The following is a 133,731-nucleotide window of genomic DNA, read 5'->3' as shown; positions in this document are numbered from 1 at the left end:
CAAAAGCAGCACTGCTCCCGTTTCCCCGGAGCAGCCGTTCACGCGTGTCCCGTTCTCCTTTGCCGGGTGCTCCGCTCCCCGGAGCGAGCGGGGCGGCAGCGGCTCTGCATCGCTCGGCTGCCGGCAAAGCGAGCGGGAGGGCTGGGGATGCGCTATTTAGGCGAGCTTCCGATGCCTTGAACCCTGACATGGCTCGGTGACACCGCCAGGTCCCCGGAGAGGGGGATTGCTGCGGGCTGGAGCTTGCCCGGGACTATCAGTGGCCTCCTCCCGCCGGGGTCTGCCCCGCTGCTCCCGCTGATCCTGTCGAGACCTTTAATCCGTGGGGGATCAGCAAATTAATCCACTAAAGCATGAAGGGCCTGAGCTGTGTTTAATCGCTCCCTTTTGTGTCAGGGGACGGCTAAATGACCATACAAGAGAAAAACCCACAGAGGGGTCAGAGGGGAGGCGGTGGGCGATTAACCCCCGTCACCTCCCTCCAGGCTGCGGCGCGGGGTGAGACGGGGCCGAGCACCAGTTGAGCTGGTGTCGCCTTGTGCCCGATGTCCCGTGTCACCCATCGGGGGTAGCACTGCGGCCCATGGCCCCCAGCACCATCGGAGCTGCCCCAAGCCGAGCCTTCCGAGGTCTCACCCTGGCTCCCAGCAGACAAGATGTTATCACGGCAATTACGCCCCAAAACATCCTTTGGGAGCTATTCTGGCCGAGGGGTCAGCGGTGCTGACAGCGGCCGAGTCCTCCCCTGGCTCCCGGCGGAGGAGGAGCCGTGCCGGGGGAGGCTGAGCACAAGCACAAGCACAAGCACAAGCCGTCTGCCTGCTCCGGCACAGATTGTGCCAACGCGTGGTTGAGCGCGGCGAACGCTCGCAGCCAGCACCCTTCAAAAATATCACTCGGGGAACAAATGACACCACCTCCCCCTCGCCATCCTCGCACACCAACGCCCTCGCCCAGGCAGGGGCGGCCACGCCAGCCTGGGTGCTGCGGCCCCCCCTGTTTCCCCCCCCTCCCATTTTCTTCAAAAGGAGAATAACCTGCAGTATATATATATATATGTACACACACACACATATATATATGTATGTATGTATTTTTTCCTTTCTGGAAACTAATGGACTCCTTAAATAGCAAAAATTGCACCCTGTAATTAAGATCTTGCTTTTTAAATGATTAATCATTCTAACCCCTTCCAGCGGCATCCCACTTACTGCTGCTCTCATATTGAAATGCAGATCTGAGAGGGAGGGAGCCGAACAGGTCTGTGGAGAGGAGCAATTAAATCTTCCAGCTGTCGCTGGTCCACCCCATCCTCCATTTTTTTCGGGAAGCCCTGGGCGTTGTCCGCCGGGCTGGCTCTCTGCCCCGACTCACATCCCCCTTTATCACCCTCTCATCTTCATCCTCCTTCCCACCTCCACCCCTTCTTTTTTTGTTGTCTCTTGGTTTCTGGGCTCAGTGTCAGCAAGTGAGAAGTCAGCAAGATCTGACCTCCCTTTCCTTGGAAGTGCTGTAAAATCCCCCAAAATTTTCCTGTACCCCTCTTCCCAGGTGAAAGAGGAAAGGATGTGACTGCATGGTAACATCAGTCCTGGAGTACCAGCAATCCCAATTCACCCCATGACAACCAGATGCCTGTTCAGGTCCTGCTGCTCTGCATCTCTGCCTAAGCCAGTCTTTGCAGCCCTAAGAAGTTGCACTATCCTGTCCTTCCCCTGGCTTTCCTCTGAACCACATCCTGCTGCAAAAAAAATTCAAATACACCCATAAACATGTGTCACTTTCCTGCAAGGGCTTTCCAGAACCTTGGGACAGCACCTCATTCACACTTCCCCAGGACCAACTAGAGATTTCTCAGGATTCTTCATCAGGAAAACTTCTCAGCTGTATATAAACCACAATCAAAAGAATGTCTTCTGGCATAAATCCACCCTGTAAATTCTCTTTGGGTTGGAGGATATCCTTCAGGAGTTTTCCAGAAGCATGTTGGTGGTTTTCAGCCCATTTCTGTGAAGCCATGGGTGGATGGAAAAAAAAAAAAAAACTGGGGAAAATGCATTATGTTTCAGTTCTCAGAGTGTCAGGATAATGGTTTGGGAGGGGCAGGCTCCTTCCTGATCATCATCCAAAAGGGAAGGACCTGGGATGTGCATTTCTGTTTCTGTGCTCTGCAATAAATCCCCCTTTCTGTCAACCCTCAAGCCAGTCCCATGGCAGGTCTGGGAGACAAATAGGACTGCAACCTCCATCCCCATGGGCCAAGGAAGAACCTGGTACTCTGGGTCTTTTGAAAATAGACAAGAGTTTCTCCAAGAAATCAGAGAAGAAACTCTCTGGAGTTTCTGTACCTCTCTGCCTGATCTTTGATTTTTCTGATTTGAAGACAGAGAGGAGACAGGAAAGTGTGTGCTCATATAAAATGGAGGAGAGGGAGTGACAGAGAATAAAAAAACTGGGGTTAAGATGGGGAGAGAATGCTCCCCAAAGAATGGAAGTGAAGGGATCCCAAGGGAGTGGAATGGAAAGGGGGTTCCTGTGCTACTGTCACCTCTAAAATACTCACCTCTCCTATTAAATGTTTCCAAAATAGAAGATTCCCAGAAAATCTAGGGGAAGGATGGAGATTGCAGCTCCTCTGGACCATCCATCCCACAGTCACTGCATGGCACATTGGGCCAGCACAGTGCTGAACCCCAGGGCAGAACATGGGAAGGATGCACTGTAGTGGGGGATTGAGGAGTGAGCCTCCTGCACAGCACACATCACACAGTGAACCCTCAGCATCTGCACTGCTTCCACTCTGATTTTCAGGCTTATTCATCATTTTCTGGGTTGCAACATCTGGCTAGGACATGGGTAGACAATAGGACATGATTCTCCCCACCAGGCCACAAGACAATATTGCCAATGAGGCCAAGGTGAGTTCCATCCCTCCACTCTTGGCCTCTTGACGTGGACGTATCCTAGAAGGAAGAAGGTCCTCATGTACCTTGTCCTGTCTGAAGTGTGTTTTTGTCTCTGTGGTCACCAGCATGTCTTTTAATGGCATGGACAACACTGAACAGGGGCTTCATTCCCCCCTCACCCAGCTAGAGCTCAGAGGCCTTTTTCCCATGACAAAATGGAAACAAATATCAACAGGCCACATAATAAACAGCAAGGAGACACACAGAGCATGAGCTGCCCTTCCAAAAGGAATCATTCCTTGAAGACTCTGAACTGTCCTGACACCCTCTCTCATATAGTCTGGATGCTCCAAAACAGCCAGTGATCCTCCAGCATTTTAAAGCATTAAATGCCTGGTTCTTTGCTGTTTTGGCTTTGGTCTGGGAAAAACATAGACAACCAGGCTAGTATGGCCAGGAGCACCACAAGGGTTAATCAGTGGGAAGCAGAGTCGGATACAGATGAGTCTTGATGGGACCAGATTCCCAGGGCACCATGAGGAAAGTCAGCAAACCCCACCAAGCTCTCTATTTATGGATCCTGACTCCTCTGCATGGCCCCTTTCTTCCTCCTCTTTGCCTCCCTCTTTTTTACTCCTGCCCTGAGTTGCAAGGCACAGGACCCCAACCCATCCCCAAGCCCCCTCCATGCCATCATTTGCATTTTCACCAGCCTTGATTAATGCCAGAGCCTGTTTATAGAGTTACAATCTCCAAATTAGGTTGCCGAAGGCATCCTGGACCAGCCCTGGAAAAATCTCGGTGGCTGAAAGGAGCCATAACTAAGCCTCAAGCAGACGTCTTTATTCAGCTGTAATTGACGTTTAACAGACGTCTGTAACTTCGTCTGGACTTATAAAAAAACCCCGAAAAAAAGTTCTCCCCTCTCTTTATGTTCCCCCCTTTTATCCAGCAGTCAAAAGTGTAAGAGCCCACCACACCGGCCCCACTCGGTCAGTGTGCAGCAGGGGCCGTGACAATAGTGGGGCTGAGACAAAGCCACAGCCCACGCTGCACACACTGGCGCCTTGTATGTCTATTTACCTCCTAGAGTGGTTTATGCTAATTTATTGGCGAGCAGCGACCACTCCTGCATACTGATGTGCCGCCACTCCTTTCTGAGCGGGGGCCCTCGTCTGCAGGGAGGCCCGTGGGGGGACCCCCTTCCCTGCCAGCAGCGCCCCAGAAAAGGATGCTGCAATGCCCAAGCCATCCAAGCTCCCATTCTGATCCCATCATGGATCTTTATTTTGGTTTCCTTTGGGATGCTGATGCTGTCCCTTTGCACAGGGATGCTCCAGGCACTGGAACTAAACAGGCAACCTGAACCTGCAGCCACAGGAGCTAAGGGCATGGAAAGAAATGCTATAGATAGCTGTGAAGACAAGTGGATTTTCATATAAATATATCTCCGTGGTGTTCTGCAGATGTGTGTGAGTAAGGAAGGGTGCTCACAAGCCAGGAAGACACTAGAAATCAAGATAAAATTATTTTCTTCTTTCCTGAGTGCTTACATTGTGTACTATTCTTTGCTGCACAATGGTTTATTTCATCACTGGGACATGAATTCTCAGATCAGGTCTTACCTGCTAGTTCTAGAAGGCAAATTTTGCTTTCTTCCTCAGGAAGACATGGTGCTGTTCAGCCCTGGCCATGGAAAACCCTTGTGCTCTCCTGTAGATGATCAGACCATTAGGAGGAGAGTCAAATCTCTCTGCAGACCCCATCCTTCCCAAATGAGGCTTTTATAGAACATTTCCAGTGTAGAGACTACCCAGAGTTACAGAGTAAATTGGTTTTAGGGTTCAGGATTCCCCAGAGAAAAGTGAATCCGTATGGGATGCTCCTGCTCTCGTCCACACTGAGCCTTCCAGCACCTGCCAACCCAATCCAAGGCAAAGCCAAGGCTTGGAAGCAAAGCCAGCAGGCACAATTGAGACAAAAGGATTAAAGCCAGGAGCAATTAATTCTGATGCTGTGGATTTTCTGTATGTAACACACAGAGCTCCTAAAAACCTGTCAGTGCCAGGACAGTGTGAAAGTCAAGGGCAGTCAAAAATGTGTCTTCATGTCCATGGTGTGAGCATCATATTGCTGATGATGAAGACAAGGAGTCAGAGAATTTATCCAAGAGGAACAGAGGCCATTTGTAGGTTTAACCAAGCAGTGGGCCAAGAAATTTTAAGATGTATGTCAAAAGTCATTCAGCCTCCCCAGGAGAGGATGGAATTTGCTCCAGACCCCCCCCACCAGCTCTCTTGCTGCTCATTCACACAGGTGATTCTTGGCTGCAGAGCAAGGCAGGAGACCTGTCTGTGCAGTGGAGAACGTGACGCATGGCTGGCAGAGACACACAAAAAGAGTGAGAAATCTGGCCTGATGTACCAGAAGACTGCTAAGGTCCCAAAGCTGAGAGCTCGCCCATGCCAGAATGGCCAAAAGCCAGGAAAAAAGGGTAACAGAGAATTAGGAAGGACTATGTGAGAGCCTCAAAAGTCAGCAGACCTTGCCTATGCTTTGCTGGCTCAAGCCTAGAGAGATTTGAGCATGTCCTTCAGAAGCTGCTGCCTAGGAGGGATTTATTTGGGATGGGTGCCCTCTGTCAGGAATGAAAAACAGCCCACACAGCCATTGCTGCCCATGGCAAGCACAGACTGATAGAACACCTGCACCCATAACTCCACCTTCCTCCAGAATGCCAAATGTAGGTACTTCTGTTCCCAGGACCACAGGAAAAGCCATCATGCCTCTGATGTGACTTAGGACAACCTCTAGGGACTGGGAAAGCCATCCCATTGCCCATGGCACTGGGGGTGGCAGTGACATCAGCACTGGTGCTGCCCCGTCAGTCATTGAGGGACCCTCCACAAACTGGACAAGAGCTCCCTGGGCCAGAGGGGCTGGTTTGTCAGCTGCTTTGTGCTGCTAAAGATCCAGAAAGGGGCTGTATCACAGCCATGGATCCAGCATTTTGTGTGTCAAACCAGGAAGCTCAGGATTTCTTTTCTTTTTGTGCTGCTGAAAGCAGCAGTAACTCTCACATCCCCTCTGGCATCTTTTCCCAGGGTTTTTTGCACCAGCTGGGCACACGGCACGGCCCGAGGAGAGGGAGTAGCTTGTGATGCTGTGCCAGAGCAGTTTATCTTTCCCCTGGAAAAGGAAACAGGCTCTCTGCATGTCTCTTCCACAGTCCTGCATGTCAGTGGGATGAACCCTGGTCACCTCTCAAGGGTGATCAAGGGCTTGCAGGAGCCTGAGGTCAAGCAAGACTTCCCGGGCTGAGGCAGGGATGAGTGGGTTTCTCCAGGCTTCCTACAGCCATGGAGAGTGAGGTTTCCTGCACAGGGCTGCTCACAAAGAGCCTGAGCTGCCGTGCATCACTAACACTGGGATGCCTTTGCTCGGGGCTGGCGAGGGAGGCTCGGCAGCAGCACGGGAGTCACTGGAGTGGCACACCATAGAAGGAGAGCCTCCTTCCTTCTCTACCTGCACTCTGCCTGCGGGAGAGGGCAGGCAGGGCGGTCAGGGCTGCCAGAAGGTGCCAGCCCAGGCCCTGGCAGCCTGCAGTCCTGCTTGTGCTGCTGCCTTGCAGGAGAGCAGAGAGATGCGAGCACCATGTCTTAGGCGAGGGCACCTCATGCTGGCAGCTCCAGAAATAGCCTGGAAGCCTTTGTTTTAGTGCTTTCCCTTCTTTCTCTCAGTCACACGGCTGGTGCTGACAGGGTAGGATGATGCTGTGGAGCAGAGTCAAGCTGTGGGGACTAGAAAGGCATCCCAAAACTGGAGATTATCCTTCTATTTCCTCTGCCACGTTTCCTTGCAATACCACGGCCAGAACCACCCCTGCACGAGGCCAAGCCAGGTTTTTCTCGGACATCAGCACCAAGCATCCTCTGAGTCTGTGCCCCCAAGGTCCCACCGTGCCCAAAACCACTGAGACATGGGAGCTGTGGGGTGGCTGCCCTTTCACAGCCCAGATAAGGACAGCCCCACGTGTGGCAGCAAACCCCAGACATTTAGGGCTGAGTGCCTGACCCCAATGCCCCAGTCTGCCCCCCAACAGCTTCTGCATTTTCCCTTTCCTCCCAGGGCAAGCTGCCTCAGCAGGAGCATCCCCGGGCCTCGCTGGCGAGCTGTTATTCGCCAGCCAGAGGTGGGTGAGAAAAGAAACACCCTCCCTAAAAAACAAGATGTCTGGTGTGAATATCCTGATCCTGCTAACCCTGGAGCCGGCCGCGTGCAAGCAGCAGCCCCGGGTCTCGCTTAGCAACAGGGCACGGAGCAGCCCGCGGCTGGCAGGCACAAAAAAGGGTCTTTTCTTGTCGGTGAAAGATTCATCGTTGGGCTGAAAGTGGCCCCTCCCCTCTTTCAAATACTTGTCAGCAGGGAGAATACAGCTTAGATACTGGGCTGATCAGATCATGGCTAATCTGTTATTCCTGGCCGTGAAAACTGCCGGAAGATTTTCAAACAACTTCACTGGGAGCGTGTGCGGAGGGAGGGAGCGGGCAGGAGATGCCGAGGCACTGGCAGCCCCATGCCGGCATGCCGAGGGCATCCCCTGCTCCTGAGGTGTGCAGGGAGGGCAGCTCTGCTCCCCCAGCCGTGCTGACCCGGCATCCTCAATGCCATGGGCAGGGGCAGCAGGGGGAAGGGGTCAGTGCTGAGCTGCAGAAGATGGGCTGACCAAAATATCCCTGTGGTGAGAACAGGCTGCCCTGGTAGCATGGCTTTTTCTCCCAAATGAGGTGAAGATATTTGTCATTGTTGAAGGACTTCGGCCACTCATGTCTGGGAGCCTCATTGCAAAGTACCAGAGATTTAAAAAAAAAAAAGATGGCCAGGTCGGAGAAAGGTGCTTTCCTCCCTCTGGGCTGAGGTAGCTTGTAAGGGAAAACCAGACCATACAAATCAGACATTTGTGTACTCAGTGGCTTGCAGAAATTTCACATGATGGCCCAGATTCTGCTCCTGTACACAGGGGTACATCAAAGAGTTGCAGCATCCTACAATATCTCCTGCATGTCCTGCTATGCCCAGCACTGGGGCCAGTGTGGATGGCCAGCCCAGGGAACAGTGGCAATGCACCCTCACTGCCAGAAACCCACTTCTCCCTGTAAAACCAGGGTAGATGGAGCTGCTTTAACCACTGCTGCTGCACACACAGGTAAAATCTGATGCCCAGGCCCAGCACATGCTGCTCTGCCTCTCCCCAGATGCTCTGCATGCCTATACATCTTGGTCATGCACCTTGCCCTGCTCCCTGGCTTTCCTGATGCTGCCTTGTCCTGCTGCATTCCACTTGCTTGGCTTTAGCCCTAAATCTGCCTCTTTCAGGCTCAGCAGCAGCACAGGTTATTGTCCAGCACATGCCATGAAGATGGACCTTTGGTGGGACAGCTCTGTGATAGAGAGGAAAACTACTCTGAAGTGGCCCAAACTGCTGGTAGCCTGTGGGAGGGGGATGGATGCCCAGCGAGCCTGGGGACTGGCCTGCACCTCAGCAAGCTCCTCTTAGTCAGGAATAATTAATTACCTTCTCAAGGATCTTAGCTTCAGCCCTTCCCTGCTCATGCCCCAGCCCAGGAGAGGAGGGAGGAGGAGACGGCAGCGAAGAGGGTAGAGAATTAATTGGACATTGTGTTGGGAATCGCCTCCTGGTTGCTGTCAATCTTGGGAGTGAACAGCCTCTTGTCTCACTCAATAGGAACTTTATATGCTCCTTTAATCCTTCAGTCTGTATTGTCAGAGCTTCCCCCCTCCTCCTGTCTCTCCTTCCCACCACAGGACTTTTGATGACCCCAGCTGTCTGAGGCAATACAAAGAAGCCCCTTAACTAACACCCTGTGATCTATACAGGCAATAAAGAGGGTCCCCTTGACAAGGATTTGCGGGCAGAATATATGCAAATGCTGGGAGGTGCGCGGGTGGGGCGGCGTGCCAGGAAAACCACAGTGCAGAGGGCACGGCTCCTGGCCCGGGGGATGCCGTGGGGAATGTGGCACAGGTGAGGGGTGGCCAGAGAAAACCAGGGCTGGCCGGGGCTGCTTGGCCATTGCACATCCTGCCATGGGTAAAGTGAACTGGACAGCCCCGTCCATCAGGGCTGCAAGGCCAAGCCATCCATGGGCACAAAAATGGGGGGCTCCTGGCCCGTGCCCCCCTGTGCTTTGCTCCTTGACGGCCACCTCCCGAAGTCAGGAGGCCATGCTCCTTCCCACATTAGCACATGAATGGGGTTAGGGGTGGGGGGGAGGTGGGAAGGGGGGCAAGCCCCCACTGTCCACTCAAGCAAACAATTTGGCTAGCAAATTGACATAATTACAAGGGACAGAGAGAAAAGAAAGGCGAGCCCCCTCCCCTGCGCTCCAGAGGGCCCGACCCCTGCCGAGTTACTTAGACCCTTTGTGCGACTCAATGCTAGGTACTGATGAGGGGACGTATGCCCTTTTCAAGGGCCCTAAGCGACCGGCTGCCCTAATCTGATTACAATTTACAGCGCTCCTTCAGAGGGGCTGCAGCGGTGCTCAGCAGCCCCGGACACGCCGGCTCGGACACGCGCGCTCGCCCCAGCCGAAGGTGGGTGGGTGTGCACGCTGGCACCGTGGCCAGCAGCACCAGCAGCACCTGCAGCCTGGTTTTCAGTGATCTGCCAGTTGTGGAAGGTCGAGGAGGCTGAGGGCATGGCTGTGGGGACCTGCTTTGTACACAGGGGCAGGAGCAGATAGGGAGTGGCCAGTGGCTGGGGTGTGCAATGAGCCCGTTTCAGCCCAAATCTGGGCTTGGCACTATGCATGTGCACCTGTGCACACCAACACATGCATAGGCACAGATGTAGTAAGCAGGTAACCCCGCCTTGTCCCAGGCAGATCCACAGATGGGGCCCCTCTCCACCAAGAGTGGGGGACAGCAGAGGTGAGCAAAGACCTTCTGCCAAAATCTCTGCAGCAGCTTGCAGGAGCAGGAGTGCGAGCAAAGCCCACCACCTGCCTATTAAAAGAGGGATTAAACTATGCTGTTCCTCCCCCCACCTCCTCCCTTCTCACTCTAACATCATCCCCTTGGGGAAACCACCACCTTTACATGAGATTTTCCCTTTTTTTTTAACCTCTTTTCTGCTCCGTGCCACAGAGATCCCAGGGGATTAGCAGCCAGGCTGGGCCTTCCAGCCTCCTTGAAGGCAGGTTGTTTCAGCCACCCCCCCCATGGGAACCTGCCCCAGGACAACTTTGGTCAATGCCTCCGGTGCTTCCCAGCCAATTTGTACCACCTAATCCCCGCGAGTATCTGCAGCCCCTTTCTCACACGTTCTCCCGCCTGCAGGAGCAGCCCAATCCTCTGCTCTCCACGCTCCCCCGTTGAGAAACCCTCCGTCCAGTGCACTTCAAACGCGGCAGCCCGATCCCGGCATTGTTTGCCCGGGAATTAAAGCTGCACGGCCAGCCCCAGCGAGTGATTTAGGTACTGAGAGCAGACTGAGCCCCGCAAGAGCACGGGCAATAAAACGCTTCGCTGCCCAGCCGCCTGGGCAATTTAGGTGTCTTCCCACGAGGAGGAGGCACAGCCCAGAGGGACAAGGAACTGGGTCAGGGCTTCTCCCAGCACATGGGACGGGACCATCTCCCAGGGCTCAAGAGCTGCCCCACCAGAGATGAGCCATCACTGAGCCCCATGGATCCTTGCAAGCTGCTGGGAGTCCAAAGGCCATGAAAGATTATCTGGGACACAGACAGAACTCAAATGGTGTGGGATGAAGGGACACTAGTCCAGTCACACAGTAGGAAATGCAGTGCTCAAAAGGTCTGCTTCTGCTTTCAGATTTTGCAGACTTTTGGGGAAAAGTTTAGGACTCCCTTTTTGAAATGACATTGTCTATGGTGCCTGTCAGTAAACACCCCTGTGGTGGTTTGTGCACTCCCTGGATGAAGCTGTGAGCAGAAAATGGCTGTTACATCCCTTTCCCAGAGCAGAGAAGGTAGGAGGAGTTCTCCCTCCTTTAGCAGATCCCAGCACAGGGAAAACACTTGCCCTACATTTTCCCATCCCTGTCTTGGAGAAAGGATGCAGTTCAGTGTATGCTTCAGGCTCTGCAGGGATCATTCTCCAGAGATAATTTCTAACCCCTGTCAGACCTGCCTTTGCCACCATAAAAGAAATATACAACACACCATTTGCTGGCAAGGGGGCTGGAGCTACTGATGGCCCAGCTACCATGTTTCTGAATTTCTCCTTGGCCAAGCAGCCCTTTCCCTGCATCCCACACTGCTGCTGCGCTTGAGACCAATCCTATGGAGGATTTTAGGCCTTTTATAACTCTTCTTTTTTCAATGGTGAGGTTGTTTCAGGCCAAGTGGAGGCAACGCGTGTACAGGAGAGAGTGTCTCCCGTGCCTGGCTGTCCCTGTCCCCGCCATGGCACAGGAACACAGTGTTTTGGCACCTCCTCCTCTGTCACAATGTTTTTCAGCTCCACCAAGCAAAGTGTCCAATTAGAGCAGAGCCTCTTGCTTCCATCTTTGCCGACATTTAATTAACATGCTGCTGCTGGCAGCCGCTGACAAATTCCAGAAACATGTTGTAAAGGGTTTTTGTCTTTACCCAGCATGGAAAATGAGGGTGTCATATCCCAAGGGGATGTGAATAGCTACTTTTGACTCCCCCCCTCAGGTGTAAGAATTAAAAAGCTAGACTCAGTGAAGAGACCTATCAGCCCTCCTACCTCCTTTCCCCCCCTCTCTTTTCCTTTCCTGCTCCTCATATTATATCACCCTGGAAAACATGCAGGATTTTAGGCCTGGTTTTCATTCCTGTTTCCTCCAGCTCTGGCTGAAGCCTGATGATCCCGCTAAGACAGGGGCTGTCCTCTTCCCATGAGAACAGCACCAGTAAGTGGAAGGAGCCATCTGATGACACTGGAAGAAATGGCTGAAGCCAAAAAAGAGGAAAGGGTCCTGTCAGCCTGTGCTGTACATGCAAACAAGGAGCTGATGGAGGCCTTGGTGGGGCAGCTCAAGGGAAGGTGATGGCAGAGGCCACCATGTAGAAGTGTAGCTGGACTCAGATGGACTCACCCAGCCACGGATGCCAGGATGAGGAGAGGGTCAGCTGCTGCACCCAGCATCCCCTCCTCAAAAACAACCAGCCTGGCCTGTGCTTCCCACAGGGGTGGGGGTCTCATCACCTTCTCAATTGTCATCTCAAGGTGCCAGCTCCCAAAGCAAGTATCTCCCCAGACTGCATTATCTAACACATTGTCCAACACACCCGGCCTGTACTGCCACCGTTCATGCCTTCACCTCGTCCCCAAGGCACCAGGAGTGTCCCAGCGCCTCCGCTTTGCCCCGGGCAGCCAAGTGCCGCTGGCGGGAGGGACGGGTCTGGCCGACATCCCATCCCGCTGACACACGGCAGCACAGGCCTGGAAAGAAGAACACGACTTTATTCCACGCACAGCAGCTCGTACGAAGGCGGCAGAGTAGGGCAGAGCCCTGGCCGCGGCTCGGCGATGCTCGGCGCGGCTCAGGGCGAGGCGGGCTTGTCGGGGTTGTGCATGTGGTACGCGTCGCTCTCCTCGTCCTCCGGCACCTGCGGCAGAGCCCCCTGAGCCCGGGCCGGCCGCGGGCCCACAGCGCCATCTCGCGCCCCCCGCCCGGCCCCTCACCTCCCAGTACACGCCGTCCTCGAAGCAGTTCTCGGCCGCCGCGTCCCCCCAGATGGGCAGCTTCAGGATGCCCCCTGAGGAGAGGGGCAGGGCGGTGGGCAGGGGCCGGGGGATGCGGAGGGTGCGGCCGGGCCACCCAAGCTGTACCCCCGGGTGCATCCCGGGGACAGCAGCACGTGGATGCCTCTGTTTCAGCTGCAGGCTGCCTCAACCCTCCCCTCCCCGTGCTGCCCTCCGGCTCACCCACGATGGCCCCCCCAGCAAAGGCCATCAGCAGAGACACCACGATGCCGGCCGCCTGGAACCCTCCCTGGATGCTGGGTGTCCGTGTCTGGTACACGCCGGTGAAGTCAAACGCCTTGATGAACCTGCCGAGGGCAGAAGTGTGGCCATTGCCCCGGCAGGAGACATTCCCTGGCTCCAGAGGAGCCACGCTGCCCTGCTCTCTTGGGAGTCTTCCTTAGCTCCATCCCTCTTCTGCAGCGGACCAGGAGAGCATTGCAATGCCCAAACTGCTCACTTCCTTCTCTGGCCCCTGGCAAAGCTTTACCAAACAGGAGCCCAAAATATAAACATTCCCTTTGTGGTTCAGACTTTTAGCCTTACCTGGCCCCACAAAACAATGCAGAGAGGGAGAAGCACTTCCCTCCCCATTGCAGCCCAGAATAATGCCAAACAGCAGGACTGTGGCTCACTTTATGAGGCCACCAAGAGTCAGCTGCTTAAGATGAGCTACAATTCAGTACAATTCAGAAAACCCAACACAGTCAGTGCACCCCATGTTTTCAAGGGACAACTCTGGGCAACTCTGAACTATTAACAAAAGCTGCTATTGCTCCCTGCTCCCAGCCCACAGAGCTTCAGGTAAAATCTATTTTCAAGTCATCTTACCCTTCCTTTCCATATACATCCTCTGTGGCTGCAGCTGCTGTGATGGCCCCCACAATGCCCCCAATAAGGCCTGGCATGGCATGGAGGTTGTGGATGCCACATGTGTCCTGAATGTGCAACCTAGACTCCAAAAAAGGCTGAGGGGAAGGGAAGTAGAGAGAGAGATCAGGGAGTTGAGTGTGGCCTGGGAAGGATTAGCTCCTTCCATGGAGGACTGGGATAAACAGAGAAAGAGGAGAGATATTATGTCCCATTAAAGAGCTAAAGGCTTGTAGACAAAAATGTGAGCCAAGCTCAGGATAAACTAACAACATATCCTCCAAACACTCTCTTGTTTGGAGTCTGAAACTTCCTGAGCATTTTGGGGCAGTAAAAGGAGACAGTAGTGCATCTCATAAGGGATTCTGGAAAGCAGGAACCGTCAAAGGGAAATGAATCCGTCTCTGGTCTCCTCAGCAGGAGCAGGGCTGCAGACCCCTGGAGCAGCACTCACCGTGAAGTAGACATACCCCACCGTGGACACGATGCCAGAGAGTGAGCCGACAATGAGGGAGCCGTAGGGAGTCAGCATCATCTCGGCGCTGGTGCCCACGGCCACGCCGCCGGCCAGCGTGGCGTTCTGGATGTGCACCTGCAGGAGAACCGCTCTGCCTTGGCACCTCAGGGGCACTGCAACTGCTCAGGGATGGTGCAAATGGCAAAGTGGGACAATCAGCTCCGAAAATGTTTCCAGAGGAAATATCAGGGCCCATTTTCTCACTCAGTGGTGAAAAACAAGAAGAGAACAGGCAGCTTCTGTCTGTAGCACAGGTGCACATAGACTCCCACTCCCTGTACCACACACGTTCTTTGCATCCACAGCTATGGGTGGGGAGTTGAGATGAGATGGAAATTGTCTCACCCGTGTGTCATGCAAGCTCTGCTGTCACAGAGACATGTCACCCACACATCCAACACGTACATGTCAGCCCCCCGATTGCTCACGAGCTGCTGTGCAGGCTTTGTTTGATGGGAAGTGCTGCCAAACAGGGCTCTGCAACATGCCCAGCAGAGCAAGCCCAGTCCCTGCTGTGACTTGGGTCCACCACAGGTAGGGCATCACCCCACACCTCAAGCCCTGCAGGACCCATTCCCACTTCCTTATCCAATATAGCCTCAGGGTTTCTGCCTGAATTATGGTTTCACCATCATGCCCTGAAACCCTGTGCCTGTTCAGCAAAGCACAAGTGTCAATTGTTTCCTGGACTCTTGATCAACCTCATTATATGTCCCCTGGGCAGTGCAGGGCTCTCTGCTGCCATCTTACCATGTCAAGCTTGCCCTTCTTCTGCAGCATGCTGGAGAAGGCCATGGTGGTGAGGACACAGGCGGCCAGCGAGCAGTAGGTGTTAATGGCAGAGCGGTGCTGGGCATCCCCGTGATCAGAAATGGCTGAGTTAAAACTGGGCCAGTACATCCACAGGTACAGGGTACCTGGTGAGATGGGGCAGATGGGAAGAGAAAGGGAAAAGAGAGAAACCAGGGATTGGGAAAAAAAACCCTAAAGAAGGTTTTTCTTTTCAGGGGGAAATTACATCCCATAGTCCTGCTTTCCCCGCATGATGAGATCAGCATCAGGAAAGGCTGGCATAGAAAGGAAAACAAAATGCATTCTTGTCTTCCCAGGCATCATCTCAGCCCAGGCACTGATGAAGGGACCTGAGTAACTGAAAGGTGAAAGACCTCTGGGATACAGAGCTCCTCAACTCCATATCCTGGTTTCAGTTTTTTCCCAGAGACACAGGAGGAAGCAGCCCTGTGCAGCCAGTGGTCCCCACGCAGCAGCACCCCGAGATGAGGGCAGACTCACCGATCATAGCAAAGAGGTCAGAGTGGTACACAGAGCCCTGCTTGTCCTTACTCTGCTCCAGGTTGGGTCTGTACAGGACCCGTGTCACCGTGAGGCCAAAGTAGGCTCCAAAGGTGTGAATGGTCATGGAGCCACCTGCATCCTTTACCTGCAGCCATGGGAAAACAGAGGTTTGCTTCTGCAGACACCACTGATTCTGGAGCTGAGGCCTATTTGCATTGTGCCCAGCTTGTCTGCACACTTGACAGAGGGACCCAGTGCTCCTGAACTGCTAGGCTGATGTGTAAAACCCCAGATCTCCCTTCTCAGGGAAGTACAACCCACTGCCCCTCTCCTTCACAATCTGCCTACTTTTGCTGCCTGAATTCTTGCACTTTAAATGCTTATGAGGGCAGTGGCTTGGTGGAGACAGCAAAGGGATGCAGATTGGAGAGGTGCAGAGAGGAATGAGCAGAACAAAGCAGGTACTACCTAAAGCCTTACATGAAGAAGGTTGAGGAGGATGTACTCGTTCACTGAGAAGAGTGTGACTTGAAACAAAGTCATGACAAGGAGCTGTATGGGGCTGGTTTTGCCCAGGATGGCCCCAAAGGCGATGCACACAGAGCCCACGCAGAAATCAGCATTGATCAGGCTGGAAAAGGGACAGGAAAATAGTGGTTTAATGAGGAAATACTTCTCTGTAAATCACTGTTACCTATCCCCAGCTCTAGAGATCCCACCTGAAGATAAAGAAGTGATTAAGAGACATCCCTGGATTTCCCACTGACCTTCCTCCCACCCTTACACACCCACATTTTTCAGATAATATGGATGATCTGTGTCCTCAGCACTGACATCTGTGGTGCCTGGCTTGGCACTAAGAGGTGAAACTCATCTCAACCTTCCCTTTGAGCAATACCACCACAATGGCAGGTACCTTTGGACTAAAAGGTGGAAAGCAAGTGGAAGTATGTGGAGGGAAAACAACAGTTTAGAGATTGATCTGTATTTGACATAACTGAGGGACAGGTATTGCCAACTGCTTGGCTCTCATTCCAGCTCTTCCACTGGCCAGGCCAGAGGTGCCATCCCAGAGCCCAACTCCTCCTTACTTCTCCACTCCAATGAGGATCTTCCCATCCTTGAAAGAGTGGAACCAGCCTTGCATCAGGAGAGCCCACTGGATCCCAAAGGCAGCAAGGAGGAAATTGAAACCCACAGCTCCAAATCCATAGCGCTTGAGGAAGGTCATGAGGAAGCCAAAGCCCACAAAGATCATCACATGGACATCCTGGAAAGCTGTGCAGAGGGAAGGGACTGTCAGCTATGCGAGGACAGCAGGGCTGCAAGTGCCATGTGCATTTGGTGTTGAAAAGAAACTAATTACATCAGCAGCAGTAGGGGGGAAATTCAAGAGAAAATGTGTGTTTGCCTCATGTCCCCGTGTTTCTAAGTCTGAAAATGGCTCAGCTTTTGGAAACTGGCTCAGCCTTTAAAGTAAATGTTTATCAAAAGCTGTGTGCAAAAGAAGACCTGAAAGTAATGGAGTGTACAGATGAAAACATTTTTCTATTCAGATTGTTTTTTTCCCATTTTATAAGAAACTCAAAAAATATGTGAAATGAACAGTAAGGTTTTGTAAAAACATGTAAATTTTGAGTAGGTCCATTCAGTACAGGGTCTTGGTGATGGCTCAGTGCAAGGAGAGCACAAGAAGTTTACAAACACATTTTTAAATGCTTCAGAAATCAGTGGCAAAATACCCTTGAGACCAGAAACCCACCTTGTGAGATTTTTAGTGCTTAAACCAGAGAGACCCAGTTCTTCCCACTAATGGTCAGATCTGCTCACCTGAGCCCCTCAGATGCCCTTCCCCGGGGGAAACCAGATCTGTGTGAGCCTCTTGAAAGACCTTCTTGGTGCATTAAACCTGCTGTACTTTTTAATGCTGCACATTTCTATCAGATAAGCATTGCTTTGAAATTAAGTGAGCTGAAACGCTTGCATACTTACAAATTGAACCATGCAAACCCTCACAAATGCAGGCCACTCAGCCAAGAGAAAAAACAGGAGACCTAAGGCTGGGATCCCCCCTGGGAGACTCCCACCAGCAAACCCATGCTGCAGAGCAGATAAATAAATACAGCAGTGATGGAGCTAAACCGGAATGTTCTGCATTTTGCAGTGCACAGAACAGTATAGTCACCATATCCAGCAAAGTCTGTGCACTCAGAGAGGGTGCAAGCTCAGTGCAAAGGAAATTCTGTGGCTGCAAGTCTGCTCTACCCTGAGCTTGTGCTGAAATCCATCAGCCCTGGTCCATTTCCACAGGGCTTGTGCCTGCTACTTCCACTGAGGGCTGGTGAAGTCTTACCTGAAGTGCAGCTCTGCAGGAGCTGAGAGTTCTGTCCTTCTGTGCTTTAGAAGACATTGCAACTTGTTTAAGGATGAGCATTTGGACAGGCTTAAGCCATCTAGTGCCATGTTAATCTGATTGCTTTTAAAAAATACCCCCCATGCCTATGAAATCACTCTTTGAAAAGGAAGGAGATGAGATCTGCAGCTGGCACTGTTCAGCAGAGGTCACTTCCAAAGCACTTCTACACGTGTCCTAGGAACCAGTCTTACTGTGGTTTTACCACACAACCCCACAGACTTCCGTCTGCAGCTGTATTTATACCCCCTCTCTCTTTTCCAGTGTAAGCAGCACAAAATACAGCTAGATTTATCTGATGCCATTTGCATTTTATATTCATTCTTTCATCCTAAAGGCAGAAATACACAGGTCAGAGTTAAAGCTGTGGACTGCGTGCCTTCCAGAAACACAGAGGGTCCCACTGTGTTAGACCGTGCAAACTCAGGAGGAAGAGCCGATCTTTCTTTAAACCACACCCAGTCTAAAACCTTTTTCTAACCCTTGCCTTTGTTTTCCCTTAGTAAGAATAACATTATTATCACTCAGAGGCAGCGCAGGCATTGCCATGCCCTAAAGGTTTTGTAAGCCTGCTTTTGTGGCAGGACAGTCTCCATAACTATCAAGAATAAGTGTTTTGGCTTTGGGAATACTCTCGGGGACAAAAAATCTCATTTCTTTTCCCCTAGAGATGAGTCACTGATTACGGAATATCCACGTGCAATCTAAAATGAGAAGGAATTGTCGCACTGACCGAACCTGGCAATGGGCACCACTGACACAACCACATACTGTCTTCCTGAAAACTGAACACCTTCCTTCTGCCTGCCTTCCCAATCTTCTCTGGCTTGAAGGTGTTTGTCACCCCTACCCCTCTGCCATTGCAGACAGGTGCTGTGGACAGCAGTGATCAGAGACGTGTTGATACAAATGATCTTCAGTGTTCAACCATCACATTCTTCTGAGCAGCACTGGATGGATACAAGGATTAAAATTCCAGGGCTTGGCCACCTTGTCATGTTTGTCCATCTTTGCAGAGAGAGAATACTTCTGATTAGATAAGGCAGAAAGAACAGTTGTGCTTTTGGGCACGTGAGCCCTTCCTCAGGTCTGAAACAGAAACATAACTCACAGCTAAACTGAGCAGTTGCCCTTAGATTGATTTAGTTGCGTTGAATCCATCCTGCCATTTGAGGGGGAATATTTGGCACTGCAGAGCAGGAGTGGGATATGAGGACAGAAGAGATGTCACTTCCTAAGCTCCTACACACTCTTTTTGGACTTCTGATGTCCTCCCAGCACACCAGTGACAAGAGCAGCCCTCAGGCACTGCTGCTGCTTCACGCCAACCTGTGTGGGGCTGGTCCCAAGGGCAGATGTCCAAGGAGAGCCCAAGGCAGCCACGACCGTACATGAACCTGGAGGCTGACTGAGCAGCGGGTTTCTGTGAGCAAATCCTTTTCTGAACTAGCTAATCCTCAGCAGCCACAGGTTGCTATAGCTCCTTTGATTTAGCAGGTGTTTTTAATGGAAATGTTCTAAATAGATGCATGACTCAGGCCTGTTGCTTCCTTGGAAACAATTGCCTACAGAAGCAGCCTGTTCTGAAAGGCTCACACAGATGACCAGCCCTGGAGATCAAAGCCACCCAAGGGCACTGCCTGGCCAGAAGAGCTTTAACCTTCTGAATAATTTCTGTGTCACTACGATGCAGAGACCCAAGAACTCCGGGAACCTGGCAGCTTAGGAGGGCTCTGGCACTGAAATGCCAGTAGCTTAAGGGTAATTCACAAGTGAGGGGGTGGACGGAGGAAGAGGAGGAAGATGTCACAGGATGTCGACAGCCGTTCCTCTGTGTGCACAGAAAGGCTCGCTCTGATCCAGAGCTGAGGGAGGGGGCAGCAAGCTGAAACTTGCGGAGTGTTGGGAACACGTCAGCCCTATTCCTGGAAAAAAAAGACGTCATGGTACCCTGCTGACAGAGCCCCAAGGCACCGGAGGGCCATGAGGCTTTTCTCCTGCTCTTTGGTGAAGCCCAAGCCAGCCTCAAGGCAAGAGCACAACCTCCTAGCAATCGCTAGAGACAGCTCCTCTGACAGGCTCAGGATAGGATGGGATGGAATGGGTTGGGATGGGATGGGAACCAACCAGCACAAGGATTAGGCTTCCAGAATACTCACAGGGGTATCGGAAGTAGAAATCGTTCTCCATGTCACTGGTCAGGTTCATCTCTCGTTTCTCCTCCTCCCAGTGCGCATCAGCTTCGGCGCCGAAGCGCACGAAGACCCCGAAGAGGACGATCATGGCCACCTCCCAGAGGAGGCACACGAGCGGCAGCCGCCAGCGCATGTACGTGTTCTTGGCCATGCCTTGGTGCCTCTGCCTCTCCATCCGCAGGGATCCCGGGGCACCGAGCGAGCCCGCGTCCCCCGCGCCCGCCCGAGGCGGGTCACAGATATATACAGCTCGGAGAGGGCAAGGTGGGGCCCAGGGAGGTGCCTCCGGCAGGATCACATTTCAGAGAGCTGGAGCTTCAGCCGGGTTCTTCCTCTAACCCACCTTCCTCCCTGGGAGGAGGGACAGGCTTCAGCACCTTTCCTCCGAGCTGCTCCGAGCAGCTGTGAGCCCTGCCTCCGCGGGGACGAGCAGATGTGGAGGCCAGTGTGACTGGGCAGTGGAGCCAGAGCGTCCAGCCCCCTGCTCTGCCCAGTCCCACACCCCTTCTCTGCCCCTGGCAGGAGCACCCTGATCCCTGCTGTTCCCTCCTTCCCGGCTCTGGGTGCTCCCCAACTCTGAGACTGCCCTTGCCCAGCTGGCACTGTGGGTGAAGACAGGGTGCCCTTTGCTCCAGCTCTTGGCTTTTGGAAAAGCAGCTGAGGTGCAGAACAGGAGGAAGAGAAAGGTGTGTGCTTCAAACCAGGTACCAAGAACCCACATGAGTGCACAGACATGTGATGGCCCCGCCAAGGCTGTAAGGATGTTCAAGTGACACATGTTCCATAATTTCTCAAAGTGATTCACCCTGAGCATCCTTCTGGCAAGGCAAACTGAGCTGGGGCTGCATAACCAGGGCAATACAGTGAGATGGTGCTGGAGGCCTAAACATCCCCTCCTCTGGTATGGTTTTTCTTTAATTAACAAATATAAACACAAAACTCCATCTTTCCTACTCTTTTGAATTATGTGCTCTTTTCCCAAAGAGCTGGGCTAGTTCTGCAAACAGATCCCAGCTCCCTCCTCTGCCTGCAGATCCCTGGGCTGCCTGTCAGTCTTCAAGAGATGAAAGACTGCAGCCCAGGCAAGCTGCCCAAATTTGCTGATGGCATCTAATTGTGGCCCGCAGGCTGAGCAAGCAGCACTGATTTTGGTGTTGATTAGGCAATAATTTGAGTTTATTATTTTTTCTTGTGTGCTTTCTTCTCAAAATGACAGATGGCAGAAAAATGCTGTGGATGGTCTTGAAGAGACTGACGGCCACAGAAAATAATTCTCCAACCTCATTTGAACCCCGTGCAAGCAGCAGGATAGAGACAGCGTTAGGAAGAAGAGAGAAGCCCATCTGCCTTAGCCCTTACCCTGCATGAGCAGAGCTCCATGTGGCTGGGGTCACTTTTTGGGGACACCTAAAGCAAGTGGATGTTGCTGTTGTCTGAAGGATGAGCTCCCCCTCGGGCAATGCTGCTCAGGGTGTGTTTTTGGGTCTCCTGTTACACAGGGTTCCTGCAGGGCAGTCTCAGCTGTACACACCAGGATACAAAAGATCTCCAGCTAGAAAGAAGCTGAAATCCCCAAACAATACTTGATCTCTAATTGCTGGAACGCTGTTGACAGTTGCATGTTCTGGTGCCAACTGGGTGGTAAGACCTGCCCTGCCCTAGAGCAGCCCTTAGACACCTCGAAAAAGGCAGCACAAAGGAGCGTTTTTTAAAAAAGGGAACTTGCTTAGGTGCTGCAGCCACCAGCAGCTACATTCTGTAATTACTGTAGCAAAAGAGTAACTGCAGAGCTGTTCTAACCTATGGCATCACTGAAATGGCAGGGTGTCCAGAAAAGCAGCTTGCAAAGCCCTTGTGCAGACCCCCGAGGCAGCAGCTCTGCCCCACCTGCTGTCCCCAGCCCCTCTCCCCACGTGTGGAGGCCAGGAACAAAGGCTAATGGCTTTTCTGCTGGCCTGATAGTCTCACCTTGCTGCACTGCCTGGCGCTGCCCCTCCTTATCACCCTGCAGATCAGCACTTTGTCACTGCAGTCCCATCAGGGCTGGCATGCTTCACTGGCTGTCCATGCTGTGAGAGCCCATTAAAGGACTAGCTTCTCTCCAGGCTCCTTTTCAGGGCCAGGATAACACTGGGAAGGCTGATGGGACTGTGCCAGCACCTGTGTCTGCAGCAGTGCTGGCAGAGCCCTTCCTATGATGGGTTAGACCACAACTGCATCCACCCAACAAGGTACCAAACTGTGTGGTAGGACACACAGGGCTGTTTTCACCATGCCTCAGTCACAAATATCAAGGTGCTTAAATGTCCTGTTGGAAACTTCAGGCTGGTGTGAGCTTGCTCCACCACAGAATTTCACCCATCATGTCCAGCACCTGTAAGAGCTGCAAGGTTTCCCCAAAAAATCACTGGGATGATGCTGGGGGAGGAGGAACATTTGCCTTTCTGCTTAAGAGATGTAGGACTGCGTCTGGCAGTGGCCAGATCTTAGTTATCTTAGGGGAGGGCTGTACAGTACTGGTCCCAGCTGGGTCTCTCCCAGTTTCTCACTTTTATGAGCACTAAATATATTTGAAAGAGGTAGAGACAAAATCTAAATCACAGAAATCTCTCCTTCTTGCCTGGAGGCCTTGGGGCAGTTTCACCCTGGATAGGAGGGAGTGGGTTCTCCCCAGAATCAGTGGTCAAAGCAGCAACTTTGGGCACATGGGGTGGAGAAGGCACTGGGGAATGAGGACTTGGGGAGTCTTGGAAGCCTTGATGCAGCACAAGGCAGACTCTGGGCATTGCCCAGTATCAAAGGTGACTTGCTGCTTGTGCAGGTCCTTGAGGAATGACCTGAAAGCAAAGCATCTGAGTCAATACAAAACAAAATTATTTTTTTTTTCCAGGCTGGCTCAGCAGAAAGGCAAACAAGCTTTCCACTGGGGCAGGACAGAGTGGTGGAATGAGGGGAGATCAAACAGTTCATTTAGGTCTGGGCTTTCTCCTCCCTTTTATCAGGCTCCACCATTTAGCATCCCTTGGAGATAAATATTGGAAACAGGACAAAATAAAGCAAGACTTTTTAAGTAGAAAAACCAAAACTTATCTGTATCAAAGTGACAATCACACGTGAGTCAAATTCACAAATGATTTTTTCTTGTGCCCTCTCCTTCCTCTCAAGAAACAGCATTTAGCAGCAAGTAAATGATTGTCCAGAAAGAACCCAAGGACTGTTTGAGAGGGAAGTGTCCTTGTGGAACAGGTAGGGAGGGCAAATGTCTGTGTAAGCAGCACAAGAAGCAAAGGTATGGGCAACTCTGGCTGTCACACTGGGAAACACCCCTGGGCTCAGCCAACACCTCTACTGGGTTTCCCAAGAGCTGGATAGGATTCCAGAGCAAATACACTGTAGGTCAGGAAAGGAGAAGGAGTTTGAGTAGCTAGAAACATTCCTGTGTTGGAAGCTGTCAGACTTTACTGGGAAACTCCCCTTTGCCCTGGGTTTGTTTCGGGTCTCAGGTGGACTGTGATAAGGCAGGTTTTGGTCACACTCTGCTAAGTGTCCTCAGCAGACTGCTGGGACAGGTGCCAGTGGCTGGACAATGGCAGTGACACGGTGTGGTTGGCTCTTCTTCAGGGCTCAAACAGCAGAGTGATGCCAAGCAGCAAGAGATGTCAGCTCCCAGCCAGGAGAAGGGAGCTCACATCCCCGAGGCTGCAGGCTGCCCTCTGCACTTTTCCAGGGACACTTGTCCTTCTCTTGCACTTGGCGGCAGGTTACTCCTGCCCAGCCGAGTGCATCAGCTCCTGGTTCTAGCTCATTAAATCCACTTGTGTTCACAGTCACCAGCAGAGCCGAATGGGCAGTTTAGTGTCCACTTGTCTTTGTTGCCCTATAAATACGACTGGCTGCTGGTGACACTGGTTTGGGCTGGGACATACAAGCTCTGGAGTGAGGGTGGAGCGGACACCCGGGTGCCTCTGCTCTGTGGGGATTCCGCCCTTACCCAGCGGGTAACGAGCTGTGATCACACCTCACCGCTGACCCCGTGGGAAAGATGCGCTTCAAGCCCTGCAGGGAGGAGATGCTCCTGGGCGAGGCAGCTGATGACAACCCAGGGTCTTCGTCCTCCACAAGCCGCTGTGCAGGTGCCCTGACCCTACACCTTTTCATAGAATGGTTAAGTTTGGAAGAGACCTTTACAATCAAGTCCAATCACTGGCAGAACATTATTACTGTAACCCCTAAACCACATCACCCAGGCCAGATCCAGACGCCTCTTGGACACCTCCAGGGATGGTGACTCCACACTTCCCTGCCCAACCGAATAGTAATTTATTTTTTTAAAGTATGTAATCTGAATTTGAATCTGTATTTCACCCATGCGGGCCCTGGGCTGTCCCTGCTGTCCCCCAGGGAGGCTCGGGAGCAGGATGCCGTGCGGCAGGACCCTGGGGCAGGTTGTGTGTGCCACGGTCCTGTCCCTGCTGCCGCGGGCGGTGGCGGGATGGCAGGTGCCGGTGTGCGGGCAGGCGCGGACCTCTAGCGGCACTCGAGGAGCTGCCGGGTGCAGGGCAGGCGGCACCGGGCCGGTGTCGCAGCTCAGCCCCGGGTCCCGCCTGGCGCCCGGCGAGCGCTGCCACCGCGGCCCCGCCCTGGTGACGTCATACCACACGCACAGTGACGTCACTGATACGCGCGCCCTGCCGGCTTTAAATTTTAAACCGGTGGCGGAGCCCAATCGGCTCGGTCCGCGCGCTGGCCCCGCCCGCCCCTCCGTCACTGCTCCCCGCCAATGAGATGGCAGCGCTGGTCGGCGGCCGGCCAATCAGCAGCGAGCACCCCTCAGGCCGCCACGCCCCTCCGCTCTCTCACTCCCCGTTCTCCGCCAATGGGAGAAGGCGGCGCGGGGAGTGGGCGTGGCGGGCTCTCCGCGGCAGCCAATGGGGGCCCGCGCTGGCTGAGGGCGCGAGCGGCCGTACCGGGCGGGCGATGGCGGCGGTGGCGTGAGGGGCCCGCGCCATGTCGTGCTCGCACAGCGCCGTGTTCCTGCTGGACACCGCCGGCCCCGCGCGCCGCGAGCGGCTCCAGCGCGGCGCCCTCCGCCTCCTCACCCTCCTGGGCTGCCGCTTCGGCCTCTCCCGCCTGCGCTGGGCTTTCCGCTTCTTCGACTCGCTGGGCGGCCGCGGCGGCGCCTCGCGGGGCGGCGGGTTCCGCCCGCCGGGGCCCCGCGCCTGGGAGCGGTTCGAGGAGGAGCTGGCGGAGCGGCTCGGGGCCCGGGCCCCCGCCGCTCTACCGGGCCCCGCGCCGCGCGCCGCCCTCACGCACAGCGGCCTCAAGGAGACGCTGCTCGACTTCCAGTGGGACCGCCCGGAGATCGCGTCCCCCGCCAAGCCGCCCCGCAGGAGCCGCAGGACGGGGCTGGCCGCCCCGGAGCCCCCGGAGGCGCCGCCCGAGGGCTTCGTGAACGCCGTGTTCGTGTTCTCCCCCTGCCCGCACTCGCGCAGGGAGCTCCGGCAGTTCGTGTCGGGGAACGACGCCCCCTCCTCCCTTGGAGAGCCGCCCACGGCGCAGGAGCTGGCGGAGAAACTCCTGCCCAAGAGTGTCCAGGAGCTGCTCGTGGAACAGAAAATCACGCTGTTCTGGGTGGACACTGCCGACTGGGATCAGGTAACGAGGTTATACCGCACAGCTTTCAGCTGGTAGCAAGAGCGGGACATCTGCCACGCTGCTTTCTGGTATAAGTAATCTTTGTGTGGTAGGGAACCGTGCCAGGTTTCACTTACTTCCTCATAATCTACAGCAAGGGACTGAAATCTGGAATGGAGTCATCCACGTGGAGACTGAGATACATCTGCAGCGGAGTAGCTGTACAGTGTTTATTGATGGGATGCCTTGTGCTTTGACTTAGAGGGGTGTTACAGCTGTTCAGAATTGCAGATAAGCAGCCTGATAGTATGTAGCTACCAGACTTTTTTTAAAAAAGCTTGAAAATATTGCTATATTTTCATTCACTTTGTATTTACTTTGTTAGGTTTGTTAGGTTTCTATGAAGGCTAATAAAACCACTCAGCACCGTATTTAGGTGCTATGGATACATTTCATATGCCAGCTTTTCTGAAAAAGCACAATTTTTATTTGTTTGCATGAAAGCTCTCTTACTGCCAACCTTAACTTGAGACCTCTCTGTTATTTTTATTACAGCTGGTTGAATGCCCGGATCATGGTGGCTACTGGACAATGTTTGAAGTGATTTGTCAGATGGGAGGCACCATTTTGCCAGCGGAAGCCTTGGTGCACTGTTTGAGTCACCCCAGGGAAGATGCTGCTCCTGGCTTCCTGGGAGACTCCAGGTTCCCAGTGCCACAGGCTGTGCCTTGGGCCACACTTCTGCCCCTGGATGGGACTTTGAACTGTTTGTTCTCCAGGCCATCCGTGTATCGATCAGTGTTTCCCCAGCAAGAAGGAACGTTGTTTCTCAGCATGCCAGGTAGTAAAAAAAAAAAAGAAAAAAACAGATGTGCATGGTAATAACTGATCTCTCATGCAGGGTCCTTGATGAGCTTCCCTTGTGAATGGTGTGTATAGAGGTAACTTCACATATTTAAAAGTCTAGGTGTTTTTCTTTTAAAGTTCTGCTTGTGCTCTCCTTCTGATAGGGGAACTGTGAGCCTATGTTTCTGTTTAGCCTCCTCAGTCTTCCATGCTCCCAGAAGTTTGGATGAAGAGCCCTTTGCTGGTCACACCTTATAGAGGTGTACTCCCTTTTCTCATACAGTTATTCTATTTAGCTAAAATAAGAACACAGCTTAAAAGCCCCTTCCAAAGAAAATAGATTAGCTGTAAAGCAGCATGCAGTATGCATGGGGTCTTTCTTTAGTGGTACTTCCATTCACTCAGCTGCTTGAGAGCATGGGAAGGAGGTCAGTTCTGTAACATACTTACTGTAGAGTATATTCCCTGTTTAATCTTGGAACTCACTCTTTTGACACTGAAGTTGTCTCTTCACCTAGATAGAGAAAGCTTTTTTTTTTTTACCTGCTTTCAGACTTTTATTTTATCCTATGCTTGCACAGGAGAGAAGAAGCAGGAAAGCTGTGCTGTGATCCTGGTACCTCTTGCCATGAGCCAAAGACAACTACAGTGTCCAGTCAGCATCTTCCTGAAAGGAAGCTTGACGGGTTGGAGCTTGGCACAGGCTGGCCAGTTCCTTACAGAGAGCTGGATACTGCAGAGCTCACAGGCTGAGCAGGGAGAATGTAACAGGTCTCTGTTTCATCAGCTGTTGAGGAGTCTGGTGGCTGAAGGACTGCACATGGTAAATTTTCCTCTTTGCTGTAGACTAATACCTGCTCTGAAATGAACTGAGGCAAAAGGGGTGGCAGTGTCATGTTGTGAAGACAATAATAGACACTGTACTACAAATTGTTCATTTGAAGTGAAATCCAGAAAACTTTTTGAGATCATGTACCTCTATAACCTGCTTGGAAGTATCTGTGCTCCTTAGGTCTCTGTATTTCTAGATAAAGTAAACTCTTTTTCCTTTTTTTTTTTTTTCCTTTTAAAATGCAGATTGCTGAAGTATCTCTGTCTGAAACTTGGTGCCCCTGCACTGCTGTTCTGTCACCACTTTCTGAGGATACTGCAGTTCTGACTGTGCTTGGTCCCGAGAAGACTGCTGACATTTGGGGATGCAGCCTTGAAGGAACTGTAGTGGAAGATTCTTCCCAAGACTGTGCTACTCACCTGCCAGAGATTGTGAATAGCGTGCTGAGTAAAATTGACATGTCAGTGGAAGATTCTCTGGCCAGTCTGGGTAGGTGTCAGGAACTGCAAAACTCTCCATCTTATGATCATCTCTAGATCTGCAGTGGAAAAAAATCTAAAGTTAATTGTTTTCGTCTTGAGCAGTCTTATTTTTGGGACTTGTTCATTGTGTCATCTGTAGCTAAGGCCTTGTGATGTGATGCAGAAAGAAATCTGTATGAGTGTGCTGAGGAAGCTGCTTTTACATGTGTGTTTTCTGTTAGAGTGAATTTTCTCATCATCTGATGTATGATGCTATGAAATTGTCTCCCCAGAATCAAAGGTTGGCAAACCTCTGTCTTAGAGCTTCTGAAGGCTGGGGCCTTCTGCCACTTAGTTCAGTTTTTCTCATTTTTGTGTATGTGTGTGTCTGCTTACAGGAGAAGAAACTCCAGTGCCAGAGTGGGTCCAACGGGAACTGTCCCATACAGGGGGCTGGCATCCTTCAGTGCTGGAGGCGTGGTATCCTGCATCCAATGCTTGTGGAGCAAGCTCAGATCTGATGGAGTCATTCAGGTATTTTTCTGAATGTCTCTGCAATAATCAAGGATTTCTGCTTCCTTTTGAGGGAGTATGGCTGTAGCATTGCATAGAGTTCTAGAATTAAGTACCTCTCTGTTGCTTTTATTTCTGTACACAGTTTACTGTTGGCTTATCTCTTGGTAATTAGACAAAAGAAACTGAGAACAGGATGTTTATTTGGAATTAATAAGCTTGCTTCTTCAAAGAGCTTGCTGAGTAAAACAAGAGCCAAATGCAGGGTAGTTTGGAAAGCACAAAGCTGCTCATTTAGTTTTGTGCTACAGGTCAGTGCCACGTCCATTGTACATTAATGTAACTCTTGTTTCTAGCATTTTAAGAGCATTTGGGTTTTCTGCATCTCGTAAGTCTTGGGGAACAGGTGCTGGAAGAGTTACTAGTGTGTGCTACTTGCACTATATTGCTGCATAGTGGAATCTAGAAAAACCTTATTTCTGTCCACAGGAAAGAAAGGATATGCCTCCTACTCCCACCTTTTTTGATAACAATATTGTTCTTTCATATAGGCTCCTGCAGGTTCCTTGTGCTAACAGGAAAGATGATGCAGACCAGTCTGATGTGGAGCTCTCAGAAAGTCTATCTGAGCTGTACCAGAGAAAATTCAGTGAAACCTCTGCTGCAGCTGGACCAGGAAATAACAAAAAAAGACGTATGTGTGCTTCTGGATTATATGTGTATGTTGTTAATAAAAGATGGTGCGTGGACTCCAGAGTTCTGTACTCTTAAGCAGTACCATGCTTTAGATGTTTTTTTTTTTAAATTTAGGGACGGTCTCATTTACTTAGTATTAGGTTTGTTCTGTAGTAGAATCCAAATTATTGTAATTCGGGGCTGTGCAGTGACTGAAGCTGTTAAAAGCAACATGCAGAGCTCTGCAGTTTAATTGGCTGTTGAAACAGGGACTGCTCCAACCACTAGTAAATATTGCAACCTTATTTTGTTCTAATTAGAGAACTAAAATACTTTCTTCTAGAAGAGTTTAATCATTGCATTTCTCTACACTAACTACAGTTGACTTTACCCTAGCCTCATGTATCTTCAAGTCCTACTCTGTCAGCTGTTTCTATTTCTGTGACATAAGATTGCTGCCTATATATATATGTATATATATATATATATATATATATAACTTCTGATTAAACCTATGTAAGTTCTTATGCAGAGCAATATGCACCTGGCTTTTTATTTAGATGAGTAGCTGCCTGCTGCACTGCCTATATGTTGATCTCATGAAGAAATACTAACCTTTTGGGCCATATTTTCCTCTAGGAGATTACTAAGTTCACAGTAATACAGAATTTAGTGTTGTTCTCTACCTTGGATGGAGTTTCTGCCCCAATGTGCCTGATGGTAGAATTCTCTCTTGTGGCATTGCAGGTGGTGTTCCCCGAACTCCAGTCAGGCAGAAGATGAAGACCATGCCCAGATCCCTGCAGATGCTCAATGTAGCAAGACTGAATGTAAAAGCTCAGAAGTTTCAACCTGATGCTGTGCCACCAGCAATGAATGAGAAGGTTCCACAGAAGCTTTCAGCAAAAAGATTGGATGAAAAGGTGGAAGGAAAGGCAAAAGCACTTAAAATATCAATTGGTGTGTGTTAAGTCCTGTTATCTTTCTATCCTGATACATCCCATATGAACTCTTGATATCCTGCTATAGGAGTCGTAGAGGATTTTTATGGAAGGGAGAGCAAAGGATAATAATGGAGTATTCAGTACCAAGGAGTAGATCAGTATTGGAGTTTCTGTATCTTCAGCATGGCAGTGTAGAGATTTTCTCCCACCCTTCTGCCATTTAGTTTCTGATTCTTTACAAACTGGTATTACAGCTGCTTCTGGGGCTAGTTTCTTGCCTTGTGTCCATCTGAAAAAGGCAATAAGGATTTACTTTTTAAGTTTTTTTAACCAAAAGAAATAGAGGGAAGCACTCATCAAGGTATGACTGGAAATGCAGCCGTATTTACTAATTAGGCAGAAATAAAGGGCATTTCTTGACTGCTACAGTAGCCTGAAAGTTTGCTGACCTTAAGCAAACATTACTGATTATAGGATTGATTTAGCTTATAATATGTCCTGGGCCTGGACCTGGGACTACCTCTGTTAGTGTGCTGTGGTCTGGATGCATCATTGCTGGAAGAAATATTTATTATTTCCTCCTCTGTTCCCTGCTTCAGCTGGGGTATTATACCAGTGAGATGTGGTGAAACATGCATTTAGTTAATGGAGACCATTTCCTTGCAGACTTCCAAACAGAGGAGGAGCTGCAGTCCCACTTGACTGCAAGCTACCAGAAGGCTGTTGCTGAGGGAATTCCCTCATCTGTGTGTGCCCAGAGTATGATCATGGCCATTAAAAGGTTCTTGAAAATACCAGATGCCAAAGAGAAAGAGGTAGGTAAGAGCATGTGGGCAGGGTTGTTGATGATCTTGAAGTTAGAAGTTTTACTATGTTGGGCAACCTTTTCTTCATGTTCCCTCAAGTTTTATATGTTTTATCATGGTCACTGACTGCATCTATCTGTGAGAACTCAGTAGTGAAAAACTGGATGCTTGTAAAATACAGGAAAATCCAGATCAGTTATCACTTTACAACTTTGCTAAGTGTTGCAAGACGTCTTTTCTTTACACTGACCTCCTTACAAATTCTAATTTCAGAGACAGTACTTTAAAAAATGCATTCTTGAAAACTGTATTTTAAAGAAGGTGCATCTTTTGCTTTTGCATTGCATAGCAAATATAGCCCTGGCTTTGCCAGGAAAGAGAAATTTCTCAAGGTATTTCTTACCATCTTTAGCACTATTTATAGGCTTTCAATAATCTGAAACCAAAACTGGTAAACCTGTGATTAAATTAACAAAAACACTATGAGAGATAAATCCAAAGTGGATCCAGAGTGAAGAAGGCCTGAAGCTGCGAGCAAGAGGTTTCAAGCTCTAATTTGTTCTGTGTCATAACTTTGCTACTGAAAGGAAAAGTAATTCCTTTCCTTGAAAGAAAAGGAAAAAACTGAACTACTTCCGAAAGAATAAGTTGGGGGGATAACTTGGGGACAAGGGAGGAATGTGCCCTGCAGACAAGGAACAGTTTGGAAGTTCTTGCTGTCATTATGTGTCTGCAGGTGGCCTGTGTGGGAAGAGTCAGAAACCATCTCCTGAAGACCAGCAAAATGCTCAGACAGCAGCATGGCTCACAGAAGGAGACCAAAGTCAGAGAGTATGAGACACTGTATTTGCTTCAGCTTCTGAAATACTGTGGAGTTGGTTAGCAGTTTTTAGTGGTGGTTTTTTTGTACAACTGGAAAAGTATTTACATGGGGCAAATATTTCAAGGGGACTCTGGCTGCAGTAAAACCATTTCATTAAATGCAAATATACCCGTGCTGTGTGATAAGCACTGCAGGCTATATCTGGAATGAGGCATCTCCCTTGCCACCAAAATGAAATGCTAACTAAATTTTGCTGTCAAAAGAAACCACTTCTCTTCCCATTGCTTTTTTGAGCACACCTTTTGCAGTAAATCTGCTGTTTCCCTTGGAAAAAGAGGTGGTGGATAATTACTTGTTTTCTTAGGTGCCGACTTCAGGTATTTTTGCGCCTTGAGTTGTGCCTTCAGTGCCCTTCGCTGCAAAGCAACGCTGAGGAAATGGAGCAGCTGTTAGAAGAGGCAAGTAAAGTATAAACCAGGTTGTGTTTCTGCAGGGCACTGGAAATGCAGATCGGGAACCTACTTTTCCTTTGATTTTACACTAACACTTTATATTACTTACTAAAATATCTGCTGCTGCAGCTGTCACACCTTAATCCATTTTGCCACCTGACTTTCTCTTCCAGGTGACAGATATGCTGCGCATTTTATGTCTGACTGAAGACCCAGCCTATCTTACAAAGTTTCTAGAGGAAATATTAGAACTGTAAGTTACTTAGCATGACTTATGTGTTGCTGGGGACTGTGGTTTGGGTTGAATGTTGTCTATGAGTAGATAGCAATCAACAGCTTTGATTTACTGCATCTTTGCAATTCTCAGAAATTTAGAGGTCTTCTCTTTATTATGCTTATATTTTGGTTAAAATAGCTGGTATGCAAGTAAACTAATGAAAAAACCCATATTATGATAATAAGTTTGTTGTCTTTAAACTGACATGTAAGAGCAAGGATTTAGTTCACACCTTGGATTTGAAATACCAACAATTTTGGGGAGAGGTGTATTTCATGTGGGTCTCTCTGATGCTCCAGGTATATGAATTCTATACCGAAGACCCTTGGAGGTATTTATTATGGTCTGGGTACACAGATACCTCCGAAGCTGGCATCAGTTCTGCCTTCAGACTTCTTCAGTGATGACTCCATGACTTTGGATAGCAAATCTCCAGGCCTTCCTCCCTCTTTATCATCTGTCTTAACTCCCAGTGCTGTTTGCAGTGAGAGTGATCAGCTGGAGGAGCTGCGAACCAGATCTGCCAAAAAGAGAAGGTAGCAATTCCAAACAGGAGACAGCTTTTTGTTTACTATAAAAAATACAAACTTTATTTTGTATTTGTATCTTTTGCAAAAGTATGTTTCAGGAGCATCTTCCGTGAGAGGAAAAGCATATTATGCTGTGCAGTAGCTGATCTATATTGTTAAAGTTAAAAGTGATTTACTGGAGATCTCTCTGTTGGGGGTTCTGTGTTCATATTAGCAAATTGCAAATCACATCTCAGTGTTCTAGTAAGTGAGGTATCAACATAGTTTGCAATTTGAATTTAGGGTAACACTTTCTATCTCTTGAGTCACACCTAAGTTTAATTGTCAGTAGGTTGATAACTGTGCTTTTGATCTTGTATTAACTTAATTTTTGTGTATTTCCTAAAGGAATAACGTGTTAGCCAGACACAGGAGCATGACAGAAGCGCCACAGAACTTGCGTCAAATTGAGATTCCCAAGGTAGCCAAGAACACTGTCAGAAAGGTAAAGTTCTTCCAGAAGGATTGTCTGTGAGTTGTGATGCTTGACTGCAAAAACTTTTGCTCTGTCTTCCCTTAGTAAGTGTGCCATGTACAGAGATCAAATTGTTTTGAAGGAGAAATTGAAATAATGTGTGGTTCAGAACTTACAGTTAATATTTGTAGTTAAACATAACATTGCACTGCTGCTGAGGGTGATTTCTTGTTTGTTTCAGGAGAGCTTGCGTTCTTACCCTGCCACTGAGAAGTCCCAGCAGATGCCTTTGCTGCAGAAAGAGGCAGTGCAAGGTATATTGACTTCTGGCTTGTTCATGGAAAGGTGCATCTTCAGCACATGTTGTCCCTGTAAATTTTATTGAGCCATGATGAAATTATGCTGAGGCATGCTGGAAATCTGAAGGAAGTTTTGCTGAGTTGTGCAAAAACTTTGAGGGGTAAAAATATGCGGTATTCTCTGTACTCATACGCAGAAAACTTAAATTTTGTGTCCTCAAAAGAAAACCTTGACTCCTGAAATTATTTCCATCTTCTCTGTCCTGAAAAGAAAATGGGGACAGGAATGAACTATATCTGAAAATAGGATACATCCCCACAAATGCTTCATAAAAATAAATCTCACATGTGTTCTCTGAACCAAGATGTGCTTTGGTTGAAATTTTGTAGTGCACCTAATGTTCCATATGGGACACTGACTGTCTGCCTTTCCTGCTATGGCATCTTGTTGTAGCTTATTGCTGGAATCATGCAAATAATACAAATTCAGAAGAGAAGGCTGGGATGGATTTGGAGGAGGACATGTTCCAGTAGGAGAAAAAACAACTTTTCAAAGCTTTTTAGCCTCTAAAAAGTTGTCTTTCCATGCTGGTACATTATTCCATCCCTTGTGGCTGACAAAATTAACTTTGTATTTTTTTTTTCATTTTTTTTTCTTCTGCTTTTCCTTGTAATCTGATCTTGTTTTGCTTTCCTTGCCTCACAGAGGTTACAAAGGTAAGGAGGAATCTCTTCAATGAAGAGATAATTTCACCATCAAAAAGGTCGCTGAAGAAGATGCTTAGAAGCCAGTCAGTGTCTGCTGTGGAAGGCCTAAAATACAAATGCACCAGTGAGGGCAACAAAGGTAGGGTATGACTTGCACATGTAGGATTGTTGTGGAAGAGCTTTTGTTAAAATTCCTATTTTTGCATTTTCAGTTCTATGAAACAATTATGGTCTGTTTTTAATAGATAAAAGGAGATCATTGCTGTGGTATTTGGAGGGTGAATAATGATGGTATTGAAATTGAAACCTGAACTCTTTACATCTCAAAGAAAATTAAAGTTAAAAATGCTTGGTTGAAAAAGGATCTGTGAAATAAAGACAAAGAATGAAATTATCCCTGTAGGTTAACTATGTCTGACATGGTACTACTAATAATACTGAGAGAGTGGGAGGGAGGTGTAGACACTGGACTGAAATAATGATAGCTTGTGAGTGCTGGGAGACAGCACAGAGATTCTATATTGACTGTCAAGCTTCAGCCTTTACAAAACTGTATTTATTTATTTGTCCAAGTGCTTCGTAACTGTGTGATGTTACAGCTCTTGCATGATTTTTAGATCATCGCAAGTTACTGACCAAGAGAGTTGCAGAAACACCAATACATAAGCAGGTGTCCAGGAGACTCCTACACAAGCAGATCAAAGGCCGGTGAGTTCTTTCTGAATTTCTTCAGTAAGTATTGGCTATCTAATTAATGGATGCCTAATTAATGGCTGTGAGCAGAATTACCAGGTATTGTTGTGGGTAAGATCTTCACTTAAGGCAGTAAGAGAACCAGTGGAGGCTAAATGCCATTGCTTAAGTGGAGGGAAATACTGCTTGCTTCATCATGTAAGTCAAGCTGCTTTAATTCCTGCAGCTAATGTCTGTTTAGGTTCAGATGCTGATTCAAGAGCTTCTGAAGAAAAGGCTCCTGCTGTATTTTGTGGACTCCAGGCTGAATTGTAGCATTTTCTTTCATGTAGAACTGGTACCTGTACATCTGGGGAGCTACCCATACTTAATTACATGTCAATAGGAGGCAAAGTGCTCACTAATTGCTCTCTTAGAGTAGCCACAAAGCAATATATTGGTGTAGAATAGAACACTGCTTTTCAGTCTCTGTGGCAAGTTGTGTTCCTGTAAATGTGCTCAGTATGCTAAGCCCAGAATGTTTGTTGTTTTTGTAGGTCTTCTGATCCAGGTTGTGATACTGGTATTGTAGAAGAATCTCCAGAGAAGGCTATATATGGTAAGCACTGATTTTTTCATTAAAGGTGATTTGGCTATGTTGTAGCTTGTAAGATGATTGTGCTTTGATTTGGCTAATTCATGAGAAGTCAGTCCAAAAGTGTTGTACTGTTCTGATGGAACCACTTGCTGCTCACTGCTTTAACTGCTCTGTACAGTAGAAGTTAAGAAAGACAGGTAGACAGTAAGTCTTTTAAATGAAAAAATGTGAAGAACTTGAAGGGTGAACAAGATTCTGTGCTGCTATAATTACTGTCAAACCAGCACATGCTTATTTTTAATGTAACTTCACCATGTTGTACTGTGACCCTGCTCTGATTTCTGCTGTAACAGACAGACACACCTGGCTCTGGGATGTCTCTTATGCTGGCTACTGCTGTTCCTTTTCCCCAGAAGGGGGAAAAAGCCCCCAGTATATCTGGGCAAGCAGGAAAATGAAACTGCTATGGAAAAGAGACAAGAGCATTAACCCATCTTTTAATTTGGATGTAACTTGCATTGAACATGGCTTTTTCCAGCTTTCCTTTCCATATAATATCTAAAGAGGAATAAGAGTAATCATGAGATAGAGGAGGAGCATCATACTTTAGAAGGAGATTTGTATGCATAGATATTCCAAATCCTCAAGAAAACTGAACCTTTTCTTCACTTCACTGCTTGCCTTCCTGGGTGAGATGGGTATCTGTAGAGAAGTTTCTTCTGAGAGTATGTTCCTTGCAGTTGTGAACTGTTCCTGATGTTGTGCCCATTGCTGAGGGGGAAAGAAGGCTCAATCTCCAATGTCTTTCCTTTTCTTTTCAGAAGCAGGTTTGAGAAGAAGCCCACGCATCAAACAGCTGTCATTGAACAGGACCAGCTCTGGTGCTTGCTATTCTACACAGCCCAGCTCAAAAAATTCACAGCACCTCCACCAGGGACAAGAAAAGGAGAGCTGTAAACTGCAGGATGTAGAAGGTACTACAGTGTGGGATTTGAGCAGACTGATACTGCTGATCTGAAAAGCTGGCATGGGTAGCTCTGAGTTTGATTTGATTTGGCTCTACAAGAGACTGTAAGAAGCTAAGAGCTGTCATGTAATGTCTTCCATAGACAGAAATTCATCCTCAGTAATTATTTTTTAATTGGTAATTTTTGAGGATGGTAAGGCAGCTATTTCTATGATGAATTCTCTGCCAGCTTAACAAACCAGTCAGGCCCATCTAACAGAATACCACTGATTGTCAGTCTGCATTCCTTAAATGCAGTGAAATCCTTATAAAATATGGGACAGAAATCCTGTAGCTTACTTTCAGTCTACTCTGTGGCAGCATAAAGCAATGACTGATGGGATCTTCTTTGCAGGCTTTCTCAGTAGGATTATCAGCTAAAAATGGTGACGCTTAGTTCTTTATATTCCACTTATTAGAATCCTTAGTCATGAACCAGAACTATGTAAAGCTACAAGCTATAAATAGAATAAGAGGCTGAGGTATTTTATATCTTTTTTACCATTGGAGCACTCTTTCTACAGATGGATATTAATTTCATAATGGGAAATAACAATAATTCTGGTGAAGCTTTTACACTTGGTTAGAAAAGAGCATGCCAGGGATATGAGCTTTTTACACTACTTTTCCACACATCTGACATGATTCAGACAATTGTGTCACGTTACTTTGTGTTAGTTAAATTGTACTGTTCCATTTTATAGGCCTTAAGCAGCATTCAGAGAACCCCTCTGTCCAGACTCCCAAGAGGTTTTTCTTTGGTGCAGTCATTGACATGTGTAGTCCTGCAGTGAAGCATTCACCTGGGAGAAGGAGAACAAGAAAAGATTCCTTACACTTAGAGGAGCTTCCCTCATGTCAGGTAGAAACAATTACCTCCCTTTCTCTTTTTCCCATCCTCATTTTCTCTGCCATTCATCAGCATCTTAAATTTAGTGTTCATTAAGTCTCATCCAATGGGTTTTTGATATTTCAAATCTTGGGAAGTACATATGAAAATGGATAGATAATACTTTTAACTTTATTTTTTTTCCCCTGCAGACTCCTAGAAAAGCACCACATAAATTTGCCCAGAAGCCACTAAATTCTGCCAGTAAGCTCCCAAGGAGATCGCCTCGCATTGTCCACAGGACGCCACAGAAGCTGGAGAAGACACCTGGCAAAAGTCCAACAGCTAAGCAGACTGTAGCTAAATGTTTGGGAAAGTACTTTTCTCATCCTGCACAAAGGGTCAAGTCTCCATCTGCACCAACTGATAGCAAGAGGGTTCACTTACTGCACATAACTCCTGAGGACTGTTGTGCAGCAACACTTTCCCCTCCCTGCAAAGAGCCTGGCTTGCAAACACCAAACCGTGAAGGATTCACAGGCCTCAATGCCTCTGTATTGCCTCCAACAGATTCAAATCCAACTGCTTCTTCTTCCCCCTCTGCCAACCAAGGAAGGTGTTTTTCAGAACGTCAGACTCCACGGCGTTCCTTGAGACACCTCTCAAAATTAACCTCTCCAGTCAGTGCTCGGAGGCAGATCCTCAAAAAGGAAATTCAGGTGCAGTCAGATCAGTTATCTGAAGCACCTAAAAGGACACCCAGGAAACTTGAAGATCCAGGATCAAAGTTATGTACAAGCCCACTGAGCACAGAAATACCTCAACTTGCTGTGAGGCCAGAGCCTCTCTGCAGTTCTCCACTCAGTGAAAGTTCCACAAACACTGTGACAAGCTGCTTTGCTTCCCAAACGCAGGCAAGGGAGTCTGACTGGGAACCTGGTGCATCTAAACCAGCTTCTCAAAAGATTCCAGGTATTACTGGCACTTCACTGAAGCCCCTGCTTCACACATCCAAGCAGGTCAAATGTGAACCAGGTTTTAGAGGAGAGAGCCTCACATGTGCAACACTTACAGAAAATGAGGACAGTCATCATGATAGTGGTGGTAACTGTTCTGTAGAAAGCCTTCAGCTTCATCAGTCCCAAGTTACTGAAAATACTTCTGTATTGGAGAAAAATAAACAGATGGATGGAGTGTCTCAAAAGTTTCCTTCAAGGGAGGACTTGGAAAACCATTTGTCTCCAAAGCCTTTTGCTGGAGGGCAGGAACATGCACAGAATGCTGAGAGAGACTGTGAGCCATCAGTTAAGGGGGAGAACTGCAGTGCAAACACCTGCGAGTCCTTCCTAAGTGATTTGCAAACAGCTAGTGATGACTTGGAACCAAGGACTCTGACGAGGGAAGAATATATGGGACTGAAAACTCCAAATCTCAGGAAACGCTCCAGATTTGCCCTGAAAACTTCTCCCCCCATGCAGAAGTCTCCTCCTGCCTATTCCCTGCGCTGCACTGCAGACAGGAGGCAGCGGGAGGCTGCGGCTCGCATGGCAGAGCCGCCGTTCACAGCCAAGTTCTCCACTCCTGAAAGTCCTTGCAAACTTCCTTCTGCCAGCTCGCCGACGTACGAAGTGGAGATGGAAATGCAGGCTTCAGGCCTGCCCAAGCTTCGCATTAAGAAAATTGGCTCCTGCTCATCGTTGGAAGTTCAGCCTGAAGCAAGTGCCAGCAAACCCAGGGGAGGAGAAAGCCCCTTCAGTGATTTTGCTATGACCTGGTGCAGCAAGCACCCAGGAAAACTGGCAGCTGCCTGTGTTTCTCCATCCTGCTGCCGTTCTTTCCATACTACACCTGGGAAAGGTGCAGGACAGACCTTCATATGCCAGTCATACACCCCAACAAGCTGTGCCTCTGCTGTCACCTCCCCATTCCCATTGGAAACAGGAGTCCTCCAGACACCTCCAAAGCAGAAGGGGAAGACTACTCCTGATGCCATCAATGATTGGCCTCGCAGGAAGAGAGCAGCAGGCAGCACTGCTAATGTGAGCTGTGGTCAGAGTGAGAGGAGTGCTGATGAATGGACACGGGTGTCAGCAGGCAGAGAGAGAAGGATGAGGATCTCAGAACACTGCAGCAGCAAAGTAACAAATACTCTTGGGGAATTTGAACTGGAAGGGATTTGCAGGCTCCAGGATCAGGCATCTCCTGGTGACTCTGAACCAAGGGCTGATGAGGATTCTGCCATGGGAACTTTTGGCTTGAAATCTCGGAAGCGGGTCTTTACTTATCTATCACCAGAAAAGGAGGAGAATCACAGTGCCAAGAGATCATGTCCTGATAGGGGCAGCTTGGATTTCACTGGCTTTTCCACAGATGAAGGCAACAGAAGTAAATCAAGGACAGACTCTGTACTTCCTGAGAAACAAGGGGTGTGTGCTCTCAAAACACTGGAGCAGCACAGTTGTCTAGGGGATGATGATGTCTTCCTTTTGTCAGGTAATTAAATGGCATGAAAGACACTCCATTGAAATTCAGATGTGGTTAAAAATGGAGTTTAGACTAAAACAAGAACACCATTGTTTTATGTGTAATTATCTGAGGGAGAGTGAGGTGAAAGGGGAGTGGCTTGTAGGTGACATGGAAGATAATTATGTGGAGAGGCACATTGGATATGAGGGTATTAATGATGGAAGAGAGAGCAGAGAAATAGGAAAGAGCAGGAGGCTGGAGGAACCAAAAGCAAATTTTGAGAACTTGAGGAGAGAGGATGCCAGTTGCGTCCAGCTGGTGATTTGTTCAGGTTTGTGTTGATGCCACTGGCTGTTTCTGCCCAGCATCCAGCTCTGAAGCAAAAGATCTTAAGTGTAAAGCTTGGCTGCTTCAGTGCTTCAGACTGGAGTTGTGGTGGGGTTAGTCCTGTGGATGTTGGTGCTTATTAGTGCTCCAGTTGTCTCTGCCTGTGGTGGCCCCTTGAAAGTGCTGCCAGGAATGATTCCCTTGCTAGCAATAATATATCAGTAGATAAATAGGTCTGAGCTGTCTCTTTGCTTTTGCTGTGGGTACAGAGGCTTCAGCTAACCTTGATGAAACAGGTTGTTCAGCTCTGTACACAAGGCCTTGTTAATTTCAAGTACTTAATCCAGTATTGTTGTAGAAATTACAGGGAGCTGTGGCAGGTGTTGTTCTGTAGTCATTGCACTAAGCTTTGGTGCCTGTTTTCTCTTGCAAGGAAAGATTTGTATAGAGGCAGTGTCTTACTCAGCATCATCACAGACAAAAGGCCAAACCTTGAAGCAACATTAATCCATCTTCAGGACATGAAGTAATAGCAGTGCTTAGCCTTAAGATGGTCCTGTAAGAGACTTTCTGTACCTACAGACCTTGTGCTTATATTTCTAGATCATTGTGGTTGTAACAGTTTTCTTCCAGGAAATGTGAATTACCTGTGTTTAATACAAGTGAAGCGATTTTCTGCTAAACCAACTAAGAAAATTAAATGTGCTAAGACCTGACTCCACACTGCCATTTACCTTTCTCAAATGCTGAAACACCACTGTGACAGCCTAGTGTTTGTTTCAGATAAAGTATCACTTACACTGATGGCAGTTTTGAGGTAGCATAAAGGCTGTGTGTGAGGTTTAACATTTGAGTTGTTGAGTGGTTTTGCTGCAGCATCTCCCTGTGCTTCTCCAGGCTCCACTCCACCCCTGAAGAGTGGACTTTCTGCCAGCAGCCTTGTAGCCCTGACCCAGTCTCCTCTGCTGTCCCCACCGCCGGCTCGAAGGAAGCGTGTTCAAGGTAAGCACAAGAGAGGAAAGGCTGGGCTCTGCTGGCCTCCATAAGAGCAAAATCATGCTGTGCTGGGGGTTGGGCTTTGGGCAGAAAACCTGTGACTGTGTCTGCCACTGCTGTGTTCAGTGTCTCAATCTCACATGCTTTCAAGAAACTTGGCATGAACTGGGAAGTTTGGTGGGAAAGGTAGCAATGAAGAGAGAGCAGCTACATGGGAAGTGCAACTTCCAGTTCTCGTTGTCTACATTTGGTACTTGGCTTCTTGGAATCACCAGTGAATCCTGATGAACTGTGGCTTTCATGTATTCTTTCTGTTTTTGTAGAAGAGGGATCTGATGCTGTCCAAATTACTGCCAACCAGGAGCTGTCTCCATTGCACATCATGGTTTCCAGGAGGCGTCGCCTTAGCAGGACTTACTCACGGAAAAAGCTGCTCAGCTGAAGTTTGGAGCCAGGCCAGCACGGGAAACTTTGTATTATCCTAGCTGTACAGCACACCTTTTAACAAAGACTGGAGTTTGGTGCTGGGCTGGAGCTGCCTTGTGTTGGATAGGAGAGTGGATGCAAGCACATGGCACCACTCAAAAATTTATGGTTTCTTCCATCCATTCAAAGCGTAGCGTGGTCTTCCTGCTAGTGGAAGCTTAGAGTGAGTTCTGCAGTGAAGGTCCAATTCTCCCAGGTCAGGAGGGAGAATTGCCACTTTTCTACAGCTTTCTTGTAAAATAAACTGATAGGAATTTTCATTGTGTCCTTTAATCCAAAATGTGTCTTTGGCTAAGGGATGGGGGCTGCAGGAAGGAGGATGCTGGAGGCGAATGGGTACAGAACAAGCTGCATGCTCCTGCTGTGTCTTGTCCTGATACTAAATGGATCCCTCTGTTAATTGCATCCAGTTTGCCACAGCTTAGTGGGAAAATAACAAGCGGATTAATTAATTAGCCAAATGCCAAGAGTACAGAAAAGGGAAAGATAATTTAACTGGGAACATCTTTGTAGTTCATGAATGGTTTGGTGTATCCGCTCCTGGCTACTGCTGGATAAGCAGATGCTGATGGAATGACTTCATTGTCCTTTTCTGCAAACTTGCAGTAAGCCAGAGAGAATTGGCTGGGGAAGTGTCCTTGAGGAGTGAAACTTAGATGGAATAACTGAAGATGAGTTTCAAGAGTACTCCTAACCAAACTGAGTCATAGATTAAATAGTGATTTAGTTGCCTGTGACACATTTGTTCTAACCCCATGAGGAGAGCAGGATCTGTGGTTCAGTGCCTGAGGTGTAGCCTACAAGAGGCTAAAATTGTGCATAATATTGGAAGGGCTGAATTTTTTCCCTTGGGATAGTGATCTGTTTGTGCATAGCAGGATCTTGGGGAAGTCACCCCACTGTGTCTACTGACTGCACAGGAAGGTCACCTGAACTAAAACAAGGCATGGGAAATCAGGTTTGTAAGGTGCCTTTAAGGTTTTGAGGGACTAGGTGCGATTGAGGGGAGCTTGTTTCCTGGACACACTATTTGTTGCAGGAAAGCTGTTAATTTCCTGCTGAGAAGAGGGGTGGAATCCTGTGCTTAACAGCGATTGTTTTGTTTCTGGGAGAGCTGCACCTGCTTCAAGGATGTGGAGTGACACAAGCTTGGAACTCCAAATCTATTACTTACTTCCAAGTAGGATGAATTGTTACTTTCCCTGTTTGAGGGTCTTTGTTTTGAACAACAGGAAATAAAATGTCTGAACTTAATCATGTGTAGCTCAGCCACATACAGAGCCCTCAATATCCCCCCCCTCATTGTCATACCACTACAGGCAAGGTCAAGGATGTAGGAGATCAGAAGGTGGTTCTTACGTCAGATGCTGGCTTTTAACTTGGTGTATTACTCCTTATTAAGTAGTGGCTGTAGTACCTGTTCTCATTTCAGGCTGAAGCAGTGGTTTGTTTTTTACAGTTACGTAGTCAAGCAGCCCTTTGCCTCCTGCCCCTTGCCCTTAAAGCAGATATCTGGGCTTTCATTTCTTGCTCTGCTAGAGTTAAACTTGGTCTCCCTTCCTGAGCTGTCAGTGTTAAGCTGCAGGATTGTATTTAGTCTGTCTTAAATCCAGACTGGAAGTTCTTTAAGGATATGAAAACCCTGCTTTAAAGCAGCTTAGAGACCACAGAAGAAAAAGAGAACCAGAGTTACTTTTATCATGGACATACAGATGCTCTTCTTGTGGCAATTTAATGTAGGAGGCCTACCAGCTGTGGCTGGGACTGCTTGAAGCACATATTTAAACATTAGGCTAACAGTGTGACAGTGGCTGTCTTCCCATGCAGTGAGATTTAAGTATAAACCCTTTCCTACATACTCGGAGTAAGTAGCCCCTCTGACAAGTGACCATAAAACTCACTCTGCTTTATTAGAAAAGTTATAGTAGAAATGTAAAAAACCCAAAGTTACTACAAAAATATATGTACAAATTCTGCAGGACTGCAAAGCACCTCCCCCCGAGGCTGCCAGGGCTGAGCAAGCCCTTCAGCTGAGAATTCCACATTGTAAACAAGTTTTTAGTGTTAAGAGGCCTGGAAGGAAAGTGTCTCCTGCTTCACAGGGTTTACGCTGCTGAGGGAGCAGAGGAAAAGCATCCTGTCAGCGCTGCCTGGACTGGCAGCAATGTGGAGAATGCAGGCTGGTGCTCCCACACTCAACGCCCTTGTGATAACAAATCACATCTTTCTCTTCCGCAGGTCTCTGCAGTGTAACAGGGCTGTAGCCAGGCTGGCTTGTGGGGCAGGAGGGCTCTCAAACTCAGTCAGCAACAGCTGAGCACCCTGCCCTGCGCCAGGTGAGTGTTGAGCCCGGCTCTAGAGCGGGTTTTTCCTCACGTCGATCATGGCAGGGTGATAAGGCACTGGGCTCACGTTGAGGCTGGCCCTGCGCAGCTCCCGGCGGGGCTTGGGAGCAGCAGCCAGGCTCCGTGCTGGGAGCAGCGAGTGCTCCGTGTCCCTCTGCCGGGGGTCGCCGGGGCTGTCGCTGGGCAGCGAGGAACGCCTCCACGTCGAGGGCAAAGGGGCGTGCACCAGGTCCCTGCTCTCCTCCCTGGCCCGAGGGCTCTCTTCAGCGGCAGCTGGAGGCACGGGCTGCTCCCTGAGGCTCAGTTCCTCACAGGTGCCAAGCTCAGGGGCACCCCCATGAATGCTTCTCTCCATCCCTGCTGGGAAAAATTGAGGGTACAGAGATGAGTATCTGGATCTCTACTTTCCTCACCAAAATTATATATATATAGCAATTGCTGAAGGAACTATACATGTACTGCTCCAAGCTCTCACTGCCAGGCAAGGGTATTGAACCTCCCTTTCAACTTGGCAGGAACAGCAAAGCCCTAGCCTGGGTTTCCTCTCACCTTTGGTTTGTCCAGAGTGGAGGTTCATGTTACTCAGTCTCTGGTTCAGCTCCTGGTTTGCCCACATGTAACGGCTCAGCTCCTTTTCCAGCACCTGAATCCTCGCCTCATACTGCAGCTTGCTGCTGGCCAGCCCCTCGTCCATGTGCTCTGCAAGAAAAAACAAGGCTATTTCAGCCTGGGAGCCCTGTGAAAGACAAAAGCAGTAGCCCTGCTGCCCATGTGGAGAGCTGGGGGGTTACCACGGCTCTGCTGCAGCAGTAACTGCATGTTCTGCTCGTGCTCCTTCTGCTGCAGGGTGAGCTGCCGGTCCATCTCCAGCCGCTGGCGTTCCACGGCCGCCTCCAGCCAGTACACCAGCTGCTGCTGCTCCTCCAGCTGCATCTCCAGCTCTGAGAAGGCAATGTGCTGCCTGTGCTGATCCTCTCGCAGTGTCACCACCTGGCCAGGGCCCAAGAGCAAGGAACACTTCAGCTCCTCATGCCTGGGGAGATTTCCTGCCCCAGTGAGTCTCAGTCACGTTAGTTTTTTGGTAGAGCTAACAAAGGTTGGTAGTGCTGGGATATCAGAGCTGCCTTGGAAGAGCAAGGTGTGGCTGCACTGATGTGGCAGGCATCTATGCATCCTATGACTAGCTAAACCACTCTCCCAGCTGGGGGATTGTGGCCTGACTTTACAAGGCAAAACTACAGTATGATGCAAGGAGAAAGCTTGCAATTGAGGAAAACAAGAGTTTGGTCAGATTGTGATTTCTGTTAGTAAGTGTGTTCAAACTGGCTAATAATGCAATCACTAACAGCCAATAAATGAAATACAGCTCCCACCAGCATAGAGGGCAGTTGTCTCCCACCTTGTCAAAGTACTTGCAGAGCAGAGCTCGTGTCTCGGAGGAGGAGAGGTAGCTGAGCTTGGCCATGAGGTTCATCTCACACTGGGACAGCAGGCTGGCCGAGGCCCGCAGGACTCGCTGCCTGCACGTGATGGACTCATTCTTGTACTCAATGGCTGCATCCAGAGCCTCGATCGCCTCATCCAGCTGGAACAAGATCCGTTCTTCCTGCCAAGGCAGAGCTGTAGTTATTAGGGAGCAAACGGTTTGCTCTGCCTCACCCTGCCCTAACCTTCCTTGTCGTGTCAACAGTCTTGGTGGGAAGCTGGGACATGCACAGTTTGGGATGCAGGGGAGCACCTGCCAATGACCTCATGCTCTTGTGTCCTACAGCCTCCTGCACCCCAGCCCAGAGAGGTACCTCTGGGGACAGCAGTGTGCCCTGGCGCAGCTTGTTGTCGAGCTCCAGCCTCTGTTTGAGCAGCTGGTCCTTCTCCTGGCGCAGGCTGTTGATCTCCTGGCGGATCTGCTGCTGGTCGTGGGCGCTGCCGTGACGCAGCTGCCCGTTCTTCTCGTTCAGCTCCTTCTCCAGGTGCTCCAGGCGGCTGGACACGCGCTCTATGTCATCTGTCAGGGCCTGCAGCAGAGGGTGCTCAAGGGGATCTGCTCTGAAAGCAAGTCAGGCCCTAAGCCCCATTCTAATTTCTCTCTAGGTCAAGTGACCCCCCAGGCAGACACAAGCCAAGGGTTACCAAACCAACAAGCTCAGAGGCACAGCACAACCAGACTCTTTTCATAGAGACAAGATTTCCCACTTCCCAACACCACCTCATGCTAGCCTGCCGCCCTCTGCCAGACCCAGGATGGCACCCAGGTCTTCCAGCCCCCATCTCTGCTAGAAATCAAGCAAAAGGTTGAGGTGTCACACTCTTGTCCTACCTGGCTGGAGCGCAGCCGTTTGCTCTCCAGGCCATTTTTCTCCTGCAGCAGGGCTTCCTTTTTGGCCACAATAGCTTCTCGCTTCCTCAGCTCATCTTCCAGCTCATCCAGGGCCCGGCGCTGCTCCAGAACTTTATCCATCTCCATGTCCAGCCACTTTTTCTGTTCCTCAATTTTCTGATGGAGGGAGAAGCAAAAGGCATGTGTGTGTGCAGACAGCAGCAACAATGACCACAACTGCTGGACTAAAGAGCAGTGAGGATGAGATCCGAGCAAGAGCCCCTATTCCATCTCTGCTAACCCCCACAGCCCAGACTTTGCTGGTTTTATCCTTCCAACACCTTCAAGAGGCAGAGCTAAACTAAATTCCCAGCTGTCAAGGAGTTCTTGGAGGTTCTGACCATCCTTTTGCTAACAGACAAAATTTCAAAGCTTCTTTACCAATGATTTAGATGAGATCCTGTTTCTGAGGCTAAGACAAGATCTTATGTCCTCTGCTACTAGATGCAAATGATGTTCTGGACTGTCCTTCTCAAGGGTGGGATGGGCTCAGGTCCCTGTTTTCAGCTCTCTCCCATCGGGCTGCAGTCTGCCAAGCACCCCCTCTGAACAGGAAAGCGGAGGCAGGCTTGCTGTCTGTACCTGCTGCTGCTCCAGGCTGATCACAGAACCATTGCTGCCGCTCCGCCGCTTCCTCTGGAAAGCCGCAATTTCCTCTGTTTTGATGCGCAGGATTTTCTGGTGCTGCTCATGCTTCAGTTCCAGTTCCTGCGTGTGAAAGAGCAGCTGTGAGCAGGGAGGGAGTGGGAGATGTTTGCCCTATGGCCAGGGGCTGAGGGACAGGCTATGTTCTCCCCCCGCTCTTTGGATACTCTCTGTCTCCATGCCATCCAAGACAACCCCAGCCCACATCAGAGCCCGCCCACTGCCACCCTCACAAGCAGCACAGCTGCTCCTGCTCTCTCCTACCTTGACTCGGTGCTGTCCCTTGTTCACCTCTGACTCCAGCCGCCGTTTCTGCTCGCTCTCCTGGCGCAGCCGCCGCTGCAGCTGGCCCTGCTGCCGCCGCATCAGCTGGATGTTCCTCTCCAGCTCCTGCACGCGCTTCTCGCTCTGCGCCGACAGCGACACCAGCCTCTCTGTCGCCTGCTTCTTCCTGCACAGAACCTGCCAGAGGGTAAAACCACCCTTGGCCTCGGCTCCCCTCTCTTTGCAGAGCCGCCCCCAGCTCTGCCCCTGCTCAGTGCCGGGTGTGCAGAGCCCTTCCCCTCACCTGTGCCTTGCTCTGCGCGGCCGCCACGCGCGTGCGGAACTCCTGCAGCTTGCGCTTCTCCCCAGGGTCCCACGGCTCCTTGCCCTCCAGCTCCTGGAGCTGCTTCTGGCTGTCGCTCAGCTCTGCCCGCACCTGCTCTGCTTCCTGCTCCAGCTCACTGATCTTCTGGCTGTACTGCCTGTTCAGAGCCTGGGCGTCCTTCCCTGCAACACAGCCCTCTCTCTCACAGCCAGGATCTTGACCCTTCCTCCCTCTCCCCAAGTATTTTAGGCTACAGAGAATGAATGTTCCTTTTCCCTCAGCCATTCCAGGGAAGGGACAAACCAGTGGGAAGGGTTTCTGTCAGCTGGAGGGATGGAGAAACAAGGCCCTGTTGATTATAGGGGAAGAGACTGAGCACAAGCAACACAGGGAGAGAAGACAACGGAAGAAGAGACTAAGCACCACGACTAGGAGGAGGTTTCATGGGAAATGGGTGCATATTCTTGCCAGTGGCTCTGCACCTGTCTTAATGAGCTCTGTGATCAGCTCCTCCTTCATGCGGATGTTGATTGCCAGCTCTCGAATCTTCTGCTGTGCTTGCACCAGCCTCCACTCAGAGTCCTTCCCCGCCAGGCGCTCCCAGGAACCAAGCACTGACTCCCGCTTCCCACAGACCTCTGCAACACAGATTCCCAGGTCAGGAAAGTCCTGTCTTAGCAGATGGGCGACAGAAGGACAATCTGATCTTGGATCTGTAGCCAGAGTCTGGCACAGCATTGCCCAGAGTCCCCTGAAGCTTCCACCAAAACACACACCCTTTTCCAGACCCTACAAGATCAAGTTTCTCCCTAAGAAAAGCAGCTGGGCTCTATTTTTGCTCCATTTTTGTCCTCTGGGACATCAAGATCATCACCCAGTGAAGCACCACAGCCCATGGAAGATTGTCCAACAACCTATGGTTGCTACTTGCCTTTTGACAGCTCCAGCTGCTCCTCCTGAATCGAGTGGGCATTGCCTCCACTTGGGTCCTCGCTCAACTTGAAAATCTCTTTCTTGCTCAAATTTTGGATCCCATTTCTAGAAGGAGAAGCACATCAATTAGTTTGGTCTGGGCACAGCTAAAGCTGCTCCCAGTAAGGACCCTCATGATCTACAAGCTTCAGAAGGAGATGGAAACAATAGCTGTGGCCAGGAATGACGGTAATGAGTTCCCCAGGGAGCAATAAGGTGTCTCAGCAGCATCACTGACCACACAGGCAGCATTTGCCCTACATCAGCCATGAGAGCTAAGCTGCAGCTGTGGGACATACAGGTCACTGCCAGGGCACTGCACAGGGGCAGCTGGCTGGGACATCCCAACTCACCGGCACTGGGACAGGAACTGTGTCCGCTCCCATTCCTCCATCTCCTCTCCTGAGGACAGTTCTGATGGCTTCTCCGAGTCCTGGCTGAGCTCCCTCCTCAGCACCACATCTCTGACATCAGGATTGCCTGTTGAGCACTGTGTGTGGTTCGGGTGCCAGCCTGCTGGCTCCTCCTTCTGCAAGGAGGAGTTGCTGCTGAGCTTCTGGGGCACAGAATTGGAAAGAGAGGAAACAAGCTGTGTGAGAGCCAGTGTTAGAAAAAGCGGCTCCCAGCTGAGCATCACTGCTAGACATAAAAGCAACAAAATGAATTGAGTGTATTTGCAGGAGAATCAGTCTGTTGCCAGACCCAGCTGCCTGTGCTTCTGCTGCTCAAACACTGAACAAATCTGGGACTCACCCACAACATGAAAGCAAAAGCCTCAGTTTTGAAGCTGGGCTGTTTTTGCCAGAGTTGTAAAACTCTGGGTTTGAACACTGAGCACAGTCCTCTGGACTACACTTCTGACAAGTATCACATTGAACAGCAGGGCAGAAGCTTTCCTATGGTGGAGAGTAGCCAAATGAAGAGGCAGCAGTTCTGCAGTGGCACAGCCTTACACCCTCACCTTCTTGCAAAGAGTTCTTCCACTCTGCTCAGGAAGCAGCCCTGAGGGAACCCCACCAAGGCCATGGGACAGGGCAGCATCCAGTGGGGCTGTGTGGGGTCTCTGGCTGGCAGTCACCAGGTTAAGATTTTCCAGCAGTCCCGGCACACACAGGTGTGGCATTGCCATCTCCAAGCGCACGTGCAGCTCTGAGATCTTATCCTGCTGCTCTTGCAGTTTGTCACTCTAGGAAACAATGAGAAAAATGTGGTTAAGACACATGTAGACCTGAGAGCCACTGCAGAGGAACCTGAAAGCTGGGCTGAGCACCCCTGGGCAGGAAAGAGAGGAGTGGGGCAGGTCCCTACAAAGAGAGCAGAGCCCAGAAATACCTGCAGCTTATACTGTTCCATAGCATCCTCCAGGGCAGCCAGGAAATCACGGTTCTCCTCCTCTAGGCGTTCCACTTGCCTCTGCAGCTTGGCCACCTGCTCATCTCTGATGGACTCACACTTCTTCTCAGTGCTCACCTGCTCCCCAAAATAAAAGAGAGGCAGCATCAGCATCCACCTTTGTCCTCCCCTTCCCATGGTGGACTCTGCAAAGACAAAACAGCTCTGCAGACCAATGTTCTTCCTGTGCATTAAATCTCTCAGCTGCAGCTGAATCCAATTTCTCCCTGCCTGCTGGGAGGACCATGTCCTTCTGCCTCCCTAGGGCCTCCTGGACAGGTTACTTCTCCTGCCCTCCATCACGCTGTGCTGGATCTGCTGTGACCATGAGACGAACCCAAGCTCAGAGCTGTGACACCCCACTATTACCTGGGCTTTTGCCAGCTTTGCACCTTGTCCCTCGGGTCCCTGGTCCTCCATGGAGGTGCTCTCAATGCCGCTGTCCAGCCCGGCCGAGGTCAGCTCGCTCCTCTCGCTCTCCACGGCGCACAGCCACTCCTTGACGCGCAGGATGTGCTCCAGGCTCAGGCTGCCCTCCTCCTGGAGCTCGGAGAGCAGCCGGTGCGCGGCGTCGGTGCAGGTGCGGTAGTGGGCGCACTCGGCCAGCAGCCGGGCCGTGGCGTCGGGCGCGCCGCGCCGCGCGCTGCCCGAGCGGCGGATGGTGCGCGTCTCGGAGCGCTGCCGCTGCTCCAGCGCCTTCTGCAGCTGCCGGATCTGCAGCTGCAGCTCCTCCACGTGCTCCGTCTCCCTGCGGCAGTTCACCACCGCCCTGTTCTGGATGTTCTGCGCCCGGCTGGCGTAGTTCAGCGTGTTGAGGCTCTCGTCGAAGTCAGAGGACGATGGGCTGACGCAGGCGATCATCACGGTCTGGGCATTGCCCCCCAGAGAGTCTTTCAGGATCCTAAGGAAGAGCACAGGGATTAAAATAGCGGGAATACGAAACAGCACAGGAAACAGAATGCTTTCAACCCTTTTCAGAGGTTAAGCCCAAGGAAAATGATGTCCTTGCTCTGTAGTTGGTTTGGCACTAGTGAGGTGAATAGAATCATTAAAGCAGAGGATTAACAGTTTGCACCACAGAGAGTCTCCAACCAAATAACTCCTGAGGCTGGGAACTCCCTGACTCTGTGATCACTGCCAGGGATGTGCTGCCAGGGGTCCTGCTGGAGATTGCAAAGGCCACTGCTCAAGCTAAAAACTAACTGTGGACCATTAAACAAGTCTACTGGGAGTATGTTTTATTCCCTGCCATGCAGGAAGAGCAGGATAACCCACGGTAATGCCTCATCTCAGCTTCAGCAGCATGACTCAAGCAAGCCTCATTGCCTCCAGCACTGTACCAAGCTAGGCCTGCATTTCTATCCTGGCCTCATTGCTCCTCAAGACTGAAAACCCACGTGAGTCAGCCCTGTAAACTGAGCCCATAAGAAGTGGGGGTGCTGGTCCCAGTGGTACCTGGTGATTTTGGAATCCCTGTACGGGATGTGGGTGGTCTTTCTCCGAGGATCTCCCAAGGCACTGATGACGTTGCCCAAGGCCAGGAGGCCACAGTTGATCTGGATGCTCTCCTTCAGCCTCTCCCCCGTGTTTCCTGTCTTCACAATTCGCTCTGAGCCCGCCAGGTCCACGAAATGGAACTTGGAGACGAGGACCTGTCCGGCGGCGGGCGCGGCGGGCGGGCGGCGGTGCAGGGGCAGCCGGCCGGCCCCGCGCCGCTGCTCCATGGTCACCGTGAAGATGGTGTGCGAGCGGCTCGACTGCCTGTTGATGTGCGTGGCTCCCGTGTGCTTGGCTGTGTTCCCCATCTCCAGCAGGCTCAGCACCTCGTCCAGCCCCTCCACTTCTGACTCCTTCACACCGCAGAGCACTGCAAAGCAAAGGCAGCTGTGGCTGGGAGGGGCGGGCTGCCCGAGGATGCAGCTCCTCTGCACAGCCCGGTGCTGTCACCCTGCCTGTACTGGGCCTTGCCCATACCAGCTTTCAAGATTAAGCACAGCAAACTGCTGCAGGAGACAAAGGGATGGAGGGAGAAGACCTGGCTCTGCCTTCATGGATAGATAACCCAGCTCTGGCCTACAACATGGGGAGAAGAAACCTGTGCACAGCCACACGTACCAATGTTGCCCTTGTCATCCTCCCGGATCTGGATGTCTTTGCTGGCTGTATCCACCTGCAGCAAGTCCCGAAACTCCTCCTTGTACACCTCCAGGTAGGACACTCGGACCGTGTAGTCGATCAGGTCATTCTCATCGATGAGCTGGAAGGTCTCAGCCATGGCTCGTGGGATGATGCCCTGCTCATCTTCATTGATGGAAGCTGGCAAAGAGAGGCATAGGCTCAGGGAGAGCAGGGAATGTCCAGGGAGCCCATGCTGGCTGGGGACAGAGTGAGCTCAGAAGTCTACCTGCAACACACTTGTCAGCTGGAAAGGAGCAGCCTCACAACTCTCCCACAGCTCAGCCTTTACAGCCTGGGTTACACATCCCACAAGAGCTCTGGGCAAATCCTATCCCACTGCTGTTCTGGAATCCAGCAAAGCTGCTTGTTTCCAGACCTTCCTCAAGAAGGAAAAAGCACCTCAGCATTTTAGTGAGTTTCAAACACCATGCCTGCAGCTACAGTGTGCTGTCTTCTGAAGCCAGCATGACTCCACAACTTTTTCCAGCTCTGAGAAGCTTTTTTTTTTTTTTTTTTTTTATTATGCTTGCAGCTTGCTTGTATCTGGCCACAGCACTCCACTGTCTGAATTTAAATGTTTTTCCTTTTGTCTCCAACAGCCATGTAAAATGGCAGTTCCCAAATTTGGTGCAATGGTAGCCTGAACTGGGAGACTGAAAACAGATGTAGATTAAAAGCATTAAACAATATAGTGTTTACAAATGATGCAATTATCTAAAGATGACTGAAATGTTTCCAGTACATTCTCTGTAAGAAATCATAATGCCATTAAACCAGAAGGAAAAGGTTGTCTTTTTCCTCACTTCCTTCATATAAAGAAACAAACAGGATTAACACTTGCAAACCTCCCTCTCCTTCAGTTTTATTTCAGGACATAGGACTATGACCACCACCTCCAAAGCTGGTGGAGGACCAGGCCCTGTCACTTGTCCTGCAGTGAAAGAGGAGAAACCTAGACACTGTAATATCAAAGGTTTCCATGGGGAGTGGCTACAGCAACATAGGTGGGGGAAAGGAAAGGCTGCTGGGGGGTAGGATGGCAGAGGGAGGTTGGCTTGAACTGGAGGGGCTGGCAGGGTGGAAGGGTTGTTTGGGAGTGAAACTGGAAGTGATGGAATTGATGGTACAGCTGGGTTTGGGTAGAGACAGCAAAGGTGCTGAAATGGGTGTGGACAGCAGCACCGGTGGGGCTGGTGGGCTGGGAGAGATGGCTGGGATAATGGTGGTGTGGGGGGCTTGGCTGGGATGGAAGGAGATGGAGATGGAAGGAGGTGGTGATGTGGGTCTGGTGGGAAGAACAGAGGGTGGTGGGGACAGGAGGGACAGAGATGCTGGCAGGACAAAGGTTCTGACAGAGCAGGGATGCTGGACTGACAGGGATGCTGGCAGAGCAGGGAGGCTGGCAGAGCAGGAATGCTGGCGGAGCAGGGATGCAGACAGGACAGGGATGCTGGTGGAGCAGGGATCCTGTGGAGCAGTGATGCTGGTGGAGCAGGGATGCTGGTGGAGCAGGGATGCTGGCAGAGCAGGGATGCTGGTGGGACAGGGATGCTGGTGGAGCAGGGATCCTGTGGAGCAGTGATGCTGGTGGAGCAGGGATGCTGGTGGAGCAGGGATGCTGGTGGAGCAGGGATGCAGGCAGAGCAGGGATGCTGGTGCGGGACAGGGATGCTGGCGGGCACGGAGCCGCCGATCCCGGCGAGACTCACCGACGCTGGCCTCCCCGATGGTGTAGGTCTTGCCGGAGCCGGTCTGTCCGTACGCGAAGACGGTGGCATTGAAGCCGCGGAAGAAGGCGCTCAGCAGCGGCTGGACGCAGGCCCGGTACACGGCCGCCTGCCCCGCCGCCTCGGGCAGCACGGCGGAGAAGCGGAACCGGCGGCGGCCCAGCGCCACCTCGCCGGTGGCGGCATCGCCCCGCAGGCAGGGCCGGTGTCCCCGCAGCGCCTCCCGGGGCAGCAGCGGCCGCACCCGCACCGCCACCCGCACCGCCGCCGCCTCCGCCGCCATGGCCGCGCCCGGCGCGCCGCGATGGCGTCACGGCTCCTCCCGCGGGCCGGAGCGGGAGCGGGACGGGAGGAGGATGGGAGAGCTGAGAGGGAGGATGCGGCGGGACGGGAGGAGGATGGGAGAGCTGAGAGGGAGGATGCGGCGGGACGGGAGGAGGATGGGAGAGCTGAGAGGGAGGATGCGGCGGGACGGGAGGAGGATGCGGCGGGACGGGAGGAGGATGGGAGAGCTGAGAGGGAGGATGCGGCGGGACGGGAGGAGGGATGCGGAGAGCTGAGAGGGAGGATGCGGCGGGACAGGAGGAGGGATGCGGAGAGCTGAGAGGGAGGATGCGGCGGGACGGGAGGAGGATGGGAGAGCTGAGAGGGAGGATGCGGCGGGACGGGAGGAGGGATGCGGCGGGACGGGAGGAGGGATGCGGAGAGCTGAGAGGGAGGATGCGGCGGGACGGGAGGAGGGATGCGGAGAGCTGAGAGGGAGGATGCGGCCGGTCCTCTCTGCTCCCGCGGCTGCGGGAGTTGCGCGGCGGCCCCCCGGTGCTCCAGAGAAGCTCCATCACTCGGGAGATGCTCCATCACTCCTGAGATTTTCATCACTCACAAGGGACTCCGTCCCTGGCGAGGCAGCGCTCCGTTAATCGCGAGGTGTTGCATCGCTGGTGAAACAAAGTTCCACCGCCCGTGAGATGCTCCGTCAGTCACAAGGGACTCGCATCTCCCATCAGCTGCTTCATCACCCCAGCACTTGTGACACTCCACTCCCGGGTGACATTCCCACCATCCCCGTGGGGAAGGGACAAGGGGCTGCGTGGCCCTGCCGAGGCACAAAGTGCTCGAGGTGGAGGCGTGGGCAGCTCCGGGGATGCAGTTTGCGGAGCAGCTGGTGCCGACAGCTGGTGCTTCCCGGCCGCCCGCCGTGCCGGGGGCTGGCAGGGCCGGCTCAGCCACTGACGTACGTTCAGGACAATCTGAGCGATGACAAAGTTTTTCATCCGGCTGCCTGCAGTTCCCTCTGCACCGCCCCTGCGGCTGCGGGGAGGGGAGCGGGCCCCGCGGGTCCCCTGGGTGCCGTGGGAAGCGCGGGGCTCTGGGCTGTGCCGAGCGGAGTCGGACACACGGCCGGCACTGCCGGCACTGCCGGAGCGGCTCGGCCACGCTCGGCATGGGGCTCCGGCTCCCCCTGCGCCGCAGCACCAGCTTCACCCCCGACCACCCTGCCCTCATGGAGCTGCCCGGCCCCACTGCCCTGAAGATGGAAGCAAACGTCCTTGTCATGGGAGCGGACAACGTAGGGAAATCAGGTAAGAACTGACCGTGAGCTGGAACAGGGGGTTCCCAGGCTGGAAACTGCAGCACTGTTTGGGGGGCCAGTAGCAGGGAGCAGCCATGGAACAAATTGATGAGATGGGGCTGAGCCCTGGAGGGCAGCTGGGAGTCAAGGTGAGGAAGCTGAGCACGACCTTGTAGCCAGCCGGGGAGTGAAGAGGAAGGTATTTTCCACTGAGCTGCAGTTTGCTGATGCTCCAGATTGTGCAGATGCTTCGGTTCTTGCTATGCCTCTGCTGCACCCTCAGACCTGCTGGTGGCTGGGGAAACTCAGAGGTCGTTCCTGCTTGTAGGAGTTTGCAAGGGGATGGTGCCTGACTCTGCTCTGGATTTAGAAAGGAGAATCCTCCAGGTTTTTGGCTATTCTGATGATTCCTATCCTTCCCTCTGCAGCTCTGACTGTGCGTTTCCTGACCCGACGCTTTATTGGAGAGTATGGAGACATGGGTGAGTGCCAGGCCAGGGCCAGGCCAGTTCCCAACAGGGACTGGGGTCGAGAGACAACCCTGCTTCTGCCTGTGGGATTTCATTGCAGCCCATCCCCTCCTGCCTTTCTCCAGAGCCTTTGCCTGCTCCCAGGGGCTCGATGTTGTATTTGTTCAGTGACCCATCTCTTTGCTCCAGAACTGCTTCTCTGGGGTGCAAAAAGTCAAGGGTGGCAGCTGATGACACCATGAAGATGACAATTTTTTTTTCTCTTTGTGGGGGGCAGAATTCATCTACAGCCACAACCTGACTGTGGATGGCCGAGAGATTCTCTTACACATCTGGGACGTCCCCAATTCCCAGGTGAGAGTGCTCCACTCCTATCACCCGTTTCTACCCCAGGGACACAAACCCCCTTTGCTGGAAGTTACCTATGGAGAACCACAGGCTAGGAATTCCAGTTGGGCAAGGCTCTCAAATCGGAGTTCCTAAGTGACTAAACTCTTCTCACCTGCCAAGTACAGGATAGCAATGTTGCTGACAGGGTAGCAATAGTTACCATAGCCCATGGCCCTCTGGCTGAGAACACTGGAGCTGAAGAACTGATGCTAATAGGGGACTGTGCTAAAGAAGTGCTGCTCTGAGGTCTCCACACTGTTATTACCTACAGCCTGCAGTGCTTGGCAGCTGGGTGAGGGTTAGGATTAGGGTGTGATGCTGAAAGCTGAATCATCCCCCCTTGGTTAGTTCTGCCAGGTGCTGCTCTGCTCTCCTCAGTACTCCTCTTTCTCTCTGCCCTTTTGCTGTTCTCTAGCTGTCCCTGTCTCAAGAGGCTCAGGATTGCCCTCTTCTAGCAGGCAGGTGTGAAGGGAGGAAGCGCAGTAAAACAACCCTTCCTTTTCTCTTTCCCCAGGAGCAGGCAGAAGATAATTCCTCAGAGGAGAAGCGAATCCAGTGGGCAGACAGCTTTGTCCTGGTCTACAGTATCTGTGACCGTGCCAGCTTCAACATCCTGCCCCTCAAAATCCAGGTCATCAAGGCAGCCAAGGAGGGGCAGAGCCAGGAGAAGGTGCCCATTGTCATTGTGGGCAACAAACGGGACCTGCACCACCAGCGGGTGGTGTCCAGCGAGGAGGGGCGGCTCCTGGCCCTCTCTTTGGACTGTGGTTTCTATGAGGTCTCTGCAGCTGAGGCTTATCACGGGGCCCTCATGGTCTTCCATGGACTGGCCAAGCTCATCCCAGACACCAAGCTGGCCCTGAAGAAGGGCACAGGGATCCGTGGCATCGTCAAGACCATGTCGGCCGTGTTTGCCCGTAAGCGAACAGACTCCCTCTGAGCTCCTGCAGGATGTTCTGCTCTCTGTGCTGCCCAGCTGGGCCAAGCCTCCTCACTGGGTGCCCATGGAGACGGTGTGTGTCCTTCCATAAGTATGACGGGTTCCTTGCTGTCCTCCTAGTGTCAGGGTCTGGGAGTCCTGCCGTGCACAGCCAGTGCAGCTGAGAACTGTAGTGTGTTACTCTTGGCTCTGCCGTGGGACAGTGTCATCTCTGCTGTACCAGAAAGCCTCCTGCTTTCTCCTTTTATCCTCCAACACTGGAAACCACGGGGGGGATTTTGCCAAAGCTCCAGGCAGCAGCATCCCTAGCTCCTGCAGCAGGAGCTGCCCATGCTGTCAGCAATTAGGGAGGATATCCTGCTCTTGTACAGCTGTCTCTCCATTTCTGCTCTGGGATTCTTATTCCTGTTTAACCTTCATCAGGATCCTCATCAGTAACCCTGGAGCACCCATGAGCTGGAGAGGTGGGGCTTTCTCTGCTGGGGAGGCACTGGTAGTTCACTTGTGTGTGACAGTGTGCCAGAGCCCAGGGCACTGGCAATCCTGGAGGATTTGGTGAGGGCTGGTGCCTGGCACCCCCCCTGCTGTGCTTTTGAGCAGCCCTGCTGGCAGCCCTCTCTCCCACAGCCTTTCAGCGATCACAGCGTTTCCCCTGTGCGGGCGGGTGAGCGCTGCACAGGCTGTGCCTGGGAAAAGCCAGGCGTGGGGCTCGTTCCCAGGATGGGGATTGCACCACACGCCTTCCCAGCCACCCCTTCTGTAAGGCTGCCTGTCCCCGGGGAGGAGAGGAGGTGGGGAAAGGGGTCTCTGGGCTCCTGGCTGAACCCTTCTGCTGCTGGGAGGCTTTTCCCTGCCTCTCCCAAACCCTTCTCTTTGTGCCCTGGGAAAGCAGTGCGTTGGAAGAAGGTTTGTGCGTGCTGTAGGGACACTGATTTCTCTGCTGTGTTCTTCTGGAAATGCAATAAATTTTCTTTGGCAGGAAGCCCCAGCTCCTTGGAGCTGTGAATTTGTACTTGGGGCATGGGAAGAGACACGTACTGTGCTGGGCATGAGCACCCACTATCCCAGTGGCAGCTACCCACAGGGAATGTAGCAGGATGTTTCCCGCACCCACTCCCTTGGCCCTGATCTGGGGGTCTCACCTCACTCTGTTCCCTTGGTTTGGTGTCTCACTCGCACAAAGAAGCCGAGCAGAGGGGGTGAGTGGCAGGTGGTTTATTATTGCAGGTTTATTATTGCAGCAGATGCAACAAGGTTGTGGGAAGCCAGGTGATCCTGTGGGAGAGGGGCTCCAGGAGCTCCACCTGTTCTCACCAGCCTTTTTCCTGACCCCACCATCCATTCCACCACCAGCTGGGAGGGAAGTGCCCAGGACTTTCCCACTCATGAATCCTGCTCTTTGGTGGGGATCTTCAGTGCCTCCATGGAGGAGCAATCTGTGCCTAGGGATGGGCCCTGCAAGGGGGATGGAGGGAGGAGGGATAGGGAAACAGGCTTGCTATGCTGATGTTTGACAGCTTTGCCATCCTCCCTGCTCTCTCTCACTGCTGTTCTCAATGTGTTCTCTAAGCTCACTCTGTTTGCTGAGCAGGGTCCAAGGTAGCCCTGGACGGTCCCTTCTTCTGGTCTCACTGCTCTTGCCACATCTCCTTCACCTTTCTAGTCCCACCTTTCCCTACCTCCTCCTTCCAGCAGTAGGGCTTTTGGTTGCCTTTATTCCCCCATCATGGCCTTGATGCACTCCAGAATAAGCTATCCCATGGCCTGTCTAGCACTTTAAGCTCCTGTCCTGGAACAGGGGTGTGTGTGGGCTGCTGGCAGGGGCCCAGGCAAAGCGTGCTGAGGGGGTCTGAGAGGGGCTGGGATGTGCTGGGATGTCCCGCCCGCTGGCTCAGTCCTTCTTGAAGACAGGACTGTAGAAGTTGCCGTAGTAGGCCCGGCCGTACATGGACTCGGGGCTGAAGCGGTAGGAGCCCTCGCTGACGCGCCGGTTGTAGGGGGAGAAGGCGGATTTCCGCGGGAATGGGTAGTCGGGGTCGAAGGCAGGGCTGCGGTAGTAGTTGTGCCGCAGGAAGAGGGGATCCTCCAGCCCCAGGAAGGAGAGGGGGTGATGGCCGCGGTACTGCCGCCAGTCGCTCCTCAGCTGGGATTTCTCCTCACTGGAGGCGGCAGCAGGCTTGGTCTCCTCCTCTTCCTCCTTCTTCTCTTTCTTCTCCGTGTCAGTCTTGCTGCCCCTGCATGCTTCTTCTTCCTTCACCGACTGCCTGCGGAGCTGAGAGATGGGGTGAGCACCCAGCCACGTTGTACCCACCTGTCAGCCCTGCTCCACCTGTGCTATACAGCCCCCCATGAACTGGGAGAACATCAGGAGAAACCAGTTTGCCCCCAGAGTGGAGGGGAGTGGGTGGCTTGTAGTCCTTGAGCAGCTGTGGTGGAAAAATGCTCCCAAGGAAGCAAGAGGTTGAGGTAAAGGAGACAGAACATGGTCTCAGCCTGAACTTCCACCTTCCCAGGAATGTGGTCACACCTTGGCTTGGGCATGAACAGTGTGAAGGTGTGTCTGACCCATTTGTTCTACTGGGGACTTGCTGTCATAGCTTTGGGGATGCTCAAGAGGAGGGTGGGACTGACATGTCTTCATGGCACCCCACCTCCCCAGTCTGGTACCCCCTGACATTGCCTGCAGCTATGAGGTGCTTGTGGCAGAAGACTGAGCAAAATGGGGCTGGCTGGAGATGGACAGGGCCTGGCTGGGGGCACACTCACCGGCACATAGCTGTACAGGGTGCCCAGCAGATGCTTAGGGGCACTGACGAGGGTGCCCCCGAGAGCATCCACTGTCTCCATGGCCCTGGACAGCCTGCGGGGGGTGAAGAGGATCAAGCCCTCTGCTGCATCCCAGGCCACGGCCGGGACTTTCTTCACGCTGGAGATGCCGGAGGCACAGGCGGTTTGCAGGTTCTGAGCCACGCTGCCCACGAGCCCGGGCTCCTGTCCCTGCTGCCCAGAGAAACCAGCTCAGCTCCTGCCAGGCCCTCTGCCCTAGCAGCCCCTCCAGGGCTGGCCATGCTTTCCCCATCCCCTTTGCAGCTCTAAGCCTGAGAGATTTCAGCTTGCTGCTCTGCAGAAGGCACCACAGCTGTTTGCAGCAGGGTCTCTGCCCACCCCTGTCAGCTCCCCCACTCCAGGCCCTGGGGACCCTCTGCTCCAGGCTGTGCTTCCGCTGCAGGCAGAGCAAAGGGCACTGACCCCAACCTGCTGCTTCCTGTCCCCAGGTCCCAGCGGAGCCCATGCTGAAGCCTGTTCCCAGCCCCACCGGCTCACACCACCCCTCGCTGTGGAGATTTTTCGGGGGTGTTCAGAGGTTCAGTAGGGAATTCAGTGCTGACATTCCACAGCTCCCAAGGAGTTTTGAACATACAAGCCAGGGTGACTTTGCCTGGCACAGAGGCTGCCCACAGCCCCAGCTTTTGCAGATTTGGTAGGGGACTCCTGGGGCTGCCCCGCTGCCAAGCCCCTCCTGCATCCTCCAAGCTGCAGTTCAGGATTGAGCAGGAATAGGGGCCTGGGCCCCAAAGGTATGGGGAAACAGCCTCCATGCTTGCATGGTCTATGGGTTGGAGGATGCTTTGGAGCATTCACTGCTCTGCTTTTCTCCATACCTTGGTGTGGCTGGTGTCTTTCTTCCCTGCCTTCTCCTGCCTCTGCTCTGGTGCCTTGCTCTGGCGCCGGGTCGGCCAACCCGCGCTGCCCTGCCCATCACTGCGGGCCTGGGGGGCCACGGGGGCACTCGGCTTGGCCAGGCTGCCCTGGAAAGGGAGCAAAACCCACCACTCAGAGAGAGCTGATCCCATCCACTCCATCCCATAGCCTGAGGATTTCATAGGGGTGCACAGGGAGCAGGGAGCTCATTTGTGCATCTAGGGGGAAATCCTGAGGGCAGATGGGAGCTCTGGGATTTTGGCACAAGCCAGGAAGATGTTCCCACTGCAGCATGGGTGGGAGAAGCAATTCCTTCTCCCCATCCCCTTTGAGTTTCTGCAGGGGCTTTTTGCTTTAGGAAGGATGTTATGGCAAGGCCATAAATCAACAATTACAGACTGGGAGCCTGCTAAAAATAACTTGTCCCACTAATGTGGTACATGGTTATGTGTGAACATCACGCAGGAACCGCCTGCCCCAGCTTGTCCTGCTGAGCAGGGGAAATGTACTCTGCTCAGATTTGCTCCAAGGAGCCTGAAATGTCCTGCCTGAAAGAAAAATCAGCTCAAAAGACGATATGGGGGGAGCAGGAACCCAGCAGATGGCTTCTGGCACTCACCAGGATGGGGATCCAGGAGGCCAGCTCCTGCCCTTTGGTTTTGGCACGCTGGAGGCTTTGGGTGGTTTGCTGGTAAGCGCGGTGGGACACGGTGCTGACCAAAGCACCAATCCGGCCCAGGGTGCTGGGAGCACTGGGAGTGCTGGGAGTGCTGGGAGCGCTGGGAGCTCTGGCAGCACTGGAAGTGCTGAGAACCCTGGGAGTGCTGGGAGCACTGGGAGCGCTGGGAGCACTGGAAGCCCTGGGAGCGCTGGGAGCACTGGGAGTGCTGAGAGTGGTGGTAGTGGTGGTAGTGCTGGGCTGCTGCTGGGAGGCCTTGGGTGTTGACAGATGTTTCTTTTTGGGCTTCTTATCTAAAGGCAGAAGAGTACAGGCAGAAGGGTGGGAGGGTTACATTCTGGTGGGACAACCCTTCTAGGCAGCCTTATGCCAAAATCCAGGTGCTGCCTCCTGCCCCATGCACCCCGCAACTGAGGAGCCACCCAGCCAGTTGTCACCAGACTCCCTCAGAGGGGATTTGGGCATCAGGACTACCTGCTTCTTCATCCTCCTCTGGCAGCAGGTATTCCATCAGCTTCTCCAGCCCTCCCAGGGCTGTGTCGACCCCTGCAGCTGCCATCTGGGTCACTGAATTCTTCCTCGTATACTTGGCTGTTGTTTCCACTGTGCTTTTGGTGGCCTCATACCCCTCTGCTGCCAGCTCCCTGATCTTATCCACAGAGCTGCCAATGGTGCTTTTGGCACTTTGTAGGGGGCAGGAGATGGTGTCCTTCAGTTCAGATGCGAGCTGTGGAAAGAGAGATGGAAAGCAGCCCCACTGTTGTGCTTGGGACAGCCAGAGGGACCGCAGGGACTCCAGCCATGTCCATGCCACTAAACAGTTCCAAGAGGGGCATAGCAGCTCTCTCCAACCTGGGCTGGAGGTAGCCAGCAGGGATGGGAGATGGGACACTGCTGACTTATTTTTGGGAGCCCTAACCATCGCTTAGGCTGCAGAAGCCCTTGAAGGAGCCCTCACCTGGAGATGCTGCCTTGTTTCCCAGCCAGCAGCCTGTCACCATCCAGAAACAAGGCTAGAGGAGATTACTGTGCATTTTTCAGAAGGGCTGGGGGGCTCCAGATTGTCCTGCCTGTGACTTACCTTGTCGACAGGGTACTGGAGAGCAGGAATCTTCTCCTCTAGGTGGTCCAGGCCCCGGCAAGCCAGGTTGTTGGCCACAGCGACTGCCTTGGGCAAAAGCAGGGTTAGAAAAGCACCTGGGCTATGCCAGGCACGTGTGTGTGCCAGCGCTGTCCCAGCAGGGAGGCTCTGCTGGGCCCCCCCCGTGCCCCCCAGCACAGACTCACACTGGGGCTCCAGCCGGCGCACCACGGGCTCCATGCCCCACATGGCCAGGGCGCCGGCGCCCTGCACGCCGCGCTCGTACACCTCGCACACCGAGGCCATCAGCGGGTGCGACTCCTTGGTGCTGCTGTACTTGCGCTGCAGCGTCTCGCAGGTGGAGCTCACCACGGGCAGCTGCAGCACCCTCTGCAGCACGTTCTCCTGCACGGGGCAGATGGACCTGGCTGAGCCAGCAGCCCTTCCCTGAGGAATGCCCCATTGCCCACACACCGGCGGCTCTCGGTGCGTTGCAGTGACCAGGGGACCTCAGTTTGCACAGCAAGAGGAGGAGGCCATTTCTCAGCCCCACTGAGGGTCTCCCAGGTGTGCTGAGTAAGGACAAGCAGGCTGGCTGTTGCCACTGAGGGAGCAGGGACAGTGTCTGAGGGGGACAGTCCCCACTCCTCCCAAGCCCAACTGTTTAGGTGCTCCCTCTGGCTTTCCACCCTGTGGAAACCTCCATGACTGCTGGAGGTCTGCGGAATAAATGGGACACAAATGAAGGACAGGCATAGTTGGTAGCTAACACTTAGTGCTTTCATCACTCAAGGTCAACTTTTTTGAATCTCAACTATTTAGTTTCAAAGAAGTACAAAGGTGTATCCTTTCCCTTTGATGATGCTCTATGCTACTGCAGGTAAAGATCCATATAAAGAGAGCATGGGAACATCTGGGACAGCATGAGGTGTGCCTGGTATTCATCCAGCACACATGTGGCCCCCTTGGCACATCTCTGCCCTTTTCTCTCTCCCTTCCCTGCACCCACCTTGGCATTTCCATCCTGCAGAGCCTGAGTCTTCTTCACCGTCATTGTGGTGCACACACCTGCAAAGCAAAGGTGGGAACCGCAGACTCCGCCTGAAAGCAGGGCTGGGCTTGTGCTCCCCCCTCACTCCAGCACTCCCCACACACAGCAGCTGGGCTGACACACACCTCCCATGGGTGCAATGGACATGGCATTGCCCAATGCTTGACTTTTTACCAGTTAAACTGTATAACCAAAGCCTCCATGCAGCCCTGCCCTTCTCGTGTGCCTTAACAGCCAAAGATTAAAAAAAAATTACTTGAGAGGCATCTAGTTTAGAGAAATTAAGTTAAAGGCAAGATAAAGTATTCTGGCAAAGCAAACTCGGAGCAACCAGGATGCCAACAGATGTGCATGAGAATAGATTCTGGCTGAGAAGGGGTATGAAGGTAGGACAGGAGCAGATAGAAGAGCGATGAGTAGGGATATGGTGAGATGTCCAGGTGAGGTCAGCATTCCCCTCACACACAGATCTGCTGCTCATAATGACAGCACTTATCCTTGTGAAAACACAGCTCCAGCCCCAGCACAGACCCCTTTTCTGAGCAGCAGATGAAATTCTGGAAATCTAGAGAGAATCCCTGCTCTCATTCCCTGGTCCCTGAAGCTGTCCCGGAGCACCCAGTGGGCACAGGGCTACTCACCAAGGGCCAGCCTGTCCCCAGCAGAGCAGGAGCAGAAAGTGGTGTCTGCACTGTCCCTCCAGCCAGGTCCTGTGAGGGTGATGCACCGTGCTCTGGCCACTACCACCCCCTCGAGGCCCCACCTCCCATTGCGTGGGCTCGGGAGCTGACGGACTGTGGTGGAAACGGGCCAAGGAGCTCCCTGGAACCACCGTAACTGGGAACAGATGACGGCAGAAAATCCCCAAGTTGCCTTCCCTGGAGAGTCCAAAGCCACAGCATGGCTGAAGTGTTCTGGGGTTTAACACCACTCCTTCCACAGAAGATGAGAAGTTGCTCTGGGACCTCACCACCTCAAAAACAACAGTCATGAGCAGATAAGGAGAAGCTGAAGAGTCAGGCAGAGTTTCCTAAGAGATTAAGACCTTCCTGTATTTCTGTAAGCCCTGTTATGCCTCATGCATGTTGGGAAACCTAACATGGACCAAGAACATGGTTTCTCCCCAGAACAGTTTACTAAGCACAAGGAGCAGAAGGCAGATGTGAGGGGACATACTCTGCTTGAAACAATCTGCTTTGGGCAGGTCTGCAATTTCTGACATGATTCACAAGGGTTTTGTTGCAGAGGCTTTAGCTGAGGGTCAGGGCAGACACTACATTAGGAAAGCTTTAGGCATCTGTGGGAGATGAAGAAAAAGATCAGTTTGGAAGTGATCTCTGAAGATCATCTCATTCAACTCTTGCTCAAAGCAGGGCTACCCTCAAACCTAGATCAGGCTGCTCTAGGTCTTGTCCAGTCTTAAAAACTTTCAGGGAGAAGACTCCTCTCTCTGGGGCCCAGTTTCTGTGCTAACCATACTAATGGTTAAACTCCTTTTTCCCAACGTCCAACCGGAATTTTCTTTGTTGTACCTGACATCTCCCATTCTTGCTTTGTATACCTCTGAGCAGAATTTGTGCCCCAGTTGGTGCTGGTGCAGCCTGTGTTCCATGCCCCTGAATGCCTTACCCTCTCAGTGATCTTCTGACATACTATTCAAGATGTCTCCTGTGATGGTGGGACCAAAACAAGACATGGTTCCCCAAATGTGGACTCACAAATGCTTTGTAGAGGAACAACTGCCCTCCTTGACCAGCCAGCAATGTTCTCAGCAAAATGCTGCTCACCACAGCCTTGATGCACAGGAGGCACACTGAGGATTCACACCATCATTAACAAATCCATTTGTGGTACTGACTGAAAAGAAGACCACACCACCTGTATGGGGCTATGCCAAGTCTTGGTTATTGACTACAGATGAGCCACACTGATGAGATGAGGACAATGTGGTAGAAAGAGGACAAATGCCAGAGGACAAGGCAATAATCAGGGAGTTCAGTGCAGATGGGTGGTCCAGGGCTGCTGTGTGTCCTGGATCAGCTGGTGAGGCAGGGAGCCCCTTGGCATGTGGCTCACAATGCCCACAGCTGCCCAGCACTCCCACTCAGGACACAGAGATGAGCACCCAACACAGCTCCACGGCTCCCTGCGTGTGGCTGCACTGCTCCCACGGGGGTGGGAGGCTTCCCTGGGGCATGGGAAAGCCCCAGATGGAAACTCTCCCTTTCTTTCCCAAAGAGCCCAGAGTCCACTCCCAGCCCAGGGCTGTGCCTGCCTTGCTGGCTGGGTACAGAGGCACATGAATGTGCTGGGCTGCCTCCAGCTGGTGCTGGGGTCACTCACTGCCCTTCAGACAGAGGGACAAAGGGCACCAGCCTGCTTGAAAGTTTGTTCTCTTGGCACTGAGACTTTTTCCAGCCCTGCTGGCATGGCTAAAAGTGCAGAGGGCACAGCAACCTCCTCTCTGCCTTGGCTGGAGTCAGGAGCCAACACAGCCTTTGCCCTACTAATGCCTGTGCTCATCCCCTCCCTTCCTCTGGGGCAAAGGCTGTGCCAGCCCCAGCTCTGCAGGGCAAAGGTACCACGGCTTCCCTGCCCCACCACTCCAGCCTGCACCAGAAACACTTCCTGTGCTCCTGCAGCCAACGTTGAGAGCTCACCAGATCCACAGGGTGCAGGAAGCAGTTTCACACCCTGTCTCTGCAGTTTGCTCTGTAGGCATTAATAAACAAGGGCGAGAGGATCAGCCAGATCCCCAAAGCCCTGCAAGGCACCTTTACACTTTGGTCTGGGAAGGGGCTGGAGAGGTATCTCATTCATTTCTGTGCAGGATCAGCAGTCCCATAATCACTGCTGACAGATGTCTGCCCAGTTTCTTTTTAAGGAATGCCCTTCTGGGCAGTCTATTTAGATTTTTATTTTACTTTCAGTTAAAAAAAAAAGTGTGATTTAATTCTTTGTGGGAATATAAAAGGATTATCTCCTGGATTTAGAGACTTATTCATTGCCTTGCTCATGGCAGAAAAGCTTTTAGTCACTTGGAAGACTACTCACACCCTGCTCCAGTCACACTTCCTCTACAGAACTGGTTTATTTGGTATCTCCCTGGAGATGTTGGTTTTTAATATTTGACTGCTCTTGACGCTCACCTGGGAATCCCCAATGGCTCAAGTATTCCTTGAAATGCCATGCCAAGCACAGTGTTAATGTTAGGAAGGCCCTGTCTGTAAGGAGAAGAGAAGATGTTTCCATTACAAAATGAGCATGAGGCCACTAAACCAGAAGGAAACTCTTGCTAAAGCATTCCTGAATGCCATGCTTTATACATTGTTCAAGAGCTGACATTTTGGAGCTTCCAAGTTTACAAGACTCACTGCAGGGGGTAGGAGCTAACAGTGAGCACAGTTTAATGGTTAGCTTGGCTCCATCCCTTGCCACCTATTACCCTGAGATATTACCCTTTGTTTAGCATTTGTCCTTAAACTATGAGCACCTAAATGAAAGATACTGAATTATAAGATACTGAAATGCAGGTGTCCCTGTTCCTTCCACCCAGCTGTGCTTACACTGGCCATAAGATTCCAGCCCTCACTGCTAGTACTCAAAGGCAGCTGATGGCAATTCCCAAACTACCTTGTTTCAGGGCATTCTAAGGATTCAGTTTCACCTGATACTCACGTATTTCTTAATGTTTTTGCAGCTGAAATTGTGATTCTAAATTAGCTGGACAAATCTAGCTGCCAGTTGGCTACTGCAAAAGGAAAGCTCTAGAACCCAATCACAGGCAATGTCTCTTTAAGAGTGTCACCCTTCATAAAATTCAGATGTGGGAGGAATACTCCCTCCTTCAGCATCTCTTTACACCACCTTCCAAGTTACACACAGACACAGTGTCACACTCATTACAGTTTATTGCTTATGTTCAAACATCCTGTTCTTATTCCAACTGCTGTATTAGAAACAGATACAAAAAAAGGCACTAAAAGAATTTTCTCCATATGATCACAATCCTACGGTTTCAGTCACATTACATTAAGGTACCTTAAATCACCAGCTTCCAGCTGGGGAGCAGAAGGCAAATATTAGTGCTTAACATCCAGTAAACAGAGGTATTCCCGTGTGTTCCAGCCCACATCATGGAGAATGAGACAGGCAGGGCTGAGACAGGCTGAAAATTCACGCCCCATTTCCCTCAATAAGGCTGTACATGCTAATCCACATCAGGCCCTATGGGAGAAATATCAAAGACTGGCTCAGAGCTTTGCACAGTGCTTGCCTGCAGGGCACAGGGAGGTGGAGATTGGGCTATACCACTGTATCAATGGCTTTCCCTGAAAAGTGTAAGAAAGAAAGAGAAAGCAGTTGGCAAACAGTGAAAATATTTTGTGAAGTATTTTGCACCTGAGTGCTCCCCTGAGTGGGACTGAAAACACATTTTTAGCAATAAAATGGAATTCTGTAGATAAAAACTGGTCAAACCTCCACTGTCAGATGATCAAGACTCCTCTTCCTTTCTTCCAGGGGTTGCTACACAGTGGGATAATAATCGACTCTGACCAAGGCAGGGATGGATTCTACCATAGCCAGGTAGATGAAAGACAAATGGAGAAAGAAACAAAAAATTCCATTGTTATAAAGGAGAGGAAGCCTAGAATATAGCCCATAATATATATCAAACACAATGCTCTGCTTTGACCTGAACTGCCAATATGCTCTACTTGTGGTACTCATTTCCATATTAATAAGAGCTGCTGAAGGCCACATTTGGTCTTTAAACACACTAAATTATCCTGCCCAGCAACCTCTTTCTTTTCAAACACTTCATTGGCAGGCTATCACTTCATATTCAAACTGGAAGCAATTCCAAGCCCAACCACAACTTCAGGTAAACTGGAGCACTGCCTCACCTGCCTACTTAATTCCACATCCTTTGCCTTTTAATAAACGAGACCTACACCTTTTAATTTTCTGGTTTTAGATAGCATCAGAAATAATAAGAGAGCACCTTGGTCCAGGTTAGAATAGTCTTTTCACATCTCCTTGACAGATTAAACAAGAATTTCTTACGCCAGGAAGCAGCAGAACACACAGGCCTTACTCTGGTGAAGAAAAATATTACATTTATCCCCTATATAATGTGGAATTTTGTCTCAGCTGGTGTAAAACTGGTACTCTGAAGTCAGGAGAAGCAAAATCTGCATGCCATGCTAGCTAGCTGGACACAGCACTTCTCTTTTAACCCAGTTACACTGCCAGCCATCACTGCCAGTGAGGTCAGTGATAAACAATAACACAGTTGCAGGGCAAACATGAGGCATTTTCAAATGGTTGCACCCATTCAGCCAGCGAGGGAGCACACAAACAATCATGTGGTCATGAGCAGGGAGGATAGGGAGCACCAGATAGGAAAGTCCAAACCATGAATGCCCAAATCCAGTAAAAAGCTTTCTTCTCACACAGGATTCTGATGTTATGACCAACTCCATTCTCTTCCCTCCTGGAGCTTACACAACTAGAAACGTGTCCTTGCAGATTTTCTGACTCAACAAGCTCTGAGCCAGGCTTCTCTCCTTAACTGCATGTTCCAAACTCCTTATTATACTGGAATTTTTCATGTAAAATTAAAAGAGAAGAACAAGCTCCTTATCACAATATCATCAATGGAAAATAGTTGTGCTTGCAATTACAGGGGTTTGGGAGTCAATATGGTGTCCTGCACCAAAGCCCTCAGCTGTAGCCTGCTGGAGCAGTCAGAGTCACTGGCCAAAAGTCCTTGGCTCACAGTATCAAAGGAAACAAAGAAAGTGCAGATTTCTTGGGACAGGAGTTGGCACTCGCTAGACTGCAGCTTTGGCATCACCAGTGCACACACCACAGAGACCATTTCCAGGTACCTTCACAGTGCACTCAGAACCTGCAGAACACAGGATCCATCAACCCAAACCCACCAGAACACTCATCCCTGACTTCAGGCAGTTCTAACTGCAGTTCCTAACCTGCCTTAGCCCACTCTAGACAATCCGACTGAAGGGATCTTGAATTAGTGAATTAGTGAAACTTTCCAGTGTAAACATGATCAGTGTAGTCATGAATCATACAGTTATTACTGTTGCCTATGCACCTATTTCACAACCCTGTATTAAAATAAATGAATATTTTTTTATCTAGCAGCCAAGTTCCAAGTCCTCTTTCTGCTTGTGAAATATTGTTCAGCCTTTTCCTCTCTCCACTCCAGCAGGGAGTGTGTCATGGCACCAAACTCATCTGCAAAGGCACAGGGAAGGAAAAAGGGCAGAATTCAATTATTCAGAGGACAAAATTAATCTTGAGGTTATTTTAAGACATGTTCATTCGAAAGTGCCATATGAAGATAAAAATCTATCAAGAGGATCAAAGCTGCAGCCTCACTCTATGCACGACCTTTTATGTCACTGTTTGAGCTTCAGATGTGGGCTTGCTAATGTGAGGATGCCCACCAGGGAGGAGAGGAGGCCACAGAAACCAATCACTCCTGGGTTGGTCTTGTAGATCCCCAGCGTATCCAGAGGGCCTGAGAGATCACAGAGATTCTTCACCAAGTCCAGAAGCAAAGGAGGATTCCTTTTCAGAATCTGAAAGAGCTGGCGGAGAAAACTGTGCAAACCATCACTTTTCACACCATTTAGTTCCTCGCTGTGCTCCTGCCAGAAGCAATTCTCCTTTGTCTTTTCTTCCAGCGCAGCTTGTTCCAGCCTCCAGGAGATCTCATACCAGTCCCTGGCCAGGTTGAGCAGGAGTGAGCAGTAGTAGCACTTGGTAGCCCAGTGGTGCCACTTGGGCCTGTCGATGCGGGGCTGGAGGCCGACGCTGCGCAGCCACAGCACGGCGTCGCACACGAAGTACAGCGCCCGGCTCAGGTGCGAGGCCGTGAGGCACAGGCGAGGCACGGCCTCGGGCAGCCCGGCACTTCTCCTGGCTGCCACCAAGGCGTGCACCACGTTGCCCAGCCTGAACACTGCAAGAAACCCCACAAAGGTTAGCACTGCCTCGTGCAGAACTCCTCCTGCCGCTGTCCACGTGTAGCTTTACAAAACTTGGAGGGCTCTGGGCATTTGTATGATTAAGCACTGCCTAGAATTAGTGAGGAAAGGGGTGTCAACATCTCAGTTTTGTGTAAAAATCACCAGCCCAGGACATACACACAGGTTTGGACTTGCAGCCTTCCTTGCCACCCCGTTCTTGCACCTGGGGGCCCTCTGGACCAGAATCACTCTCAGGTCTGCAGGAATCAGTGCCAGCAAATAAAGAACACAAACAGAGCCTCTAAGTTCAGCTGTACATTTCACTGGATTTTATCTCACTTGGTGGACAGAAGATGTTACTGCATTAATCCTACTGCAACCATGGCATACAAGTTTCCTTTGTGCCTGTGAAAGCTGGTGATTCACCTGCTGAGCATGGACACCAAAGTCCCTCAGCCATGAATCTCTCAGAGGGACATGCAGCTCCCTGCAAACTGTGTGGAACAGTGTATTCCATTTCAAGCTACAACATATGGCAAACCTGATTTCACCTGCTGCACCATTTGGGTTTTGGTCCCTGAATGTTAATACAATACTATTCGAAACACTTTTTACACCCTGCTGCCTTGTCACAGTGACAGATGTTGACAGCACCCAAGCCTGGTGGAACTACAAGAGTCCTGAATTTAGGCCTGATGTCTATTAGTGATTTATTTAGCAGAAGCACAGGAATTATGGCTATGCTGATAAACTAACTGGCCTCCCCACTAGAAATTACCATAGCTCTGAAGCTAATGGAATAATAAACAAATCCATGGCAATACAGTAGACAAGAATATTTGTCTCATACGTTGCAGTTGCTCCAGGATTGAGCAATTGACAAGTGGGTGGAAGATCAAGCTGAAAACAAGTGATACACACACAATAACAGTGTAACCATCGTGGATGCAACCATGACACAGAATGGAGTGATGCAAATGGTCAGGCTGTGGGAGAAGCACGGAAGGGTATGAGATTTAGTAGGGTATAAATGCTAAAGAAAATGAATATGTTAAGTATATAAGGACATAAAAGCCATATGGCAGGATGGTCCTTCAGAGGTGATTTTGTGGGATGATGATCTTTTAACACTGTGCTGTCTCAACTCATCAGCTGGAAGAACTAATGAGCACACAGTGAGCCAGCCTTGCCCATAACCCTGGTCTGTCCTTGAACAGAGGTGACATTTTGGCCTCTACAGCAGCAGCTGACTGTTGACTTTTTCCTCTGGCCTGTCCAGCAGTAATTCTGATTGTCTAACTGGAGAGGAGGCTGAGGAAGTAAAAAAAGTCTATTTGGCCCTACTTAGCCTGGCAAGCCACGGCAGAGATAAGGCCTATTGACAGTTTTGTAAATATACTAAAAGAGGTTTTGTGGCTCAAGCTAGGTTAACTACAGGAAACGTAAGGCCAGGAAGTTTTACTGGAAGGAGCAAGTGAAGAAGGTCTTATCCTTCTAGACACCAGATACTTACTTTTCCGGCCAGAGCTCATGCTAGATTCCAACTGCTTGAGTTTCATTACCAGCTTCTTTTTATCGGCTTTATTCTCTATTAAATAGCTAAGCAACATGCATGTGTACTGAGTGGCTCTGGAAGGGAAAAAATGAGGAGAGGGGAACACAGGTGAGACACAGACAATCACAGGATGGCAGCAGCAGGACAGGTTTATTTCACAGAACCAGAATTGTCAGGGTTGGAAGGAGACCATAGAGTACAACCCCAGTGTCAAGGCAGGAACACAGGAGCGTGTCCAGGTGGGTTTGGTATGTCTCCAGAGAGGGAGACTCCAGCACCTCCCTGGGCAGCTGCTCCAGCGCTCTGCCGCCCGCAATGTAAAGAAGTTCTTCCTCACGCTGAGGTGAAACTCCTTGTGTTTAGTTTGCGGCCATCGCTGCTCGTCCTGCGGCTGGGCACCGCGGGAGAGCCCGGCTCCATCCTGGAGCGGAAGGTGCCTCAGGCCCGGGCTGGGTGCGGGCACGGGGCCGCGGCCCGGCGGGACGGGACGGGGCCCGGGGAGGACGCCTGCCCCCACACTCACCGGAAGATCTGGTCGCGGCCCTGGCAGCGGTTGGTGAAGTCCACGAAGCCCTCCATGGCTCGGCGGCACCGCGGGAGCAGCGCGGGGCCCGCGGCCGCTCCGCCCCGCCGCGCTCGGGCCCCGCCCCGCCGCGGAACGCTCCGCTGCGCGCCGCGTTCCCGGCCGGGCCGCGGCACCGAGCTGCCGTTACCACGGCAACCGTCAACAACGGAGCAGTGCGGTGTCACCCCGAAAGGTTTCCCCCTCCCGGGAGCCGGCGGCGGAGCTGCGGCGGGTCCTCCCGGGAAAGGCGGAGGAGCCCGGCACGGCCCCTCGGCCCCGGCACGGCCCCTCGGCCCCGGACCCGCTCCGCGGTCAGGCCGCGCTGAGGGGTGACGGCGGTGCGGTGCGGTGCGCCCCGTGAGCGCGGCCACGCCACAGAGCTGAAGCTCGAAACCACCCGGTGTCTTGGAAATGAAGTATAAAACTTCCAGCAGGAGCACGCGCTCTCAAAGTTAATCGCTGGGATTTTACCCAGGTCGAATAAGTTCATTTAACGAAGAACAAGCTAATGTTTTTGAATGCTTTGTCATAATTCTTACACAAGCTCGTGACAAAGTTTTTGGGCTCTCTTTACCTGTGGGCAGCCTGCAGATCCCTGTGTGGCTGAGATCCCCAGAGCAGGACAAACCCCCCGGGAAACAGAAGCGATACAAGGAGAAATAAGCTGTACAGAACAGGGTTGCTCTGCCTGTCAATACTGAAAGGAACCCGCCCTTAGACATCATTAATCATCTTTTCCCCATTACCTCATGAAAGAAAGTATTGAAGGACTCTTCGTTCTTCTGCATCCAGGGTGATTCCTGCATCCGTGGTGTGCTTTGCCTCTGGAAAAGGAGAACCATGGCGGTGAATATTTGGAAGCATCCCCTGGAGATTCCTCCACCATCTGAAAAGGACTGGCAAAAGGAAGATGAGGAAGATTTCTTCCTGCTGGATCCTGATCGAAAACGTGATGTGCTGCCGCAGCCCTTCAGGATGATCAACAAGCTGGTGCTGCAGGTTTTTGAGAGCGCTATGGAAATCATTGAAAGGAGGGAGATGCTCCGAGAAGCACAGAAACTAAAGGTGCAGCCCAAAAAATGCTTTCCAACAGCTGAATTCCAGGTACAGAACCTCTCCCAGCAGAGACAGCATTAACCACCACAGCAGATTTTGTCATTCCTCTGTTCATGACGTTCCTCAGAATGCACCACCATCTCACTGGTTCAGTTCAAAAGCCTGCAGCTTCTAAGCTTGTCTGACAGGTTCTGCTTCCCACTCAACTATCACACCTCTCTGAAAAGAGAGAAGCTGGTATTAAACACTAAATTTACCTTCTGCTTCCCAGGCTGGCTCCACCCTTGTTTGCTGGGGAGAAGGTAATTAGTCAGTAGCACACAAGTGGGCAAGTTCAGCTCTGTGTTATGTGAATACTCCAATAGGAGCACTGTGAGCAGAACGACAGTGCTGCCTTCCCCATTATTATGTGGGGGTGTCAGAAGGATACTATGGTGTGTGCTGGTGTTGTGTGATTGCTGGAGGAGTTCAGCATCCCATCACAGCTCTGTGCTGGAATGGAAGGGCTGAATGCTCCTGAGCTCTTGGCCTTTAAAGCCCCTTCTGTTTGTGGGACAAAACTTTCTCATTCCTAACACAGACCAATCTCCGTGACAGAAATGAGAGACCCTCCCCTGCTCTTGTGGGGAAAGAATGTGTCAAAATGTTCCCCTGGTAGAATAAATCAATTTCAGGTGAAAAACCAGGAGTATATCATTAGTATGGCTGCTGTACCCTGCTGTGAGAAGGCAGCTCGGTACATTCACCTTTTCCCTTCTTTGGTAGGTAACTGAAAGAGCCAATTGCCTTGCAGTGTCTGGAAAATACATCTTTGTCGGTGTGTCCATGGGTCTGTCTGCCTTCAACACGTGTGACTTCAGGGATGTCTGTGCTTGGGATGCAGCCAAGACAGAGATCTGTGCCATCCATGCCTCAGATCTGGGCAGCGAGTGCCATGTCCTGCTTGCTGTGGATGAAATGGGTTAGTGTGATGTGGATTTTCTTGCCCTAGCTGGGGAATAACTATGCTCTGGAGCTGAATTGACAGCTATGATACACAATATTGCTAGATCAGGAGGAGCATTAGGGTGGCTGAGAAGCTTCCTAGAAAACCCTGCAAGAGAGGGTGTTGGACAGCTCACAGATTGTAGGGTGACAGAATGGCCTTAGGGCCTTGTGATTAGCAGAGGGTGTGGGTTTGGTGGCCTTGATGGTGCAGCAGAGGCAGGTGCACAGCTGAGGGAGAAGCTTAGTGAAATTTAGGAACATCTTGGGCTGGGCAGAAAGAACTATTGCTCAGTATGACCTTCTGTCTGTGACCTGTTCCTGCACCTGTAATAATTTGTTGGTTCATCTGAAAGTTGTCAGTTCTGGTGGAGATACTTTTCAGATTGGTTTATCCATCTCTATGCACAATCAAATATTTACTGGTTCTCTCATAAGGAAGCCAAAAAAAGTTTAGTGCTGGAGAAAGCTCAGGAAGCAATGTAATCCTTTTTACTCTCCTGCACATGTTGTAACAGCCATCTCCCAAGAGCATGGCTAACATTCCTTCACTTTTCTCTCTCACCTTCTGCTACTTCTATATTTCTATTTCAGGGCTTGCCTGGCTCTTCTGCTTTCACAGGGAAAGCTTCCTGCTCATTAAAACCCTGAATGAAGTGGTAAGTACTGAGCTAGTACCATAGACACTGGGCACAGGCTGGGAAGTAATCAATCATGAGGAGTACCAGTAGCCCTCAGAAATTTATTCATAGGCAGTAGTGCTCCAAGACTGCTGCCCAATATTTATTTTTGTTCTTCCAACAATCTGCCTGGCCTTCAGCCTGTTGAGAACTGTGTAAAGCCATGGAGCTCTCTGAATCAGTGATCTTGCTTTGATGTCAGCCTGTTTTTCCTTGGCAGGTGGACATCAGCCAGAGAAGCACTTGTGTGGAGGTGGTGCTGTCCCAAGGAGGTGATTATGCAGGAATCCTGCTGCAAGGCAAGCGCTGTGTTTGGAGACTCTTGTGTTCTAACATAGGGGCAGCAGCAATGTTTTTAGAATGCTGCACGTGGTCTGGGCACCCAGAGATCCTGTTTTAACCCTCTCAGTTCCTCCTCCAGCTTAAAGAGTGGCCCCTGCCACTCCCTGTCTCTTCCAAAATGCTTGGTGTGGATCAGGACTGATCCCAAAAGCTGTCTGGAACTGGTCAGTGCAGTCCCCAGCCCCCAGGAGGCTCAGTGAAAGCAGGTTTCTCTCTCTCCAGAAGTATCAAACTCAATTCTTCCTCTGGTTTGCTATGGCTAATTTTACACTGGAAAGATGTAGACCTAAAGAATTTTCTCTGCAGATATAGGCCAAAGAGCATAGACAACCTCTAAAAACACTACAAGGAACTCCTTGTTACAACATTCTTCTGTTTCATGGCAGCTGACTCCATGGCAGGCAGGTCTTCTGGACCTGTGTTTGGTGGAATCTGCCTGGACACGTGCTGAGAATGAGACATGTAGCAGAGAACTAATATGAGACCATGTCTCTCTGCTTTCTACTCTACTACTCAGAGGCTACAAGTCAGGTTCTTGACTGAGTAGCTTCATGGAATTTCTTTGGTGGATGTGGGACCTTGAGGAGCTGAGCTGGAGACTGAGATGTCAGTCTCAATCAAGCATGTCAAGCCTCAAGTGGGAGGAGAGGTGGCCTGCATGAAGTTCACAGAGATTTCCCATTTCAAAAAATGTTCAAATCTGTTTATAAGGATAAAAGATAACAGAGGCTGCTTGTCTGAAAACCTTTCCTCCTCATTTCCAATTGCTTAACATGGTTTCCCAATGCAGACAGCACAAAAGCTTGGCTGGAGATCTACCAATTGCCTAAGGATTCCTGGCTGACAGAGATGGAAAAGATCACAGAAGCTGCAGAAACTGCAGAAGCTGCAGAAACTGCAGAAGCTGCAGAAGAGCTGGCTTGCAGTGAGAGGAGGTCAAGCTTCTCATCTGAGGTACAAAACAGTTCCATCTCCCTCTGTGGTGTTTTTTCTTACAGCTTTTTGCCCACAGGTCTTCCCCCAAGCCTTGCTGCTGCAGACAGTGACAGCAAAGCACAGCCTGAACCCTCCTGTTGGCCCAAGGGGATGATGTGTGTGTGTCTACAGCTGCTGCATTTGCCCATCCCACATTTCATCAGGCCTTTGTGCTGTTGGGACATCTTTATTCTCCCAAGACAGGCTTTCCAAAGAGATTTCCCTGGTCCCAGGGTTAGTGCTCCTGCTGCCCCTCCCTGAAACTGGCAGCTCATTTCTCAGCAGTATTGCTCCATCTGAGGGGGCCCTGTGTGTATGGGTGTTCCCACAGAGCTCTGCCTTATGTTACTGGGGGAAGGTGAACAGGAGTGGGAATCAAGCAGGATACCTCTGTTTGGCAGTCTGGTCCTGAACAGGGTTTGTGTTTTAGATTACATACAAGAGAGCCTGGTGGGGTCACAGTCTCACCCACCTGACAGGGCAGAGTCTGCCTGTGTGCACTGACCACTGTCAGCTCTGGTTCTCTGGCAGAAAGCTGAGGAGCTGCATGGAGACAGTTCTGCAGAGATGGTCACTGCTTCAGTGACTGTCCTGAGCTGCCATGGGGAATTTTAAATGCTGAGTGAGGCCTTAACCCTCCCCTTTATCACTCTCACCCTGCTGGATTCACCTCTCAGCGCACAGACACTTCCTGCCCAGCACCTTGAACTAGCCCTCTGTGACAGCAGCCTCCTAACTCTTTCCTCTTCCTTCAGCAAAGACTTTCCTGGACATTTGAGAGGGAACTGCTTCTCAGCCTTGTCCTTAGAGCAAACACCATGTTTAACTTAGCAATGCCAAAAACAAGCACTCAGGCATTCTCTCTTTGCTGATTCTATGCAGACCATCCAAGTTCCTGCCCCTTCCTTCTCAGATGTGGCTAATTATTTAGCCAGTCCTTTTCTGTTTAGCCCAATGTCAATCTGTGAGGGGTGGTGGGCACATACTGGTTTTGGCCCCTTGTTATAATTTGCTATTCCCAGCCAAGTATATATGTGACCTCCTCCAGTCCTGGGCTCTGTGAAGTAAAATCTGGTTCTTGCTTTCAGGAGACACTATTCAACCTTTAGTCCTGCTTATTTTTTTTTCTTTTTTGCCTTTTTTTTTTTTTTCCCCTTTATTTTCTGAGCATTGCTGTGACTCATACAGGCCTGTGCTGCAACAGGAATAATTGAGAGATGGCACAAAGACAGCAGTCTGGGTAGGACATCCTTGTAATTTAGTTGAGAAAGTAGTGCCACTCTCAAGCTTCTGAGTCCTGGCCTGAAGAACGAGCCCAAACCCAGTATCTCCCAGACAGTGCCAGCCAACCTCTGCATACACAAAGGAGTTATTCCTAAATTCTTGAGGAAGCATTTGATTCCCACAAACAGGTGAAAACTCATCAGTGTAGCACACTGCACAGTTCTCAGGTGGACACTTTTCTGTTGCAGGAGTTTCCTGTGTCTGCAATCCAAGCTGATGTAGAGCTGGATCCCCCAGTGCTGCTGCTGACAGTGAGGCCACCCAAACCCATCACAGGTCAGGACTGATTCTGGATGTGCAGCCTGCAGTCTGTTTGAGGTGGCAAAGGAATCATGGCCCCTATAAATACAGAACAGGTCAGAAAGCTTCAGTAACATGATCCCTGGTCCTTTCCTGACCTGTCTTTCTAGTTACACGTAATCCTGTAGTGGGAGTTGCTTCCTCCCAGACCATCTCACATGTCACCTTTGCCAGCACAAAGTGCTTTAGAGTGTCTCAGAGTGGGTGTCATACACCCCTGGCTTTAGTGTCATTGGAGAGGGAGGAGGCTGCTTCCTAGATCTAGCAGCACCCCTAGCTCATCGCTCTGAGTCCTGGATTTATAGACGAATGCCAAGGATGAGGAGGGGACAGATTTTATGCTGGGAAAATTAAACAGAAAGGCAAGGTGAGCAGGGTCCTCAGAAGTCTTGCCCTAATCCCTGCACTCAAGTGCTAGAAAATGGACTAGTGATGTGGAAAGTCCCCACACAAGATAAAGTGTTTTCTGCTTCAAGACCATGCCACCCCCAAATGCCTCCATGGTGTTTGCTTCATGGTTTCTGCTTCTCCAGGGCTGTGCCTTTTCCCCTTGTGCTCCCAATCCAGGCACTAGTTTTAAAGGCCCTCTGGATGCCTTGAAGGAAGTGGATGATGGCAGCATGCTTGGCTTGGGGTACAACCACCTAATCAAGGATTCCCAGTGGGAGCTGCAGGAAGCAATCTTCTGTAGCACTTACCAGGAGTATCTGGAGGCTGAGGGTGTGATCAAGGAGGAGATCCCCAGGTGAGTGGGAGCACCAACCAGGATTCAGTCCATGAGCCATCCACACAGGGCACTGAGCAGTGCAGATGGAAGCCTCTGTCTTAGCTTTGCTTCCTTCATCCAAAACCTTCAGGGCAGGGGGCTGGAGCCATTCCAGGGCTTGTCACGGTGCTGCCTGCTTATCAAAGCCTTTCTTTTACATGTATTTCTTCCTTTTTTCAGATATGCTACCTTTCATTTCCTCCTTCCTAGTCGGATTCTGGTGGGACCAGAAATGGAAGTACAGCCAGGTAATCCAAATGGACAAAAAGCTGTGAAGCACAGTCGTTGCATGACATTGAGCTCCAGTAGAGCTCAGTGGGCCTGGCTTGCATCCACTCTCTAAGTTCCTTCTCCAAGGACATAAACCTGAGTAAAACTGTCAGCCCTAAGACTTAAAAGTCAGTTACTGGCATGGAGTAAACAAAAAGTATCTTCATATTTAAAAAAAAAAAATCCACAACCTCTCCCTGAAAAAAAAAAACAAACCCAAATAAAAATACCCAAACAAATAAACAACCAAAAATGTAAAAGGAGGCATATAGTCAATATTAAAAAATACAGAACAACAACCAAATAACAAACAAACAAAGAAACAAAAAACAAAAAAAAAAAAACCAAAGGGAGAGGTTTTCTGGTTCAGTTTCTGTGTGAGCAGAATTTCTATCAGGAGTACCATGAAAGCTCTAATGAGAGCTTTCTAATGGTGTTTTGGTGTCCTGGATTGTTTCTTTTTTCATCCCCAGTCTCCTCTTTCTGTCATCCTCTTCTCTGTACCAGATATTCCAGTTGGCATCGGTGTGCATTGGGATGGAAACCACAACTTCTGCTTGTACTTACTCAACCGTTCAGTCAAGGAGAAAGCAGGTAAGAAAGTTTTGCTTTCTCTAGCAGAGCACTCTGTGAGGAGTGGGAGTGTTCTGTGGCCAGAGGCTGTCATTCTGCCAGGCCTTTGTGATTCAGGGAAATGAGGAACTGGGAGGAAAGCTGACTCATATCTTGTGGGTTAGGCTGGCATTTGGATTGTGGGGCTCTGTGCTGCACAGACTGACAGTGTTTTAAGTGAAGCCTCTGGCAGGAGGCTGCAGAATGGTGCATGTTTAATGGGGAAAATGGGTGCTAGTACTAGAGAGAGAATGCTCTGCACCTTCTTACAGTTGTCTCTCTTCATGCCATTCTGTTTAGATTCTGATCTGAAACCTGATGTTGTGTGGCCATGTGCAGCTCCAATAGCATGCTCAGCTGTCAGCTCCTGCTCCAGGTACCTGGCACTGGCAGGTGAAGATGCAACAATAACTATTTGGGATAAACACCTAGGTGAGCTTTGGGACTGTATATTGGGATCACTGTGGATAAATTGCAGCTTTGCCTATGAGTTTGAGGCTCAGATTTGTGTGAATAAAGGGCTGGTGGTGAGTTTACCAGGAAATCTGAAAATAGTTTGGATTCAGTCATCTATTGGATGCTTGGCCAGAAGTTGCCAGTGCAGCTCTGGCCCTTGCAGAACCATCCCCATCCAGGGCAATGCAGGGGCTGGAGCAGCTGCAGCAGGAGCTGTGAGACAGTGACAGTCACTGCTTTGCCACTGCACTCTAAGGTTATTTTTGAGACTGTTGTGGCATCACAGTTCAGGCTGCCATCAGTGCTAGTGTCATTCTGCCATGATGCAGGGACTCTCCTGGCAGAAGAATCTTCTTCTGCCATCTGCTTGTTCTCCCTCTGAGCAGGCCATGCTCCAAACTAAGCTTTGCTTGGACAAATTACCAGTTCCTTTTTTTCTTCTTTCCTCAGGATACCCACTGTTTGTGACTGCCATTCTAGAGGAACGTTTCATTCGTAGTATCCACTTTCTGTGTGATTCTGCAGCTGCCAGTGATAAGACAAGTGGTACAGATTCTGTCTGTAGTGGTGCAGATCCTATCTATCCCATCATTCAGCTTCTAGTGCTGTGTACAGACAGCTCTTTCTATTTGGTGAAAGCCTCCAGGTCTGGGAAGTCCAGCATCACACTCCTGGCAGACAGGTGAGGGAGACTCCAGCCAAAGAAGCCATGGTTGTAGTGGTCCAGACTAACAAGGAGCCCCAGATTTCTGTGGAGTACAGAACTGCCTGCTTTTCTTACCCAGATGGCTCTGCCATGCTGCTGTCAGCAGCAAGTGTGTTTTTACTAGTGCTAAAATCCAGTGGTTTGGCAGAATTAGGAGTGTTTCTGCATTCTTCTGTGCACGAGAACACAAATACTTCTAGCATAGCTCCAGGGCTGATGTTGTGTCTCTGGTGGGTACCCAGGGGAATTTTTATTTCCCTCTTCTGCCCTTAACAGAATACCATCTCCCTAAAAGTCAGAATAAATATTTCTTGCCATCTTTCTATAATTTTTTGTGTTCACTTATGCCCTTGCTTTGAGGAGGAGGGAAGCTGCTGCTCTGAAGACTCTGATTTCTGCCTCCATGGCAGGCAGGGATTTGTATCCCCAGTGTAGTTCCTAGGCAGGTTTGCACAGGGATGGGCCTCGGGGGTTCCTGCCCAGCAGAAGACAGGCTTTGTCTCTATAGGGAAGGGCTGGCTGGGACTTTTTGCCAGCCAGTGTGCCACAGATTGCCACTGTCATTATCACAGCCTCTCAGTATGTGCCAGGCACATGCAACAGCAGCATAAACCTGTGTCTCTTTTACAGACCTGAAAATCCAAATCTTACTGTCAGTGCAGTGATGCCTGTCCTGGCCTTCCCCAGTGCAGTGAGTATTACTGCCAACTCTCTAAACAACTGGGTAGGAGCACATGTCCAGCTGTGCTGGGATCTTGTTCCAGCAAGAACAGTAACTGGGTGCCTAGAAGACAATGAGCAGGGCAATCAGATATGGTTCTTGCCTCACATCCTTTCCCAGCCTCCCAATATTTTTGATATAAAGACTTCCTGCACCAGTTACAGGTCTGTGTGTAGCTGGTAATGCTCAAAGGATTTCTCTTCCATGGTCTTACTCAGTATCCCCTTGCACTTGTGCCCTCTAACTGGTCAGAGGAGCACATGGACAGGTCCATCTGGAAGGTGGGAGGGTTCAGCCATGAAGCCTCAGGCATCAGAGTCAAATATGGGAGGGCATTCTGGCGAGGAAGTTACAAACACAGGCCAGCCATACCTTACAAGTGGCCTCAGAAAGTTTTTGCAGGCATGGGGAGGATTAAAAGCCACTCACCATAGCAGCCATTCAGAAGGCTGGATCTAGCTCATTTCTAATGTGCCGTTTCCCTTTTCCAATCCATACCTCCAGCAGTTTCAGTCCAAGTTCCCTGCAAGGGCTGTTCTTCATCTCTGTCACTCTGTGACTATGGGGCAGGCAAAGATAACTGCATCATAGTTGGGGATGTGAAGTCTGGATGTCATCTCAAGTCCCTTACAGAAAATGTTTTTCACTTCTTGTACACCTAATTGTCAATTTGGCTGCTTCAGGTCCTGATCTTCTCCTGGGATGGCTCAGTGTCCCTGATGAACACTGACACATCACAGACTGTTTACTGCTTCTGCACTCCACCTTCTCATGCTGTAGCACCCCCCTGGCAGCCAGTGTTCACAGTGGATAGTGTGAACTGCTGCTTGCTGCTCCGAGGTGGGTGGTCACAGATACAGCATCACTGGATGCATTCAGCTGTGCACTGATCCTTGGCATTTCTTGCTGGATGACCCCTGATGCAGTAGCTCACTGTTCTTGTTTCTGTCTAGGAGTTGAGCACCAGCAGGCAGATGAATTGGTCCAGAGTAAAGCCACTCACAGCACCATCTTCCTTTTTGATTTCAACTCTTACCCACTGAAGGAGGCTTTCCCAAAGAAACCAGATTTACCTCTCAAGCCCTTACAGGAACTGCAGTGGATTGAGAGATGTAACATTTTCCTACGTGACAGGTTTCACTTTCTGCCTGAGAGGTAAGTGCACCTGCATTATTGCAAACTGTGGTGTGCTGAGTTCATGCAAGGTCTCACTCTGGAGCTTCTGGGTTGTTCTGTGTGCTGTGAGATTTCTGTCTAAGGCTGGTGTTCAGGGCAGCTGGATTCCTGACAGCTACCCAAACCCTTCCTCCCCTCCCTTCTGTTCTTCCTTGAACAGCTTCAGCTGTAAGTCAGGATGCAAATTCTGATATGTTTTTGTGCAACACTGTGCAAGCTTGTCAGGGAGTATGATCTTATGTGTTTGCTTTAGACCCCACAGCCAGGCAGAGCTGTTCCTCTCTCGACCCCTGCATTGCCGGGTTCATGTGACGTTGAAGGAGGTTTGTGTCGGCGGTTCCTTGGTTTGGGAAGGTCCCCGGCAGCCTCGGGGATACTGCATCGCGGGGATGCGGTCATTAGATGGCACTGTGACATCTCTTTTTGGGTCTTTGCCTTGAGCTCTGTTGGAAATCTGGAGCTGGATCAGTATATCGTATCTTCTTTCACTGTGCTTTAATTCTCCAGTTTGAAACGGAGTAGATAGGCGCAGGTGTGAACTTATAGCACATATTATCTGATTCCCTAATTCCTTGTGTCCAGGGTGAATCCTGTGGAGTTGTCTGGCTAGTTAAGTGCAGAAAAGTTCCATCCTATGCTACCAGCCAGCAGTTCTGTCCCTCCTTCTCAAAAAGCTGTATAAGGCTTGTTTGCCTTATACCGGAAAACTGGGGAGTCACCACCTCCAGGGATATATTGCTGAAGCCAGAGTAGTGCAATACAACTGCAGTGATTCCTGTGTCTACAGAGATCTAGAGACAACAGAAATTCAGAGGTCCTTGTTGTCAGGAGCAGTGAATTTGAGTATTGATTTGCATGAGGGAATCACTGAGATTTTTGGACACAGGATGTAGAACTGTTTAATTGGTAGTGAGCCCCAGGGGCCCTTGGGGGTGTTGTCTGGAGGAATGTCAGGGACTGTTTTTGTTTGAACTACCCTTTCCTCCCCTTTTTAGGCAGCAGGTACTGCTGGAAATGGAGGAGCAGGAATACTGGGATTGTCTGCAAGCACAAGCAGCTGCCATGGACAGTGAGAGAGAGAAAGTGAAGGGAGAGAAGAAGCAGTAGACAGCCTTCCATCCTGAGGGCCAGGCTCATGATCCAGCACTGACATTTTGATAGACACAATTGCAATCATCTCTCTCCCAGGGACCTGGAGCATCAGAGCAATCTGGTATGTTACAGTAATACTGTGGACCTTAATAAAGCCTCTCCTCCATTAAAAGTCTCTTGCTCTTTGTAGGATTGGCAGTTTTTCAGACTCTGATTTTCTGTCCTTGTGTTGCTGGGTCTCATTTTCTGCTCCTACCCAGATGGACAGCCATCAGCATCCTTGTGCTTAACCAGAAACCTGGTCCTTTCAGGAGGCAGCAAACTGTGGAGGTGTCTTCCCTCAAAGCACAGCAGGGCTAAGCAGCAGTGACACTGCAGAGTGTGACAGGACTGACATAGGATGTTCTGCAGTTGTTTCTCTTGACTTCAAAGCAGGCAGTTTTGGGATAAGACTGCTTAGGAACTGCAGCCTGGAAGGCCCATGAGAAAGCTTCAGTCTTTTTACAACTGATCATGCTTCCAAGATGATTGCCTAACCCACAAAGAATCTGACAAATTTCCCAGGAACCACTCCAATCTGTGTGCATAGGGGACTTTTTTTTCCCCCCCAGGTCTCTCTCTAGTGCCTCCCACAGAGGTTCAGGAGGGCACCAAAAAATCACCTGTAGGGTGCCAGGGATTCAGCACAGACTGTGCTGTGTAGATGCTCCCATGCCAAGGTCCAATTTCAGTTTTTCATAGCAAGTTGTCTTGTTTTGGGCTGAGTTTTGATGAGAGGTTTCAGCCCATCCTCTGAAAATAAAATCAGCCAATCTGTTAGGGAGGTAGGAAAAGGGAGAAGCATTCCACTTGTTTCACAGTCTCAGATGCCTGGCTTTGCTGTGGAGAAGAACAAGCCATTTGAATTGAACCTTCCTATTTGCTACCTTTGTGAAGGCTCTGAGGGCTGTAGTAAAAGCTTTTGTGCTGTCATTTTCCATCTGCCACAGATTACAGCTTCACAGCTCATCTGATTGTTACGGATATTGGGACTGGGCTGTGTGAGCTCTTGCCATCTGCCTCAGAGCAGAGTCAGGAGGGTGAGCCCAAAACACCCTCAATGCCTGTTTAAACTGAGCCACCTGGGTCAGCACTGAAGTGAACAAGGAGCAATCCTTGATCCTTCCTTCTGTTCTTGCTGTGGTGGCCACAGAGCTTAATTATTTTGTTTCAGTGGTACTATTAGTGGTACAATAGACCTTCTGCCATAGCCAGGCACAGGGGATTACTCGGGGCAGGAATTCCTATTCCTACATTGCTTCCTATGCTGCAGAAAGCCAGCACAACTAATATATGGCCCCTTGAACAGCACTGGGTCTAGTTCTTGCAATTTGTGAAAATATAAAGGGCCTGGGGATCTGTGTCATTAATCCTACCCCATCTGCTTTCCATCCAGAAGAGGAGCAGGGCTTGCCTGGCATCAGAAGAGGCAGGACAGGATCTGCTGAACAGTTAGATGTACTGTGCATACACCAGTTTGTGTGTATTCCTCTCAAGATGTACTTGTTTGTTTGCAGTTAGAATTCGCTCTAAGATTCTAATCATGTGCTTGGCCAAGATAACTAGGAGCTGGCAGACTCCACAGAGAAACGAAAACAACAAGCAGCTGCAGGAGGCTGATGAAGAGCCTTTGTTTTAACTCATGATTTCAACAGGGGACCATTTGTTTTCTGCTTCTTCAAGGGATACAGAAAAATTGGCATGATCAGTGTGTCGACGTGTGTTAGGGATGGGGCTCTGTGCTGAGCTCCACAGCATGTTCTGGTGACAAACACAGCCACCTGATTGCTTGTTCAAACTGCCCTTGGCAGCTCCACTTTCCTTCCTGGCCACTCTGTGGGCCCTAGGCAGCTGTAGGTCTGTCCCAGTTTCAGCTGTTCTCTGCTGGGAACTATAGAAAGGCCTTGAGTAGTATCACATAGATATATGTATATATGTATATATGTATATATGTATATATGTATATATGTATATATGTATATATGTATATATGTATATATGTATATATGTATCTCATCATCAAAAGATGAAACTGAATTCTGCTCCTAGCTTGTTGCCAAGTTCAGTGAACTCAGACTTGCTCAGGGTATAATAGGAGCAATTTGGCTCTGTATTTTAAAAAAGTAAGAGAAAGTTAAAAGATCAGTTGATGGATAGAGAAGGCTGTGAGGGAGGAGGAGGAGCTCAGCTCCACAGAGAGGCGCTCAAGCAGCATCATTCAGCAGAGCAGGTTCCTGCCCAGTCGGGCAGAGATGGTTTTTCTGCACGAGAAGGGAGACGAGGCTGCCGTCTAATCTCGCTAAATTATCTGCTGTTCTCTGCAAGAAGCCAAATGTCATCTTACTTCTTTGCATACTTGCTTGTGCTGTGAAGGCAGAGGAAATCAGAGGCTGATATGATCTGATTCCCCCGCTCCTGGGGCCAGCAAACGTTTGAGCTGTTTGGATAAGCCACGTCTGTGTCTGTTGGAAGGAGTGCAGTCCTCAAAGTGCTGAAGTGCTGTGTGCCCTAAGATCTGCACTCCTTGCTGCCTGTGTTGCCAATTTTAACACAATAATCCACACATCCTGTAGTGTCTCACCACATAAACCTGAAGCTATCCTGAGGAGGAAGCTGCAAAGACCTCTGTGTCCTACCTGGGGGAAATCATGTCCCTGCAAGACCCTGTGGGATATACAGGGAAGGTCAAGCTGCCTCCCCTGCTCTACTAATTTGTGTCTAGATATAGGTAGACTATGTACTGCATCCCATTCCTAATTTCTGAAATAGCTCTCGTTGTCCAAACTAGTGTTGCCTCATTACCTCTAATGCCAGTTCCCTGTACCAGCGTGCAGTTTCTCATCATCCTCTGAGTCCAGGCTATTGCTGTTGGATTGTGCTGCTCAGCCAAGCCATGAAGATCAAATCTTTTAATCCTCCCTAATGCATTGTGCCAGGCATCTCAGTCTGGTTTATTGTGAGGCTTCTGCAAACCCTTCAGTTTGTCCCTGTTTCTATTCCAGTTTGATGGTGTCCAGTGTTTCTTGTGCTGCTCTGTCTAGGACCTGGTACAATATTCATGTGTGCTCTCACATGGGGAGCCAGGTTCTGCTGGCCTGGAAGAGCAGGACAATTGGCTGGGATGAGAAACAAGCCACGTTTTCAAGGCCAAGATACAGGATGAGGCTGGCTGAGCTTAGCTGAGTGCTCGAGAGATAAGAGATTTGCATGAGGACGAGGTGATGCTGTGCTTTGGCTCTTGCCCCGTGGATTTACAAGCACTCTATGCAGCTCAAGACAGACACTGCTTGTGCTCTGAGGAACTCACACTCTACACAAGCCAAGTGCTGGGCCTGGGGTGTAAGGAGCAGCCTCGTTGTGCCACAGGGGAGGATCTGTCCTCGCAGGAGCCAGGTCTTCACGTGGCACACCTCTGTGCAGGGCCACGTGCTGGCTAAAGCAGGAAAGCCATGGTGTAAGAGAAGGGGAAGGAGAATGACTCATGTCACTGCAGGGCTGCAGATCAGACAGGAGGGAAATGTACAGTGTCTGAGTAGTGAATTGGCTGTGCTGCTGAGTTTGAAACACTTCCACTGCCTCGAGCTCGTTTTGTTAGAAGCTCCGGGTCAGCCCGCTCGGGCAAACTGCAGCTCTTCTGCACGGAGAGGGCTGGATTGTTGGAGGGAGAGGGAATAAATCTGTGTTGTTGAGAGGGTGTTCACAGGAAAAGGAGATGTGTAGGGGGAAAACAAGTCCTGCACCGAGCAATGAGGAAGATACACTAATTAGGCAAGGAAGAGGAACCTGCTAGGTTGCAATCCTGACCTAAACAACCAATTATAGGATAATACAGCACACTAATACAGGGTAAACACTAAGTGGAGGATGCTTCTAAATTAATTTCTTTTTGAAACATAGCCATCATTAAAAAACATCCGGCATCCTAATTTTGAACTGCCCATTGCTGATGCCAGCACAGCCTTGGTCAGCTGTCACAGCTGTTAAACTACCTGTGCTGTTTGAATCTGCACCCTGTTTCTGATCTGAATAGGTCACGTTCCAGCCTCCAGCTTGCCAGGTCTCTGGGAGATGGATCAGCCCACCAGCAAAAGGTGTGGGTTTTGTGGAGGGATTTAAAAGCCATGTGTGTGTGTAAAGCAGATGTAGGGAGACTGAACAGGCTCCAGTGTCCATGGAGGACCTCAGCAGTGGGTTCAGGTTAGAGGTGAGGGGAAATCTGCACTGGCTGTGGAGGCAGAACAAGTGTAGATTCCTGGGGAGTCATGCAGCATCCATCAGTGGAGGGATCTGAGGGCCAGGGAGATTCACCAGGACAGGAGGCACTCCTGAATTCCTTCTCACCCTGATTCCCTGTCATTCTCAGTTTCTAGAAATGAGATGGAATGGGTTCCTGAAGTGTTTCCCATACTTTCTGCATTTGGGTTGTTTCTCTCTTTGAAGGCTATAACACACACAAGGAAATGAGAAAAATATTTCACACAATTCCTGGGACAGTGGAGAGAGGCAACTGGGGCAGGGACACAAACCAGGAACAATATTTGCAATTGTCCAAATGGGAATGGAATGTTCAGTTCCATCACTAGTAGCTTTTGCTTTTTATGGATCTCCCCCGTGACAGAGTCCTGGCAGAGACTGAGGCAGTGGTGGTGGATCAGACAGGACTGAACAGATCTGCCAGGCTGTACTTCCCTCCTGGTTCAATAACTTGTATCCTTCGTGCTTCCCAGTGAGCAGGCAGTGCCTATTATGGTTTTGTCATTTTTTTTTCTCCTGGTCCTGTCTCTGGGAAGTTCATATTTTAGCAATTAATTTTCTTAAAATTATTTCTGCTAAAAGCATTACCAGAAGGTCCCTTGGCACTGGTAACTGTTTGCAAAGGCTGAATTGTGTTGATCAGCATTACAGACAAGCCCCCCTCCAGCAGATTAAATCAGAGTCAGTGCTGCTGAGTGGAGTAACAAGGGGTAAGGCAGCTATGAGTGATAAAAGGAGGAAGCTGTGAGTTATTTGGCTTTGCTATGATCACTTTAATCAGTGGTTTTCAGGAACAGGTTGTATTTTTCTTCAGTGCACATTACCAGCTGTAAATCATCATTCCTCAGGGATCAGAGAGACCGAAGTTATTTACTTGTTGGAACCAGAGTGAGCAGATAGAGACTTACACATTTCCTTTACAAAATGAATCTGAATCAGAAGCCTTTCTCTGTATATTCTCCACCTCTTGAGGGAAAACCTGAAATCCAGATCTGGATTTTACACTTCCATCTTGCTATGATCACACTAATCCTAATCTTCCAGACTGGGGAAGAAACTATAAAGCCTAGCTGCCATTTAGGCTACCTGTCCTGCTTTTGTACTGCCACTTAGTCAGCCTTAACAGCAGTTTTTCTCTTTGAACACATTAAACAGTCTCATTGCAGCATAATTATTTTGTGCAAAGACATGCATCTTGTTGCCTCATACCAGAGCTTCTGGAGGAAAAATGCTAATGCAGCCTGCAGTTTGATTATCATTGTGGTGACAGTTGTTTTCCCGTTTAATTTTGACTTTGCTTTCATTCTCTGGGAGCAGAGTGATGCCATGCTGCAGCTAGGAAATATTTAGCAAGGTACTGGGGCAACACAGCAGACACATAAAAGGCAGGTAATGAAATACAATGAATTGTTGGTGAAAAGATCAGCCAATTAATGCTTTCAGCTGTTGCAGCACAAAAACCCCCATATTCCCTCCCCCAAAGGTAGATCAAGTGCTGTTATGAATTCCTAAAGCCTCTTTAGAGAATTTAAATGCATCCTCCAGCTCTAAGCTGTGGACTCACGTAGCATTCCAGCAATAACATTTTCCCAAGGATGAACTGTTCCTGAGCAGAATGGCCACAGAAGTGCATTTCATATGTAAGGGATTTTAAGTTAGCAGGAGCTTATGGTTCTATAAGTAAGGTTTGTATCATCTGTCAGAAAGCTAAACATTTCCCCAAGAAGTCTAAAAAACACTGCGATTTCAAATTTTCCATACAACCCCAGTGTTTTTTCACTTGTCTTTATTATCTAATTACACACACAGGGTGAGAAAGGAATAAGAACTGTAAGGAAGAAATTTTATTTTTTAAATTTTTCTCGAAGGAGAAGTACTGCTGCATTTTGTTTCATTAGTTTAAAAAATGACAATCCTTTTCACTGAAATGGTCTTTAGAGCAAAACTCAGTACTGTAGGAAAGAAGAGATGCGGTTTGCAAGAGAAATTAATGATTTTGGATGCCTTTACCTCACATAGTCAACTAGAGTTTCCTCAAATGGACTGTTTTCACTGTCCCCCAAAGGCCTCCTTCAAATCAAATCAGAATGTCTTGGGATGAATCTTAGATGTCTCACAAGAAAATGCAGTGAAGATTTGGCTGTCACACTTGTGAAGAAACAATTAAATTTTCCACTGCCCCTTAAAACTGCACTGGGCTGAAGCTGCAAGAGCCTTTGGGCAGTGTCAATGCACACCTGAGTCTGTGACATGAACAGCCCTGGGTCAAATTCACTCCTTGTGTGGCTTCCTGCAACGTGTTGACTTCACTGGATTTACACCACGGAAAAAAATTATTTCCTTTTTAAATAATCAGGAGGGAACTCAGTTAATTGCAGCCACACTGGGGGTTTGTAGGTGAGCAGAAGGCAGGTGCCTCCATACATCCCTCAGGCATTGCATTTGCAGAGCCACTGGGCTTCACTGCTCCAGAAAGGGTGTGATAATCTGCCATGGCTCTGTGCTGGGGACAAGCAGCTCCTGTCAGTGACACTGGCAGAGACAGTGAGTGCCCAGGCAGGGGCAGGAACCTGGAAATGGCCTCTCCTGGCAGCATGTGTCTGAGATAGTATGGGGGGCTTTAACTAAATCTGCTGGAAATTCAGGGGCCTTCTGGGAAGGATGCTGATGAGGGCAGGGAGCTGCAGGGTGTCTCCTTTTCAGGAGCAAATGCGTTTTATGCAATCATTTTAGACCCCCTCTTGGCTTCAGTGCCCTCCCCACAACAGTGAGGCTGATTATTTGTGCTAATGTCCTCATCTCTGGTGAACAATATTGCTGCTATATTTAATATGAGAGAGGGTTATTACAGTATTATCTAGAATGAGCCATAACCATTATAGGTTGCTCTGTGTCTCAAAGCTAGTTTTAATTAAAACTGCCAATAACTTCGGAGGTGTTTGACTTCTGGAGTTGAGACAAAGGAAGAAGATGCTCATGTGGTTTCATTTGGTTGTGAATGAATTATTAGAAGGGTGGAATCAGGATCACTGGCAGCTAGTGAACACTTTCTGTGCTGTAAGAGTCCATAGAGCCTGACTGGCCTTTCCCAACATGTGTAGATATTTGGGAGCAGGTTATCATTTCCCACAGGCCCATGGAAAGAAATGTTATCGTCCCTCACACCACTCAACTTGATTTTGAGACAAACCATGAAGTGGGACTTCATGTTGCAGGGATGCCATTTGAACAAACTTCCTGCTAGCCAGAAATAAAAAACTGTGTCCTCAGAAGTTGCTTGGTTTAAAGTAAATTCAGAGATTTTCCCAGCTCCCTCCCAAAGCTTCAGCAATTCTGGACATCACATCTGCTCCATCAGCACGAGCAATGGAATAGGAGGTCATGCCTCCCTTTACCTGCAGCAAGTAGAAAAGCAGCTCACAAGTGTGCTATTAAAAGACTGAAATGAACATGCAATTAGAGATCAGAGAAGCCTTCTGCAGCAAAGTGCTAATTACTCCAATCAGAGATTCCTGTGTCTCTCTTTACCTGTGCACATCAGAGTTCAAGCTTTTGATAGTCACAGCGAACTCAGAAAATCCATTTATATCCACACCTGATGACTGGTGTAAGTGACACAATGGATCGGCTTTGCTTAGACCTCTGCCCATGTCCTACACACCATCAATATGCAAACACAGCAGAGGTGAGCTCGGGGCTGAATTCAGGCACTGTACAGCTGGATACATTCTGTGGTTTGGAACAATTCCCTCTTTACCATGTGCCTTCTCACCCTCTGAGACTGTGGGTGTGTCTGATAAGTTACAGGGCACAATCCTAAGAGGGAAAAGGAGAACGATCTGGGATTTCATGCACTTTAATGTAATTTTGTGAGGAGGAGACCACTTCAACCCTAGAATCGAAAAGAAATAATGAAGAATTAAATAACCTTTTCCTCCCACTTCCTCTGCCTGTGCTTTTTCTCCACAATATCACATAGCATCTGACAAGTTTCCTTCCCTGATGGAAGTCACTGGGCAATTTCCCCACCTTACCTACTGATGGGTGCCCTTCCATATACTAATACTGTAATCACTACCTCCAGGAGAAAAATCATCTCAGGTTTGCCCTTACAGGAGTTTTACACTCAGATTTACAGCCTGTCCCTTTCCTTGGAGTGCAGAGACAATACTCCAGCATTACATGGCTTGAATAGTCTGGAATCCTACCAAGTCATCCATCCCATGTTGAAATAATATCATTAGAGACCTTTGTAAGAAACTGCATGAACTTTGGCTTTATTTTGGTATCTAATCAGTACACATTGAGTCAGAATTAGCACCGTATGAGGAAAAGAACAGCATATTTGTTTGGGAAAATGCAGGCAGGCAATGATGGTAGGTGTGAGTGATATTCTTTCTTAGCTGTGCCATGAAACCATTTTTTCTGAGCCTGAAACTTCAGTCTCGATTTCCTTAATAGCCAATTCTTTCATTTTGTTCTCCTTGTTCAGCCTTAGAAGTTATTTACAAGGTACTTCTAAAAGCATGTGATTTAGGCTGCTCTAATGCTTCGTTTGTTTTTGTCTCATCAAATTGCCTGCTGACCTGCAAGTAGTGGCCAAATCAGACTGAAATTAAAAAGGTGGTGGAATATGCCCCAGTCTCTCCTCAATCAATACCCGCCTAAATTACTGCAAACCTGGAGCCATGGTGCATGTAATACATCATTTTGTAACCCCATAAATTGCTTTTAGCCAGTCTCTTCTGATTTCTCTGTAATGGCCTTTCAGTTGAGATCAAGTGTAGCATCAGTTCTGCACCCTGTGCACCGTGCCCTGGTCTGGCTCACACTGGCCCTGGGATGAGCTCAGAAAAATGGTGAGAACTCCTCGATGCTGGTCACTTGGAAGCTGCTCTGAGATGCCTCCCCTCTGTGCATCACATTTACAACAAAGACATAAGGTCAGGAAAGAAGGAATCAGGTCCCAGATGGGAGGAGAATGAGAAGATGCCTTAGTCTTAGGCTGAAATTCTCTTGTAAGCCATGGTGATGGACTATGATACACTGAATATCCCTATAAATAATGGCAAAAAGCATGGGGGTTTGGAGCATTCACATTGTAGGCATGAGCAAAGACATCCATGCTGAACAAGCAGATATTGAAGTAGTTGTGATCCCATGAAAAGTTTGAACAGAGAGAGAGAAGAGAGATGAAGACCTTTTGCCCCCAGGGAAAGAAGAGGCCCATACCTGCCTGCCACAGACTGTAAAGTCCTGCCCAGGGCTGGGTTCTCACTTATCTCATCCTTTTCCAAGAAAGTGAGGAAGAGAGGTGGAGAGATGATACTGGAATTTGTTATTTGACCCCTGGATTACATGGCCACACAGCACTAGCCCTTGCCATGATTTCTTCTGACTAAATGGAGCAGTTTCCAATCCCATGGGGACCTCCAAAAGCAGAACCCTTGCCATGGCCCAGCAGCCACAGCTGGGGAGGTGGCACCCTGGGCAGTGCCTGTCCTGCTCGTGGATAATCCCTTTGCTTGCACAGAGCTGTGTGTGACTGGGAGAGCAGGTGTCAGCCTCCCTCCTCCTGAGAGAGCCCTGCAGCTTCTGCTGAGATGAAGATCCTCACCATCTGCCAGTGCTGCTGGCCTGGCCACGCCACTCTCGTCCCTGCAGGACTGTGTGCCTGTGCCACAAATCCTGCTGTGAGAGGCCCTGCCCTGCCTGCAGAGCAGCACCTCTGCAGCTGAGCTGAGAACATGATGGGCTCTGGGACAGCAGCTGGTGCCTTCCCCTGGCCCTTCCCAGAGGCTGTGTCCACAGAGTCATTTTCAAATTACTTTTGAGAGGTAAGTTAAACCCAGCCCGACCAGAAGCAGGACCACCACTGCATCTCTGCACACAGGACTCTTGCTTTTGATGCCTTTCTCCAGCCTTGGTCCCTTTTCTGTGGTTGCTTGCACAATGATCCTCCTTTCAGGGAATAATTTTTTTTCACTTCCCTTGAGCTGTGTTGCAGAGAGACATCTGCACCCATGCCCCCTCCATGGGACACCCACAAGCTCCCACTCTTGGCATCCTTGATCAGGATCAGGCCTAGAGGGATTCCTTTATCTGACCAAAATGTGAAGACAGTTAACTAACAATCTATTATGGAGTTTAGAGTTATACCCTAAAGCAGTACAGAATTTGAAAAATAAAAAAAGGTAAAATTCTAAGGCATCAGCTTCTAGGGTGACCTGCTTGGAACTCACAGGCTCCTTGCTCCAGCAAATACAGTACAAGGAAATTGGACAAATTTTACAGAGCTCTACTGAAAAGAAATACTTTTACAAGAAAACAATGAGAACTGTAGAAGAAAAGGTTTAACTTTTGGCAAAGAAAAGATGTGTCAGTGTGTGTCTGCTGAACTGCTGAATATGCTTGGCACTGAGAGCAGTTCCTCTTCTCTTGGCTCTTCTGTTCCACTTTTCCCTGGTGACTGTCTTAAAGAGCTATTAGGAACTCTTGGAAGAACTGTGGAAGATGCTGTAATTAAAGTACAGCCTTGGTCAGTGTTGGTGTAATGCAAGTGAAGTGATTCCCTGGGCTGGGAGAGATTCTATGAACTGAATTACTCATAAGATGCTTGAAATTTGTTGACTTGATCTGTGCAACTTTTACTACTCGGAAATGTCAATGTAGGCTGCAAAGAGCTCAAAACACTTTTAGATGTTCAGAGATGGTCAGAGATCAGCTTGCCCTATCAGAAGTATCAAACACCCCCTCCTTCTACCAAAACACAATCTTTTTATAAACATCTTAATAGGAAAAACATGCCCGCTATTGGAGGGCAGAAATCCAAATGTCCTCCTTCAAGCTGTTTTAAAATGAAGTGAAAATTTCCACTTGGGTTTGTTTTCAGTTTTCCCAAGAGAGACACCATCATTTTCCCACTGGAACAGCAGCCTTCCTTTCAAATGATTTTTACTTTGAAAGAAAACTAATTTTTCTCTTGGGGTAGTAGTTACAGGGTCAGTCTCAAAACACTTCTGAGACTGGGAGAAAATTCCATGTTCCCCCTGTGCTCCAATGCCCCCTTTGCTGCATAAGCCATAAAGACACAAAGGGCAGTGTGTGTGTTGGGGCAAGGCTCATGCAAGCAGTGGCAGAGCAAACCATGAGTAACTGGCCTTTATTTTTCTAGGAATTTAAAGCCAGGTGCAACCCAAATCAAGTCAGGGTGGGATTTCCCAGCTCTGGCTGCTGAGGAAGAGAGCAGTGTAAACACTTAGAGGCTGCTTTGAGGTTTGCTGTACTTTTGCCTTTCATCAGGAGTTGATGGAGCTTTCAAGGTGACACAGAGAGACCATTCCTGTGGTCTTTTCCTCTTGATGGACTTCAAGTGGATTAAGAGCTGCCCAGAAGTCACTGCACTTTACAAGCAACACAGTCCTGGATGCAGGGATGTTGGTGGCTTCAGGAGAGGGTGCTACTTGCCACTGTTATTTACTGCAGGGAGTCTAAAAGCTTCTCAGAGATTCTGTAACTGAATAAAACACATTTCCAGCTACAAAATTAATTCATTTTCCTTCCTCTCTGAATTTCAGGAGCAGCATGCTGTAAGGTGGGTAAGCCCTAATTATTTTGAATGTTTCTTTATTTGAGACTGCAGTATTTAAAACTTTCTGTTAATAAGAGTAAAGAGGCCTCTTAATTAATAGAGCTTGTAATAGCCATAGTAGCATACAGAGCAAAATTTGACAAGAGAAATTACTTCTGCAGAAACATTATAATGAACTTGTGTGCAGATCACAGTACTGATAGGCATTATGTACTGCATCTGGTTTCAATTTGCAGGTTTGACCTTTCACCGAAAATGAATTTTAATAGGCAATTGACTTAAATAATTCCTATGTGTTCAAATCAATACTGGAACATGATGGTTAAGAGGTTAAAATAATTGAGGTGTATGAAAGGGGTTTTTAAAGGGCTGATCAGAAGGCTGGTGGTGGTGGAGGTCGGAGCTCAGGTCTGTGGCTGTGCCATCACCAATGTGGCCGTGACTTCAGCAAAACTGCTTTGGTACCTCCTGCAGCCCTCCCAGCCCCACACTGCTGCCTCCTCCTGCTCTAAAGGGGTTTTTAAAGGGTTTCAGATTCTGCTCAGAAGGCTGGTGTTTCTGGAGGTTGGAGCTCAGGTCTGTGGCTGTGCCATCACCAATGTGGCTGTGACTTCAGCAAAACTGCTTTGGTACCTCCTGCAGCCCTCCCAGCTGCCTCCTCCTCCTGGAGGGCACAAGGATGGAGCTGAGCAGGATGCTGTGCTCCCTGGATTGCCCTGGGAGGAAGAATCCAGGTGCACACCCAGGCTGAGCACACATCCCACCCCTCTGCCTGAGCTGGCCACACTCTGGGGTTTAGAGGCTCCAGTGCCTGTGTGGTCTGAGTGAGCTCATCTTCTGCATGTGCAAAGAACAAACATGTTCTGCAGAGAATTGTTTCTGCAGTGGTTCACAAGAAGGTTCCCTTTGACTGTACAGCACAGCTGTTACTCTGAATTTCATTCATGATGTGTGGATAAGAGCAGGGGATGTCACACCCAGCAGCAAGTGCTCTCAGGCATGCAGTGCTGTAGAATTTAATCCTGTGTACTAAAAACAGGGGCTGGAAAGTGAAGGGCAAGACAGCACATCATAGTCTGAGGCCTCTCTCAGGCTGTGGATGCAAACCCACCCTGCTGGCCACTGCTCTGGGTGACAACACCAAGCCCTGCCCTTCCTGCCACCCCAAGCCTGGCTGCACTGAGAGTGTTTTGCACAGTTTTGTGCAAAACTGTGTCTGTGATTTATGAGGCAAAGAAGAGTCCAGGGGTGTTTTTCCACTGCTGAAGAGCAGAGCAAGACTCTGATGCTTTTATTAGATCTCTACAAAGATACTTTTTTTTTGTGCAAGATGTGTGCTGCTGATTTTACCCCTAACACTTTTACACTTCTGCATAGAAAAGGTTTTCTTTATCCATAAAGAAAAAAAAAAAAAAAAAACAAACCACCAAACTTTTCCATTTGTGCCATCCCTTTCCTCTAGACTGATCTCTCTTCCGTCCCCTGTGAAGAACACAAATGTTTTGACACAGAACTCACACATTTCTTCCCAGGGCAATCCAGGAGAGTGGGGTAAAAGCTTTCAGGTAGGGAAGACGAGGTTTTTTGGTGCATGGAATCCAGTCCACCTGACAAATCATTAAGGGCCATGAGTATAAAAGACTCTTCCCCAGCTCAGGGGGTGGATGTTGGAGTTTTGCATGAAGAGGTGCCTTTGCAAAGGAGGGGCATGGCTGTGGCAAATGGAACTGCTTGGGAGCCTGGATGGTAAGTTGAGGTGGTGCCTGCTCTGTTTTTTCTTGGGCTTGGAAAAGCTGCTTTTGTTTGAGGCTCAATCCCTTGCTGAAGAGCAGCAGAGGGCTTGTATTCAGGCAAAGCAAGTGAGAAAGCAAACCTCCCTGTGTATGGTAAGCTTCTCTAGAATTTCAGGGATCAAGTTTAGGTAGAGGGGTAGTTCGAGAAGCTTTCAGCAGAGCTGCTTTGCTTGATGCTGGGAGAGCCAAATGTAGGCTTGAGTTTGATGTGAGAGTCCAGGAGAGATTTTTCTGGTGTAAAATGCAGTGCTGACTCTGGTAGGTGGCAAATATGTTCTGGATCCTGAACAATTTCCCTTCTGTTATACATTTACATCAGGAAGAGGAAGCTGAGTGGCAGAACTGGTTAATGTACTTGACTCAGGTTGAGGGATAGAAGGGCAAGGGCTGTGGGCTTTGGCTTTTGCAATTATAACAAATTTAACCTTTTTGTGTTTTACCTGTCTACTTCTTTTTGCCAACAGAGAGATGGAACGTATACATGCATGTTTCAGCTTATAGAAAAAAGCAAACCCCAAAATTTACTGTTGCCTGAGGGTTTGTGATGATGCTGCCTAGCACCTCAAGTGGGATGAATGGCTTTGCAATGTTTCTTCTTTGTCTGGTGAGGCTGTGCCTGGTGGGGATGGCCCAGGGAGGGCCCCTGCTGCTGGCACCACAGGCTGTGTGGTGCAGGATGCTGATGTGCCCAAGGCAGCACAGAGAAATCCCACATCTCCAGGGAAGAGCTGAGAGTGCTAGGGTGGGTGATCCATGCCAGGAGACAGCTCACTCCCAGCACGCCAGCCTCAATCAAGGAGAGTTTTGCTGCAAATTCTGAAGCTAAATTTAAGAGTTCATTTGCAAGGAGTTGCCTCTTTTTTTAGCCCAGATCAGTTTCTCAGTCTGCTTTTGCTGTGCAGCTGCATGTACAGCTGTAGTTGGGTGATGGAGAGAAGAGCACAGGGCTGAGGGCAGGGGAGGGATCAGCAGGGCTGTGTATTGGTTGTGCTCAATTCCTGAGAGGGCACTGAGCTCTCCTTGCATTTGAAATGGAAGGGTAAGAAATTTGGTCTCTGAGGCTGGTCTGATGCTGGTTTGCTGCTACAGTTCTGACATGGCCCTGGGGGTTTTCTGCTGCCCCTGTAGCTGGCACCAGTGTCTGCTCGCCCCAAACTGGGCAAGGCTCAGTCCCACCTGGGAAACCAGTAAGTGCAAGGTGACTCAGTGATGGAGTAAAAAACTTGGCTGGACATGCAGCAAGCTGGGGCTGAGCATCATCTGACTCCAAATGAGATTTCTCTCCTCTTTCATCTGCTCTTGATCTGAGAGCTGGACTTTCATAAGTAGACTGAACAGTGACAGCAACATTGTTGTCTGTATTTTAGCAAATGCTTCATACTTAGGAGACCCTTCATAAAGAAGGGTGGCAGGAGCTGGATGACAGTGAGGAGAGATGTGTTTTGCACATGCATTTTTTTGGAAAAAAGAGTTGGAAATTCTGCAAAATAGAAAATCTTTTTAGCTGTATTTGCTCTCACAATGGAACAGCTGCCAGCTCAAATATTTCTGTGGTGCTTCTGTACATAAGGTTCGAAGGTATGACTGATACAGCAATCTGTGATCGTGCCAAGGGGCTGTTCCACTCTGCCACTGCAATTTGATCCCTATGCAAAATTACTTCTTTAATAGATAGGGGAATAATCATAGATTGTTTTCCTGGGATATCCCTTCCCTGGGAAGAGAAAGAAATTAATCCTTCCATCAAACTACATTTCTGCCTAATTAATGCATGTGCAGACCCTTTGTGGAGTTGTTCCCAGGCATGAGGAAGATGAGCCCAGCAGTGGATGGCAGATGGGTCTGGCATGGACAGAAAGGGAGCAGGGGGAGAAATTGTCCCTTTTCTCTCTGAGTAAGTGGACATCTTCAGCAGTGCATCTGTCATAATGCTGCCCAGATAATCTATCTTCTGCAGCCTGAAATCTGATAGGGTTTAGACTGACAGTCTGGAAAATAGAAACTGTCCTGGCACTGAGCAGGCTGGCAGGGAAACCTCTTCCTGGGGGTGGGACTGACAGCGTGGCAAAACCAATTACCCTGGACCCTGGTCTGGGCTCGCTGGGGCTGTGCCTGGGCACACAACACTCCTGACTGTGATGGCTCTGCCTGTGCTCAGGTGAGCAGTTCCATATGCTGAGGGTTGCAGCTTTCAGGGGTTTTGTGGTCCTGAACCGCTCCATGGAACTAGAGCTTAAAAACTGCTTTTTGCAGCTATGCATTATGAACTACAACTGTGCTCCAGTGTTAAAGCAATGCCTGGAGGAACTGCTTTCTGGAAACATCACTTCACTCCTATATCTTCTGGAAAGTTCATTGCTGCCTTGACAAAATTCAGTTTTTATTTAAAATGATTAATGCCTGTGAATTTAATCAAGGCGTGTTCACACAGCGGTGGCTCTGCTATAATAGCTCGATTTTAAACAGCTTGTGTCCTGATGCGTGAGGTGTGTTATATTATTTGACAGCAGTGACATTTATATTTGTAATTACTAAATGGTGACAATCCATTGGAAAGCCTGCCCCACCTGAGGGAAGGAAATGGATGGAAATGCAGGGCACTGAAAAGCACCAAGTGTCACAATACATCAGTGCATCCCAAGATTAAAAAAACCATGGATGACATTCTCCTACTAACAAAAGCACATATGTGTTCCCAAATAAATTGCTGAGTTTTAATTATTTCTCTTGTATTCTTGAAATATTCTCTTCCTGCTTATTGCCTGGCACAGTTACCTCTATTTCATAGCACAGGAGCATCTTGAAAAGCAGAAGATGTCATGCCCACAAGTCATGGGCCTCTTGGGGTTTGATTACAGAATGTTGAAATATTGGGCAAGTCAAGCTGGAGCAGAGAACCCAAATCTGATATAAATCTTGATAAATTGGTCAGGGAAAAATGTTTGGAGCTGCTGTTTGTGAAGTGCTGAGATGTAGGATAAACTTATCAGCTGGTAGATGCTATTTTGAAATTGGCTTTAGACTCTTAACACTTTGCAGATAGGATCCCTCCCCGTGCATGAGGAAACTCTATGGTATTTCTGAAAGCACTTGAGAGTGGGTGAGCAGTGAAAGATGTCCTCGGGCCTGCAGGTAATTAATGGTACTTATCTCCTAGTTAAGAGGCACTGTTGGACAAGATCAGTATTTGGATTGTGCAGGTGTAGTAAGAACAAAGCTCTAAATGAAATTCCTAATTTAGATGGTTTATGTGACCTGCTGGGGTGCCTGGTGACACTGGGCTGTGCTTGTCCTTGACACCAATGTCCTTTTTTTTCATTTGCTTGGTCTAGTAAAACTTTTCCTGCCCTCTCTAGGTCTCTGTTCTGACTACACAGCAATGCATGGGGGAAAAGGGACCCTGTTGTTCCTACAGAACATGCAAATAACATGCAGAGCTGTTCCTCTGGCAGATCCAACACTTCTCCCTGTCCAGCCAGCCCTCTACCACCTTCCAGCTGAGGGATGAGCATTTCCAGGAGTTCTGGTGTGTTAATAACATAAGCTGGGAAGGATGGTGCCCTGATGGGTGTACACCCATCTTCAGGATGTCTGAGATCTTAACAGCTTTGGTTTTGTTTTGGTCTTTTTTTTCCTTTGCAAAACTCCAGTTGCTGAAGAGGTCTAGCTGTAAATAACAACCTTGTGACTTCCTCAAGTTCATGTTGCACCTGGAATTTTCCTGATAGTCATAATAGATATTTTCTTTCCTTGTGCATTGGATTTATCCCTTGCAGGTGCTAATTTATACTGATTGCAGCTCATCAGGCTTGCATCTTATCTGCCACGGGGTTTCTTATGCTTTCTGATTTCTTGAAGGAAATGTGTATTGACAGCTCTCAATGAATCCCACAGTACAAGGAGGTGCATGTGATGCCAGATCCTTGCAGAGTGCCGAGTCCCAGATACTCTCTGACAATGCCTAATGGTTTCAGACTCGAGCAAACATTTCATTGTATTAATCCAACAATGGCAAAGGAGCACAAGACTTATGAGAGTCCTTTTTTGCCAAAATAAAAACAAAAAATAAGCAACCTGTCATCTTATCTTATAGGCTCTTCAGTAGGTGCTAAAGACTGTCCTTCAGATAAGACTGAAGTCCTCTTCCTCAAGTGGTTTTCTAGTTTTTTAATCAAACTTTCCTTTTGGGAATGATCTACAAACTCTATCAGTACTTATGTAAAAAGATCTTCATAATTCAAAATGAAGAAATGAAATATTTAGGCAAGATTAATCCTGAAAACATCACTGCTTTAGCTGCATAGTCATTCATCTTATGACATGGACATATTTGCTTGGCTACAAACTTTTCCTCTGAAAAAATCTAGTTCCACTGCAGCTTAAAATATTAAAGTGGGGAGAAAGGACAAGCTTTGGAAAGGAACAAAATGGGAACAGAAGCTGATGGCATTTAAGCTGAAGGTAAAATGCCATATGTCTGGCACAGGAGCAAGAATAATTAAAATTGCTGTGTTTTTTGAAGGTGGTCCCTGACCATATGCACCTACTCAGTGCAGCTCTACAGGTTTCTGTCTGAGATATCCCTGCAGAGCAGCAGGACAGAGCAGTTGTGTTGTTTTTCTCAGCCTGGGGAAGGTGCTCCAATGGTCTTTTTCACCCTGGGATAGGTTAAAAGTTGTAAGAACTACTTGAAGGGCAGCAAAGAAATTATTGATATCTCCAGGGTACCCTTTGGTGCCTGGTGAGTCCTTCCACCCCACGGGCACTAAAGCCCATGTTCCTGTGTCACTTTGGGTGGGGTCACTGCAGAGCTCCCACAGATCCCATCCCCACCTCCAGGCCCAGCTCTGCAAGATGGAATTGAGTCTCCAGAGCCTTGAGGCTGGAAGGTTTTTTGCTTACTTGTTTATAGCATTTCCTGAACTGAAGCCTGATTGCTGTTGTGGCAACCTTGAACTTTTGCAGTTTCTCATCCAGCTGAAATGATTCAGTCTGGCAGGAGTCTGGTGAGGCTCTGAGCTGCTTATGAATGCATAGCTTGTACCAATAAGGGAAATTAATAATTCCTCAAAACCATGCAACAGTTTAGTCAGCTGTTCATTTTCTTGTTGGCTTTTTAAAGTCAAAACTGTCTTAAAAGGCACTGTGGAAATTTTACCCCGCCTGTTTTGGGGGCACTGGTGCACAGGCTGAGCTTGAGTGTTGAGCAGTGGGTGGCTGGCAGGGATCGCTGCTCCTTCAAGAGAAGGTCCTGTGAAAATGAAACCTGCTGGGAAATATGGAGTAGGAAGTTTTCACTGAGCAACTTTGTGTGAAACCAAAATCACACACATCTTCCAGAACTTGCAGAGTTCCCATCTTGGGACAATCAGCTCAAAACAAGGCTTCAAATTGCATGGGGGCAAGGGGCTAATGTGGAACAGCTGGCACACTGAGCTCAGGCAACTGTGCAATAAATCTCTAGCCCAGAAGATGCAGAAAATGTCTGTCACAGATCCCTACAGACCTAAGAACTAAAGTACAGCATGTTTTGCAGGCTATGCAAGCTCCAGCACTATCTGCTCTGTCTCCTGGGGTCAGATGTGGCAACTGCTTGGTACACAGCCCTGCCTTTTTACAAATAATTTGGGACTGGTCTGAGGAAGCTGCCTAAACCCTGAGATGTCTTAAACACCTTTCAGAGTGAGGGGATGGACCATGGCTTTGGAGAAAGGAAAGCTGCTCTCCTGTCCTCTTGATGAGCAACAACCACAGAAACTGTGAATTATCCTTGTGGGGAACACTGTGCTGGAGGCAAAGCCCAGCTGAAACTTCCCCATCCTTGCCAAGTGAGCTCTCAGGTGCTGTGCTATCTCTGATTTATCCTTAGAAAAGAGCATCCTGATGTCATTCTCATGAGGGAAGCAGGTTGCTGTATTTACAGCTTGTGGTGCTCCTCAGCCTGACCTCTGCCCTGTGGCAAAACCCTTCCATCATGCAGGATGGTGCTGGAGTGGAGATAAATTAAAGGTCTGAGAGTTTTATTAAGCTAAGTATGAATGATAAAATTGCACTGGCATCCCTGCAGTTGTATAATTTAGCACAAGATTCAATTAGTTTTATCCTGCCCTAAATTTTTAATTTTTCAGTATATTAAACTTGCTTCCCCCCATCCCTCTTCTGAAAAACTTGCAAATGCTTCATATAAATATTCAGTGATGAGGAGACTGAAAAACATGAACAGCTTTGCAGATGCTACTGGGGCTGTTGGTATCCCCATAAATTGCTTTGTGGGGTCAGAGAAGCAGCTGAAAGTTTAACTCAGTGTCTTGGCTCAAGGAAGGATCCCAGTCCTGTTCAGAGAACTTGCAAGCAGGTGGGGTCCTTTTTGTAAGAGATGCTTATTTCTTTCTCTCTATGGGAAAGCTTTTCCAGCTATGCCCTCATCTAACACTCAGACATTTAACTAGCCAATCTATTTGTGCTGGAAATTAAATGTAAAAATTCCTCTTGTGCCTGTGCAGCTTTTTCTCTTGCACATTGTTGGTGGAGTCAAGGGTCACTCCAGCTCTCAGTGCAAAAATAGGCAGGGTCTGATGCTGGTAATCTCCCTGATCTATTCAAAGACTGCAATTGTACCACTAGACTTTCATTTGCAAACTGAAATGAGTTATTTTTAATTTTCTTTTGTGAGATTAACTAAACATGTTATGGTTCTTTGTACCTGTTACAGTCTGAATGAGATCTTTCCTAAATTGGGATGCCTGGGCCTGAGCAATAAAACTGATCTTCAGCTTCTCCTGAGCAGACCTTCTGTAATAATTGCAGAAACTCATTAGCCTCTCTTGTGGCCCAGTCACATCATCAGCTTGTTCTATCAACAAAGGTTTTCATCTTCCCAGGACATCTATTACACTCAAATAGAAGCTATTTTTTTCTGTGGGTTATTTTTTTCCCCTATTCTTGTTTCAAGACTTTCCCTGAAATGATGCCTGGTTGTTTCAGGATCTCTACAGGTTTGTGGGAGATTTGCATCAGTACTGTGTGTCTGAGAAGCATCTCAGGGTGAGGGATACCAGGCCAGATTTGTCAGTATTGCTCAGCATCCTGGCTCCTGGGCAGCAAACCAGAGCAGCTCTGTTGAGGGCAGCCCCTGCCTGGCCAGGGATGGAAGCACTGCACTGGGATGCTGGGAAGATGCCTCTGTGCAGATGCTTTTTCCCTCCCTGGGGGTGTAATTCTGCAGACCCTGCAGAGAAGACTGGTGTGGGCTTTCCAACCTTTTCCCTACCTGGTTTAGGAAATGGTGGAGTGGGAATTTGGATGTGTGGAGGTGATGAAAGGAAATGGCCTCAGGCTGTGCTGGGGAGGTTTGCAGAATACATAAGAGGAAAAATTTCTTCACTGAAAGGGTGGTCAGGCAGTGGAACAGGCTGCCCAGGGAAGGGGTGGAATCACCATTCCTGGAAGAGTTCAAATTCAAGTGAATGTGGCACTTGAGGGATGTGGTTTAGTGCTGAACATGGTGCTGCTGTGTCAATGACTGGAGCTGAAGACCTTCGAGGTCTTTTCCAGCCTTAGTGGATTCTGTGATTTTAAAGTGGCTTTACCTCTCATCTCTCTTGACTACCCAGAGACTGTGGTGCTGTCTTTTTGAGTAAAGAAATCCAGTGTTTGTCTCTCCTCTCAGAAGGCTTTAGAGGAGGCATTGTTGTGACCTCAGGGGGCTGTGTGGCACTGCTTGGCTTTTCATGGTCCCAGCCTGCCCTGCTGCACTTCAAGCTGTCCCAATTTCAAGCTATTTAAATAATAACTATGGCAATTCTCCCACAGAGTCAAATGCAAAGCAAGTATGTTGTACAGTCATTCTTAGACAACAGTGGCTACTGAGTGATGCTTAAGGTCAGGTGGCCTCAAGTACCCAAAACTGGCCACTTGTAGCAAGGTACAGTTGATTTTTCATCTTCTTGCACTGGATGAAGTAACACATAAAGTATTGTCTCTAATCATCAGGTCAATTCCTGTGAAAGAAAGTCTGATCAAACCCTTCATTTATCTTCAATTGATTAGATGGTACTGACATGTTGAGAAGACACTTAAAAAGACTACTTCAACTTTAATAAATTCCAGAGAAAAAAGACAGTTCTTAATTTTCCAGTTGGCTACATAGAATTTGTTAAAGCCACATTCTGTGAAAATTGGCTCACCCTAGAGAGCTTCAGGTCTATCACATTGTGCCTTAACAAAGGGCCTCAGCAAAGCAGCAGATGAGTATCAAAGAGTTGAATGACTGAGTGTGGTGGGTGGTTTAAAATTACATATTAAAGGAATTGTTATTGCACTTGTGAGTGGTTCAGCTTTTAGAGCTTTTGATGACCTCAGAAAGGAGACCTGGGCATCAGGAGGAGGAAATACAAATTGATTCAGCCAGGACTGGTGATTTTTGAATCTACAAATTACTTTAACCCAGGTCAACTTAGTCCTTTTGTTTTTCCTCTTGGAATCTAGCCACCCAAAAATGCAATGGGGGCTGTGCAAAGGGGTCCTCCTCAAGGATGTGAGGAGTCATAGATGTCTGATCCCAAATTCCCAGGAGCCAGTCCCTGTGAGACACAGGTGGAGCTGCTGTTTTGGGCACTCATTTACAAATGAGACCCTTTGCACTGACTTCACTGAATGGTCTAATTCCCTAATGGAGCAATTACCTTACCAGAGGTGGGAATTTGTGTGCTCCTTATAAGTTTCTTTTGTGCATGTCTTGCAATAAATCTTCTTTATATTGCTATTGACTAAGCTGATGCCCACAGAGGGGACTATTGCATAGCAAGGGTGTTGTGGAAGGAGAGTGCCTGGGAATGATGCATCCACCTTCCAGTGCTGCTCTGGATTCCAGCTCTGTGCTGTTTGTAGAGCAATCCTTCTGATATTTGTTAAAGCTATCTACAGTACTGGGTAGGGCTTCCTTTTTGTTGGAATAGAGTTACTGAATGTATGCAGAGAGGTGTTTCCAGTAGGATTATTTTATAAAGCAGAAAATAAAACACAGCACTCTGCAGCTTAAGAAACATACTGGGCTTTTTGCTTGAATTCTTACTGAATGTAGAAATTAAAGCTATTCATAAAGAAAAAGAAGGTTTTTCTTTTTCTCTTACAAGGCCAAGTCTGATCTTGGTGCCATTTTTTCACTGATTTCAAGGAGCACTGGGTCCTAATTTGTAATCACAAACTTTCTACTGTGTGAGTTAGAAGTAATTAAAACCTAAAAGGGCTGTTTCTGGCTGAGGTCTAAGGACTTAAAATACTGTGGCTGCAGAATAGAACATCTTTTAATCAATTGTAGTTGATCTTTGCTCTTCTTTAGGACTTGGGGAAGTGGGAATTCAGCAAAGAAGAAAATTTTAAAAAGTGCTTTACTTTTGAGGGTAGATAGTCTTATTTCTTCCCCTACCCTCCTTTTTTTCTTTTTTTCTTTTTTTTTCTTTTTTTTTTTTTTTTTTTTTTTGCCATCAGTGTTGCTCTTGGTGAAAGCAGGAGTGGATTAGGAAACTGAATCTCTGGTTTACTTTTCAATTCACTTGGGATCGCTTGAAAATGAATCCAAGTGGAAAACTTAAGGTAAACTAAGCTCCTCTTGATCTAGTGGTTTAAAACCCATGATGGGGAGGGCAGGCAAACACCTAAGGAAATCAGTGCCTTGATGTGGCTTGTGGCACTTCTGTCTTCCAAAGACATATGGGAAAAAAAGATGTGAGATGAGCATTGGCCAGATCCTGGATTTTCCTCCTTCCCCACCTTGAGCAATATATTCTCAAGGACAAGCTGGAAGCAGTGGAGCATTTTGCCTATACTGCAAGTATCACAGTAATGAAAACTTCAGTTCAAATCACTGAATAACTCCAGGACAACTGGAGATTATTTTTTTTTTCATTTAGAGCAAGTAAATTTCTAGCTCTTGTGGAGAGAAACCTTGAGCTAAGTATAGCCTAAAGCATTTAAACAGACGGCAGATGAAAATAATGCAATGGTTGCAGCTTTTTTAATAATGACTCTCAGGGCTTAATTCATGACTTTAAAGCTCTTGGGGTTGGAAGTCTGAGGCCTCCTGAGGTCTGAGGCACATCAATAACAGTAATGGCCTCTCTGTGGATTGATGAGCTGAGCAATGAAGGGATCCAGCTGTGCTCAGTAATGGTGGCAGAGGCATCACAACTTCTGTACCTGGGATGCTTTCACCTGGGAAATGCTGCCCTGGACAGCTCAGCTGGGGGGCCTGGCCTGATGGACAGTCCTTAATTCTCTGTTGAGTCAGACTCATCTCCAGTGTGTGCATATTCTTAAGGAAAGCAGCCCTCAGGGATGGTTCCTAGGTTTTTCACAGTGCCCCCACTCCCATCGTGGCCATTTGTATAAATGGAAACTCCTGGTCTTGGTCTGTGCCCTTGAACCTCCCCACATCAGAGCCATCACCCAGGGGTTAAAACAGCTTCTGCATATCAAAGAGCTCTGCTGGAGGTGCACAAGAGTAAAATCTTTGAACTTAGATGATTAATGGTGGGGGTGGTAGCTGCAAGTCCCTGGATTTTGTTCTTAACAAAAGTAGTAAGGCAATATATCCTGGCTGTCAGCCTGGTAGCTCAGGCAGGGCTGCTACTGCTAGAGTGGAAAGCTGTTCCTTTCCAGCAAATAGCTGTATGAGATTCTGACTCCCTCCTCATCTGAATGGAGGAAAGAAACCCAGCCCACCCTGTTTAGCAGGCAAGTCAGCTCTCCTGCAGTCTGATAAATACTCCAGGCTTGATAGCCTTGCTTCCCCCACAGCAGTGCTGGTAGCCATTTGCCAGCTGCTTGCTCTGACCTCCAGTCACGGGGGTCTGTCAACACAGTTTTTCAGAGGTGGCAGTGTGAGATCTAGCAACAATCAAGTAATCAGCACCATTGCCTGAAGATCTATTGGGCAAAGCCAGCGAGGCGAGAGCTAGAGCTGGAAATTTCCTTATGCTTCCAGTCTTAACAGCCAGAGGTTTAAAAACAAGGAAAAAAAGACTTCCAAGTTGTATAAAATTACACTCATAATCCAGGCTGCCTGTGAAATGCTTATATGACAGCATCTATTTGGCCTAATGTTGATTTGATAGAAATTAAAGTATGGGGGGAAACAGAGCTCTTGAATGGGCTTTTATGTGCTTTGTGCACAGGAGCAGGACAACTGTGTGTTCCTCTGGCTAAACTGAATTTCAAATTGTTTTCCCAGGTGAAATTTGTTTGGTTAACAGGAACTCAAGAACACAGGTGAGTCTTGTGCAGCTCCCAGCTGCTCTTGGCAGTCCTGGTCCCACGCAGAAGGGTGAGCTGGCTCACTTGTGCAGCAGATGTGTGAGTTTGGACCTCTGAGAGGTAACTCCTCTGTCCTGACAAAACTTCTGATGAGGTAAAGACCTCTCTGTGGAAAGAAATTTGAGCTGTGCTGAGTGTATAGATTTTTTTTTTGAGAAATCCCATAAATATCCTGCAGCAAATAGCAGTGGCTATAAAACAAAAATGTATATGATTTCGTTATCAGCAAAAGACTTGCTCCATCACTTGAATTCTCAATCAGAAACTTTGCCAAACCAGCAATTTTTTCATTGTTTCAGCCGAGAAAGTTTCTTGGAAACAAAATCACACTCCAGAATTAATAAACGCTGATCTGAAAGTTCCCTTTGAAGAGGGTGGTTTGCTGGGCAGGAATTCAAGTTCTCTGGTTTGAATGAGGCACTTGTTCCCTTCTGGAGCACTGTGAGGCAGCACCTGTGCCACTGAGGGTGGCTCCCACTGGGGATGTGAGCTGCCTCCAGGGCTGGGATGCAGCACATGCTCAGGGTCCAGCTCTGCACAGCACCTGGTGCCCTCAGTGGTCTGACTTGCTGTTCACTCAGCATCTCCTGCAAGAAGGATGCTCAGGTTCTCCTCTTCTTTGCTCTGATACCTCTGATACAATATAGGAGAGTGGGTTTTTCTCTGCCTTCTTGCAATGTTCTCTTTAGGTGGTTGGTTGGCACTGAAAAGTCTCTCCGTAAGGACAGAGCAGGAAGGCAGCACAAACTGGACACATGTTGGTGCAAAGTTGCTGCTGCAATCCTGCTGGTCTGAATTTTTTTCCCAGCTGTCTAGTGTGAAGAAGACAGTAGAAGCCCAGTGTGTTTTTGGAGCCCAGAGCCTCTCTGAATATTTTCTCACTGCCCCTCTGAGCTCCTTGCACAGTCCCCTTAGCACACAAGATAAGGGTTGGCCAGCACAGTCAGTGGCCTCTTGGGTGCTATGAGCCTAGGGCTGAAAAAGGCATTTTCTGTCTGAATGTGGAGCTGGTGGCACAAGGCTGTCACAAAAAGCCAGAGCTGCTGCATGAAGAGAGGCACCTCCCAGCAGCTGCAAAGCTGAGACAGAGGTTTGTGGCTGCAAAGTCCCTGCTGTGTGTGCCTTGGCTGATCTCCTGGCTTTTCCTGCTCTCCCTGTGTTGTCCTCTCTATATGAGCTTGCAGGAAAATGTTCTTGCTTGCTTCCCACTCCCAGCTTTGCTCCTGTTGGGATCCTGCAAAACAAACTGGTGATGGACCTGAAGAGCTAAATTTCTCCACCCTATTTAGTACTGACACTTGAGATCCTTGGCTGTTTTGTGTTAGACCCTTAATGAACTTTAGTTCATTTACCTCTGTTGAGCCATCCAGGTGTCTCTGTCTGTAATTACAAGGTCTGCATCTCTGACACACTTTCCTTACTCATTTTCTTACCCTGTTTTGCACAGCTCAGGTTCCTGTGACCCTGGGTAAGACCAGTAGTCCCTGTGAAACACAGCAGTTTGATGTGAGCTGTCTGCTGTGCCAGGTCTCAGCCTGGCTGTCCCTCTCTTGTCCCCAGCCTGTGGCTCTAATTAGAGGTACCTTATTGAAATGCCAAATTTGCATGCCTTGGAGTCATCTTTTAACCCTTTCTAGCAGCTAAGAGCTCACCAGCAGCAGATATTGATCCTGGCCAGCAAAACCAAGCTGAGCAGCCATTGCCAGTTAATTCTTGGCTGATGAATCAGACTATCCTGTGCTGGAAGCGACCCACAAGGATCACTGAAATCTAATTGGTGCTGCCCAGCACCACCCCAAGAATCACAACATGTGCCTGAGTTTGACCAAGCAGCTCTCAAACTCTGGCAGGCTTGGTGCTGTGTTTGGTGAATGAGCCAGCAGTTTCCTTGAAAGCAAGTGCAGGTTTCTTTTCTTTGGGTTATCCTCATTTTTTCCCCCCTGTTGTATTGCTTCTACACTTATAGCCTACAGCAGTGGGTTAAGGAAACAGCTCTACTCTGTGAGATGCAGCAGAGCCTCTAGAAAACAGCCTGCCACCTCCATGCAGGGCAATGCCTGTGCTGTGCAGAGTAATCTGCACCTAGTGCTTTGGGGTGTTTGTGTTAATTGAGCATCACTGCTGGAGCCCTAGAATGCCTCAAAGACACAATCCAGACTCACAGCTTTCCACTGCTCCCTTTTTGTCTCCCTGAATTAAACAGCAGAATTCTGAAACAGAGATTTTACATGCACTGTATTCCCATGTCACACTGCAAAGCCTTTAACACTGCATGGCAGCTCACTGCTGGTCCTTGGGGTGCCAAAGAGGGTCTGCTCCACCTCTACACCCAGGCAAACACTGATGAAATACAGATATGGAGGCTTGGGAACATGGTGTGGTTAGAAGACTTCCCAAAGCTTCAAGTGCTGCTTGAGACTACTTCTCCTGCTGTTAGAGCTTCTTCCTTCCCTTAGGAAAACAAAGAGATAAGCCAAAGTCACTGTTAATCTGTGTCTCATTAGTGCTTCTCTGCCTTTTGCCAATCCTCTCCAGTGGCACCTTCTAGGACATTATTGCTTATTTTAAGATCTGATCTGGTTGATGATGTTCCAGCCTGATTCCTCCTTGCCCAGCTTTGACTTGGGGAAGTTATACCAGGACAAAACTTCACATGAGCTGACAGAATTTGCTGCCCACTGCTGCTGACTCCAAAAGAAGTCTGTGCAAAGGATGCTGCTGAAGAGTTGAGCATTGGGATGCTTTTTTGCTTTTCCTGTATGAATCATGAGACAGGCTGTGGCTGATAACAGCCCAGCTGGGAAGTGCAGCCCAACCAGTGACCACATGGGGTGCACAGGCTGGAGGCAGATTTAGGAAAAAGATTTGGTCAGTTTGTGGCCATTCAGAGACCCCTGCCCCACTGTGGTGATGGAAGGTGAACCTGGACCTGTCTCAGCAGCCATCCCTGATGTGTGGGCATGGGAGAGCCAGCAAGAGGAACTCCCTGGGGAGGGGATGACCCCTGCACATGTAACTTCTTTTGCATCCTTTAATAGCTCCTAGGAGCAGTAAGGTTGTTCAAAAAATGTCTTTTCTAGTATTGGCATTAATCTGAAGGAAATGTTAGATTACATCTCCCACCAGCAGATTTTAATTTGAAGGCACACTGTATTTCAACAATCAGAAATGTTGTTTGGATATAAACCAAAAATTAATTCCTGTGGAACTTACTGAATAAGCACTAAATATTTTGAGTTCATTCAATATGATTTAGGTTGTTTTCAAGAAAGCCTTAATTTAAAAAGGAAATGGAGATTTTTAACTGCTTATCTTCCAGTCTTGGCCAATTATACTCTGTAGCCAGAACTAAAAAGCATCAGATAAAACATCTTTCCACTGAAACAGAACGAACATGCAGAAAAGGAAGAGCCTTGGAATATCCTTGCCTTGAATTTCAAATAAGCTCCTTATCTGATAAAGCTGGAGATACTCATCCAAAGTCTCTGAAGTCAGGAGGGCTGGGATGGGTTGTGAGAACATTCATAAAATACTACCCTGGCCTCCCTTGTGTGAAGCATGTGCCTGAGCACTGCAATTAGTGTTTGATCAAGAGAGTTTTGTCATCCTGTCTATCAGGACCCCTGTGTCAACACTGACTTGACCTTGCACCAGCATGCCAGCACTGCTAAAACAAGGAGGCGTTTTCTGCTCTTGGGCTGAGCCTGGGAAATTGGTTGGACTTGAGGACATTCAATACATTCTTCTAACTTAATTGCCAAGACCTTTGGAAGGACTTCTAAATGCACTTCTCAAATCCCTAAAACCCTTCCTGAAAACTCTTTGCCCCCTTTAAACTGCCGTGAAGCATTTTAAGGACAAAAATATTTTCCTTTCAAATACTACAGGGGTTTAAATCCTCCTCCTACTCATTCCTTGGGCTGTATTTTCTGCAAAGCCATTATCAGCCTTTGCTAATTTTTATCAGCATTATTAAACGCTTGTGGTCTTAAGTAGATTTTACATTCACCTGATTAGTGAATACTCAATATTTAAGCCCTCTCACAGTTTTGAACTCTGGTCCTGTTGTACTTTTAATATGTGTTTGATGGCAGATTTGCACCATGCATAATGTGCTGGTAGCTCTGTGGCACTTTTAGCTGTTTTGTAGGACCACAGAAACCAAGCCCTCCTGGGTGGTGTCACAACTTTCTTGGGGACCCAGCATGGCTCTCCAGTGCTCAGGATGAGGCCCATACAGCCCCTTCTGTTGAAAAGTGTGTCTGGCTCCTGCCCTCCAAACTGATTCTGTTGCAAGTGTTTTGCGAGGCTTCTCATCAGCATGGAGTGCTGAGTCAGAAAAATGTAATTCACCATGTATTAGGAAGAATAAGCAATTATCCCTTGTCAATTATGCCTTCAATCAGTGCATATAAACAGCTGGTGGTGCAGAACAGTCTTCACTTAAAATCAGAGAACCTTTTAGGAGAGTTGGTTCATTTCCATATATTTACCAGATTTTCTTCCTATAAAAATATCATGTCTTTAGAAAAAAAAAAAAAAAGTGACTTAATCCTCTTGGTCTCTGGGGCAAATGATGTATTTTTAGGTGTGACTAATTAGCCAACGTAGAGGGGGGGATTTTAAAGCTGCTATGAGAAGAGCTCTGTCACTTGAAACATTCAGGAGGTTGTTGCTGGTTATTATGCCTCTCCAGCTGTGTCTAGCTCCGACAAGGTTGGCTCCTGATCTATAAGTGTCAAACTCTTTCTTGCCCACCAACTTTTCCAGGAGCCTGATGCACGAGGACTTGTCAAGCTTTATCTTCTACTTGCCAGGGTTGGGATTTGCCAGGGAACTCTCTGCAGGCAGATCCCAGTCTGAGATCGAGACAGAACACACTTGGTGCTGTGTGTGGTGTGATGCTCCTTGGTGAGCATTGCTTATGAGCCATTCTAAGGTGAAGCATAGCGTGCATGGCAGTTAATTTTGATTTTAATTTTACTTAATAGTTCGTAACACTTAATTTCAATATTTAACAAGCTTAAACAGAAGGAACAACTAGTGCACTTTTTATGTTAATTAGCAGGATTTTGCTGCTGACTGTTCCTGTGCTCTTACTCCTCCTAGCTCTTTGCCTTGACCTTAATTGATGCTCTTCAGGCCTTCTGCTGTGACACAACTGAAACAGGTTATTTCTTTCTTCTGGTTGTTACCACCTTTGAGTAGAGAATATCACCAAAAGGAGGGGGAATGACAGCTGAGTCAGTGGTGATGCCTCCTGAGACGGCTGCATGGTTTGCCGGTGAAGCAGTACGCTTCAATGGGTTCCTCTGAGAGCAGTCTGTGCCTTCAGGGCCTGGAGCACGCCTGCATAAAACAAAACTGGCTGACGAAAAAGGCGAAGGACGGGTATTTGTTTGGAAATCCAAGAGAAGGTTTATTGGGTTTCGAAGAGTGTTCAGCGACAAAAACAAGATGGAGTCGACGGCACAGGATTAAGTATGTGGAAGAAGGGGCGGATCTGAGGGCCAAGGGCCAATGGGAACAGGGAAAAGTGGTGCAGAGGCGGGGCAATTAAACAGGAGAACCAATGGGGTAACAGGGGTGGAGCATTGCAGCAAACCAGGACCAATGGGGATCGGGAGAGGGAAGAACATTCTAGGGAAGGTACATATATGGTAAACAGGGGCTGAACTGGGGTGACATCAACTATGACAACCAATGGAATTTAAGAGATTAACATGTGCCTGCAAAGGCCTATGGGAGGGTGGCACTTCCTGCCATGACCGCAGGGATGTTTCTCCTTCCCTGCTCTTGCTCCTGCAGGGAGCAGGCCTTATGTCTGAGTTTTCCAGTGTAGTGATGTATGGTCAGCCATGGCTGTATAAAATATTTAGAGAAATTTTGTGCATTTTCTCTTGTATGGCACCATATAGGTCTAACATTGGGTGTAACCAAGGTACATAAACATAAATGGGTTAAACCACCTGAGGTCAAGTATGGTGCATGATTGCTGGCAGAGGGAAAAAAAGCCTGCAGATCTTTTCCACAACTGGATAAGCTTCATCTACCAAAAGAAGTTGTATTCATTCTGCTTTGCTAAGTTGTTGCTGTCTTAGGCCAAAATAGATGTTACCAAGGAATGCAACACAATTTTACCGGTGCGTGCAATGGATGGCTTGGGATATGATTGCTTTTGGGAAGAGGCAAAAAAGAATGAACAGCTCTTGAGAACGGTTTTGTGGAGAAGAGGCTCTCAACTCCCACCCCCAGTGTGGCATTAATTTTTCTCTGCCACCAAAGCTAAGCAAGGATTATTTTTATCCCCTTGAGGGATGATGGGTAAAACAGCAGCAAAAACCCCACTGTGCACTGTCTCCTGCCTGATTAAATTTTGGTCAGAGGACTTCTTTCTGCCCGTGGTCTCTCTGCCTATCACTTGTAAAGCAACAGAGTGCAGCCTGTGTTCATCTTAATAGACTATATCACATTAGAGTGTCTAATGGGTACTGGGAGCACTTCTACATAACTCATCAATATGCTTATGGAGTGCACCTTCCCTCACCTTTCTCCAGGGTATCTATAAAAGTACAGATATGCAGTCTGTGCTCATCATTAAACCAGAAGTAGTAAGTATTATTTCTTCTCTTGGGATTGTGAAACTATGGGCTGTGTAAACTCATTTGCACCAGCTAGAGGTTAGAGGCCTGTATCTGAACTTCATCTTATCACTATCTTATCACTGGAGTTAATATATGGTGATAGGTGCAGACAGCAGAATGACTGATTGACTGAAGTTAATTTGTGTGCTGACAGAGAGAAGTGGTAGGGCAGGGAGACATCCATCACAGGAATGTGTTCTATATATATATTTATGTATATGTGTGTGTATGTGTGTTAGGATCAACTGCTGCTGCTCAGCTTCTCAGGAGGAGTAGAAAATTGAAGCTATGTCAAACAAAACTTGAATTATTTGTGTCTCTGTCACTGCTGCTCCTTGTCTTGGCTGGATCAGCCTGTAGTGAGTTTGAGACTTGCATGTGTTGGGATGTGGAGGGGGTGCTCCTGGAGGGTTCTGTGGGGTGGGACATGTCTCACCCAGCGTGTGCAGAGCTGCTGTGTGCTGTTCGTGGTGCAGGGACTCACAGGGTCTCACCTGATCTGCCCTTGCTATGCTCTTGCACCATCAGTCTCTCTGCACTAACAGCATGCAAGGATCACTCTCCAACACCTGAGTCTGGCTTCCCTTCTCCTGCCAGAGGAAGATAAAGAGAAGCATTGATTCCTCTTGCTGCAAAATGAGAGCTCCCACCATTGAAGTCTGCAGCACAGGGACAGGTAATACCCAAACTGAGGGTGCAGTGATGCTGACACTGAACAAGTGTGTATTTTACTTGGCTGTGACATTCAGACAGAGACACTGGGCAAACTCTCATAATCCTTTCAGCTGGGATGGCCCTGGCAGCAGAGAGGTGCTGGTTCTATCTCTTCCTTCTGCTCTTCCCTTCAAGAATTGCCAGCTCATGGACAGAAATGCTTGGAGCCTTGTACTGACCTGTGGAGAAGAAGTCTTATTGCTCCTCCCTGGGCTATGAGTGAGGGCTACAGGAGTGACTGATGCCGTGAGCCTCCACCCTGGTGTGTTGATGGAAGGCTTGGCAGGACTGGTGCTCTGCTTGGGGCATCTCTGCAGCTCAGTTCACAGTGAGCTCAGCTCTCAGCAAGGGAACAGAACAGCTCCTGGGTGGGAGAAGCATGGACCATGCCAGCCAAAGCTCTTTGTTCTCCATGGGAAGCAGTGTTAGCAGAAATTGGAATTTACAAGGCCTTACTGCACAAGTATTTAAGTGTATATTTGTGTCTCTCTCCCCTCTCCTACCTCTTTTATGCGTTGGTGCAGTCCCTGCTCTGTTAGGATACAGAGGAGCCAGATGACCACTGCCAGCTGTAATAACTCTGTGAGCAATAACAGGAACTGCTGCAGTTTAGCAATTGTTAACTATGTTCTTCATTGAATTTTGTTATAGCAGTGCAATTAAGCTCACCATAGTATGTTACACCTAATGTGTTTATTAAGAAACCTAGTGAACCAAAACAAACATATCCATACAGTCTGACAAACTTGTTTTCCACCAAAGTTAATTAAACAGGATTCCTCCTGACTTAAACATTTTCTCGCCTTGCACCTTAAAACCAGCTAATTTTAAACTAATTGGATTGTTAACCATTCTCAAGAGAGCAGTTCTGACTGCAGGGGTTTCCCAAATGCATGGGGATGTGGTGGGCACCATGCAGGTTAAGCAGGACTGAGCCTGGTGCAGGGCAGCAGGGCAGGGAATATTTTGGTGTATAGGTCAGGCAGTGAGGGAGAGGCTGGTTCTCTGAAGCCAGGAGCTGAGATATGTGAAAAAACCTCAGGGGGATTTTGGCTTGGGTGAACTCACTGCTAACCTGGAGGGCATTGGCTTCCTGTGAACTGCTTTGTCTTTGTCTTCAGGAATTTTCCAGTCTCTGCAGGACTGTTTAATTTAGCAGGGATGCTGGGTTTTGATGGCAGTGTCTCTTTCAGGTGGATGCTATTGCAGGTGCTGTGGGAACTGTTGTGTAAAGGTGGAACCAGGTCACCAAATTCTTTAAGTGGTCATATGTCTAGAGAAGGAGGTTTGCAATATCTGTATCAATGTAAAGCAGACAGTGAGGAAGGCTTCCAGGCAAGTATGTTCCTTCCTATTCAGTTTTTATTTTTTTTTAAACCACATCACTGTTCTGATAAAAGATAAAGCTTCCAGGAAAAAGCAGTGCCTCTCTCTTACACTCATAGACCAGAGGATATTGATTTCCTTAAAGAGGAAAGATGTACCCCAAAAGGTGATGAGTGAGGCAGGGTTGAACAGCAGCACCTGAGTTGTGCTGCCCTCCCCAGTGCTGGAGGACAGCTTTGGAGAGCTGAGGGTGTGCTGTGAGGGAGCTCAACCAAAATGTGTATCTGACCATTTCCATGGACAGCCAAACTTTTCTTTTTCTGAGACAGTGGCTCTAAAGTTTGCAAGCAAACTTTGCTTTCTAAAAACCACTGAAGAGACACTGTCAGCTCTGTCATTCTTGTTCAGTTTAATATTGCAATCTCCTTAAAAGCCATCATTACATCTGCCACCTGTTAAGTAAGAGTGATTTTTTTTTTAATAGTGAGAAAGCTGTTTACTTGTATTTGAATGTCATCTAAGATTAAAAACTTTATTCAATTACCTTCTGAATGGTACCTCAGTATGATTTGATGATACACAAGTAGTAATGTGAATTGATTTGATTTTGTCTGAGAGATTCATCACAGGAGGTGAAAATCCAAAATATTCTTCAGCGGTAAATTAATATTCTTTTCCTGCTCATAAAAGATCAGATACTTGTGGTATTAATATATTTTAAACCTGTTAAGATTCAAATTGTGGATGGTCTTGTAAAGTTTTCTATTGCCCTTTGTGAGGAGTAGCTGTTTATTCATTATTTCTGTAATGAAAAGGGAGCTCTGGCTCATCAACACTGATTTCCATTTCACAATGTCTGAACCTCTAGTTTCAGGGAGGGCAGAGCTGTGAGTTGTTGCATGGATAAATCTCTTTAAAACAGTTAAACCTTAAATTATATCAGGACTGGACCTTCTTCTGTGTCCCTATAGAAAGCCAACTTCTGATTTTGCATGCTGTTGCTCTTTACAGATGCCTTCCAGGCTAATTCAGCATCTTCCCACCCTGCTCCCAGTGTCTTTCCCACTTTCTTCACTGTACCCAAAGGCTGAAAGACAAGCACATGGAATTAACCCAAATTATCTTCAGCATCCTTGAGTGAGGATGCCCTGGGCAGTCTGGTTTGGCCGTGCTGCTCACAGCTGTGATGTTCCTCTGCATTTCCTGCAGCAGTGTATGGAGATGTAAAGCACAAAGACGTGTTTGGAGAGGGTAGAGACCCTGCTAAGGCTTCTTGGTGCAGGACTTGTCTCTTCTGTAATCTCTCTGATCACTTGTGTGCTGCTGGTTGTTCCTGCAAATAGTGCTGAACCTGAGATCAGGATGTTTCTGATTAAGACATGCTGGGATGGAGACAGAATGTGCCTGCCTGATGTTTCCAAAATAGGAAACCTTCTAGCACTGCCACATTATGGCTTGGAGATGGGAAAATTATGCACTGGCTTCTCAGGAATTTTCATATTGTTTTTTTTTTCCTCTGCAGCACTTGAGTCACATTCATTTAATAACCTTACATGGGGTGGGTTTGGGGGGAAGTTTGTGCAATGCAATGCAGCCTAATTTGAATTTTATGGCAGTTTAGTACCACTTGGTGTGTGCAGCCTTTCTGGGTTTTATTTCTTTAATATCCATACAGACATTTTCCTGCTGACGAAGTATCTGCCACTTTGCCCATGTAGGGAAGATTGTGCTTGCAATCTTGGAGCTGAAGAGTCACTGTGCCTGGGGAAAACTCATGCTGGGAATGTGCTTCTGCAAGGTGCCTTTGTAGAAAATCTCCCAAAGGGCAACACAGAGAGCTGAAGCCCAGACCAATGTCACTCCTGTTTGGTACTGGACTTTCCTGGCATGGCCCAGGGAAATGGTTCTTTGGCTTCTCCGCAGTGGGTTGGGTTTGGTGATGCTGGGGCTAAGCCACAAACACTGAGTTTCCCTGGCAGGTGGCAGAAGAATGGTCCTAGTCCTTTCCTTTGCCAATAGTTGTGTTTTTCTAAACCTGAGCACTGCTGGTCCTTGTGGGCAGGGGATTTGGCACATGCCTGCTCTCCATCTTTGGTGCCTCAGGAGGGACCACAGTGTAAAGCTGGAGTATCTGAGCCTCCTCTCTGTCAGCATGAAGCAAACTTCACTCCAGATCATGGGCAATGACCTGACTGAGTTTGCAGAGGAGAGAGGATGGACTGAAACTATGTGAAGAAACAAACAGTGTGTGCTGCAGCTGTGGAGCTGAATACAGGCTTGGGGAGCATTAGAAACTGGAGAGTTTAGGACATAAAATTTCTACAGAACTTTCTTGAAGCTAAGGACGTACACACCACTGTCCTTGCCTACTTCAAAGGACAATAAATTGTTACATTCCCTAAAAAAAAAAAAGCTTATTTTATGTGTAGGCTTATTAAGTACCTAAGATGTGAGAATTGAATTTCATCAACTATAGAAACTCAGACTAACCTTAAAAAATTAAGCCACTGCTAAGATAAAAGATGGGAGGACAAGAACCTAGCATGTGTGTATTCTGGTCAGCTCCTTGGAGATTTTCTTACTGCTAATAATTTTTGTAGCACCCCTTTTTTTTCCTAGCTCCAACCAGCACTTTCCCCTGCAGTTTTATTTCCAAGTTCCTTACAGATGTCCAAATAGATTAGACTTACCACATTTTTCCTGTGGAAAACTAGTTATCTTTTTAAAGAAAGATATTGGATTCAGTCTGGCATGAGCTTCTCTTTGTACAGCCATGCTGCATTTTATACAGCTTTCCATTAACCACCATATCTTTTAATTATTGTTGCCTTCATAACTTGTTCATGAAATCTTGCACACTAGAGCAGTTGGATTAATGGGCTTCTCTTAAACATAGTTTTATATTTGCTGTTTCCTAGCACACACTGCCATTTATGCCTTGATAGATTTTTTTAAAATTATCATTATCCTCAGGAATTATCCAGTCCCCAGAACTTAAGTGTGTTAAGCTCTGGCTCTCACTTCAGATGGGAGTGATTTCATTTCTATTAACTCATTCATATTAGTCATCCTATTTGTGTCCCAGCACTCAAAATCCACTTTATGGAGTGCAAATTGAAGTTAAATTTTCACATAGGTTTGGGATTGTACCAAGTTATATTTATTTTCTACTCCATTCCTGTCCTGCAAGAGCCCCCTCATGGTAAAAGCTGCACAGAAGGAGCCTCAGTCTGTGCTGGTGGCCCTGCAGGAGGAGCAGGGCATGATGTGGTGACTCTTTCCTGATATATTCCTCAGTGATTTGCTTTGAACATGTCACAGGGAGCCCTGTGCCTTTCTGCTTTCTGTTTTTCATGCTGAGCAGCACCTCTGGCTGGTGTGGGCAGCAGTGCCTCCAGCCCCTGTGGCTGGCTCTGGGTCCAGCCAGGCTCCTGCTCAGGGTTGCTGTGCTGTCTCACACCTGCCTTGCTGGCTTCTCACCTGCCAGGCTCAATTCCACATTCAGTTCCCTCTAGGAGGTGAAGTTTTGTTAACTCCACCTTGAACATGCTGCTTGCAATGTCCCTGGGGTGTTTCTTCACTTCCCCTCCCTGTGCTCAGGGATCTTAGCCCTGGTTTGGGTGGGGAAAAGCAGCACTCTGGGAATCCTCTCAGGGTTCACCTTGTCTGAGATGAAAGAAATTCCCAGGTCTGCTGTGACATTGGTGTCACCTTACATTTTACATTTATTTTCTTCCTTGTATTTTGATGTCTGGCCTTATTATCAATGCAGGGCACTTTGAACCTTTGCAAGGAGTGCTTTCTACCCACTTCCACTGGCTGGACCAAATGGGTAAGGGACATGGCATTGTAAAATATTCATTCTTATGATGGGCAGTTCTCCACACACAGTGTGCTTTCATATTCCTTCCTTCATCCATGGCTTGAATGGTGAACTGTGGGGATGCCCAATGGGAGTAAAGAGTTCAGAGCAGTAAGAGGATGGAAGTGTTCCCAAGGAAGGCTGGTCAATGGAATGTGCTCAGGGAAGGGGACCTGTGTCTGAGGTGGGGCAGAGGGAGGAATGACTGTAACTGGGGAAAGTGAGGGGAAAACAGAGTCCTCCTGCCAGGAATTTGTGTAAGTTGCTGTCATGGGAGGTAGAGAATTTGTTTAGAAAAGGCCAGCACCCACTGGAATACTGAGACCAGAACATGTTCAGCTCAACCAGAGTCTCCCAGTCCCCATGCCTGGCCAGAAAACAAGTGTTTGTTAAAAGAGGCGCTGGCACTGTGCCTCAGAGCAGAATGAGAAATGCCTTGGGGTTTCACCAGGGAGAAGAGGAGGAAGAAAAAAGCCATTCTTCCTAATTTGATATTCAGTGCAGCTTGTCCCATGTTTCTTAACACTGCCTTAACACACTCTGGAAGATGCCGTTCCCTCCACGCTGCTGTTATTTGCTTTATAGTTATCATTTATTTCTGTTTATGCTATCTAAACTGCTCCTGCCCAGGGCACAAGCACAAGACACATTATAGGAAGGGAGGAGGATAATGTAAAGTGTCTGAGCTTTTCCTGAGCAGGGAATGGCCTTGAGATGACAGTGGAGGTTTGCTGGGTCAGGCCAGCCACAGCAGTGGGATGGATCCAGAGGCAGGAGCTGAGCCCTGGGGCTGTAGCCCCTCTCACACATTCTCCCTGTTCTGAGGAGCAGGGGAAATGTAAAGCCCTTCATGAAGTCCCCTTTCTGCTGGGGCTGTATTTCTGTATTTGACTCACATCAGTGATGCTCCAAAGGCTCTTTCCCTGGTGCCAGGGAGGGAATTTGCTGGTGAGGGACAGGGATGCAGCCCCTATAGATCCAAGTATTGACCAAGGTGTCAGGTGTTGGAACAACTCTCCTGACCCCACTGAGAGAGGCCAAAATCTCCCATTAGATGCACCTGAACCCCCTGAGAAAGGGCTGGGGCTGAGCCTGTGGAGATATTTTAGCTCTAGGAAAAATCTTTTCTTGCATGAAGGAGAATTTGCTGCTTCTACATGTTTCTCTTTGGATGGTTTTAGTAGATTTCTTTCAGGCTCTGTCTAGACATGGGGTTGTGTTTACTAGAAAAACCTATTTTTCTCAACAGCAGTTTAAAAAATGTTCTTGGCTAATGTAGTTTGCCCCCACAATGGCAAAGAGGGTAGTGTTATTTAAGACAAAGATTTCAATTTTGTGTAAGGCTGAAATCTGCCCTGAAAGAAACGTGCTTGCAATTTTACTTTCTTCCCTCTCATCCAGGAAAGCATGAGAATGCAGCCTGAAAAAGACCAAAGTCTTGTTGTGCTTACAGACTTTTTCTATGATCAAAACTAGGTCCTTTCAGTTCAGACAGGGATCTGCTTTATATCTAAGTCCAGCTTACACTGAGGTGGTTGTACAGTGCCCCAAAACATGTTTTTATTGGTATTTTTAAATAATTAATTGAAGAGTTTGTTGATGTTGTTGCATGTGTTGAAATCAGTTAGGTTGAGAGCAACCAGTTTCACAACGGTGTTAATTAGGAGAAGAGGAAAGAAAATTGCAACAAGTAGAAAATCATGTTAGCAGCCTCCAGGGATGGATCTGTTGTGAGTCACAGCAGTACCTGAGGGGCACTCAGAGGGTTGAAGAGCCAGAATAACCATGACTGCAGGTCTTTCTGTGCTTAACAGAATAATAGTAGAACATATGATTGCAAAACACTAGCTTGGAATTGCTTGTAGTTATTTGTTCACAACAATTTGTCTGCATGTGGAGAGTTTTCCTATAACAGCTGAGGAGGCTATGATGAAAGGACACTTTTTATTTTAAATTAAAAGTAGTGGCCTTAGTCTAGCTTGGAAATTTTTTTGTACAGAAAAAGATTTCTGCTTGCTGGACCTGCTGAAATGAGGATTCTGGGGAAGTTGTGCCTGAGGAGGGTGGAGATACAAATTGCCTTGCTGAGATTGGGTAGAATAACACAGAAACAAGTCCCTGAGCAAAATACTGCTTGAAAGCATGCAAAAAATAAACTGCAGAGGGTTGCAAACTGGCAGCTACAGTGTGATGTTAGTGGCTGGCTGGAATAGTGCTCTGGTTTGTAAAGCTTCCTGAGCACTCCCCCCTGGACCTGCTGCCTGGAAACACCACTATCTCCCTACTGCTCTAAGTGAAGGGATAATTCATCTTTGTGTTTTTCTTCCTTTTTATTTTTTTTTTCCTAAAACATCGCTAACCCTGCAAATTAAAAATGGACCCATGAGTAATTAGGCTTTTCTTTTTCCTTTGTTAAGTGAGTAAGTGATGATGACAGCTGAAAAATGCATGTGGTCTTTCTATCCGAGTCTACAGACCTTGAAGGTCCCCAAGTACAGGAGAAAATGTTCTGAGATACAGATTTTCTTGGATTCCCCATAGAATATTTTTCTTGGGATTTTCAATTGTCTCTGTCTACACAGGTTATAAATCTAGTTCAGTAGAAGCAAGACAAATTTTAATGGAATTTTTTGTTAAAACTAATTAAACATCTGGCTCCCTCATCACCACAAACAGACAGAAGATTAACTATAAAATAATAGCCAACTTCAAATTTGAGCAGGGGTTTTGGAAACTTGCATTCACCTTTTGCTTTATCAGTGACTGGGTTTTCTGGCTGTTACAGGAAGCCACTGGTAACATAGGTGTCCTTGGTCACTTACAAATGGCCTGCAGAGCAGACTTTACACTGGAATGGAAACAAATTGATTAAGACCACTGTTTCCAGTAGTGATTCTTATTTCCTTAATCACATCTTCATCATCTGCAGTTTGCAGATCAATCTTGACTTCACGCATCATAGTTCTGTCAAAAACCACACCATCTGTTATGGAAATGCTGGGAGGCACTTGGCAAATTTTGATCAGACACCTTTATTTCCCTTTGACATTTTGATGTAGGCAAGGCCTAATTGGATTTCTAGAGCAATCACTGTTCCTGTGAATATCTTCCCACAAGAGATGTTCAGAGCCCTTTGGCTCATAAAACTCTTAGTGTGGACAACAAGAATCTCTTGTGTTTCTCTGCACCTTCTTGGCTGTTCCCTCCAAAACCCACACCTGTTTCTTCTCTTTGATGCTCTTGAGCCAAAACTTGGTGTTGAGTTGCCTTCAAAGCAGGCTGAGCTGGAAATGAGGAGCCTTCTCCATCAGATGGTCCAGGACCAGTGCTGGCCCTGCCCACACCTCTTTGATTTTGCACTTCTTATCCCCACTTGCTCCTCAGGTTCCTGATGGTCTCCTGAGCCCAAATCTGACCTGATGTACATTTGCTTGTTTTAATTCCCAGCTGTCACCACACTTGTCCCTTTCCCTGCTCTTAGACCTCTGCAGAAGGTGCTGTTCCTGTAGAGCCTGGGTTATCATGTGGGGTGGTAGATGCTGAGAGTAATGTCCCAAACAGGACCCCTGTCCTGGGGCTGGCAGGGAGAGAAGGGTAACTCCAGCTCCTGAGAAGAGCTTGGGTTCTCATGGGCAATGGAAATGCCTTGGGATCACAGTTAAGTTTCTGCAGTCAGACCTTCTGTTCACCTTCTTTTTTAAATTATTCAGCATGTTTTTTTAGTATTTTCAGTCCTTTTATTCTGTCCTGATTTCTGCTGTGAAACTCTTTCAAGTAATTTTGGCAAGAAATCCATGAGAGCATTGGCTTGATATTCTCCCACGTTTAATATTTTGATGTAGGTTTTTCTATTTCCATTTTCTTCATTCTTTTTCTGTTTTGGCTTTTCAACCTTCATTTGTTAAAGAAACCTTTAAAACCAAAGGAAATTTCTCATCTATAATGGCATGTGTAAATGAATGTGAGCTCTGTGATTAATGTGCCTTTCTGTAGTTTTATATAGTTTATCATCCTAGAAGGGGAAAAGTGCTTTGTACTTGTTTTCTAGAGAGTGTGAAGGGAGCTTGAGACAGCGTTCAGAATTTAGGGGAGAAGGACACAGACACAAAAGAATGAGGATGCTCTGAATGCAGAAGGTAATTATTAAAAAAGAAAAATCATTCAATGAGCCCAGGACTTGTGCAGGGCAGAGGGATTTTCCCTTTCTCATTTGACAGAGCTGCTGTTCTCCAAACTGAAGTTGTGATTTTAAGTTGGGAAATCTGCTGCTGCACCACCAGCACTGCTTGGTCCCACTGTGCTGGTATGTGATGGAAGTGATGTCTGTAGTAATTTTGGTACAGAAGGGAGGTAGTGAATTACTCTGGGAATAATTTTCCCATGCCACTGGTACATTCACATCCCCTGGAAGCACCAAGAAGATGCTCTGGGGACACGAGGAGAATCTCCCCCTCTGACAGCTTAATTTTCCCAAGTTCTTAGGCTAGCACTCAGCCTCCAAAGGGCTGAGGTGTGTGAGCAAGCAAAAACAAAACAGAAAGTGGCACTTTGAGAGAAACCAATAACATGGTGCCAAATCAGAGTAGATCCAAATCCTGTAAAAAAAAAAAAAAAAAAAAAAAAAGCTGGAGCCAAGATCAATGTCTCTGATGTTCAGCTGCTTTTAGCACAGAAATCACATAAGATATTCACTTAGTAGGAGGAAAGAAGGTTAAAATATTTAACTGAGAGAACACTTAGGCAATCTCCATATTTTTATTAAACCAAAGAAAATTCAACTTTCTGGCTGTGTGGGCTCTTTTCCATTGTTTGTGCCTGAGTGAGGGTGTGAAATGATGGAATGTCTCTGATTTGGAGAATGCCCCTGTGCCCAGGGCAGGCAGGAGGGAGAGCAGAAGGGATGGGGCACTGAGGTGCTCCTGGTTTAGGGAACCTCAGGCAGGAAGGACGAGGCTGCCTTGGAGCCCCAGACCACAGGGCTGCTTTATCTTTAGGTGCAGCTCTTATTTGTCCATAGGGGATATTTCAAACTGCTGGGGCAGGGGGAACTGGACCTGTTCCTACAACCAACCCTCTGTTTAGAGGAGGAGATGGAAGTGTAATCTCTTAATTAGTTTGTTCCTCTGTTTTGGAGATGCCTCCCACTTTTCAGGGTTGGAATCTGTACTGCAGAGGTGAGCTGGGTGTGAATTGTAAATGTGAGGACCAAAACACAGTGCAATTCACTGAGCTCTGGCTGCAGACCCTCTTGAAACTCGGTGGATTTCCCCTCCTCTGCACCTCCCCTATTAAATCTAAGCTGTTATGACATTTCAAAAGACTTTTGAATAAGGCATGGTGTGGTATATTTTGCATCACTTGTTATCCTGAGGGATGGAGTAGCTTCTGTACTCATTTTCTCAGCGTTGTGTGTGATGGATAGAACTGCCTTCGTCTCAGTGAGGTCTTTGAATCTAGCAAGCCTTGACATCTAATGCAATCTGAATAATCAACAGGAGCAAGTAATGAGATGCCAGTGTTGAGAGGAAAATTCCTGCAGCTTAATGTCCCAGTGCAGAGCATGGTGTACCAGCTTTGTAACCTGCTAATTTAATAATGGAGCCAACCGAGCTGTACACATGAAGCATCTTCCAGTGGGCCTAAAATTAACCTTTAAAAGCCAGTTGACTTTGTCTCTCAAAGTCTGTGATTTTAGGCCTGTGGGTTTTCTGTAAGATTTAAAAGGTTTGGGTTAATTAAGTGAAGGGGAGCTGGATGAACCTGGTTTGCCTGTGAAAACTCAGGTGGGGTGTTTGGGCTTTTTTTGTTTTGGTTAGTTTGTTTGTTTTCAAGGGCTGTTGAGCCCAGCAATGTGGATCAGGCTGGATCCCTGATAAACCTCCTGGAGCCTTAGTATCTGCACCTGTGAGCATCCAGAAAGGCCCAGAGTAATGTATGGCAGCAACAACTCCTCTGCTTTAATAAATCCTGCTGTTTTGCCTAACAGCACTTGAGAGCTTCAAGTGGAAGTTTACCCAGCTACACAGATCCTCAGTTTTCTTTTTCTCTTTTTTTTTTTTTTTTTTTTCCAGAAAAACCAAACTTGCAAAAGGGCTGCAAAGTACTTCCAGTCCCTTTCCTGTGCAGTGTCTAAACACAGCAGCTGGATAAATATTTTGGCATCTTCTGGGGAGAAAAGCATGGGAAACAGTAATGAGTAAGCACAGCCTTTCAGCTTCTTTCCTTCTGGGCATTTGGGGAAAGGCAAGCCAAATTTTGTGGTGGTTTCTTTACTGAACATCCCAGCATCTCCCTTGCTTTATCTTTGTCCTGCTGTGAGTGTGCACCATGTAACAGGATTTGCATTTGCTGTTTGTAGTCATGGAGCCAAATCCAACTTGATCTGAACAATTTTCTGGGTTTTCTATCTGCAATTCTGATGCAAACTCACATATCACATGTACAAGAGGCTGCAGATGCAGGATGGCAGAAAACTTCTAATTTGGTTGGATGCAGGTGAATAATTTCATTATGCTTATGTGGCTTTCCTTAGTTCATTTGGGCTTCTAATACTTAAATTAATGTGTGACAATGTTAACTGTAATATTGATTGCTGACCAGTGTGATAACCACTAGTACAATCTCCAGTTGTTTTTCAATATTTTCTTCTGCTGTGCTTTTCTATTGGAACTAATCTCTTTTAAGCTACATATAAAAACATCCTTCTTCAAAAGAACTTGTTTGCTTTGGAGGCATTTCAGACACATTCAAGAACTTGCTCCAGTGACTTATTGCAAGCCCAGAGGAGTTCTGTAACATTGCACTATCTTTTCTCTGTCTTTAGCAGCTGTTTTCTCCTTTTTTTCTGCCTGTGAAAGACAGCTTTTGTGAGACAGGCCCTCATGGGAGCTTTTGTGTGATTAACCCTCCCACCCCCATGGACAGCTTGTGCCCAGCACATTTTTTAAGCTCTCCCATGTCCAAGGCTGCCTTTTGCAGCCCACACCAGCTCCCCTCACTCACATTTTCCTCCCAGGCAGCTGGGTCACCTCCTCACCAGATTTAGGTCTGGAGTTGGTCCATCAGGTCCTTTGGGCAGCTGAAAACCTGGTGCCAGGCCAACCATGAGATGTAAAAGACTGGCAGTGCATAAGGGGCTTGTCACACCCTGTCTCCTGGGCTGGGTCGTGCCAGATCCTCCTGAAAGATGGGAACGTATGGCAAAATTTTGGGTACCAGTGCTGGATGCTGTAATCCCTTCCAGAACAGCCTGGGAGATTAGGAAGCCCAAAGTCCACTGAGAATTTTCCATCCCTCTGTTGATTTTGGAAATGGGGCACAAGGTTCATAACTGCTATTAAACATCAAGCTGTAATTACCTGCTCAGAGTCCAGGGTTTGCTGGAGAAATAATTGTTTTGGCTTTGTTAACAAATGCTGCCAGCACCATTCCTGTCTGTGGGAGAGTGCCCCTGGGGAAATGTGGTTTTGAGTCCTGCTGGAATGAGGAGAGCATGGAAAACCACCCAATGGGCCCAGGGATGCTGCTGGCTGCAGTAAAGGTGGGTCTGTGAAGAGAGCTGATCATGTTAGCTGAAAATAGGTGAGATTGCAATAAAGACAAGTTTAATCACATTGAGAAAAGTGGTAATAACCTAGTTTTGGGCTGGCTCTGGGATCTTTTTCAGTTTTTTTTTCTGCAGTTACTGCCTTATGAGAGAAAGGATGGGGGAGAGAAAAACAGATGTCCCAGATACAGCAGGCATTTCTGATAACTTGACTCCTAAAATAATCTTGCTTTATAGAAATTGATTTTGTTCTTTTTCTTTTACAAAGAACAACAGAGAGAAGGAGTTCATGTTTCCACAAATCCTCTATAAAGGAATAGTACTATATAAATCAAACTCTGGTTCAGGAGATTTGTTTTTTTTAATCTTTAATATTTAATTTAAGCCATCAGTTTGGACTGACATCTGTTTGTCTCAAAAGGGCATAGGTTTTTTATTTTCTATGAGACAGTGGTATTTTCCCTTTTAATAGACCCTTTATGTCATGCTAGGGAAATAGGGAGAAGCTACAATATTCCCCCAAGCAGTATCACACTCATGACACCTTGTTTTCTCTGTAATGGATTCAGACTAAAATAAGGTCCTTTAAGTTGTTTTTTTCTTCTCCTAAAGCCCTGGCAGGTTAGGAGGATTTAGATCCACCAGAATAAAAGCAAGGGCTGGGATGGCTTTGCTGCCATGTTTCCCAGCTCCTGGTGGTCACTACATCACTGGAGCCATCACTGACCTGTGCCCCAGTTGAGGTTTCTGGGTTGATGTTTGGAAAAGAGAGGGAGGATGTGGGTCCTGAGCTCCCTGTGCCCTGTCATGTACATCCATCAGTTTCAGAGAGAAAATTCCCAGGGCCAGAAGAGCTTCTGAGCAAATAGTCTATTAATATTTTTTTTTTCTGAAGGTTTTCTTTATGTAAAAGAAAACATGCTTTAAGATCCAGCAGTAGGTATTAAAATTAATGTCTTTCTCTTCCAGGAGTTTGTTCAGTGTGCAAATAAAATCAACCTTTGTGCACAAAAAATCTGGAAGGTTTTGATTTAAAATTCATTGGATTTTCTAGAGAAGGGTGGGGGGCTTTTTTCTGCATGTGTAGTCATGTATTGAGAAAGATCCTCATATGCATAAAACATCAGAGAGCAAATGCCAATTATGGATTCATAGACTAGCAAAAAATGTTATTCTTGATTTATCCTTGTGATAAGATTTATAAAGCACACTGATAGTCTATGCTAAAAAGAATTACTCCAGTTGGTATAAATAAAACCAATAAACTTGAAGGTAAAAGTGACAATATCAGCCCAAAACATGATCTGAACAGTATGAGGCAACACACAAATTGGTAGTTGATGTCCAGAGGAGAGGACTGCATTTGCTATTTGCACTTGAGGGATATATGAGCTCATTTGAGTCTGCAGGAGAGTTCTCATGTGTGACTCAGAGGAAGAGCAATGAGAGTTATTGCCCCACTCATTGAAATACCAGTTTTTACTGAAGTCTCCACTTCTGAATTTGACTTGTTCATTGCAAGATGAGTTGGCACTTTCCAGTGTGATGTGGAAGGGCTCAAAATGTACATCTCAGGAGCCCTCCATCTAATTTTACTGCAGGCTGCAACAACATGTAAAAGCAAAGTCCCACATTAGTTTTGTGTCATCTGAGCAGCTCTGCTGTGATAATGTAAAAACACTCCAGAAGATGATGTGTTTGCCCCAAGAAAAAGCTGTTTGGAGGAGATGCTAAAATGTATTACCTGGTGGAGGAGGGCCATCCAAGCAGTGAGTGTGAATGGGCTGCACTGAGAGCTCCAGCCTGACAAAATGCCTTCCTGGGGAGCTGTGCCTCTGCACAGGGAGGGGGTCGTGGCCAGGGCTTGAGCAAGGTGCTACAGAGCTGGGAAAAGCTACCCCTGGTGTCTGTGGAGATCTCCTGCCAGTGACAGCCAGGATTTTTGCACCTCTTGTAAGGCTGGAGCAGGATAATTTAACTGGAAATGAATGATCAAAGTGTTGATGACTTGTGACATTGACTTTCTGTGCCTCAGTTTCCCACATATTGTTTTGTGTCATGGTGTGTGATGATTAGGGATGGTATTTGTAATGTATAAGTGTGGATAATGGTTATTTTCTTTGGTTTAAAAGCCTTCTCTGCCACCAGCAAAAGGACTGAGTCCAGCATTATTGTTTCTGTTTCCCATCAGTGTTAGAAATCCCATTATTCTGAGCTCTGCTTGGTGTGAACCCTTCCTAGCCCTGTCAGCAGAGGCACAGGGCACAATCAGCAGGTTGGTCCTGCAGGGATTCAGGATGTTTGTGTGCACATCAACAGGTCTTGGTGGCATCTGTGCCACTTCCCTGCCAGGGTACAGGGCAGGGGCTCCATGTCCTGCTGGCCACTGGCCTGTGACCAGGGAAACACAGCTGGGGTGAAAACCCGCAGTTAAAAAAACCTGAAAGTATGAAACTCTTGGAAACTCTGGGCTGAAAGGGGGCTTGGAGATCTCTGTGGTATCAGAGACACCAATCAGCAGGTCTGGTGTCTGCTCAGGGTGAGAACCTAGACCTCAGGATGGCTTGGGAGCAGCAAGCTGTCATCCCACCCAAATGGGCCAAACCTACTCAGCAACAGAGCAAGGAAAAGAGGGGAAGCTTATTCTCCCTGCCTGTTCAAAAAACTCACGTTTCTGAAGTTTTTTTAGTCCATCAATTTACATCTATTTGTTCTTGTGCCAATATACTTCCTCAGCTGAAATAGCTCTTCTCTCTCCCCTGTGTTTACCCCCTTGATGTATTTATAGAAAATAATCACAGCCCCTCTCAGGCTTCATTTTGCAAAGCTAAATGGAGCAGCTTGTCCACTTTCCTCTTACAACACTGGCTCATTCCTGCTGCTTTTTGCTCTGAGCTGGGGAGTGTGTGGGGCAGGGTATTCCCAGGGAGATGCTCGTCCTTCCCAATGATCTGTGCCCTGTAAATGTGTCAGCATCCTCCCCAGCAGCTGTGTGCAGAGCTACTCACCCATTCCCTTTGTTTTTGTATGGCCACACCTCTCCAATGCTCATAAGCATCCTGTGCTGGACCAGTGCTTTGCTTCTCCCCTTTCTCCCCACTGAAAATCTCCCAGGTGCTCACAGATACTCTTGCTGCTCCTTCAGTACAGAATCATAAATGATTTTTTTTTGTGTTGGACCCATCCCTCAGCCTTTTGTTCTGTGCGGTTTCTCTAAGAATGTTTCCCAGCTCTGTGTCTAATGCCACTGAAGGCATTAGTGCCTTTCTGCTCTGTCTACAGATAATTAATGAAAATAGTAACGGAAATGGGTCCCAGACACAGAGGAATTCCTCTAATAATCTCCCCCAGCCTGCTCATCCTCCTCTCAAAATGGCATGTCAGCATCTCTTCTACTGGGGGGAATGGGGAAATAGTTAGTAGTTGTGAATTAATCCAAATAATTTCCAATGAACTTCATTTTCCATGTCAGCTGTTTTGCTGAAGTCCTGATAAGTTGTATGTGCTGCTTTAAAAAATGAGGATTTTTATCAAAGAAACAGAATGGTGTCCCTGGATGTGATTTATCTTGGTGCATTTTCTTCTGCCACCATTTGCTTCCAAAGCCCTTTTCTTCATCCTGTATTAAACAGCATTGCTAGCTTGTGAAATCAGACTGGAGAACCAAAAGCTGTCCAGATTGCTTGTCTGCACTTCTAAAAAATTGGAATATATTTTCTCATTCTATCTGATTGCGCAGATTTATTAAATGAATCCTTGCCTTGTAGCTATCTTACATCCAGATTCTCAAACCTGTGCAGGGAGCATGGTGGTTCTTTCTTTGATGAAATCTATTGGAAACAGACCAGTAAATGAATCCCAGTCACCATGCATTTAATAACAAATGCAGGCAAATAAAGCATCCTTAGGGACTCTCATTTTTCAAGCTCTGTATGGGTGGCATGGCTTCAGGCTGCAGCACTGTGTCTCAGTGCATTTAAACACCCTGTCACCTGCAACGAGCAGCAGTTCAGATACACAGAGAATTTGGCAAAGAATGGCTGCAGAAAGGTTTGCAATGAGCTCTGTTCTCACTAACAGGTTTGTCATTAAAGTGGAATATCCTGTATGGACACGTCCAACTTTTATCATTCCTCAGAAGCAGCAAGCTAACATGGTATTAACTGAACTAGTATGATAGATGGCTGTGTTATAATTGAATTAGTTGGGAAGCATTGACCTTTTTGATGTATAATGTCTCTGAATGTGAACAACAAATACAAACTAATGCTTTTATGACTTTGCTGGGTGAGTTTAGTCATCAATTGGCTTGTGATAAATAAGACATTGTACACTCCAGTCAATGGAAAACATGTTTGCAGCTCCTGTGCTTGTTTTTCTGTACTCTATGAAATCAGCTCTGCCAGC

General features: G+C 48.4%; 7 protein-coding genes across 10 annotated transcripts; 3 read left to right on the top strand and 4 right to left on the bottom strand.

The window, feature by feature from the left end:
- Nucleotides 1–12,365: 12,365 nt before the first annotated feature.
- RHCG (Rh family C glycoprotein) lies at nt 12,366–20,458 on the bottom strand. The gene is made up of 10 exons (XM_056500328.1): nt 19,921–20,458; nt 16,440–16,626; nt 15,829–15,979; nt 15,346–15,493; nt 14,803–14,969; nt 13,990–14,127; nt 13,497–13,633; nt 12,849–12,973; nt 12,606–12,679; nt 12,366–12,529 (listed from the first exon to the last, which is right to left on the bottom strand). The coding sequence occupies exons 1-10, from the start codon at nt 20,129–20,131 to the stop codon at nt 12,464–12,466; spliced, it is 1,404 nt and encodes a 467-aa protein (XP_056356303.1). The 5' UTR covers nt 20,132–20,458; the 3' UTR covers nt 12,366–12,463.
- A 4,473-nt stretch (nt 20,459–24,931) lies between these two features.
- TICRR (TOPBP1 interacting checkpoint and replication regulator) lies at nt 24,932–41,850 on the top strand. Its single transcript, XM_056500325.1, has 22 exons — nt 24,932–25,611; nt 26,146–26,431; nt 27,018–27,259; nt 27,514–27,757; nt 28,128–28,263; nt 28,794–28,936; nt 29,665–29,877; nt 30,528–30,676; nt 31,404–31,498; nt 31,855–31,948; nt 32,116–32,195; nt 32,519–32,755; nt 33,137–33,233; nt 33,445–33,517; nt 34,209–34,349; nt 34,828–34,918; nt 35,440–35,501; nt 36,302–36,454; nt 37,191–37,348; nt 37,528–39,808; nt 41,006–41,110; nt 41,428–41,850. Exons 1-22 carry the CDS (start codon nt 24,964–24,966, stop codon nt 41,544–41,546), a joined length of 5,847 nt encoding a protein of 1,948 aa, XP_056356300.1. The 5' UTR covers nt 24,932–24,963; the 3' UTR covers nt 41,547–41,850.
- Nucleotides 41,851–43,475: 1,625 nt separating this feature from the next.
- KIF7 (kinesin family member 7) lies at nt 43,476–54,144 on the bottom strand. 2 transcript variants are annotated; one of them, XM_056500326.1, is made up of 18 exons: nt 53,798–54,144; nt 52,026–52,226; nt 51,366–51,777; nt 50,280–50,811; nt 49,851–49,988; nt 49,480–49,704; nt 48,872–49,074; nt 48,478–48,584; nt 48,029–48,184; nt 47,526–47,728; nt 47,222–47,419; nt 46,895–47,020; nt 46,253–46,429; nt 45,735–45,950; nt 45,335–45,541; nt 44,727–44,925; nt 44,485–44,634; nt 43,476–44,295 (listed from the first exon to the last, which is right to left on the bottom strand). In XM_056500326.1, the coding sequence occupies exons 1-18, from the start codon at nt 54,096–54,098 to the stop codon at nt 43,946–43,948; spliced, it is 4,101 nt and encodes a 1,366-aa protein (XP_056356301.1). In that variant the 5' UTR covers nt 54,099–54,144; the 3' UTR covers nt 43,476–43,945. The 2 variants fall into 2 exon arrangements, with proteins under 2 accessions (XP_056356301.1, XP_056356302.1); XM_056500327.1 differs by having other exon boundaries at nt 43,476–44,292.
- Nucleotides 54,145–54,402: 258 nt separating this feature from the next.
- On the top strand, nt 54,403–58,293 carry LOC130257257 (ras-related and estrogen-regulated growth inhibitor-like protein). The gene is made up of 4 exons (XM_056499591.1): nt 54,403–55,398; nt 55,817–55,870; nt 56,136–56,212; nt 56,763–58,293. Exons 1-4 carry the CDS (start codon nt 55,260–55,262, stop codon nt 57,186–57,188), a joined length of 696 nt encoding a protein of 231 aa, XP_056355566.1. The 5' UTR covers nt 54,403–55,259; the 3' UTR covers nt 57,189–58,293.
- A 95-nt stretch (nt 58,294–58,388) lies between these two features.
- On the bottom strand, nt 58,389–66,920 carry PLIN1 (perilipin 1). Of its 2 annotated transcripts, none has more exons than XM_056499589.1 (10): nt 66,851–66,920; nt 64,343–64,674; nt 63,660–63,718; nt 62,857–63,055; nt 62,651–62,733; nt 62,044–62,296; nt 61,510–61,862; nt 60,851–60,997; nt 59,955–60,188; nt 58,389–59,460 (listed from the first exon to the last, which is right to left on the bottom strand). In XM_056499589.1, the coding sequence occupies exons 3-10, from the start codon at nt 63,702–63,704 to the stop codon at nt 59,080–59,082; spliced, it is 1,695 nt and encodes a 564-aa protein (XP_056355564.1). In that variant the 5' UTR covers nt 63,705–63,718; nt 64,343–64,674; nt 66,851–66,920; the 3' UTR covers nt 58,389–59,079. The 2 variants fall into 2 exon arrangements, with proteins under 2 accessions (XP_056355564.1, XP_056355565.1); XM_056499590.1 differs by having other exon boundaries at nt 59,955–60,185.
- Nucleotides 66,921–67,594: 674 nt separating this feature from the next.
- Nucleotides 67,595–72,923, bottom strand: PEX11A (peroxisomal biogenesis factor 11 alpha). 2 transcript variants are annotated; one of them, XM_056499587.1, is made up of 3 exons: nt 72,781–72,923; nt 72,216–72,331; nt 67,595–70,695 (listed from the first exon to the last, which is right to left on the bottom strand). In XM_056499587.1, exons 1-3 carry the CDS (start codon nt 72,834–72,836, stop codon nt 70,130–70,132), a joined length of 738 nt encoding a protein of 245 aa, XP_056355562.1. In that variant the 5' UTR covers nt 72,837–72,923; the 3' UTR covers nt 67,595–70,129. The 2 variants fall into 2 exon arrangements, with proteins under 2 accessions (XP_056355562.1, XP_056355563.1); XM_056499588.1 differs by having other exon boundaries at nt 72,216–72,678; nt 72,781–72,846.
- Nucleotides 72,924–72,993: 70 nt separating this feature from the next.
- On the top strand, nt 72,994–84,417 carry WDR93 (WD repeat domain 93). Its single transcript, XM_056499586.1, has 16 exons — nt 72,994–73,297; nt 73,615–73,926; nt 74,644–74,839; nt 75,457–75,521; nt 75,763–75,841; nt 76,675–76,838; nt 78,332–78,419; nt 79,011–79,188; nt 79,390–79,457; nt 79,987–80,073; nt 80,392–80,523; nt 80,998–81,229; nt 81,884–81,944; nt 82,658–82,814; nt 82,928–83,129; nt 84,146–84,417. The coding sequence occupies exons 2-16, from the start codon at nt 73,663–73,665 to the stop codon at nt 84,255–84,257; spliced, it is 2,085 nt and encodes a 694-aa protein (XP_056355561.1). The 5' UTR covers nt 72,994–73,297; nt 73,615–73,662; the 3' UTR covers nt 84,258–84,417.
- The last annotated feature ends 49,314 nt before the right edge of the window (nt 84,418–133,731 follow it).

The sequence above is a fragment of the Oenanthe melanoleuca genome, chromosome 10, assembly GCF_029582105.1.
Source record: "Oenanthe melanoleuca isolate GR-GAL-2019-014 chromosome 10, OMel1.0, whole genome shotgun sequence".
Classification (NCBI taxonomy): domain Eukaryota; kingdom Metazoa; phylum Chordata; class Aves; order Passeriformes; family Muscicapidae; genus Oenanthe; species Oenanthe melanoleuca.
Note: the sequence above shows the minus strand (reverse complement) of the source record. Positions and strands in the feature narration are given on the sequence as shown.

Excerpts from the sequence above, each read along its gene's own strand:
- RHCG (XM_056500328.1), bottom strand. The coding sequence starts at position 20,131 with ATGGAGAGGCAGAGGCACCAAGGCATGGCCAAGAACACGTACATGCGC. Across the intron at positions 15,494-15,828 it reads TCCTCCTCAACCTTCTTCAT|GTAAAGGATGCAGGTGGCTC; the intron begins GTAAGGCTTTAG and ends CCATGGCTGCAG. Across the intron at positions 12,680-12,848 it reads TGCTGGGGGGGCCATCGTGG|GGGGCATCCTGAAGCTGCCC; the intron begins GTGAGCCGGAGG and ends CCCTCTCCTCAG.
- TICRR (XM_056500325.1), top strand. The coding sequence starts at position 24,964 with ATGTCGTGCTCGCACAGCGCCGTGTTCCTGCTGGACACCGCCGGCCCC. Across the intron at positions 32,756-33,136 it reads AGATCTGCCAAAAAGAGAAG|GAATAACGTGTTAGCCAGAC; the intron begins GTAGCAATTCCA and ends TATTTCCTAAAG. Across the intron at positions 33,518-34,208 it reads GCAGAAAGAGGCAGTGCAAG|AGGTTACAAAGGTAAGGAGG; the intron begins GTATATTGACTT and ends CTTGCCTCACAG.
- KIF7 (XM_056500326.1), bottom strand. The coding sequence starts at position 54,098 with ATGGCGGCGGAGGCGGCGGCGGTGCGGGTGGCGGTGCGGGTGCGGCCG. Across the intron at positions 48,585-48,871 it reads CAGTTCCTGTCCCAGTGCCG|AAATGGGATCCAAAATTTGA; the intron begins GTGAGTTGGGAT and ends TTCTCCTTCTAG. Across the intron at positions 47,021-47,221 it reads AGGGACAGCACCGAGTCAAG|GAACTGGAACTGAAGCATGA; the intron begins GTAGGAGAGAGC and ends TTTCACACGCAG.
- LOC130257257 (XM_056499591.1), top strand. The coding sequence starts at position 55,260 with ATGGGGCTCCGGCTCCCCCTGCGCCGCAGCACCAGCTTCACCCCCGAC. Across the intron at positions 55,399-55,816 it reads GGACAACGTAGGGAAATCAG|CTCTGACTGTGCGTTTCCTG; the intron begins GTAAGAACTGAC and ends TTCCCTCTGCAG. Across the intron at positions 56,213-56,762 it reads GGGACGTCCCCAATTCCCAG|GAGCAGGCAGAAGATAATTC; the intron begins GTGAGAGTGCTC and ends CTCTTTCCCCAG.
- PLIN1 (XM_056499589.1), bottom strand. The coding sequence starts at position 63,704 with ATGACGGTGAAGAAGACTCAGGCTCTGCAGGATGGAAATGCCAAG. Across the intron at positions 60,998-61,509 it reads CCTCCTGGATCCCCATCCTG|GGCAGCCTGGCCAAGCCGAG; the intron begins GTGAGTGCCAGA and ends CTCCCTTTCCAG. Across the intron at positions 59,461-59,954 it reads CCCTGTACAGCTATGTGCCG|CTCCGCAGGCAGTCGGTGAA; the intron begins GTGAGTGTGCCC and ends CCCATCTCTCAG.
- PEX11A (XM_056499587.1), bottom strand. The coding sequence starts at position 72,836 with ATGGAGGGCTTCGTGGACTTCACCAACCGCTGCCAGGGCCGCGACCAG. Across the intron at positions 72,332-72,780 it reads GGCCGCGACCAGATCTTCCG|AGCCACTCAGTACACATGCA; the intron begins GTGAGTGTGGGG and ends TTTCCCTTCCAG. Across the intron at positions 70,696-72,215 it reads CATGAGCTCTGGCCGGAAAA|TGTTCAGGCTGGGCAACGTG; the intron begins GTAAGTATCTGG and ends GGTTTCTTGCAG.
- WDR93 (XM_056499586.1), top strand. The coding sequence starts at position 73,663 with ATGGCGGTGAATATTTGGAAGCATCCCCTGGAGATTCCTCCACCATCT. Across the intron at positions 79,458-79,986 it reads AGAAATGGAAGTACAGCCAG|ATATTCCAGTTGGCATCGGT; the intron begins GTAATCCAAATG and ends TCTCTGTACCAG. Across the intron at positions 82,815-82,927 it reads CTGCTGCTTGCTGCTCCGAG|GAGTTGAGCACCAGCAGGCA; the intron begins GTGGGTGGTCAC and ends GTTTCTGTCTAG.